This window comes from Antennarius striatus, chromosome 5, assembly GCF_040054535.1.
Source record: "Antennarius striatus isolate MH-2024 chromosome 5, ASM4005453v1, whole genome shotgun sequence".
In the NCBI taxonomy this organism is placed as follows: Eukaryota; Metazoa; Chordata; class Actinopteri; order Lophiiformes; family Antennariidae; genus Antennarius; species Antennarius striatus.
The window spans coordinates 12,532,683-12,674,688 of NC_090780.1; the positions used below are offsets into that span (position 1 = coordinate 12,532,683).

Below are 142,006 nucleotides of genomic sequence, written 5' to 3' on the forward strand. Positions count from 1 at the left end.
GTTGCTCTGGATGAGAGCACAGACACAGACACAATCAGGAGTGTTGTGGAGTGGATGGCAGTTTATGAAATATTTTTTTTCTGTTTTTGAATCACTGTGATTTAAAAAAACAAAACAAAAAAATTCGAAAAAATCTTTCACTCGAAAGATTTGGTGAAACACTGCTCACAGAGAATTAGAGAGAAATGTGTCTGTGATATGTATTTTATCTATAATTTAGGTCAGCTTTCTGTGGAATTGGTTCTATTCTATTTTAGTAGATGTTATTTAGAGCAGTTAAGTTGTCATTACTGTGAAATTAATTAGCTGTAACACGTCATTCACAGAGAATCTAAACTTGCTTTTCAATAAATACTAATGCTTAGTTTTGTTCTCTTCTGTGACTGAGTTTGATATCACCTGGCTCAACATTCCTGCTTTAATATGTCCTACATATTTCAATCAAATTGGAAATCCATGAATTATTCAAAATAATTGAACAAGTTGCAAAATAAGGTAATGACTATTAATTTCATCAGACAATCAAGGGTACACAGGACTATTGTTTTTATTTCATAAAAGGTCGACAATATCTCTCCATGATGATTTGGTGTTTGCTTCATTTTTATTTAAATGAAGTCTTTTGAAGTTATTCGACTTGTTTTCCTCTTAAAGCTCTGTAACAATAAAATCATTCAGGCTTCTCTGCAGGGCGGACTCAGCTGGCATGAGCCAGCAGCTCAGCAACACAGTGGGGACAACAGTGTAGTCAACAGCATTGGATCTGCAATGCAAAGAGAGAAATGGTCATGGATATTTGTAGATCAGTATTTATATACTGATACAGAGGTAAATGTACCTGGTAACATCAATCTCCTGGTTGTTGATCTTAAGCTTTGCAGAGGGAGTTTGCTGCACTTCCTCATAAACTGCTGGCTGCAGAGCTGGATACACAAAAGACAAGCAATAAAACCGAAAAGCTGACACATAAGACACACAGCACAACATGCTTATTGTTGATTTGCTGTTAAATCAAACAAGACAATCCAGTCTGTAAACCCACCTAAAACTCCGGTAACATTGGTGTCAGATGGCTGCTGCTTTAAAACCGGCCAGAGGAGTTTTTCTCCACCTTCATCATGAATTAAAATAACCAGTCTTGTGTCTCCCACTGTAATGTCGATTTCTTTGTCCCGCCTAATGACTGTCGCACTGCAGAATAACACATAATGTGATCATCATTACTGTCAGTAATGTTAATTAACTCTACCCTGGTAGGAGAATGTCAATCAAACACTTGTCATTCAAAGTAGTAAATGCCATGTGCAGCGGCAATGTGTGCAGCACTGTCAGCTAATTGTAAATTACAACTGCTATTGTAAATTTACACTAATTATAAATATTTCGCTGTCATGAATTAAAAATAATTTATACTTGTATGTTAAAGCTTCAATATTATACTCACTATTATTAATAACTTTATATGTGGGCCTGAAACCCCCTTTCACCCCAAATAACTTTGAAGTTTGTTGTCTCAAATTCCACTCGCATCATGTAATAAGGGATGTAATAAGGGATGTCTGTATACCAGTTTGTGTGTCTGTGTCTTAAAATGCAAATTTTTTGAGGCGAGTCGCATCCTTCCTGGATGTTTTTGCGGCTTATACTGTGTTTATATTTGAGTTTAATATATGTCCTGTTAGTACTGTATGTGTCTGTTAGTGTATTGTATGTAGTGTAGTGTATGTCTTGTGGTGTCAGTGTTTCTTCTTCTCCCTGGTGTTTATACAGCTTTTATTCATTATGAATGCCTGAGCAGTGGATATGTGCAATTTCCGCCAGGATTATCTATCTATCTATCTATCTATCTATCTATCTATCTATCTATCTATCTATCTATCTATCTATCTATCTATCTATCTATCTATCTATCTATCTATCTATCTATCTATCTATCTATCCATCCATCCATCCATCCATCCATCCATCCATCCATCCATCCATCCATCCATCCATCCATCCATCCATCCATCCATCCATCCATCCATCCATCCATCCATCCATCCATCAGACGGACCGACCGACCGACGGACCGCCCGACCGACCGACCGACCGACCGACAGACCGACAGACAGATAGATAGATAGATAAGTTAATAAACAAATAAATGAATAAATATATCACCTTCCAAAAGTAAGAAGATCTTGTCCGCTGTGGATTTCTACTGTGTGTCCTTGTCGTGTAATGATTTCCTTGGGGTGAACCTCAATATAGTGATCATTCTTCAAGTGAATGCCAAACCTTCTGAAGCCTCCATTGTTTACTGCATCAAGCTCACCATTCACGGTCAGCTCTAGTACAAAAGAAAACAAGTGCGTCAGTAACTGTCTGTACATTGAAAGTGCACTGATCATCTGCTTGAATAAAATATCACTCAGCAGTGTAAAATATACTGCAAATTAAACCTTTCATTCAAAATATAACCAAACTAAAGGTACTGTAGTACAGTGCGCCCTTGCACATTCACGCATTAAAGCTCGCAACTTCACCTCATCATGGATTTTTGGTAGGCAGTCACGAGACACCGTACGATCATTCTATTGGCTGATGGCATCCGGAAGTGCACTCCGTTCCGTGAGTCTCGGACTTACGTGAGACACAAAAGTGCTTTAAACAGTCAATAAGACTGTGGGAAAAAGGTAATACAGACAGAACGTGGTTTAATATCAGTATGGGGAGGGTCATAAATGTTTAAATTACCGTAAATAATAAGATAAATGGCTCATCGCTCTATTGCGGAATTCTTTAATCTCGTGTGGTTCCTGGAATGCATTAACCGTGAGGAACGAGGGGGTACTGTACTTTTAGTTGGTTTTATCATGAATAGATAAAAGCACTGTTCTCTGGTGTTAATTCAAGGCCAAGACATTCATTCATTCATTCATTCATTCATTCATTACATCCTGCTTCAAAGCAGTGATGTTTTGTAATTGTTAGTGTTTGCATTTTCGTCTGTTCGTTCATCTGTCTGTCCGTCCACCAAATTTCTTTGCAACCGTTGCAGATAGAAAGATGAAACAAAAAGTACATTACTCGAGCAGCAAAAACGAAGAAAATGAGATGATGACCTTGAACTTGAGAAAACTAGGTCAAGGTCAAACTTCAACTTTTGTACACTCTACTCAGGCACAGGATAGATAGAAATGCCAGTGTGAGTAAGACCATAGATCAAAGCTAGTGCTTTGATCAATGACAGTAGGTCAGAACACTAGCTTTGATGTGTGACCTATGCAAGTAGGTCAGGGTAAAATTTTGAACTCAGGGGTGACTGCCTTGTTCATTCATTCATTCATCTTTATACTGCTTCATCCACAGTAGCGGGTTGCGGGTAGCTGGAGCCTATCCAGGCTGGCTTAGGACGCAAAGCGGGGGAAACTCAGGACACAACACCAGTGCACTGCAGCGCCACATAGAGACAGACAAACACGCACAAACTCACTCACTCCTACGGGCAATTTGGAAATGCCAGTTAACCTGAAGCGCATTTCTTTGGAGTTGGGAGGAAGCCGGAGTACCCGAAGAGAACCCACGCAGACACTGAGAGAACATGAAAACTTCACAAAGATTGGGACGCGAACTCCGAACCGCCCTGCTATGCGGTGACAGTGCTACTCACTGTGCCACCATGCTGCCTAGGCCAAGACGTAGTTTAGCTTTTTTTTTAACACTGGAAAATTTTACCCCTAATATATCTAAAACAAATACTTCAAAGAAATTGACAGTATTATCCATGCATTGTAGTTAATACAGTATCTCTTCATATAATGAGGATATAATGGGGTAAGTCATGAGGTATTTATGTATTTATGTCTGAATTGTAGTAAATTCAAACCAAAGCATGGGGAACATAAACTGCATTTTGGGGCGGCAGTGGTTCAGTGGTAAAGCGGGCGGTAGCGTGGGTCATCCAATGCTCTGAGATCGGCGGTTGGATTCCCACCCCTGCCCAAAAAACACAACAACCCAGAGGTGAGCTGACACCTCTCACTGTCAGCATAAACTGCATAGAAAGGCCAGAGCACTGCCGAGGCACCCTTGAGCAAGGGGCCGTCCCTACTCACAAGGTTGAGGGGGGACTACTAATTTACTAATTTTAAGGTATGTATTATATACAGGTGCAAATGCAAAACAAAATGTAAGAGGGGAAATGGTTTTGGAGGAACATTACTGACCGCTATTCGGGTGGTGAAGTAGTTTCCGGATTCCAGAAATATCAAGGCATAGAGGAGGAGACTGGTCTGCAGTTTTCAGCAGAAATCTGTGAGGTAGAGGAACTGCAAAGGAATATGGATGTAGAGAAAAACAATTTATTTTTCTCTCATCATCAATTTAGGTAAAACAAAAATCTGAATATTGTGTAGTGATAAGCCTATTGTGTAGTGTTAACCTTGTGTTACATATACGGACTAAGTAATTTGCCAGTGCCAAGTGTTTACAGATCATGAAAGAAATTCAGCCTTTTCTAAACTATTACTACACACTATTAGAAAGGGCCTTGCATAACTGTTGTAACAATGACATGACATGCAACAGGACCATGAATAAGTCTTTGAGAATGTTTGAGACTGTTTGAAACCATAATTAATGACATATTTCCCTTCGGGGATCAAAATAGTATATAAAAAAATTTTTTTAAAGTATGTAAAATATTTCATGTGTAACGATAGTAACACTGTTTGCCTTTGTCATGACTGTCAATGGAAATGTCATTTAAATGTCCATACGTGTAATAACAAAATATAAATGTTTTGTAACTGGGACATGAAAAATTTGCTTCTTGACCTCAAAACTTATGAGATGAGATACTCACTTTGAGGTGGTGTAATCATGACTGGTACGTTGAAAGTAGGGAAAAAAGCAGGAACATCGTAGTCTGTAAGGACATTTACACGCATTTACAGTTAGTTTAATGGGTTAGACAGCGAATTAAAATGCCCTTGTGGGATTACTACAGTCTGAATCTAATCCTGAAAAAGATTTATGTATGTGTGTGTGTGTGTGTGTGTGTGTGTGTGTGTGTGTGTGTGTGTGTGTGTGTGTGTGTGTGTGTGTGTGTGTGTGTGTGTGTGTGTGTATACTGTATGTATGTATGTATTATTTTAAGTCAATCATAATCTTAATAATCCATCAATCATTTAAATTATTTCAAATCAATATTCAACTTTGAAAGTACAGCTGTAAAAATTTGCAAAGAGAATAAAAAGTAAATTTACCTGCAGTATCAAAAGACTGAATAATCTTGAGATTTGGGGTTTTTAAGACTTTTGCTGCAGGAAAACAAAATCAAAATTAAGAAACATCTGACATGTACATTGATTCAGCCACTTTCTGAGAGTGTCCTGTAAGTCACTGCGGTGCAGGAACCTATTCCAACTGATAGGGATATGGGTTACTTGGTCAAAACCACAACTAGTAACACTTATGTTAGAGCAACGACTTCACCTTTATTGTGTGTTTTTGGTGGAGAAGCTGGAATACTTAGATGGAACCTGACCAGACAACATACTAACTGCATAGAAATGTCCAAGTCCTTTGATTTGAAACCGGGACCTTCCTGCTGTGATGTAACAGCACTACCCACTTCACCACCATGCTGCCCTTGCAGTCGCATTTTTAAAATTTATTTATCTTTTACTGTATATCCATTATAACTATGGCTAGCACAATAATACATATATGATATACAGTACAGTTAAAGCTCAGTTAGCTCAAAATAATGCAGGTGAAATTTCATCTCTTACCTGAATTAGCACGGCCCCCTATTGAAAACAAGTAGAGAATAATATTAGGGTCTTAACTATCTTAACTATGATACATTTTAATAATGGACTGTATGGGTGCATGAATGCAATGTTGAGTAATTGGGTACTCAAACACCAATAAATAGAATTACAGCTTGTGAGGAGCATTCAGGGTTGAAAACAAATGCAGTTTAATCATGAAGAGTCTCTCGAGTTGTAATAGCTGCCTGTCTTCTAAAAGTATGTACAAAATTATGTTTTTTTGTAGTAATAACAATTTATACACTTCAAGCCGATGTGAAATTAATCTCCATTGAGCCACTATTCTACAAAATCAGATGTATTTTCTGCACTATAAGGCGCAGTGGACTATAAGGCGCACCTTTAATGAATTGTTTATTTTATAATTTATTTCATATATAAGGCGCACCGGATTATAAGGCGCATATAATAAAAATTAAAATAGATTTAAAAAAACTAGTGGCTGTAGTTGCGCTATCCGTCCACTAGATGGAGCATTCATGACTGTGAGTACCTTTAGTCAGTGAATGGCCCCTATTGTTGTCAATAAGCCATTCTGAGCCTCATCAAGGAAACCTGATCACTTGATCACTTTGCCGTCTTAGAAAGAAGTCAACACGCATATTAAAAAACCTGACATTAAAAACTGGTTGAATTCATTACGAGTGCAGTCAGTGCGAACAGAGCGGATTATTTCCTGATCTGACCTTTGAAGCAGCGACGTTCGTCTTCGTTTATTAAATATTGTTTAAATAGATCGGTAGTCCCGTCGGAGGTGAGGTGCAGATATTTGCTGTCTAAACAATTTTTAACTAGTTTTTTAATGTCAGGCTGCTAATTTACTGGCAAATATGACGCTGTTTTACTCCTAGAACTGACTTTAACCTCGGTGTCTCACCGCCGTGAATCTCACCGCGCGTCGCTGCAGACAGAATACACAAGCCTGAATGCGCCCCTCCGCCGCCCCCCAGAGCTATCAACTACATTTGTAGATCAGTGCATCACACCAGGTACCGTTGTCTCTTGATATTTCAGAAAAGGCTGGAAGTTCAGCGTTGAGGGTCTTTCATTCACCTTTATGCCAGTTTCTCCGTGTGTTTCCACAGACTAATAGAATGGACCGTCACTAGATTCCAGTACTGACACTCGACAATAGCATTTTTTAGACCAATTAACTTTAAAGTGGGTTATTTCCGGCGCCACAGTAGTTGGGAAATACTGAGATCAGTCAGTCGGTCAAACTTTATTAATAGAATTGTTGAAAATTCCCAATGTTTTGCTACGTTATCGTAGCCGGTCACCGGTGTTCTCCTCAGCAGGCTGCTCTGCCGTCAAACAGCACGCGTGAGAGTCGGCACTTCGGCGACGCCCCTTGACTACCGTTGTTAGGGGGCGTGGCACGGCCTGAATACTGTCTGAGGGTCCCCCTGGTGACATAGTGCAGCATGACTGCCTGCTTTTTTTTTTAGCGATCTTGTTTTTAACCAATACTAATATTAATATTAATCCATATACAAGGCGCATCGAATTATAAGGCGCACTACGGGATTATGAGACAATTATAGGCTTTTCGGTGCGCCTTATAGTGCGGAAAATACTGTACTCTGTTTTAAGGTCCCTGTACACTTTAGTGTGGTCATATCAGAACGCATGTACACGTGTTGCTTTGTCTCACCAACTCGTCTGGCCCCTGTTAAAAACAAGAAAATATGAAATTACTATACATTTTGAAGGCCTCAAGGAGTTTTAATTTCACAATGACAATTCAAGAAACATTTCAAAATTTCAAATTCTCGATTTTTGCATTCTTTTAATTTTTGAAAAGGAACACTGAGATGGAGACAAATAAAACATATTTCTCTCAACATCAATTTGACTGACAACAAAAGCATAAGTCTCAAAATTCAAGTAGTGATGATTAGTAAAGTGAACATCTTCAGTGACACAGGAGGATTCAAACAGTGTATTTACCAGTGTGTGTGTGTGTGTGTGTGTGTGTGTGTGTGTGTGTGTGTGTGTGTGCGTGTATGCGTGTGTGCGTGCGCGCGTGCATGCATGTGTGTGTTCCAGTTTAAACATGAATGCAACCTTGTCTACTTTTATTTTAATGTGGACTCTGTTTGCTTGTGTTGTAATCCTGTATTGTGTAAGTAGACCAAGTCATTAACCAGTACCAAGTGTTTATAGGTCCTTAAAGAAAGCCCCTATTTTCTACATTGTAACAAAATATAGTAGCACCTGATCTGAAGGTAGGAACACTCCCATTGGGTTCATTTCTTCGAACTAATATTCTTTTGCATACCCTCAAATAATTTATGTTTAGAATACAGTATTTTAACTTGACTATGACACGTTTAATAATTAGAGTACATATGGGTGTATGAATGTAATGTTGAGTAATTGGGGACTCAAAGAGAAAAAAAAATGAATTACAGTTTGTGAGGGGCATGAAGTGTTGAAAACATCAGTTTACTTATAAAGAGTCATAATTGCTCCTGTCTTTTAACAGTAAGTGTAAAATTAGCTGCTTTTTTGTTGTAATAATAATTAATAACACTATTCATGTCGATGTGAAATCAACCCCCTTTTAGTTACAACTCTTCAATATCAGATGTCAATGAGGAAAATTGACCAATGCTCTTTTTTAAGGTCCCTGCATATTTTAATTCATCATAGTGTGGTCCTATCAGAATACATGCACACATGTCGCTTTGTCTCACCAACTCTGCCACCCAGACCAGGATCAGGAGCAGATCCTGTTGAAAACAAGTAGATAACATAAAATTAATATACAATGTGAAACAGACTAAAATCACCCACTATACCACTGTGCCAACCTAAAATTCCTTTGCAAACTCTTATTTAATTTCTATTCAGAATTTTTTAATTATAATATGTTTTAATAATGGACATTAGAGTGTATGTGTGTATGACTGTAAGGTTGATTAATTGGGAACTTACTAAACATAACAACAAATAGAATTACAGCTTGTGAAGAGCATTCAGGACTGAAAAGAAAACAGTTTACTTATAAAGAGTCTGTGGAGTTATAAAAGCCCTGCCTGTCTTCTAACAGTATGTGTAAAATTTTTATGTTTTTTATTAATAGTTTTAATACAGAAATAAATAATATCACTGTGCTTTTCTTATATTTTAACACATTATAGGGTAGTCATATCAGAACATATGCATGTGTCACTTCGTCTTACCAGCTACAACACTACCACCAAAACCAGGATGGGGAACAGCTCCTGTTGAAAACAAGTAGATGATAAATACAATTACAAACACACTAAAATCACATGACACTAAAATGTAAACTGGCACAGCAGAAGTCCAAATTTCTTTGATGAGACTTCAACATGAAGCTTCATGATGACAATATAAGAATCTTACTTCAACATTACTGGAGGTTCAATTCCCGACTAAGACAATAATATGGAGTGTGGACTGGTGGCTGGAGAGGGGTCAATCTACCACCAGGGCATTGCTAATGTGCCCTTGAGCAAGGCACCAAGGCACGAAGCTTTCACAACAGCTCCTGGCACATAGACTATGGCGGCGCCCTCACTCTTTGCCCTTACCCCGTGCATGTTATATATGCCACATACTGTCTATATATATATATATATATATATATATATATATATATATATATATATATATATATATATATATATATATATATATATATATATATATATATATATATATATATATATATATATATATATATTACAGCTTGTGAAGAGCATTCAGGACTGAAAAGAAAACAGTTTACTTATAAAGAGTCTGTGGAGTTATACAAGCCCTGCCTGTCTTCTAACAGTATGTCTAAAATTTTTATGTTTTTTTTTAATAGTTTTAATACAGAAATAAATAATATCACTGTGCTTTTCTTATATTTTAACACATTATAGGGTAGTCATATCAGAACATATGCATGTTTCACTTCGTCTTACCAGCTCCAACACTACCACCAAAACCAGGATGGGGAACAGCTCCTGTTGAAAACACATTATAGGGTAGTCATATCAGAACATATGCATGTGTCACTTCGTCTTACCAGCTCCAACACTACCACCAAAACCATATATATATATATATATATATATATATATATATATATATATATAAATGGCGGGAGGAACATTTTATCTCCCCACGTATATATTTGAATAAGCTCACTTGAAAAAGTCTGTCACCAACTCCACTCACTACTTGTCAATCACAGCGTCCAACCAATTTGCCAGAAGGAATCACATGAAAAATCTGGTGTAAGGCATCTGCTATGTTAGGAGAAGGAATAACTATAAATGGACTTCCTAGTTAACATAATTTTAGAGTGTCATAACTGTTCCAATAATTTTCATGTTTTTGAGCAGAGTCCAAACAGAAGGGACAACACAGAAAACGGCAACGAATTCTGAGTGAAACTCCAACTGTAAGAGAGGAAAGGATTGCGTCACACAAAGAGAAGTACTGCTTAGCCAGAGCCAATGAATGCCAAGCACAAAAGGAAAATCGCCAAGAAAAAGAAAGGTGGGGTATGCAAAAAGGTATGCAAAAAGTATAGTATATATTCAGTGGGTTAAAGTCTATCAACCAATAAGCATTTTACCATTTTTATTTACTGTCTATCTTGCTCCATAGAACAAGGTAGCTATTTATTCTTTTCACATGTTTAGTATGAAATCTGATATTGTTATTGTATCATGGAATTTCCACAGGTTCCCGCTAGTCTTCTTCTTCTTTTCCTTTCAGCTTTTCTTTTTAGGTGTCGCCACAGCGAATCAGTTGCCTCCATCTAACCCTGTCTTCTGCATCCTCTTCTCTCACACCAACTACCTTCATGTCCTCTTTCACTATATCCATAAACCTCCTCCTTGGTTTTACGCCACCCACTAGTATATTTATAAAATTGTCCTTCCGCCACACATATACTGTAGTGCATATATACAGTATATAAAAATGTCCCTCTCACCCTCTTAGGGTGTTATCTGTGTGTCATCCTCAGGCTCGGTTCCTCTACCACAGGCCTGGGAGTCTGAGGGTTCTGCGCAGCATCTAAGCTGTTCCTAGGACTGCGCTCTTCTGGACTGAAGCTTCAGATGTTGTTCCAGCAATCTGCTGGAGCCACTCTTCCAGTTTGGGGGTCACTGCCCCAAGTGCTCCTACTACCACGGGGACCACGTTAGCCTTGATCTTCGACATCTGTTCCAGCTGTTGTTTCAACCCTTGATACTTCTCAATCTTTTCGTGTTCCTTTATAATAATAATAATAATAATAATAATCTGTACTTTTATTTATCCCTCTTGGGGAAATTCTTCACGCTCACACATGTACATATGTGTTAATTACACACGTGGTTACAGGCCCCTGAACACAGCACACACTAGAGGCCTGTAGGCATGCATCTATCACCACTGCTCTCTTCTGCTCTTTGTCCACCACCACTATGTCCGGTTTGTCAGTCTGGAAGCTGAAGTCCCACAGGATCTTATCCTTGTCGTTCTCAACCACCTTTGGTGATATGTTCCATTTGGATTTGGGTACCTCTAGTCCATACTGGGTACAGATGTTTCTGCACACTATCACAGCTACTTAGTTGTGCCTCTCCATGTATGCTGAGCTGGCGAGCATCTTACACCCTGCTACCACATGCTGGACTGTCTCTGGGGCTTCTTTATATAGCCTGCACCTTGGGTCAGGTCTACTATGGTAGATATTGGTCAGTGCCTCTGTGCTGTCTGTGAGTCCAACTTTCCAGCCATTGGTAGGTCTTAAACCACCTCCTCTATCTGCGGTGGTGCATGCCATGTGGGGGCTTGTCCCTACATGTTTTCTCCTCCTCCTCCTCTCTCTCATCAGGTTTCTGCTGTCTGAGGCAGTCACTGAGCAGTTCATCTTTTGGGACCATCTTCCTGATGTACCCTTGGATTTTCGATGTTTCATCATGGACAGTGGCCCTGATGCTCACTAGTCCTCGGCCTCCCTCTTTCCACTTAGTATACAGCCTCAGGGTGCTGGACTTGGGGTGTAATGCTCCATGCATGGTGTGGAGCTTTCTAGTCTTGATATACTGTATGTGGATTCTATCTCCTCCTTTGGCCAGCCTATGATCCCAGCAGGGTATCTGATGACTGGCAGTGCATACACGCTGAGAGACTCGGACCTTGTTCTTACCATTCAGCTGACTTCTCAGGACTTGCCTTACTCTCTGTGGTTGACTTCCTTGCAGCCTCCTCATGATTGCCATTACCCTGTGGGATTCCAAGATATTTGTAGCTGTCCTAGAAGTCCCCTATCCTGCCCCCTGGAAGGTCAACCGCTTCAGTTCTGATCATCTAGCCTCTTCTTGATAACATTTGTCTAATCCGAATGACATCCCTATGTCGTCGCTGTAGATCCTGGTGTTTCGGATCAGTGAGTCGTTTTCTCGCTCACTCCTGGTGTGTGTGTGTGTGTGTGTGTGTGTGTGTGTGTGTGTGTGTGTGTGTGTGTGTGTGTGTGTGTGTGTGTGTGTGTGTATGGGTGTGTGAGTGCGGGTATTTAGGGGGGCCTGTAGTAGGGTGAAAATGATGCTCTTGGTTCCTACTTATACCTGAGCACCAATTAACCCCAGGAGACCCATTACATCATTTGGTACCAACAGGGGGGACAACACCATCAATAATTTAAAAAAAACCCCAAACAACAGGAAAGCCGGAGAGGCGGCATGAAGTCCGATATCAGAGCAAACCGTTTTTGACATAACGTGTGAAATCTTAATCTATGGGGTGTCAGTGTTATGTTTTCAGACCGTTCACATTAGGTTAAATTCTCTTTTCATGTTGGAGTGATCAATCCAGAAAATTAAACAAAGATAGAAAATTAAATATTTCATGTCTTCAAGTTTATGTTCAAATGTTTGGAATTTTGGCTCCTCGGGCCTATGATTAACCTAAAGAGGAATTAGGCCTGCTGATTTTTATGATTAAAAAAATATCTCCCCCACGTCAGTATGTTTTCTAAAAAAATCACACCCTGGTTATATGAAACTGTCACATGACTCATGACAAACAAACAAACAAATAAACTCTCACACTCACACCTACGGGCAATTTGGTGTGACCAGTTCACCTAAGCTGCATGTTTTAGGAGGTGAGAGGAAAAGGGGAACCCTGAGAGAACCCATTAAGACATGGGGAGAGCATGCACGGAGTGAGAATGTTCAAAACTCCTAATAAAACCCTAACCCTTACCCTAAGGCCTTGTAAGTCAGTCAATAAGTAAGCATGTGAGTAATTAAGTAAGTATATAAATGAATAAATAAACAAACATGCCATTAATGCTTCTATTTAATTTGAAATAATGTACCCATTATATATATATTTTTAATTCTGCAGTTTTTTAAAATTTGAAGATCATTGATTTCAGTTGTATTTTTTTAATCATATCTGTATTACTCACCCACACCACGCGTTGGCATTCTAAACAGAATGCCTGGCAGTGCCATGGGTGGACCAGGCATGCCGTATCCACCAGGTATACCCTGTAATCCAGGCTGGCCCGGTGGGGAATGTTGTAAAGGAGGTTGCCATTGCGATGGATTTGCACCTTCTTTTGGTTTATTAAGCACGTCTGTGGTCTCCCCCAGAGGCTTGGTGACCACCATGGATGTGAGTGGAGTCACAAAGCTGTATTTCAACGACAGCCTCAAAGCTTCATTCTTCACATTCTCCCTCTCCACACCAGATGACTGCAGTCTGTGTCACAAATGGTAGACAAACTTTATAGGTATGATTCATCCTGTAAATGCATCCTTGTTGTAGACGATCGTAATCATTTACAGCCCCTTGTGTCTGCCTTGTGGTCTACTAGAGCCTAGCTTCAGAATAGCATTCTGTTCCACACTGCAGCACTACATATTTACGTATATGAGGGCTGACATAGCAGTAAAAAATGACAATGCAAATGTGTTTTTCTGTTGTTTTGTTAGCTGCTTACCTATGATTAACGCAGCACAAAAACTCTGACTAGATCATTAGTTTTAGCTTTAGCATTAGTTGCAGCTTAAGTTAACTTTTATTGCAAGGCTTTTTTCAGGATAGGTGGCCTTCTTACTACCAATGTCTTGAGTCACCCATTAGAAAAAATAAGTCTACTTTTGTTTACATCTGTATGAAATCAAAGATCTACTGTCTAAAGATGAGACTACTGATGTGGAAAATCTCCAGGAATCGGTGAGAACTACTAACGTGGAAGACAATTTTGATAACTGATTAATTTCTTTACTGTGCTATCAAAATTTTTAAGCATTTATTGGTTCATGCTTCTGAGTTCTCTTTTTGTCTTTTGGACTCAGGAAAAGTTCAGACAAAATAAGAATAGTAAGACATAATCTCAAGTTTGAAAAAATTATGAGAACAGTCCGATATTTCTATCGCCCACCAAGAACCTGAACGTGTTCTAGGTTCTGGAGAGTAACTCAAAAATTAGTCAATGCCTTTCACAAAACGTTTTTACACAACCACTAAGAACTGAAAAGGTGCCATACTGTACAGGTTTTTTTTGTCATTTTTATCTTTTTAATTTTCATGGCTACACATAAACTTTCGCTCATTACTAGTTGTTGACTCACACAAGGTTTCTAGCGAATAACTCAAAAACCATTAAGCAAAAGTGTTCCTTTTGATAACCTGAGAATTCTCAGGGTTTTTTTTGTTGTTGTTAGTTTTGTTTAAATTGAGACAAATTAACTTTTCAAGTATATAATTGACAAGAATTTCAGGGAAGACTTCAAATGAAATGAAATTCAGCCACGATGGGGGAACCAGATTATTTCATGTTATGTTATTTTTTTGTCACTTTCTTTTCATTAAATTTTACAGACTTGAAACTTAATTCGTCAAATAGAAATATGAAAATTGCTGCTCTCCCCTAAAAGACTGAATACAAACAAAAACAAAGATAGGATGATCAGCATGACACTCACTCTTTCTCTAGGAGCTGTTTGACGGTGAGGTAGGCCCACACCCTCTGGATGTGGCTGTCAGACACTGCTCCACTGGACTCTGTGGCTTCGTTCGTGTCAGAAAACACAATCTCTGTATTGTTCTGTCATAGTCCAAAGGAAGTATGTGAACAAACATAGTGACATTCACAGACTTTTCGATCACTTGATTAGAATTTATGCTTACCGAAAATGCCAGAACTTGTGGCGTGAAGGTTTCAATGTTGTTGTCAGTAATCTGACCAGCAACCACAATTTCAGAGCCATTGTAATACTGGCTGAAGTTAGTCTGGGTTACGTTGGTTCCACCAATATAGATCATGGTTACGTCTGTCAATAGAGGAGTGGCAACTTCTTCATAGAAACCCTGTTGACATGTAAAATGGACACCATGTGAACATTTAGTCTTTACATTTCCAACTATGCTCAATTCAGGAGTACAGCAAATAAATAAAGTTAAACTACCTGCAGCTGTAAGTCAGCATCAGAGTCTTCATAAATTCTTCGTGCCATGCCGTGATTTTGCAATGCCATCTTCTCAAGGAACTCAAAATTTACATCAAATCCAAAACCAAGACAGTGGAGTGGGAATTTGCCTGCGATAGCCTTTTTTACATTTGACTGTATTTTTTCAAGATTTGTGACTCCTGCAAAGACAGACATGTGGTTGACAAAGGCAAGTTGAGTTCAAATGACCTCACAAACTAAAATCAGACAACTAATGATCAATAATGATTGATTTAGACACTTAAAATGACAAAGCAGCTCATTTTACCCATTATATAATTGCACCTAAAAGCATTCATCCTGTGATTGTCTGATTGTCATTGACTCTTTGACCCTAGAATGTTGTTGAGATTATGAAATCAACATCTCACTAGCGGTGGTTTTCTTTAGGATATCCACAAGTGTTGACGATACATTGAATTTGGCATTCGAGGGAATCAGCACAGTTTCAGCCAAAATTTGATCCATTAGTAGAATCAGGGGCAGAGCCTGAGGCAGTAACTCCAATTGAAATGAAATTGGCCCTTGAAGTCCATCTTCTTGATTTTGTTGCTTGTTTTTGTTTGCACATGAGGCCATATTATCCTCGATAAATATTTTTGAAAAACCAAAAATAGTCAAAATTCACATAGCCTATAGCTGTCTGTGGATTATGGCAGCGAAATGGTTCATAACTTTCATGTGATTTATGTTTTGTGAGGCTAGGGGACTGAACTTTATGTTTGGACTAATTTTCATTGAAAAATGATTTGGGATAATTGCCATTCATGTCAATTCCCAATCAATCTCACAAACGTAAATTTTCTGCATGTCTTCATTTCATGTTTCCGTGCGTGTGTGCCATATTGTAACCTGTAGTTGGGTCCCCATCAGTGAGAAGAATGAGGATGGATGCTGACCCCTCTCTGGTATGTACATTCAGCATCTGAGCTCCTTGCAACACCGCTGCATTAATGTCAGTGGCTGAAACAAACCATCAAAAAAGATTTTTTATCACTCCCATCAACAACGTTCACAGCACCAGAAAAATACATATATTAAAAATCTCACCTCCTCTATCTACAATATTCCTTGCAAAAACCTTGGCGCCCTCCAGGTTTGCTTTGGTGGCTCGAACAAGTTCACGCTTCCAGTGAAAAATCTGGCTATCGAAACTTATGAGGCCAAAGTAGTCATCTTCTGCCAGGTCATTCAAGATGTGGATTAATGCTGTTCGGGTCTGGGCAAAAACATCATGTACATGTTAGATCCTATATTCATGTCATAACCGATGGAATCACTGTGTGCATGCCTATATATTTTAAAATTCCTCTTATACTCTCAAAAACCATACCTGTTGTATTTTCCTGCCATGCATTGATCCACTTTGATCGATAACAAAGACGACATTTTTTGGGATACGGGGAAGGCCAGTAGGAGCAAAGTGATGGACAAAATATCCATCTGATTTCTTGGTTTAATGAGAAGAAAATGTGATTGCTTAAAAACAACTGTTGCATTTCAGCACATTTTATCTTTTGAAATCAATTTTTATGCAGTGCAAGTCAAAGTTAATACGTCTTTGACTTTGCTGTACCTTGATATGTCCTAGTGAAGAGTCCCTGTTGACATCGTAAACAATAACCAGATCTCCATTCAAACCATCATTTCCACAGGCATCACATGTTTTCTGTTGGTCCACTGTTGGGTAGAAAGACACCGATGCCTGAGAAAAGGAATCAGGTTTAATGTCGCATGATAGACAGAAAAATCAATGTTATATTTTTGTTCAAAAGAAAGTTATCTACTATTTACTAAACTGGATGACAACATCTGCTCACCACTACGCACTACTTATCAGAAAATAATAGTTAAATGTGCAAACTACTTGAAAAAGACTGATCCTAAGAAATGCAGAGGAGGATAAGCTATATGACAAGATGTAATATGTTCAGTGTTAACTGACACAATTTAATGTGTGCGTGGTGAACAGTCCAGTGTCATTATCGCCACATTATGTATAGTATACTGAAACAGACAGCTAAATATTTGTTAGAATGTAGTTAAACACAGATTTCACTTGTCCAACATTGACTGGTGTACCTGTTTGTCAGCATGCGTCTTGGTGATGGCATTAGCCAGGTCTTTGGTGCTTAGCCCACCTTGAACCTCGATGAAATTGATGCCAGCTCTCTCATTAATGTACACATCAACCTAGTATTAAGGACGAAAAAGTTATAAGCTCTACTCATAGATGATATTGTAGTCCCAGTTTTATTATTTATTTTTATTTATTTAACCGTACCTTAAAGTCTTTCACAGGTTGCATGGGTCGAGCATGAATTTGCAGCTCGTACTTTCCAAGCTTACGTTTCAACAGTTCCTCATAGGTGAGTTCAAAGGTGACCTTTTTGTGGGAAGCAATAGTCACAGAGGTCTTAAATTCCTCAAGGGTCCTTCCTACAGAACTGCAAGAGAAATGAGAATCATCTCATCTCTTTTAACAGCTGGAAATCCTCATGGCTTTGTTCTTAGTCATGAGTTAATCACAATACTGTATCCTTTCACAAAGAGTTTCAACAGAAGGATTCAAAAGAGCAAAGGTTTTGTAATAAAAAAAGCAATCATTTTAGATAATTCACCTGGTTGTGAGTTTATTTGTGTGACCAATGATCGATGCACTGAAGTTACCTGACAATCCCTGCACTTTGGCCGCGGGACACAGCCTCAGTGTACTGCTGCTGGGCCTGTTCCTTAGCTTTCACAACGCCATCATACTCCTGACCATCTATAAGCCTGAAACAAGGAAAGACCTTTATTTAGAAATGCACTCCTAGTTTGTTCGTGTATTTTGTGACTATTTATTCACTTTTCACTTTTCTTTTACCCACATTTTAAATTTACTGATGAAGGCGTTTTTGGGAATGCGGACATGGAATTCTATTTCCTTTGACTCGTCCATACGATTGACCACACGGCTTGTGATGGTAGTGACGGCATAACGACTGGTCACTGTGGAGTTGATGTGAAAGCTGTAGATGTCCCAGTCGTCCTGAGCAAACAGAGGATGAGCATTTCACAATATCAACTGAGTTTGATCTGGGACCAAAGATCAGATGGTGGTGATAAACAAAAATTACAAATGGGAGGTCTGAGTGAAATCTCATTGGTTTAACAGCAGTTCCGCCCATTCAGGTGAGTTTAATTTCCAGTAAACCAAATCTTGTATGTCTTGACATATATCAATCTTAACCTCACTAACCTTAATTTAAATCCACAGATTTTCATTGTGTGACTGTTTTATAGCCCTAGAGAAACACTCTCTCTCAAACACACTGCTACATAACTTGCATTATTTATTTTAATTCAGCTAAGATTTGCTGTATCCAAAAAAAAGAACCAGAATCTATACTGGGCGCATGACTTTATATTGATGCTGTTTTCACAAGAATAATAAAAATATAGAAAAAAGAATGCACGGCATACACCTGCATTTTTTTGTTTTTCAGAGGAAAAGCTCAAAGTGTTTGCAGCTGACAATGAACAAAAAGACAAATCATCTGATATCTTTTGATTTGTTTGGTCTAATTTTCAGACACATTCAATAGGTTCACTTGTTCTGCAATGTGATGTTCCCCCGATTTTCTGATCTTACCTTGTTTGGCAGTGAGGCAACTAAAGCCAGCAGAAGGCAACAGATTGTGATTTTCATCACAGCTCTCTCCATGATGGCTCCCACCAGAGTGCAACTAAGCAGCTGAAACTGCCTTTTAACCTCAGCAGACGACAGCATTAATGTTTACTTTATGTCCACAGATGTGACTAAAACACACAGACACCCACACACGAGGTATTCTGCTGCCTGACTCTTCCACATACTGCTGGGAATCACACTCATCTTTACAGGAACCATTATCGGTTGATAACCGGAAAATAATTTGAATCCAACAACTTAATTTACTCTGTGGATTCAGATAGCTACATCCACACCGTAGGCTTTTCATGCCCAATCTGAAGGGATTGATTTGAGTATAGACATACATACGCTGAGACAATATGTTCTAATTCAGGGCTAATGAAACACATACATGAGTAATTGTGTAGCATCAAGCAAAAATGAATTTATTATCTCTGTCTTCACATATGTACAGCTTTTGTGAAAGAGTCAGATGAGGTCAGGAAAAATGTTCACTTGGAAACCCGGTGTTGTAGCAGGAAAAAACAATCATACACCTCATTTTTATTGAAAGCCTTAAAGTACGTAGTTGAAGATAGGAGCCACTGTGAGAAGTAAAAATACAAGGGAAAAAAAGACCGTTGCACTGGGGGTGAAACAAATCGAATGTTTAAGAGTCACTGCAAAAATTTAAAACATGAAGTTCTGTCGGAAGGCTAAATCCAGGGACTTTCGGGAATGTCGTTTAATGTCTTCTGTGGAACAGGGGAATCTGGAATTTAAATAAATTGATTTGAATTCTTTGGAGTTTGACCTGTGCTCAAGTCATATTTTTGAAAACATTGTTAGTCACCCAGCTGGATGGAGGAACAATATTAAATGATTGAATTCCACTTTAAACTATGGAAATCACATTAAAAGCAATAAGTATTATAGTGTTATGGAGTGTTTGTCACTCCACAACACTGAACAGATTGTAACTTGAGCTTTCTATAGTACTGTTAGCTATATAAGCCAGAAGACCTTTTGGAGGGTAGCATCTAATAAACATTTCAGAAAACCTACGTCACACATCAAACAGTTGTGGCTTCCCAACATCATCATTTCATCACCATTTATCACCACAACAAACCAGTCATCTCTTAAAAAACCACAAAGGCATCAAAATGTAAAGCTTCAGATTGCATTAGTAGAGGCATGGCATGATTATGACTTTCACTCGAAGGCTGAGCCCTAAAGTGTCAGTACCAACACCCTGTTACTCACCACACCAACCTGAGCACATTCAGAATATCAATGTATCCATGCAGGTGGTGGAGCAGCCCCAGCCAGAAATGTTTCATGAACTGCAGCATGACCACATAATTAATTGTGTCTTGTACCTAAACTTAATTCTTCAATCCTCATTTATTATTCAAATCATAGTAATAGTTAACCTCTGAAGGTGAAAGCATACACATGTTATATCTAGTGTCTGTGTTGAATCTAAACGCTTGTCTTCATAAAACTGACCCTGCTATTCAAGGCACTCTCACAGGTGGGTTTTCTCTTCTTTTTTCCCACCTGTAGCTAATGTTCAAGTTCATTCAAATCTTCAGGATAACTCGAGTGATTGTGCAAGAAGCATTTCATCACAGTTGATTGAAATCTATCCTCTGACTGAGAGAGCAAAGCAACCAGCCTAGTCACAGCATAATGGTGGCTAATATGGTGTTGCTTAAGACACATATGTACAGCACCAACCTATGGATTATCTACTGTCAACTGTACACAGGAGCTATGTACAGTCTAACATATATACACAGAGCTGCTTATATATAGGGGTGAAATGAGGAACACAAGCATGACCTATTTGTATGACAGCAGCATGAATAAACAGTATATTATATACATTCAATGATAACTTTATATATAAGCAATGACAAAAGTCTGAACATTCAAGCCTAATTTGGCTAATTGACATATTTTAAAGTACTACTACTTTTACATTGCACTCAATGATTACGTATTGCAGTAAGAGGTTTGTAGATGCAAATGAAAAAAACCGCCCAGAAAACTCAACAATGGGGATGAGTATGTACATATGGTTAAATTCATGTTGGCTAATAGATACAGTACAGTAAAATGAGATGCACTGAATCTCTCATGAGTAGGATTTTAGTGAGAGATCTGGAAGACACAATGCTTCTCAAATTAGAGAGTCTTGGCTTTGGGGTCGGCCGGCCGACATGATGGAGCTGGAATGGGGCTGGGGGTGTTCTGGGAAGAGGAGACAGCCGGCAAATCAAAGACTCCTGAATGAAAGGGGAAAAGACACTCCGGCCACTGGCTGACAGAGAGGGGGATTGACAAGGCCCGTAATGGAGCAGGAGAGTGAAGCGGAGAGACTGAATGGGACCCCACGGAGGAACCGGTCATCATGGTTGACCCAGGACTGTCAGGCCATGACAAGGACAAGAAGCAGGCCTCTGAATCTGGAGAAGTCCATGATGGTACCTAAAAGGGTTAAAAAAAAAAAACAAGATCAAAAACCCAGCCATTTACTTTAGTGAGAAGCGCCATGAATAAAACCCAACCATTTTTTAACATTTATTTTTCCACAGTCTCCAGGCAGAATGACAGCAACTAAAGTCTGCAAAGATTCTCAGTCACCCAGGTCATGATGGATCTCTGTGTTACATAAACTCAACTGGACTTGCAGAAAAAACTTGACAAAGTTTTGCCTCCCATCTAAGGCATATCATTTCTGAACAAGCAGCACCTGAATTCATTTCAGCAGACAGAGTTTATGACCTGATATGACCTGTAGAATGTGAATGCACTTTGAGTTTTCATTGATTTTGGCTAGATCAAAGTTCAGCCGCACAGGTTTCGCTGCCTTTGGCTGCTTGACTGAACTGCAGAGAGACTGAGTGATAAAATGAGACAATTCAATCCATCCGAGTGTTGGCATTTTCTAATTGGTTGCTGCACTTTAAAATGAACTGGAGCCAACTGTTCTCTGTTGTTGTAAATAGATGAACAAATAAGTTATTTGTTTGCACATTTTGAGACAAACAACCATCAGAAATGAACCACTGCCAAGAAAACATTGGATTACCAATAAAGAAACGTATATGCACTACATAACTGCTTATCGTCTATTCTCTTTAATAATGTGATGTTTACCAGGTGAACTACCAAGCAATCATTCTGACCACACCAGTGATACAGCCTCTCCCATTTACAGATGGGAGACAGAGATGACATAATACGTAATTAAAACCGTTTTAATTTAATTTAATATGTTTGCTTTCTTTTTTCAACTCACTGGGACCATGACAGAAACTGCAGTTGTGTATTTAATATCATTATTCGTACTGCAGACACAGTTATTATTATAATTTGGCCACATTTTCACATATTAAAATCACAGTCCATCCACACACAAGCTTTTGACTTTGTCTGATTTGTTTTTACTCTTGCCTAAATTTAGGCAACTTCCATATCAATGCTTCAAGCTCCACTATTTAACCGCTTCACCTTCTGAACAAACTAAAATATGTACAGTACATAATTAATTATTAATTATTTTTAATATGACAAAATTTTGGTACGCCACCAGAATTAAACTCACATCTGAAGCCAGTTTTCCATTTGTCCGAGGCACAACCTGATCCCATATCCGCTGGCCACTGATGCTCAGAGAGTCGGAGAAAGGCCTTTGGGTCACAATCAGAACCTCTCGGGCCCAGTCGTCCATCAGACGCTGTAAGTCATCGGGGAGGTGGTTCTCACTGGCACTCATGGATGCGCCCGCATACACGCCTGTCTTGTTGTTACTGTTATTGGTCTGAGCTTGGGCCAGTCCTATCTTTGTCTGGTGAGTGGGAGTTGTAGTCCCAGCAGGAGTCTGCTGTGGCAGATTGAAAGCTCCGGTCCCAGCTCCAGACCCTGAGAGGACAGGCAGCAACAGACACAGGGACACCGTGTTAGTGGAGATCGATGCTAAGAGACATTATTTTGTATGAAGAAGATGTAATTCTACATACTGCTACCACGCTCTTTGCCAAGACACAATCTCTTCAGCGTTGACCCTGCAAGGTAAAAGGAACACTTTACACAAATTATAGCATTATTGGCTGGTAATAATGTTCAGTAAAAAGATGTGGTGCAAAATCAAGCTGCTGATAGCTGTCTCAAACTAAAGAATTAAACTAAAAACAAGCTAGCATATAAAAAAAACACACACAGGCCCCTGGAACAAGACATTATAGTTATTTTAAAAAGTCGTGCAAGTGATCCAGGAGAGATCAACAATAAGTAAAAAGAGAGAGATGGTTTTAAGAACACATGGAAGATGAGACAAAATAATTTAGGCGGGGGTAAATGTGGCATGCAGAGGTCCACTATATTGTAAAGCAGGGTGGATAAGTCACAGAAATGTGTCTGTTACAAGGTTGATAAATAACAAAGGCATCAGTGGGAGACGCACTGATGCCTTTGCTTTCTTAGATTATCTTAATTTTGTTTTTATCAAACTATAACTTAATAAAAAAAGCTACCCCAATAAACACAAATGATGAGTAAAAAGGTTGAAATACTGCATTGTAAAAAAAAAAAAAGCTAACTGTCTGAAAAAGCGATTTATTTTTGTGCAAGCCACAGACCCAGATAAAGGCAAGTGATAAAAACAAGACAAAGCAAAATAAATCCCAGCAATGCTGCAGAACAGTTTGTGTACAAACAGAACAAAAGATACCGCCGGGCTAAAGTACGGAAATAGAAAGTATGTAGACAAAAAAGTGAAGCTATGTCAGAAGAGAGGAGATACAAACAGATGGACATAGACACAGGCCCACTGAGAAATCTAGCTCGGTGCTTGCTACTCGATTTATGAGTCACTCTCTCTGATGTTTGAGGGACATTAGACCAGCCTGTAGAAAAGTATAATCAAAGAGGAAAGAAGACACCAGGGTTAAAAAAAGTGAGTAATGAAATATCTACACTTGTTAGAGGATGAAATACTTTAGTGGAGAGGTTGTTTGGTTTAGAAGCTCTGCTGTGGGGTCACCTTGGCCGGGTGGAGCTTGTGTGCTGGTGGGACCTCCGTGTAAACCAGAGTAGATATTATCAGAGGACAAAGAGCCCTTGAGAGAACAGGGCTGCTGCGTCTGCACGGGTTCTGACGTGGAGCTTGGGAGGTGGCTGGTGCAGGATCGAGCCCTGCTGTGAGTGGGTAACGGCCCTTTGGCAGGAGAACCATTCAGACTGACTGTGGGCTCGCCCGGACCTGTGGCAGGAGCTGCACACACAAACAGCAGCATCAGAATGGTTTCACTCCTTTTACTCTCACACTTACTGGAGATTCAGAGTTGATACACACTGGATCTGCTGGACTCATTACTTTTGGTTGTGACGTTTCTGAACTGTTGAACCAGGGGGCTGAGGAGTTTGCCAGGCTTCAGTCTGTGCTTGCTGGATCTCTTCCTGCGACCGGCGTGTGGTGCAGTATGCGAGAGACCCAAACCAGGAGGAGGGGCTTTACCGAGTCGGCGATACAGCAGCTCTACTTCCCCTCGCTGATTGGCCTGCAGCTCAGAAATCTCTCTCAGGTGCCTGCGGGAATGGAGGCAGGCGTGCAGAGGTCATTTGCAAGAAAATCAGACAACATTTTCATGTCAAATGTTTGCTGTCTTTACTTCTCCCTGAGTTTTTGTAGCTCCCTCTTCATGTCTGAGGACTCCTCCATCTCTGAGTCATTGTCACTGCTGACATAAGCCGAGCCGTAAATGCCTCCATAGCGACTCGGCGAATCAGAGCTCTGCACACTGCTGCTGCGCCCTGAGCGGCGGAGGAAGGCCACTGCCCTCTTCATGAGGTCACTTCCTCTGCGTTCAGAGCGAGTGCGTTGCGAGGGGGTGGCAGGAGCCATCTTTGCAGGGCTGCTCTCAGCCCCCGAGTCTGAGGAGAGGAAACGAGCATGGACTGTGACATCCACAGGAACAGACGGCGAGGTCAGAGTGTGAGGCGCAGAGCCCCGTTTGACCATTGAAGGAGGTGTGTCCAGGTAGAAATCAGGCGGCGCCGAGTAGCGACTGCAGCGCGTCCTCTGAGTAAAGTCATTTTCAGTGCTCACCACAGAGAAACGGCCAATCGTGGTGGAGGCAGCTATGGCCTCAGCCTGAATGTGGTCTGTACTGTATCCTATAGGGTGTAACGGGGAGGCAGCCCTGCTCCAGCTCCTTTGTTTAACATCCCTCCTGCTGGTCGCTTCAGGAGGAACAGAAATTACCTGTCAAATGAAAAACAAACCATGGGGAACAGCAGGCACCTGGCCATACAGCAAATATTGTTCAACTAATTTGAATGACAATTCCCTTAAGGGTGACGAAGGTCTCGCTTTACTACCTTAAATCTGCCTCTGGTTCCAGAACAGGAAGCAGAATGAGGAAAATGTCTTCTTGACAGCGAAGCTGCAAATATTTTGAGAGCGGTGAACACTCAGAGATCAACGGTAAATTACAAGTTCGGTAAGAAGTCAATGATGCCCTTTTTGTAGAATAATAAGTGCTTGCTGTACATACCACACACGGCTGAGTCACTCAGGGTGCTCAAGCTATCCATTCTCTCAGGAATTTGAGGCTTGTAAAGGGGGCAGGATGAGAAATAAACCAATAATTAAAAGTGAGTCACTAAACGTTAACTCCGTCTTAATTCAACTGTGTGTATCGTTGAAAAGACTGAGAAACATGATGATGTCAAACTGAACGACATAATCTCAGTATGGTTTGTGTGAAAGGCAGTAGATTGTCTTTCATCACCTTAAATAATGATTAGATGAATGCATGTATTTATATTTTATATAGCATTGAGAAATCTGTATTCACTACATATAAATGTCACCTAAATTGCTCCCTTTTAAATCAATCACAACAAAAGCCAAAAGCTAACCACAAAAGATGAAGATAAGAATGTGTAAAAAAACAAAAACTAACACAAAAAAACTGAATAAAAAGATTTCCTGGAAATATATTATTCAATTTGAAGTCATTTCCCACATGTTAAAAGTTAAGTTTGAATTTTTAATGCATGTGGAACTTTACTTAGTTGTTCAGTTGTTAAGTTGGTCTTCAATAAAAATATACAATTCATCTAAATATGAATTTAAAAATTATAACAACAACCAGCTGTTATCCAAGATAACAGCTGGTCGCATGATATGATTTATAGATCCAAAACAGAACTTTAGGAATAATTTTTTTAAAATTATGTTTAGGATCAATTGATCATATCACAGAACCTTAATCAGGAGATTAAATATAAATAAAATTGACCAAAAGTGAAGCTTCAGTCTCAAGTTTTAAAATAACTTTAAATTTAATTTACTTCAGCTGCTAAGTAAAAGTGTAGATTTGAACATCCATAAAACCATCATGACTGAACAAATTACCTCCTTAATAAGGAGTTATATTGAGGTTTGAAAAAAATGCTATTAATGGGCCCCCTGCTGAGATCATTTCATCAGCTGTTTAAAAGGTTCAAAATAAACTTGTCATAGTATTGAATTTGCTGGAGCTGCTGATCATATTGGTTCAACATGGTTTAAAAAGTCTGAAAGGTTAACTTTTAAAGATGGACGTTATAGTTCTCACCAGCTGCTCTCCTGCCCTGTAGCGCCCCTCGCCCATCGGCCCTGGCGTGCTGTTTCCTGAGCCTCCTGTGGCGCTGTCTGGACCAGGGGGAGACTGGATGTATTCTGTTCCAGATCCTGGCGTCTCTGCAGCGCTGCCCGACGGATACATGGGCGCGTACTCCTGGTACAGCAAGTTCCTTAGTTTCTCATCCAGCGTTTTTATGGTGCTGTCAACGAAGCTACTGCGGCCCAGACGCCCTTCGTTATCTGATTCCCCGGGCCCTCCGCCATGCTGGGATGACGCCGGGCTCTGGGGTAATGAGGGCACTTTGGTGGTTCCTCCTGTGCTGGAGAAAGGCTGGTGGAGCACTACAGGCTGCTGGGGGCGCTCACTCCTTGTGGAGGAGGCGTACGAGACGGCCAGCGGCTCTTTGGCTGAACCTGGGTCCTGGAGTGGAAGAGGAGTGAGATGGGAACCCCCCTGCAATCCACTCATATCTAGAGACAGGGGCATGACCAGGGGGCAGCAGGGCACCTCCTCAGCCAGAGAAACTGGACACATCATTTCTGGCATTTGCTGAGCAGCAAGGATTGGAGACAAAGACCCCAAAGGCGATCCCTGTGACTCTTCAACTGGGAAAGATGTCTGCGGGGATGACGGCGGCAATGCTGGAGCTCTGCCTGGAAGGGTTTGATGACCTCCTGGTTGTACCAAATTGCCTACAGGCTCCACGGATGACAATGACTGAAGGGTTGGGGGGGCAGACACAGGGGGGGACAGGGTAGCTAAAAGGAGAGGGTCTGTATTGGACAGTATTGGAGGACTACAGAATCCATACACATCGTAGGTGAAACCTCCACTTCCACCAGACATGGTGGAGGATGAGCCCTCCTCTGTCAGAGGGAACACAGGCAAAGGAGAGAAAATTAAGTTTAAGATCAAGTTTAATGTTTAGTTTTTTTCTAAATTGATATTTCCAAGCTTTTTCAGCAGCATCTTTCATTCAGCTGCCTGAACACGTGTTCACTGAACACGTCTGCTGAACGAAACCAAGTCACCTCTGAACTGAGAAGGCCTGGCGGTGATGCTATCGGCAGGCTGGGTGGGGGCTGAACTCCCAGGTGACTGCGTCGTCGTGGCGTCAGAGGGGGTCTCGTGGCTGGATGTGGGGGTCTCCTCCACAGGGCAGATTATGAACCATCTCTTCCCTGTGTGGAGAACTACAATCCAAATGATCAGAGAATTATCATTTGGTGATTCACACGTTTTTCATTTCAAGTCAATGCGACGTAAGCGTGAAGGAGCAGATTTTTAAAGATTATCTGATGTTTTACCATTCTGCTGATAGACCGGCTGAGGCCCTCCAGGCTGTTGATTCTGTGGAGTGATAGACAGATGGGAGATAAGTCAATATGCCAAGTATTCACTGTTGTTTTTATTTTTTATTCTTTGTATTGATAGGTACACTATCCATCTCACCTCTCCTACCAGCCCTTCACAGATTTGTCCTTGCTGGGGGCTACAGCTCAATGTGGAGGCCCTCTCACCCTCCATATCTTCATGCAGCATATCTTCAGCTTTATCCACTATGTCCTTCAGCTGGTCGATGAACATCTCCTTCTCTAACAGCAGGATGAAGCCATTCTCCACCTGCAGGCACACATTTTAGAAGATGTTGAACATCTTAAATAGAGCTGACAGATAAAAGGTTAAGGCTTGAACAAACCATGTAAGTGGCAATTTCCTCTGGAGCATCTCCGTCCAGATCAAATTTAAACGTTACCATTTTGTGGTTGTGAGTCTCCAGCTGGCATTCCACCATTTTATCACCAGTGTTACAAACCTGTTGGGGTAAGAGGTTCACGTGATGATCAAACACATTGCGCTTTTAGAAGAATGTAGCTGTAACTTGTCAAAACGTCTCCATAGCTCACGTTGAGCATGCTCAGCTTAGGTTTGCTGGTCTTTTCTTGCCGGGAACGTGTGCGGGCAGATTTCCGGTGGTGTTTCCTAGGCTTTCCATCGCCCTTTCCTCCACTCACCAAGCTGTCATAGCCATCACTTGTTTCCTTACCAGACGCCACATCAGAATTGACACTATATTGGGGGGAAAATTTTAAACTCAATCACTTCTTAAGCTGGTGACACATTTTCATCACACAGAGAATCTGTGACGAACTAAAAGTAAGTAAAAAACAAACCTGTCATAGGCATAACTGGGTAAAGATGCTGGTTTGTCTTGAATCACATCCTGAAAAGAAACAAAGAGGTTCAAAACAGCTATGATATCTTTATGAAAACATTGTAAACGCTTGATTTATACAAGGCAATCTTAAAGGGACAGTTCAATTTCAGGTCTACTACAAATGTTTAGAACATTCATATCTGCATTGATCAGTATTTCAGTTGTTCAGTGTACGTTTTGAGAATGTGGACGCTTTTTCTTTGCTCCTACCTCTGCACAGGGCTCCTGATGAAGGGTGCTGGATGCGGATGCAGACTCTAGGGTTTGCTGAGCAGTGGCCGAGCTTGCAGAGTCAGACACTGACAGTACTACCTGGGTGCCAGCAGGCTGCAGAGTTGGAGCAAAGACTGAAGCTGCAACAAGAGCTGGAGCCGAAGATGGAGCCGGACCAGGAGCAGGGGCAGGAGCAGGAGCAGCAGTTGTAGCTGGAGCTAGTGATAGAACCAGAGGTGGAGCCGGGGCTGGAACTGGGGCTGGAACCAAATCCGGAGCAAGAGCTGCAGCTGCAGCTGGAGCCGGATTTAGAGCCTGAGTGGGAACCAGCGCTGGAGCTGGGCCAACAGACTGAACCGAGGTTGGAAGTGAAACAGGGAGGAGAACTGAGGTTAAACCTGGGTCCGACACTTTAGGTTCACCTAGTGCAGAAGCTGCATCTGAGCATGCAGATGAACTCATGAGTGGCTCAAGAGTGGGACCTGATCCAGAGACTGGTGCTTGACTGAAGGCTGAAGCTAAATCTTGCTGTATAGTTAGAACTTGGATGGGGACAGAAGCTGGGGCTTTAAAACTGGTTGAAGCTACAGTGTCAGATATGGCTCCTGCTTGATTTGATATCAGAATTGATGTTTGGTTCTCTGCTGAGACCAAAGCAGGAGTTTGTGCTGAGGCTTTAGTTTTCTCTGGGGCTGCGTCTGAAACAGCGACTGAGGCTGACGCTTGGGCTTGAGGTGGATCTGGAGGAGCTGTAGTTACGTCTCGGCCTGACGAAGCAGTTTCTACATCTAGTCCACTTCCCCAGAGACCAGTGTGAACATCAGGTACGACGGGGTGGACCTGAGCCAAGCTGTGAACGCCTCCAAAATTCTCCTGTGATGCAATTGTCTGCACCTGTAAAAAAAAAACCATACATTTTTATCTTAGACTACACATCACACAATAGCCAGTCGTTATTGTATACATAGTATACAGTATATACTGTATATTCACCCACACCCTGTCTGTTCCTGCACAGGGTGGGTGGTGTGATATGAATTGCACTTTGCCAGCAGGTATGGATGGATGTATGGAAGCTACAAATGTTTGTCTCTCAGCAGCTGTGGCCCTGCAGAGGTCATGGCCCATAGCATCATGGGACAGGAGGAATAGTGGGGCAAAGGCAAACAGTGGCAGCTACAACTAAGAGGGCCACCGCTACTACAAGCACATGACAGAGGACATAGAAGGGAGGAAGGTGAAGCAATGAACCCGATTCGAATAATAGATGAAGAAGGAAAGTGGGAAATCATATAAATGATATAAAGTGAACAAGACAAACGTTTCATAGAAAAAGTATACACATTATGAATGAGTACAACCTCCAACCTATAACTAGAATGTTTATACCAAACTCCTTCCCTTATGTGGTGTGATTGTGTTTCTAACAACACCACAACTCAGTAGCGTGCTCCTCTATAGGGGCAGGTCTGAAAACTATCACTGCAGACTGACTGTGGATGACTGGTAGACATGCCAGGAGAACGTAGGTGTGACGTAGGCTGGTGAGCAGGTGGAAGCTAAGGAGGGACCACAGATATTGTTGTTTTTTTTGTCTTTGACAGGAGAGTATGGATTTTGTGACAAAAACAGAGGAGATATTCTGCTCTGAAAGGCTTCACTTCATTAAAGGTGAACTGCAGGAAAGCTTCATTTAATTAGATTCAATGTTTGTGTTTGGTTTGCAGTGCAGCCTGCAGCAGGAGTTTTACTCCACCTGGGGAGGGACAGCAGGTAGCTGGAGATGGCACTAAAGGGTAGAAAAATAAATGGGAAGGAAAGACAAAACCACGTAAGAAGAAATTCACACGCACACGCACACGCACACGCACACACGCACACGCACACACACACACACACACACACACTCATCTGCATACATATGCTGTACATTATACATATGAATATTTATAAAGATGCATTTAACAGTTAAACAATAGTAGACAATCATTTCCTGTGTGCTTGTGTGTTGACGATAACATACATACACAAATAAAAGGTTGCAGGTGAGTGATATGTCAGAATGTCAAAGTCAGCTTTATTATGTTAAATGTACCATATATGCACAACATACAGCACAGATGAAATTACAGTCCTCTCAAACCCACAGGCAGTAAGAAAAAAACACAAAAGAACCACTCTAGTGGGAGAAAGAGGAGCCGCTGCATGTGCACGTGCCACGAAAGAGAAAACCAACAGAGCCCTCCAGAGAAAGCATTAGGAAGAAACTCACTGAGGAAGAAACTCCAGGCAGAACCCAGATTCTGTGCTGTATCCATGCCAAACACACTAATCACTAATAGTGAGGTATGTAGTTTAAATATAGTAACACATAGGCACACAGTCGGCCCAAGCAGTACCTGCTCCTGCTGAGGTTTGGCTGAAAGCTGCGGCTGCATGGAAGCTTCAGCTGGGAAGCTCTGTGCCATCTGTCTGCTCAGGTGCACAACAGGCACGGGTGGAACTGGAGCAGAAACTGTCTGTCGGACACACAACAGCAGTCATATGTATTTAATCCTAGTTTTAGGTATATTATGATACGACCAACAACAAATAAGTGATATGAAAGAAAGGGGTATCCATCAGAGGGTGGAAGGGTTGATAGGGTTTAGTAAGGCAAGCTGAAGTTGAGAAATAATATTCTTTGAGGATGATACCACATTATTTTCTTTTGCTGGCATTCTCTGCTGTTATGTTCCAAACTGAATTGCATAGGTTAGTCATCAACAATTTAATTCCCTGGAATTAAATCCTTATTTTGGATTAGGCAGGGGAACAGAAGGAAAGTTAGGATGCGTTTGGCAGCAGCATGGACAGGTCAGAAGAGAGAAGCAGCTCGCAGTCATGAGATACAGAGCAGAATGCTGCCAGGGCAGGATCTGCCTTCATGCTGCACGATCTCCTTCTCTAACCTACCAGTGGATTTGGTCTGGCTTCACTGTCATACGGTGATAACAGCAAATTCCTGTCCGAATTTAGGCTTGACATCAACAGGACATCCAGGCTCTTCCTCTTGTCTACACGTTCAGTTACTGCAGAGGTCATCCCCCCAGCCACCTCACTGCTGTGCATGAGCTGATTAGTTGAGAGGGTGGGGCAACTGTGACTGACAATGTGATGAAGACAATGGTTTAGGAAAGAGAGATCTCCGCCTTTATGAAACCTCTGTGGGAGCGTTAATTGTGAGGACCGGGTAATAGGTGAAGGTGGATTTGTTAAAGTTGTTTGGCTTTTGACTGATGAGGGTGAGGGTGAGTTTGAATGAGGAGGAACGGTGACCACAGAAGACCTTGTTGGATTAGAGGATGTGGGTGGACCAGGTTTCGAGACCGAGCGTGTTGGTATATGTTCAAGAGATTTGGCTCCTTTTGCATTTTCCATCAGGAGATACATGCAAGCTTTGCAGCGGCGGTGAGGTTTTGGACTACAAGGGACGCTTTGACAAAGCTCTGATGGACGGTGTAAATTCAAGGGGAGGAGAGAGGATTTGAAATGTGTAGAAGAACCACGATGAAAGCAATTATTCTGGGATGACAGAGGAGACATTGATGATGGACTCTGGAAAGATTTGCAGGATAGGTGGTCTGCAGAGTTCTCAGTGATATTGGTTGAACCCACATCTGATGATGGAGGCTGACGGGGTGTTGGACTGACAGAGTGAGTCTTGTACTGTAACATGTCAACCATCGAAGTACTTCCACGACTACAACACACCATGCACTCAGTACAGAGCAGGTTGCCATGCCATACAAAGGGATCACTGGAGGGTCGCTGATCAGGTATCATTCCGAAAAAGAAAATAAAAATGCTGTTATTGGAGAAAACAACTCAAAGACAAAACAGGGGATTTTAGGAACATCGCAGCACGGATCAGAAACACATTCACTCACTGTTTGAGACAGGAAAGGCCCCTGATGTAGGTGTGACGCAGGGTGCTGACAGGCCCCAGGATGCAGGAGACTAGTGGTTTGCTGGTAGGCTCCCTGGTGTAGCTGATTGGGCGATTGTGTGTAGTTTTCATGTGGGCCTTGTGCTGTTTGCTGCTGGTTGGGCCCATGGCGCACTTCAAGCTCAACCTGTGCAGGAGGACTGTAGATCATCTGAGTTGTAGAAATGGGCTCTGGAAGAGACTGGTAGGTACCATTTTGCTGATTGTGTAGATCTTCCGATTGCATGTTGGAGTCTACTCCTCTGTCAGCTGTAAGAACAAAGGTAATAAATCATTGTCATACTTAGACAACACAGTTACCTCTTCTCTCTTAGGATTTTCTCCTGTCAATACAGTCATATATTTAAGTGAAGGCTCTTACATGTGGTGACAGGCACATTACATATTAGGGTCTGCTGCTCTGCTTCGTGTTCCTCGTAGTCAGCTGAAGATACCTTCGATGACTGCGGTACACCGGTACTGGGTACCTGTAGCAGATTTTGCTGCATCTTCTTCACAGCTCCCTCATCAGTTCCCGCGGTGACAGTCCGTTCCCTCCTCCATTTGATAAGAGCCACGCGATCCCGGATAGACTTCCCAACAATCTTCACATCACACTCCAGGAAGAAACCAGATTCCACCTGCAGGACACAGGTAGGATGTTTGCTGCAGATCAGAAACAACTAAGTTCTGGTTGTAAATCAAGAGCATACATAATAAATCAACAAATCTATCTTTTATTCTTCCTCTGAAGCACAAAGAGCTGTATTTTCATGACTTTCTATCGGTCTGCATGTAAGATCAAAGATAAGCCGATCAGTTCTACTTGTTTCAATGTGTGGGTGCAGCACATGCCTGAAGTTAGCATTACAGACATGACCACTCGTCAACTTCCAGTGACATTATATCAAATTATTATGGCCTGAGGGGGGATTCCATAAATTTCCGTATTGTTGGAAATTTACCTACAAACACCTGAACTTTGTGTTTGTTGAGGCTACAGTGCAGATATCAAATGAAGCCAGCTGGTTGAACACAAAGCGATCGGGACAAGCCAAAATCAAGAGAGAGCACAGGCATCTAGTCCAGTCCAAACAAAACAGCTTCCTTCTTAGTTAAATGTGGAAATAATAAAGTTAGTGGTGTAAACTACTGTCTTATATTTACCATTTCCTGGGCAATAACTTCTGGGATTTCACTCATCAAGTCAAAGGTAAACTCAATGGCACCAGTGTCCTTGTACTTCCCTTTCAGCTTTTTAGGATCCTCGACCCATAACTTGAGAGCAATGGATGTTTTCTTCCCATCATCCTCTTCATTAAGTTCCACCCTCACACCAGTATCCTCTGCAAAGAATGCATGATTTAGGAGGTCCTTGATTGAGTACCTGCAGGAAATACATAAACACTTGTCAGTGACCCACACTGAAGGTCATTAGAAAGCAAATGAAGCGCAAAACACAGAAACATCAGCGGTGTCAGAGGCATATAGAGGTATTGACGTCATACTGCTGGAACAGGAACAAAACAACATGATCAGGATAGCCTCTACTCCTTTGTTGATTAACATAACACGGATGCAGAGCTTGAAGGTCCTCATCGTCTTACCTTTCTTCCCGTTTGTGACAAATACATTCCCCAATTATTTCCTTGATTTCCGGGTCACTGACTTTAATGTAGCTGGCAGGTTTCACCCCCTGGAAACAAACTAGAATGAACATGTCTCCACTCACCTAATGACATTCAAAATAACAGCACTTAGCTGTTTGACTATGTGACAGGAAATTCCTGTCTGCTATGTCAAAATCATTAATTTCAGACTCTGATAAACACGTCTTCCTCAGCAGCTCAACACCGAGGATGAAGAAGCTGCTGCTGTACAAATGGAACTAGAAGCACTACGCTGAGCGATCAGCTAATCCATAAAGAACTGATTACATTGATGCTGTTGAGTCATTATAGGGGCCATGTATGAAACAAAAACATAAAATGAACAACTTTTTTTTAACTACAATCAACGATGAATTCCTATGAAATAGTAAAATAATAAATGAGTAATTTTAGCAGTAAATATTACAGGTGAATACTATCACACACAAACTGGGCTACTTTATTCTGTAATATTTAGTATTTTAGCTCATATTTATTGTTCTAGGTGTTAATTTTTTATGGTTTATAATTTAGCATTATTCTGTAGCAGTAACTTTGTAGCCACAAAAGCTGACAAAGTTTTGGCTACTGGTCTGACAAAACTATACGACTTTAACTGTAAGAGTAATTTTGGCTCAGTCAGACAAATATCTGCAGGTTTGATATTTTAATGTTGCACTCCTTTGAAATATGGAAATAATTGACATCAACCTGAATTATACTTGGATCACAATTACATTCACTGATTCACTTTGTTCTGTTTGTAAAATTGAGTAATCCAATTATTTACTTGTCACCAGATGTAATCAAATTGGAAGGTGTTCTTGGTCTTAATCTAGATAAATATAATGGAGAATCTAAGAGCTTCAGATGTGAACTCACACTGGTGACTTTACGGTAGATCTGAGCAGCGTTTTGACACTCAGAGTACGGGTATTCTGAGGTGGCCATCTCCAGCATACACATCCCAAAGGCATAGACATCCACAGCCTCATCATAGTGCTCCTCATACATCTCTGGGGCCATGAACTCTGGAGTCCCTGGAGAATGAAAGCAAGTGAGGAACATAAATAGTAAATTCAGTTCAACTCTTCATTCTGTTTCAACAAGCTAGATGTCAAGGACTGCAAATTCTCAAAACAGTTTTACAGAAGTATCGATCTTATTTCTTTAGCATGAAATTAATTTATCACAAGTTTCAGATTTTCGAATGCTGTATAAAATTATACTCCATTGGCTGTCCTGATTTTCATTATTTCATGAAACAAAAGATACAGTCAAGGAAAGATCTGTAATATCTAATAAAATAATGCGTAGGTCTGCAGTTTCACATGAGATAGTACAAAGTAAAGGATTTTAAGCAAATTCATTATGATGTTGAATGTCAAACAAATATAATGAACATGTTTATATTAAACTACATTAGCAGTGTCCCAAAGCAATATCACACGACTTGTCGTTCCCATGAAGCACCTAGACACTACCCAAACACCAAACACACACACATTTGGCAACAGAATTCAATAAAACACAGACTTGCTAAACTTGTTGATGACTAACCAATAACACTTTTTGCAAAGGAGGCCCTCTTCAGTGTCGCTAGCCCCAGATCTCCAATTTTGACGGAGCCCGTCGGGCCAGTGATGAAGATGTTGTCACACTTCAGGTCTCTGTGGATGATTGGAGGGGTTCTTGTGTGGAGGAAGTGGAGGCCTTTGAGGATCTGCCTGCACCAGCTCCTGAGAACTTTAGGCTTCATAACCTTAAAACGTTTTAGATACCTGTGGGATGGTAAATATACCAAAAATAGATGTTCCAGTTCAGACCGGGTCAGAACATTTTTGTTTTAAACACATTGAAGGGTAACAAGCAGTTCTGAAAACGTTGGCATTTCAGCCAGGAGTCGTCACAAAAGTTCAAATCCAGCCACTGATTGAAGGAGAGGAATGAACCAAATAGGCAGATTGTTCTCATGAATACCGTTATCTGCAACATACACATTCTGAATTATAACAAAAAACTAAAAATGTGTCAGATCGGATACCTTACTTAATTACAAATAAAAATATAAATTTCAAACAGTGGAATAATTTTATATATTATTTGTAACATAATGATATGTTAGTAATATTCAATTGACTTAAGTAGAAATCCATTTTAAAGTGTTTTTTAACGTAAGAAAAATGTCAGCTTGACATTCAATGTTCGTCAAACCTGCTGCATGTTAACCATATATAAGCAAAGTCTTCAAAAACCCACGTCATGGTGGCAGAGTTAGGAGGATGGCAGGGTTATTGACAAAATAACCAAGTAAGTAACCAAGCAGGGAAGGGTAGATCTAGTCTTAAAACCTGCTGCCAAAATGGAAAAAAAATAGCATCTTCAGTGGCAGGGTTAGAAGGTTGAAAGTCCATTTTGGTTTAAAGTATAAACTAATCATTTATGTTCACTTATTCGTTTATAGTACTGTATGTGTTTTTCAGCAAACTTATTGATATTCAGGAGACTCACTTGGTTCTATATTTATATATGGCAAAACTATAAAATTCAGTATAAATCAAAACATGAAAAAACATCCTTTAAGCTCGAGTTGTAAATTTAAACGGGAAATGTGAACACATTAAAAATGGTTAGTTATAACATAAATGGAATCAATCATCCTATAAAGAGAACAAAAATCATTACACAGTTGAGAAGGCTGAATTTTGTTCAATAGCAGGAGACACATTTGAACTTGAAGGAACACAAGAAGTTAAGAAAGGGGTTGGTAGGACACAACCTCATGTGAAACCGGGGAAAAAAAGTCGAGTTGCAATTTTTTACGTCACAAAGCGTTTAGTTTCAGAAGCAGTGTATGAAGACAAAAAGGGAGCCCACATCATGGTAGTAAATACTATTAGGAATGTAACATTAACTATTTTGAATCTTTATGTGCCTAATGAAAATGATCCAGGATTTTTCAAAGAAATTTTAGCAGAACATGCAAGGGGCATTATTATAAATGGGAGGAGATTTCCATTGTGTTAAATCAAAAACTGGATAAAAGCCAATATGAACAGGGACTAAATACACAAAAAGCGAAAACATTTCATATGTACGTATTGGAAAAACATGGACTCATTGACATTTGGTGATTAAAACTCCCTAAGGACAGAGACTTTACATTCTTTTCAAAGGTGCATAAAACATACTCCCAAATAGGCCTTCTTTGTATTTCAGGAGAAGCTCACAAAGTTACTGATTTTCATATAGAACCCATAACCATTTCAGATCATGGTCCGGTTGTCAGGTCATTTCTGATGGAAACTATATCAAATATTCATGTTCCAATATTTGAATATGTTTGCCGAATTGTATTTTGTTATGTGTTGTTGATTTTTTGTTTTGTTTTTGTATTGTTTTATGATTAATAAAAAGTATTTACAAAAAAAGAAGGTTGGTAGGCTTTGCTGGGTTTTTGTAAAACAGCCAAGCAACCAAGCAAGGACAGATAATGTTGCATCTGTATTGAAGATTGTTACGGCTTTCATGATAAATTAACTACAAACACATAATCAGTGGTTGTATGTTTGATTGTGTGCAAATCATTCCGCATAACTAACCAGTATTTAGGTTGTTTTTTTTAAAACCTATTCTGAAACCACAGACATTCATTCTTTTCACATTTTGGTGATTTGCCCTCTTGAATGGTCAAGCATTAGATTTGCTGTAATGGTGCTTGGCATGAAACTTGATACACATGATTCAGACAGTCCATCGGTCATTACTGTAAGGTTCTAAAGTGACCCTTAGAGGGAGCAATAAAAGATCAATACTTGTATCTGATGATGAGTGAGTTACAGTTAGGTATTAGGCTGATTAAGATACCTATGACCTTAGATGAGCATCATGCCAACATCAGTTAACAAAAGCAATAAAACGTTATCCTTTTCAATTTTTTTAAACGGACCCACTCACGTTTTTAGGGTCCCTGAGGTCATAAGCTCCGTCACAAGGACGATGCACTTCTTCCCTTTAACTGGTGACTCCCAGAAATCATAAAATCGCACAATATTGGGGTGCTGGAGACCCTTCAGCATCTCTGCCTCCTCTTTGAATCTCTGTCTCTCAGCTTTGGACAGTTTCCGTTCCTGGGGAAAAAAGAAGAAAGAGGATTATAGTTTAGAAATGTGACACAGATGAATTAATTTGTTGTCATTTCTAAAGCCTTCTGGAGAACCTTCATAGTTTGTCAGTGTGTTCCAATTTAACAATGGTGGTGTAGGAGGGGCAGCATGGTGGCGCAGTGGTTAGCGTTGTTGCCTCACAACACGGCGGGCCCGGGTTCTAGTCCCAAGCTCGTGCGGAGTTCGCATGCTCTCCCCGTGTCCGTGTGGGTTCTCTCCGGGTTCCCCGGCTTCCTCCCACCTCGTAAACCATGCGCTTCAGGTTGATTGGCCGGTCCCAAATTGCCCGTAGGAGTGAGTGTGTGTGCGTGTTTGTATGTCTTTGTACGTTGCTCCGCGGTGCACTGGTGTCGTGCCCGGAGTGTCCCCCTTCTCATGCCCTATGCCAGCTGGGATAGGCTCCAGCTCCCCGTGACCCGCTATGGCGGATACAGCGGCGGTGCATGAAAATGGATGGATGGATGTTGTAGGAGGAAAGAGGGAATGAATCATCATCACTTTCCATGTTTTCTTATAAAAAGGTGATGGAAAAGATAAAATACATTTCACACATGCCTTAAATAATCTTCTGTGGTTTCAGATAAGGAATTCTGCTAAAGCTGCCTGTATCTCATGTTTAGAGTGAACACAGCTTTGACATTTTGGATTAGTTAAACATGAGGGTCTGGGCAATGCATTATACAATTCAGACTGGTATGCATACAGCATGAAGACACAAACTATTGGTGGAATCCTGACACCATTTTCGAAGGAAGGAAAAGCCTGTTTTTAATCTGATGATGTGACAGACACAAACAAATCTGCCCTGAAGAATGAAGAAGGGAGCAGAAACACATCCAGTGTAAGTTATCCAAACTGGAGGCGAGTTCTTTTCCACGGCTATTCTGCAGTTCTTAAATCTCACATCTCTGGATGTAGAAGCTTGAGTGAACTGGCGTACGCTAGATCAATATTTTGACCCCTGCATTCCCTGAACTGTTGTATAAATAGTAAAACAGCTGACAGCAAACATCCTCCACATTTTTGTCAGCATGACAGACACAATTCCATGACTTCAACCCAACAAAGTCTCTGACCGGCTTGACAGATCCATTTAAATGATGATGAGTGTGCAGTTAGTGTTTTGAATGAACGCGCTAACCTCCTGTACATCTCTCTGCATTGATTATTGATTGATCCTGAGGAATCAGGTTTCAGTCACAGCCCATATTGACCTACGCTGAGTACAGCCCAGTGTGTTAGATTACTGGCAGCATTGTGAAGAATCCACTTCATTTAGTTGCCTACATAATGCTGATTCTTCACATAAACCAGTATATTGCAGGTAACATCATCTCTCTGTGTATTTTACAGTTTATGTGCAGAGTATTAATGGCTCTTTGCAGAGAGAAGACCTACACTGGGTCTGGCACCTACAGCACAGACACTGCTTTACTCACACTTTATTTTGCTCAATGAAAACCAAGTAGGAAAATACATTAGCAGGACCATTTGTACGTACTGGAGTGTGAAGTGGTGAGGGCACAACACTGGAATTAATTTATATATAGAACTCTTGTTTTACTGCATATCAAATAATTCACTTTTACATGCTGTCCTTGGCTGAAACCACCATTTCCCCCCTCTCTCCTCTTTCTCTGTCTGCAGAAGGCAGCATCAGCAGGATTCACACTTCAGAAACAAATGTGTGGTTATATTACAGATATTAATCCATGTTCAGTGTTCTAAATGACAAAACAAGACAAACCGTAGAGTACAACATCGAGATACAGACGTCTGTTTTGCCATCTCATTGTATCATGTTGTACAGTTACCAACGTAAGACAACTGGATCATCATTTAGAAGACAAATCCGTAAAAGTGGTCTCATTTTTTGAAAGTGCCAACTGATCTTCAAGTGATTTATGATCACAGCCCGCTTCAAAGCGGTGAGGAACTGTAATTGTCAGTGTTTGTGTGTTCGTAAGTCCAGTCGTATGTCCACCAAATATCTTCACAACAAACAGAAACATGAAACAAAAAGCGCATTACTCGGGCGGCAAAGGGGATGAAAATGAGAGGATGACCTTGACCTTGAGAAAACTAGTTCAAGGTCAAATTTCAACTTTTGTACACTCAGGAACCGGATAAGATAGAAAGATGAGGGAGAAGGCCAGTGGCAAGCCCATAGATCAAAGCTAGTGCTTTGATCAATGACAGTAGGTCAGAGCACCAGCTTTGATCTTTAACCTATGCAAGTAGGTCAGGGTAAAATTTTTAATTCAGGGATGTCGCGGGATGTTGCAGTCTGTGACTGCATTGGTTCTAGTTCTTTCTGTGAGCATTTATTTTTTCTGCTGTCTCACAAACACGCACACACACACACACACACACACACACACACACACACACACACACACACACACACACACACACACACACACACACACACACACACACAGAAATACAGAAGGTTAAGGTTAAGGCACATGACTTGAGTTACAGAGCACAGAGTCTCTAAAGGGCAAGGCCTCAGTTCCCTCCAGGGACAGGGATGCTGAATCATCCCTAAGAACCTGCTAAGACACAAACACACACTATAAACTTGCTTTAGACTTCAGTATGTGTGATACATGCCTTTCATGAGTTACACTCAGCACACAAAGGAAGATGGTTAATTCAATATTTTAATTATTATTATTAATAACCTTCAGCCTGGCCAGGTGATTCTGTAACTTTTAAGTTCACTCTGAAGCCACGCTAAAACTATAAAATCATGCCGCACTTCATTCTCATTATAATTTAAATTAAAATAAATCTTTACACAATGATAGTGTGGTGCTGTCTCAGTCTGGGCCAGTGTTCCTGTTCACCTGCCAGCACAGTACAGTACATCTGTCTGTCTCTGAATTCATAACAAAATAATGTGTGTTATAAATTCTTCAGACAATACTGAAGACACATGTAATCTGTTAAACCAGCGATGTGCTGGGAAACTTTTTGAAGAGTGCTACGAGTTCTGATTAAATGAAACTTGACTTGCACACAGAGTATGTTCTGTTTTAAAGACCAATTTGTTTCGTGGTAATTCTTTGGTCTGGACTGAAGTTTAGCACATTTTGAGTCCTAACAGAACAATGCCTCTCTACAGGTCTGTCATTTGAACTGATCATTAGATTAACCCCTACACAGATTAGTGACACAGCAAACTCTCACTGCCGTGAAGCTGTGTGTTTTGATTAGCCTATGCTAACTTCCTGTCCGATTAAATGAGTTAAATTCTGCCGGCTCTTTTGGGCCGAGGCCTACTTAAAATATAGACAACAAAACAGACACAAAACTAAATGATGAAATCATTGAGGCAAACATTCACGAGAGGGACAGTTGGCATAAATGCTGAGAAAAATTAAAACTCTGTCAGTCTGCTCCTCCTCGCAACGCCCTCTAATAAAACTCTGAGTAATACCTTAGTTGAGATTTATGAGAACAAATAACTCATGATGAGTCACTAACAAAAACAGAATGGGCGAACTTCATTTCTTCCTGATGCACACTGTTATCTGAGTATCAGTAGAACAGAACCTCTCTTTTTGATTCAGTTCTATCACTTGAAGATGCTGCACTTAGAGGAAGAAAAAAGCACAAATCCACAGACTAAATGTATATTTGTTACACAGGTGTTTGCTCTTATAAGCAGGTTGGCTCACTGCTGATTGTATTTGACCTGGGAGACCCTGATGTGACTGTTAGATGTAATTTATATCCTAATTGTGTAGATGGTTAGAATTTCATCATATAAATGTATAAAGGTGTTTTGTTAAACTTCAAGTCAATGGAGTGAGAGTGTAATTACTCCAGAAAGGTGCAAACTCTGAAGCTAAACTAATAAAGTGTTACATTATTATTATTATTATTATTATTATTATTATTGTTGTTGTTGTTGTTGTTGTTGTTGTGATAATAATAACTCTGACCTGATGATATACCTAAGGAGGTATGGAAGTGTTTAGGAGAGGTAGTGGTAGAGTTGTTCAACATGATCTTAGACAGTTAAAAGATGCCTGATGAGAATTGTGCTGGTGCCCATTTTTAAGAACAAGGGAGATGTGCAGAGTTGTGGCAACTACAGAGGAATAAAGCTGATGAGCCATACAATGAAGTTATGGGAAAGAGTAGCTGAAGCTAGACTAAGGGCAGAAGTGAGCGTTTGTGAGCAGCAGTATGGTTTTTTGTCAAAAAAGAGTACTACAGATGCAGTATTTGCTTTGAGGATGTTGATAGAGAAGTACAGAGAAGGCCAGAGGGAGCTGCATTGTGTTTTTGTAGATATGAAGAAAGCTTATGACAGGGTGCCCAGAGAGGAACTGTGGTATTGTATGAGGAAGTCTGGAGAGGCAGAGAAGTATGTTAGAGCGGTGCAGGACATGTATGAGGACTGTAAGACAGTGGTGAGGTGTGCTGTAGGTGTGACAGAGGAGATCAAGGTGGAGGTGGAACTGCATCAGGGATCAGCTCTGAGCCCCTTCTTGTTCGCTATGGTGATGGACAGACTGACAGACGAGGTTAGACAGGAATCTCCATGGACTATGATGTTTGCAGATGACTTTGTGATCTGCAGTGAGAGCAGGGAACAGGTGGAGGAGAAGCTAGAGAGGTGGAGGTTTGTCCTGGAAAGGAGAGGAATGAAGGTTAGCCGCAGTAAGACAGAGTACATGTGTGTGAATGAGAGGGACCCAAGTGGAAGAGTGAGGTTACAGAGAGAAGAGATCAAGAAGGTGGAGGATTTTAAGTACCTAGGGTCAACAGTCCAGAGCAATAGAGAGTGTGGAAAAGAGGTGAAGAAGTGTGTACAGGCAGGATGGAACGGATGGAGAAAAGTGTCAGGTGTGATGTGTGATAGAAGAGTTTCAGCTAAAATGAAAGGAAAGGTGAACAAAACTGTGGTGAGACCAGCGATGTTGTTTGGATCTAGAGACAGTGTCACTGAGGAAAAGACAGGAGACAGAGCTGGAGATAGCAGAGATGAAGATGCTGAGGTTCTCTTTGGGAGTGACCAGGAAGGATAGGATCAGGAATGAGTACATCAGAGGGACAGCACATGTTAGAGGTTTTGGAGATAAAGTCAGAGAGGCCAGACTGAGATGGTTTGGACATGTCCAGAGGATAGATAGTGAATATATTGGTAGAAGGATGCTGAGTTTTGAACTGCCAGGCAGGAGGCCTAGAGGAAGACCAAAGAGGAGGTTTATGGATGTAGTGAAAGAGGACGTGAAGGTAGTTGATGTGAGAGAAGAGGATGCAGAAGAAAGGGTTAGATGGAGGCAACTGATTCACTGTGGCGACCCCTGAAGGGAAAAGCCGAAAGGAGAAGATTATAATAATAATAATTATTATTATTATTATTATTACTATTGTTATTATTATTATTATTATTATTGTTGTTGTTGTTGTTGTTATCATTATCATTATTATTATTATGACCAGGCCAGTTCCTGCAGACTGACCGAACCCACCTGCAGCTCACACCAGGCCACTTCCACCCACGTGTCGGTGTCAAGACCTTTATAGACGGTCTTGAAGGAACCTCTCCCCAGCTCTATATCAAACTTTAGGAAGCGCCCCCCGGGTGAGGTGGACACAGCCTTCATCCCAGGCTCCTCTTCATTCTCATCACTTCCTGCTTTACTGGTGACATCCGAGGAGGGAACCTCTGTCTTCGACTGGCTTTCCTCCCTCTTCTCCTCCTCGACGCCCACGCTGTCTGTGACGCTGTCCTTCAGCTCCACCTGGCTTCCCTTGCCTGACTTCTCCCCGCGGCCCAGCCGGCTTCCGTACCGAACCCGTGCGCGACTCCGATCGACCACGGTCCGCAAATCAATGGTGATTAACGGGCTGCTGTTGACACATTCTGGCGTGTCCACCGGCTGATCCTCGGAGTCTGACACCCACAGGCTCCGCCGGATGAACCTCTGGCGGATGACTTGGTAGTCCGTGGACGGGTACGCGCTGGGGTCACTGGCGCCTCGCAGGGCTCCGTTCTGAATGTTGACATTGTGGTCTGTCCCATTCTCATAAATAGGCCTACGGGCATTTGCATTAATGTCCGAGTCCAAATTGGGAGCTGATGAAAACGTGGATCCCAGTGGTGGATCTTTCCTCGGATCCTCCGCCAAATCCATCCCTGGTAACTTTTCAAACACTACAGCGACATGGTGTTGGGTTGATGACGAGCGCGTTGCTCTCCCGCAGGTGGGGGGAGAGTTTGCTGCCGACCTGCAACACTCTCATGCAGTGACGCAGTTCTCCACCTCAGGATGTATGGCCTTAAGACTTGAATTTGTTTAAGACTCAACATCCGCGCAAAATGTCCACCTTGCGTGCGTGCGTCGCTCCGTGACACCAAAGGAAGCTTGGTACGCCTTGCAGTAACACAGAACACAGCTATGTAAAGCCTGACATCAACCTATCAGCTCGTTAACTGTGCCTCCAACATCGCGAAAGGTCCCAGCACAAGCCTGACACATAAAACCGATATTTGTTCCGCAGACAAACCATCGGTCCCCCCGGTGGACGGGCCAGGATGTTCAGGCTGCTCCGCGCACGAATCCAAAAGCAAAGATATCTAATCCTGTCACGACTCGAGCAAATAAATAGTAGATGTTCCAGGTAAAATCAGAGTAAGTTGAAGTATGACATTAGATTGTCTGCGTTGCGCGTCAACTCTTCTTGCGTACTTTCTTGCGTCCGCGCCGACGTCCTGGAGCGGAATGCGGGATGGATAGAAGCTCTTATCAGATTATGCTGCGGCTCGATTCTCCCTCAGATCTCTTATCCTGCTGATACAACCGCTGTCTGATAAATTTAGTCTCTCTCAGGTTTCGGTAACGCTGGTGTATTTCACTGTACAGCCCACGCCCCTAGCAACAACACGCATCCAATAAATCGGCACGCTTTAAGGCGGCACCCTCAGCCTCCTGTGATACCGGCTGCGTGGACCACACCACCGTCCGCCCTCAGCGCGTCATCGTGACGCGCTCAGCCTCCAAAGGGAAGATGTCTTCCAAACATCACCAGGACGCTGGGAAATATGAGGTATGATTATCGACAGGCAGGTGGATGTCGCTCTCAGCGGTACTGAAACATCTTTCACACATTTACCCGTCCGAGGGAGACGGATCTCTTATCTGTGCGTTACCCACAGGGTTCTTCATCCTTTTCCATGCGTGGTTTTTGATGAGTTCTTCCTCACACGGTTCGAGGGTCTCGGGGTGGAAGGTGTTACTCTGTACAGTCATTGAAAGAATGGCCTTTTATGCTTTTTAAAAGTCTTGAATGTTTTATCATCTGTATAACTGTTCTTTATAATTCCATGTAAGTTAAAATGATCGATTCTTCAAATCCTATTTCAAGGAATCAATTAATGTTCAGTAATATCTGTTTTTGTGTAATATAAAGAGAACAGATCATTGTTTAAACATCTACAGTATAAAAGAAGAAAAAATATATTAATAGGTGCAATTCATACTCTGCATTAAAATGTAAATGAATAAAAGTTCAAATATAAGTTTATCTCAAATCCACTTTTCATAGGCTTTCCACTGCTCAGAAAATAGACCTTTATATCGATGTTTTCTAATTATAATAAAAACTTTCCTCTCTGTATATTTGTCTGTGTAATTACAAAAGTGATTATTTAATAAAGTTAAATCACTTTGATGTTTCATCCGTAACTGCCTCAAGGACGGATGTCGTAAAGGAACAAAGTACTGCAGTGTAGACTGATGTAGAAGATTATAGTGTAAAGGTATTCCAGGACTAAGAGTGTGTATCAACTTTACGACTTAGTCACATGATGTAAATGCATCGAATCAATAAAGTTTCTATTTTTGGAGGTCTGGGTAACATAATGGTCATACATGAAGTTTGGGTGATTGAGCAATCAGAACAATTCCTATTTAACTTATTTAATTATTTTATGCCAGAGCATCATGTCATTTGGGGTAAAACAAAACAAAAACTCTCACTTAAGGCCTCCTTAGTTTACTTTTTGTGCGCCAGGTTCATTCTAAAGTTCACTTTTAGTTTTATGTGGTCAAACTTGAGGCACTATCACCATGGAAACAGTGGTCATAATAAGAACCAGTTGGTGGGTGTGGTCCGGTTTGAGGGGCCGTGGGCAGCTGCTGTCCATCCTGATCACTGGCTGTCCCACAGTGGAGACACCAGATCACATATAATTTACTGGACACGACTTTGTGATTATGCTGTGCTTCCAGAGTTGTGCCAACTTTCCTTATAACTGTAAATCATGTCACAGCAAGAGTTTCAATAACTTTAGTAACGTGAACATTTTACTAAATTGTTTGATGCAGATCTGGTTCTGAAGCACTTATAGAGGCGGATGACTGAATATATATCACAATATTAATCCTCTTTTCAATAATGTTACTGTAACTAAGATAATATAAGTTTAATCAAAGTAAATGTTAATCTTCAACATGCAGTACCCATATTTGACCGACATGTGGCAGCAAGGAGCCGTTAAACCTTAGGTGGTCTATCAATGAGAGCTCCGTCTGCGACTGCAGTACAAATGACATCACTTATCATCACGATTTAGTTTAAAGCGTAATGGTGAACTAGTAGTGAACTACTGGTGAACTAGTGGTTGCCGCTAACCAGCCCGTCTCTCCTCGTTTGCCCCGGCTCGCTGCAGCTTTGTGGAGACAGCCGCCCCCATGCCGGAGGGGCGGTAGCCTGGCCCCCTGGCCCCTCTCCGCCTGTCGTCACGGCAGCCTTATTTAAACAGTTCGTTCCAGTCTCCACCGGCCGGACGCACATCCCCCTCATGATCAACCCACTGTGGATATAACGGGTATTATCAACATGGCATCGGATACTTTGGAAATGAACGGTGATGCTGACCGAAACGGCGACACGGAGGTATGTGGAGAGAACTGTGGTTCCATTAGCGGACAGTCCGGTGACGTTGACCCGACACTCGGTGCTCAGCCGCGGGTAAATCCACTCAAGACGGGTTCTCTGTGGGGAGGTGCGGGATTCAGAATGATTCGATGGCTCTCGGGTACTTTCTCTGTCTCTTGCATCCTTGTCATGTTGGATGCCAAGGAAACCGATCAAATGTGATCGAGTCGATGTGACCGATAATCGGCGGCAGATGATCCGTGGATTAGTTCTCGGTGTCTTTCCTTCTGTCCTTCTCTGACGGCTCATCTCCGTGTCCACAGAGGGCTGTTGGCGTGGGTCAACCCGGACCGGAGCTGCGCTCAACCTGGACATACATAGTTTTGTTTTTATGTGGAAAAAAAATCACGAATGTACTTCATGATATGATGTTAGATGTGGAATTAATTAGTCATTACAATTTTTATTTGTAGCTTCGATAAAATTTTAATTAACGACCAGAGGCGTTTCCGCTCACACCCTACTTGTGTGAGTAATTACAAAACCCAACGCAGGCTGAAACATTCCACAACAACAACAACAACAACAACAATAATAATAATAATAATAATAATAATGAAGTACCACAGTGCACTGGCGTTGTGCCCAGAGTGTCCCTCGCCTCTTGCCCCCAATCAGGTGGGATAGGCTCCAGCAAGCCTGTGACCTGCAAAAAGCGGAAGAAGCGGTCAAGAAGGTGAATGAATGAATAATAAAAAAACAAGATCAATGATGTCATGACTTAGGACAATGTAAAGTAACATACAGATCTATTTTTTTTTAATTCCGAGTAAATACAAATAGAACTTTTAATGTAAACCACAGAGTCACAACAAGAGATGGAATCACAATGAATACTTGTTGTAGGTCAACCGACTTTGTTGCTTTAATTAAGTATTCTTTTTTTCTTGTTTTTTAAAAACCCTCTGTAGGGTAATATTAATGTTTGATAATACTCAGCTTTAAACGGAGTTAATAGTGAACTTTTAAATAGCATTTTAGTTTTGTTATGATGTAAACCAGGCAGCCATCACTGGGTGAGGAACAAACCCACTGGTGAGTGTACAACCTGCAGAAAACACAGATCATTACCAGATCTGCAAAAAGCTTAGTCACATTAGCTATCTTCATCAGCGTATTGTCATCAGTACAGATTTAAAACTTTCTTTAATCTCAATTGTTTTATCACAAAAATTTAAACCGCAGGAGTTTTCTCATTGCATAATGGCACAATGTGTTTGAGTTAATGGCTTTCTTGTCAACAATATATTGTGCATTGTGACCCAACGGCGACCTGTGCCCATGGTCTTGTGTTCACAGTGAAGAATGCGAATGCCGGCTTAATCCACTTCAAATCCAACAGTATACACCTTTGTGTTATCAGACATTGTCCAAATGACCTGGTTTTTTTAAGCAACTGATGATGACCTTAGTCATAAAAACATGGCATAATAAAACAGGGAACAGTTATGTTGAACATAATATGACGCCCCTTCAATGGGAAGTGGTAACATGTGCCATTGTGAAAGTTAGCTGCCTGTTAACTTCTGTAAAACAGAGAAAATAGTGGCCACAGGAAAAATTCAGATAAGATAAATTGTTGCTGTCGTCATATAGTTTATTCATCTGTACTGATATCCACTGTGGCCTGTTGGTTCCCTTATACAGTATCACATATTAGTCAATCTGTTCATGCTTCCACCTGAGGTTTATATTAGTCATGAACAAAATAAATTGGGGAAGCACTCACTGAACAAAGATCCAAGCTGAATTTCAGTGGCACAAACACAAGGGTCAGCATAGTAACATCAGCTAACCATGACCTGGTGATCATCTTATATTATGTACTAATTATCTGGTTAATTAGTTAGTCGACAGAATTAACCTACATTTATTTTAATAGGTAGTTATATGTGGGGGGAAAATAGTATTTTTATTACAGTTTTAGTGATCTTTAATTTGTCTATTTTTAACATAAATATCAGTGGAACTTTAATTACAGTAGTTTATGTTAATTCATCTTGACACGTATGCCCTGTTGACAGGTTCTATCTGTATTTTAAACTTTATTCAGTTAAATCTAAAACTAATTTTGTTTGTTTGTTTGTTCATGTGTCTGTTGGCAGGATTAGTAAATTCCTAAAAATAGCGATAGGGAATAATCTGAAAATATTTTGAAGGATTCTTTACTATTGAGTAATAGCAAAATTTTTCTTTCAAAATTAATGAATACTGCCTGTAATGCTTTTATTAAAAATAGCACAATGACATTCCATTAGGATAAGATCCAACAGACATGAAAGTCCAGTAATTATTTCAGGTCAGGTAATCCCAAATTATTGCATTTAAGGATGATAGGAAATTATCTGCTAAAATCAAATAGTAAATTTGATTTTAGTAGAACACATTTAAAGCAACAATCTAGGTGCTGAAACAGGTCTGATTCAGTCAGGTGTCACAGTTAGATCCAGAACAACAGTCCATCTGTACAATATAATTTTCTTTCATAAACCTGCAGGAGATCATATGAGCAGAGACGGGTTGTATCTGAAGTTGTGCTGCATACCAACGAGAAATAAAGATGAGTAATACCTGTGTCATCAAGTGAACAGCAGTAACATCATCACAAAATCTACAGTCTCCCTGAACAAGCAAATATGAGGCCTGAACATGAATAAAACATGTGTTTATCCTATGCGGTAATTTAAACAGAACATCAGAAGCTTTCTGGATGTACAGTAAGTGCTGCTGTGTGTTTGTTGCTCACATTTGGCGCAGTATGGAGTCAGTGTGTGTGTTCAGGATTTTAAGCAGAGTAAAGCTCAACTTCCACCTTGGTTTATGTGCCTGAGATGGACCGATCTGATCAGAGCGGGCCGATCTGATCAGTGGCATGAGTTCCTTCATAATAACTACCAAACTTATTATGACGTCAATGTAGTTTCACCTTACCATGAAAACCTATTGGTGCCTCGTTGTGAGCATCAGACTGTCATGGGTTTATTGCTTTGATATGCTGTCTATTTCTGGGGCTATTTATTTTTCAGACCCTTTTGTTCTTAGATTACCTTAGCATAATACCATGAAGAGTTGTTCAACTTATAATTACATCTTTGCAGTATACAGTAAGGCTGTCTTAAAAATCATGTTAATTCAACAATCAATCAGAAAATTTGGCCGTAGAAGTGGTATGTACAGTACAAGCTGTTGTAGAAGGTGAATTATATAAACTGTTGAAAGACCTTTGAATACCCTGAGATTTTACCTGTGTATTCTGGGACACTTAAAACCCAAGTCCTCTCAGGCTGTGTTCAAATCATCAGAGTGAAGTGACAGCAAAGCACGTCATCAGCTTTTTACAATCTGCCTATTAGCAGCTGACCAATTTTTGCTGTCCTCTAGACTAAAATGTCATCCATACTGTCATATACAGTATAGCATGCTTGTTTATTTGTTGTCTTACAGATACAACTTTTTTTTGTCGGTGGCACAAATATGACTAATGTGTGCATGCATACCAACTCAAGAGGACAGATGTGTTCACTTACAGCTAGATATAGGTCATTTAGAATTATGGATGGTAAGCATCAAGATCCAAGCACAACATCAGAGAGTGAACAGTTTGGTGTGGAATATGTGCATAGCCTAGGAAGTCAAAGCCTTTTCCTGGAAACCAGAATGAAAAAATTCTCATGGAAGAAATTTCACAGACAGATCACCAATTATGGGAAAGTTTGAGACATGTAAAAAGTCACACTTGAGAAAAACGAGGTTAGTAGCAGTGGTAATGAAGCTATGGCAGGGTAAGAAAAGGTGCTGCTGGTTACTCTCACACTCATCTGCTGGTTCACTGGAGAACCTTTTTCCTCTGAGGCCTGGCAGCCTGTCAGAGGTGAAGAAAGGAAAGGAGTGCTGAGTCAGACATCTGTCTGATGTCTACAACCTGGGCACAAGGCTGTCATTGTTGGCCTTCTACACTGACACTCATCCCTGATGGAAACCTGAGCGCTGACCTAAACTCATGGGCAAAGCAGCAGAGGTCTCAGGAATGACCCTGGTTTTCTGTGACGTAGTGTTTGTTATGTGGTTCAAAGATTAACCCCTTCATTATGAGCCAAACAGCCTTCTCAGACGGAAAATCATTTTCATTCTACTTCTAACTTTTACATGACACAGCGTGTTTCACGTCTTAAAGATATGCAAGTAACAAGTCAATAATGTCTGCTAGCATGCCAGCTTTCGTCCGTGCTTTGTGATCTTTGCCACATGTTCATGAGTATCTAGAGCCGGTTCGTGGATCTGTGTGGGTGGAGGCGACAGGCATCTCTTGTGTTTCAGATCCAGAATCCAGTCAGCCTTTCAGTGGTCTTATGCGGGTTTGTTTTTGTTTTTTTTCAAACATTTGGACTGAAACCAATTCCGTGACCTTGCTAAGTCTTCTGGTCTTCCTGTTTTCAATTTCAGTTCATTGTGCACTTTCACTTCCATACCAATAGAAATATTGTGATTGCACGAATCTGGATTTTAAAGTTGATTCAAATTGAATCTAAATCCCATAAGCATCTCTTATTAGAAATGTCCAGTGGGAGATTTTTGACAGAGACAAAAATCCCTTGTGTCTTGACACAGCATGCCTTAACAAAAGAGGGTGAAGCCTTCATTTCCAGTCAACTGATTACATTTATGTGAAATCTATTAACAAAGGCTTTCTTAGATTTGTGTAATGGTCAGTATTGAATCAGCACATTTTCATACACATTTCCAATAAGAAAGCAGGTGCATTTTCAGTGTGAATCCACACGAGTGAAAGTGAAAATGTTCAATTTAAAAGTGAACTAATAGATCTATCGATGGACTTATCAATAGCTTTGCTGCGCTGCAATGCGTCTTTCACTACAAACCTGACTGAGATTGCTGTAGCACACTCTTGCTAGCCTTTACTTATGTGTTGTACTGATACCAGCTTTTGTAATCAGGTCTCACTGCAAGGCCGCTTGAGGAGGCAGGACAGACCTCTGAACATGAACCACTATGCAAATAAGAAGAGCGCTGCAGAGAGCATGCTGGATGTGGCTCTCCTGATGGCCAACGCCTCACAGCTGAAGGCCGTGCTGGAAGAGGGACCAGAGTTCTCCTTCTATGTGCCCCTCATTGCTCTGATTAGCATCTCCCTCATCCTGCAGATCATGGTGGGAACTCTGCTCATCTTCATAGGTATGTTGGGACTTATTTCCTTATTTCTAGTTTGTAAACTCATTATTGGCTCTATTTTTCTTATTTAATAGATGTTACTACTCCACAACATCATTGGTGAAGTTTGACACAAACCACCAAGACCACAGATACAAACAGATAAGCTGCTACTGCTTCCCTAATTCTAATATTGACCTAAGTCCGAAAAACCATAATGACACCAAATAAACCACAAGAGAATGTGGTGATTCGCTCATCCTCTTTTGACATTTACTTCATTGAAAATATTATAAAGATAATATATTTTTGATTTTGAGAACTTCCTATTGTATTTGTTATATATTCTGAATTTCCAGTGACGAGACTCAAAATAGTTAGATGTCATTTAAGAAAAAACTGAGAAGGTGCTGGAATAATCAAAAATGTGATTGAATCATCATACAGGAAAGTCTGACAGTGGAGTTTTCCAGGTGCTCAATGAAAAAGTAACTTACAAATCAACAAAAAAAAAGTTCAATAAAAAGTCCCTTAGCCCAAACTGTACTATCAAATATGCTAAACGTCACTTAATGTTTGTGGACTTATTTATTCAGTTTCTTTCTTTCTTTCCGGACATGTTATTACAGCAGACTTCACCTTCATCACTTTTGCAGCATTAACAACATCCGAAAAAGAAAAAAAAGGGTTGACAGGTAGAAGCCATTTGGCTTGTAAAGTGGCTTTTAGTAAAATTCAACATGAAGTGACGTTAAGTACTTTTTGATAACGCAGTTTGGGCTCAGGAACTTTTTATTGAGACTTTGTTGTTGATTTGTAAGTGACATTTTTCTTTTATTTAAGTCTGGCATGACATCTATTTGTAATTTGGACTTTTCTCTGTATTCATAATGATGTGTGTGAAACCTGAACTTAAATGCTGACGCAACTGTTGCAAAACCTCTAAGCTTATTCAAGGAAGACGGAGGTCAGAGTAACATTAAAAAGACGTCACTTCATTCCGGACTTTTACTGTAATCTGAGGGATGTTCAGTGTACAATATGTCACTTTCTTTAAGGTTCAACAAGCAGTTAGCTGAATATATATTGGAAGGGTTGGTATTTCTGTCAGAAACTGCTACCAGCTTTGCTTTTATGCTGAATAATAGACTGAGATATTCACAAACACAGCTTTTCATTTTGCTTGTAGAGCAGCATCACTGCTTCAATAGATTAAATATTTTTGTTGGTTTTCATCCAAAATTTCTCCACAAATATTTTAAACTGATAAACACTTTGAATTCCTTTTTTTCTCACAGGTTTACAGCCATTGCCTTGACACACATCACTGCACATGCTCATATTTTGTTCACACTTTTTTGGCCACATAAATCTCTGTGCACACACCACTTTTAACTTACTGTTGAACCATCGTAGAGGAGTAGATTGAGTAACCCTCAGAGAAGAAAGAGTTTCTTCCCTCCTGAGTCATTATCTCATCCTAGCAGAGAGAACTATTGAGAGTTTAGAAGCAGGAAGCCTCTCTGCTATCAGCTGCTCCCTGTTTTTGTTTTAAGCCATCAAAGATTTGCTAGTAAAAATATGACTCGTGAAAAACAAGAACTTCCCTTCTCAGACCGGTGAGGTGTGAAAAGCACTAACAGAAAAGTCTACTTATTTACCTGTGGGGTCAGAGTTGGTTAATGTTTTTTGGCTGTGCTCAGTAATGATCACTTCACCCTTATCTGGCCTCATCTGTGTGTTTCCCTGAAATGGGGAAGGGATGTCCCTTTTGTTGACTAAGCAAATCTGTTTTGACGTGTCATTTCTTTTTCTGACAGTTAAGTGGGACCTGAACGATCAAAGCAAACACTACAAGCTGAACATCATGGAGAACATCACCACAGCCTTCGTCTTCATCATAGTAGTGGTCAATGTCTTCATCACGGCCTTTGGCGTCCAGCGGCCCAACTCCAGCCAATGATCACCCTCTGATGACTCGCAACGCCTGCTGATCCACTTAGTACAAATGGACCTCAGTATTATTTGTCTAAACAGACAGGATATTTATTCATTTGCATAAAAAAATAAGATGGAGTTGCACCATCCGGTTCATAATTCAACTTCAAGGGCTTGTCAACTGAGGAAGAGGTGAAGTTTATACATGTGTGTGTCAGAGGGTTCACATCCTCTCTGACCACGACTATGGACAAATGTGTAGGCCATTTTTGTTTATTTCATGCAGCAGTTCAACAGTTTCCATTTAAGTCAGAGCTCAGGTTACTGCTGTAGTTTATTTTCTTTAATTAGAAAAGAAATATCAGGAACAATATGCTGAAGATCAATTACAACCACTATTAGTGTTTCCTTAAATAAAAAAAAACATACAACTGGTGTTTAGAAGTTTGAAAACATCAGTATTTGTCTGTCAATATCTAATCCTTGCATCTTTTAAAAGATTGAATTAATCTCCACAGGATGATCAAATGAAATAATTAATACGAAATGTGTTAGGACCGCTATTATGAGGAATTTACAGCTTTATGTTGGGGCATATTTTCTGTTTACGGTCATGCACATCAGACAAATAATGAAGTGGACCTTCTATGCTTTGTTTTTTTAAGTGCTATGCATAATTTGTTTTGTATTGTTTAATCTGGTTTATCTGTGTGATATATCGATGTCCACAAGTGTGGTGGATTGAACTGTATCGTGTATGTAGTTACTCTTAAGCTTTTTAAACTACTTTCACTTTTTAAAGGACCAAAGTTTTCATACAATTCTTGGATTACATACTGTGACTACTATTTAAAATAAAAATTTTAAATAAAACTACAAATGTGGTACAAAGTGTTTATTGTCATGTCAATATTGGTACAAAAATAAAAGTCACCTCAGCATCAAGTTTTTTATACAGAATGTGACAAACTGTCAGGCACTGGACTTCAATTAGTTTACAATAAGTGATCAACTTCAGAAAACACATCAGAATTACCTTTAGAACTACTGGAAACGATCAATAATTTTAGTCTTGAAAGCTGCAAATAAATGACACCAAATAAGCGCAACAAGACGATGTAAAACCAATAAATAGCTTTGTGAGAGATTCAAACATTGAAAAGTACTTTTTGTCTAACTTTCACCGTCTTTTGAGTGAGTTTTTAAACCAAGCTACAGTTTACATGCCAAGGGGAGTAGTTCATCCTGCCCAACCCAACCATCCTCCCCAAAAGGGAAATGCTCTGACGGGCTTCCGGTCTCTACGTATGTTAGCCGTATGGGATGGATCACGTGGTTTGGGATTTATCGCAGCGGACATGGGAGATGGTGGGACAAAACCACCACGGGATACATGTACGAAAAAACTTGGTTAGAGATGCCACGAAGTAGATGGCAATGCCTTAACCATTTGTGTGTTGAAGGCCACAGGGGCCTATTCCATCCTTGTCAAGGGGAGTGCTAACCTTCTCTCCTTTCATACAACACGCCAGTGCAATGGCGGGCCGTTGTATTTATACCCACCTGAAAGCGAGTCTCGTTTCAGTCAGGGTGTCATTTACTGGTTAACAAACATACCTCTGAAATATAATTCTTTCTTTACTTAACAACCGTTTGGAATTGCATTGTCACTTTACATTCTATATTGAATATGTTCGATATTTCTGTGATTTGTAACCCTACCCACCATGCACTGCGGTGGCAACGCAGTGTATCATTGGCGGAAATGACCACGTGAGTGCTACAATCGATGGAATCGTCTATTCTAGTATTATATGGACAGTGCTCTACAAAATATGTCACTTATCAGACAAAGCATGTATGTTTGGTGCCTAAAAATGAGTTGCAGTATTTTGAGGAGTTGCTTTGAGGCCAGTAAAGACCGCAGGATGTCTGGTTGTATAAATCGTCTTTACCTCTAGAGGGAGCTCCTGCTCCACAGACGTTTTCATCAGAGATCACTGGTTTTGTTTTAGATGGCATGAATTGTTGTACTATTTTAGTCATACAAGTGTAAATGACTCCATATAGTGCAAACTAATACATGGGGTGCTGTTTACATCAAAATAAAAGGTTGGGAAACAATATGTGTCCATAAACAAAGATGAACTACTCAAGATCCTCTGCTGCATAGACATTTCAGAGACAGCTAAAATCCTATAATTTGTCCTTGTAGGTTGCAACATAAATGTGAAAAAGAAGAAAATCTCAGTTTTCAAATTTAAAAAAAATCTGAAAATGTTTTAAAACTTAAAATATAAAAAGCCATCCCTCCTGTACCTAGATATGTGCATGATGTTGATTCCCCAGCAAACCTTATCTAATATATTTTCCCGCTCACAGAGACTGATTTTAATTATAACAGTGGAAAGAATAATATGAATCATAACAGTGAACATAACAGCAAAAGGCACTTTGTTGTTATGTGTAGAAAGTTCAGTGAAAAATAGAAAAACATTTTTAAATTATGTTCTGGAAAGAAAACGCAGTAGAAGGACTAAATCCTAAACCGCATACTAGGCATATTCCTGCTGTGGGATAAAAACATGCAGGCAAAACTTTTTCCATTCAAATTTGATTCATTATATAGCTCCTAAATTTATAGATCAAATGGAAAAGTAATGTGAAAAATGTAGGCTGATCACACATTGTTATACTTTACCTATTGGTGAGTTACTACTACTCACATATTCAAAACCACATTAAAGGGCATAAATGCAATGTATCAAAGGCAGCGCTGTAGCCTGAATTGTAGCATTTTTGATTCTGAGCTAAATGTTATATACAAACAATTTGTACAAATTAGTATTCAAAACTTGTCATATTGTGCTGACTTTGAGACAAGTAGCAGTCATGCAAAGAGCACTTTTTGTGATGCCTGATGAGAAAAAGTCACCCCTTATTTTAGAAGTCTTTAGTCTGTGTACCAGATGAGGACCTCCCGGGCTCTTCTTTTCAAACCCAGGGCGGCCATTCCAAGGGCACGGCTTCCACCCGTCAGTTTATCCTCTGAAGAACAAACACCACTCCTTGTTGATACCAGTTAAAAAGAATTAAATAGAATTACCTTGCTCAAATCATGCATGCATTTTAATTGATTTATACAGTATATAGTAGTTATCCAATATTTAAATAGCAATGCGAGGTACAAACCACTGTAGTAATACAGTAGAGCCATCCCCACTGCGACGCTGAAGCAGCCCAGAAAGAAGAGTGGCCCTGTAAGCAGCACAAACACAATATATTACCATACCTGAGCTTGTCTGTGCTATATAATAACCAGAACAAATTTTATTTTCCTTCTTCAATACGCATTTAGTCTTTGTTATTACATTATTATTGGTTAGTTTATCATTTTGCCGCCTTATATACAGACATAAACTTTTTCAAATTAACATCTTACCTTTATCATTCATAACATATTTCTGATGGTACACATGTTGGTTTTTTAGAGGATCTCTGTTATCTGGACACAGAACATACATATTTTAATATATGGAAAAAAACATTTACTCAAAAATAATGTTAAAATGTATTCTCCAAACTGTTCACATGTGAAATGAAGAAGCAGTTTCGGGGAACTAACCTCTAAGGCGGCGCCGTGTGGGCAAGCTGTAGTACACTTCTTCTATGTGCAGGTGAAGTGCTCTGTAAAACTCCCTGCAAGCTTCCTCTCCTTTCCCCTGCAGGTGCACCAAGAGCTCACCCAACCGAACAGCTGTAGGCACATCTAGGTTTCGGAACTGGAAAAGAGTAACATTTATTCTTTAGTAGGGAGCTTGATGGCACATTTTGTTTTGATATTATCAGCATAATTTGCTTTAAATAGTTTAAGATCAACAGTATGTTTTTGGTACCAGAAAATTGATGAAGCACTTTCCAAATGTTTGTAAAAAGAAAAAAAAAAAAAAACATGACAAGGAGTGATTCAAAAACTAATACTGCATTTAGCAAGTTTTGTATAGAACACTTTTAAATGTAGTTGAGGTAAATTTCAGGGTATTTGTACTTTTCACAAGAATTTCCATTCATCAAATTCTTGAGGGCAAAGCTGTACTTTTTACTCTATTACTTTTTAACTCTACATACCTTGTAATTTTTATTTTTATTTTTGTAAATTGGGATTTTGCTCAGTTTACAAAAAAGATTTTAAGAACATGATTAGATCACAAGGTAATGGCGAGTTATACATTTTCTCTTAATAATGTTGATAGAGACCATCACGACACAGGCTTTTGATACTTAAAAAAACCGCGCATACAGTACAGGTATTTGAGTTATATTTTAATTCGCAGCTCTGTAATGACTGCCAAACTATTCCACCACCGCCATCATGCAGAACAGACGAGCAGACTTTTACTTTCGTGGCCTCCTTGTCTGTGAGGATCTGCGGGTAGATTCTGTTGAGCTGCAGCACCAGCCTGTCCAGCGGCTCCGTGTCCAGCCTGCGGTCCGCCCGCAGGAAGCTGCTGTCCTCTCGGAGGTGCTCACGAAAACTGTCTGTCCGTTTCAACACAAACAAGTTCACTTAGAATAACAAGAGGAGCAATGCGTGCACGTCTGATTTAATTTAGCTCAGTATTTCCATTTTATTTTGCAGTAGTATATCCATACAGCCCAGTCACAACATGATCTCTAGGCTTTTGCAGTTTCTGTTGACAAACTTTTCAGAAGCTAAACAGTTTTAAGGAATGAAACGTTTCCCTGTCGCTACAAACGCGAGTTAAACGTCCAGATAATTCGCATTAATGAAATTATGTTCCTGATCTCCACCTATTGGGAATATTTTAAAAAGACTGAAATGGAAAGATCACTTTATTGAACATTAAGTTATTTTTTAGTGAAAGATACCAACCTCCCATTGTGGAGTCGCCTGTCTGCACTCCGTGTTGACACGCCCTCTGACGTCACTACGTCGGGAAGAAGAGACTTACGTCGTCACCAAAAAAAAAGGGGAAAAAATGACCTCTGCGGCAATGGAAAGAAATGCTAATGCTAAGGCAAAGACGAAGGTCGGCCTTTTCCAGATACTGACCCGCTGAAGCAAAGGAACAGATGAAGAATTATCTTTAATACAGTTTGGGGTTTCTTAACCACAGGTGCATTTTAAGTAAATGTGGTGCTATAGATTAAATCCGTAATTTTAATTCTCAAAATTGAGAAACGGATGTCACGTCCTCCCAACATTCCTTCGCTGCCTCCGCAGACGCCCCCCACAGACGCCCCCCACTTTAAATGACTACAAAGTACTGATGAATGAACTAGTTTGAAGGCCCATAAAACAATAGTATTTTTATCGTTTACTACTATTTATTGTCTTTATTATAAGAGGATGGTTATCTTTATAACTCTCAATCTAACTTCACATTCCTTATAAAGTCATGTATGCATCATGTATAGCTGCTAAATTAAAATATCTTTTTAATTCCTGTACAGTGAACGAATGAACAACTCATTGTGCTTAATATGGAATGATAGTTAACTTGTGTTTTATTAAACAAAAAAGACAGTTTTGTGAAAGTTAACTGTCACAATCATGATATTTGCTAGTGTTTAGCACAAGTTCAGTTCATACGGATATTCTAACTGATGTTCTGACCTGCTGCCACTCAAAACCTCTTCATGAAACAGGAAAGACAACATCCTGTAGTCTGAACAGTGTCAAATAAATACCATTATAGTTCTAGCACAATATATAAAATCAAATAAGACCAAATATGTCAGCAACAACATGTAAAATATTTCCACATAGCATAAACAGTTGTTTTGTCATGTTTGCTAATTGCACTTATGAACAAAACACAAAAGGACAGTCAAGGCAAATAGTTTGAATACAATGGACTTTAGGTTTTAAATGTTCACAAAATTGTATTTTAACAATTACATTTCAAACACACTGAAAATGTTGAATACTATTAACATCTGACTTAACTTAGAGATCTTTAAATAAGCTTTGCATCATTACTCGTCCTTAGTCACAAAAAAGATCCTTTGAATCTGTAACAGCTTTATCGTCCAAAAAGGAGTCGAACAAAAACCTAGTGAAGACCCCGAATTTGAAGCTCCGTAAAGAAAATACTTTAAAAAGAAGAAATAGTGAACAAAATGTTTAATAGCAGTAACAGCTTGTTTTGGGGATGTCAGAAAGGCACCTTTAAATATAACCCTAAAGGAAAACAACTTATTCATTCTCCTGTATTTTTAGTGGGTTGAAAGTTCTGGTTTTATAAGAACACATAATCTCAGATTTTTTGTTATAAAATAAATACAGATAAAACATTTTGAATCAAGTTGTCAAGACTCTGGTACAGAAACATGCACATCCAGTAAAAACACTGTATAACACTATCAATTAGTATGATTTTAGAAAGAAAAAAAGAATCACTTAAGTACACAAAGTGCTCAATCAGGCTGATACAGATGGTGAGTATTAAGCAAGCAGCAAACACTCGAATCTTCCTCTGGTTCAGTAATAAAAGTGGTGCAAATCGATGGAAGACTGGAGGTGTGTGTGTGGGCAGCTGACACCAGTTGTTCAATGTTCAGCAGAACTTTTGGCACGCCGAAACAAGAGTCTTGGCACATGAAGTCGGATATGTTGTGTTAGCGATAACAATATTTGGATTATTAGAGAGTGAAGGAACCAGGAGAACAGGTGACGGAATGTCACAGACAGTCTGACGGACCTCCTTAAGGACACTTGGCACGATCGATTTACTGCAGAGAGAAAACAGAAGAAAAACCCATTAAACTGATTGATGATTGAAATGCCAGTTTCTAATTCATTAATGGTACACAGTGAAGCTGTTTGATGGAAGTTGGTCACAGGAAGTAGAGGACTGAGGGGCTTCATGCACACAGGTTTCAATTTAACGTTCAAACTTGAACATTGGAGCAAGCCGAACATTTTATAATTACAATAATTAAAATACCATTTTCCATTTCTACCTCTTACAGCTGGAGAACTACTTCAGATCCAGCGTCTACATTACAGCATTTGAAACTCTGTAGATTTCAATACATTTTCATAGTTAGGAATGATGTCAGTCAGGCTGACTGATTTGTTCCAGGTTCAAAAGGAAACCATAGAATTTGGGGATATTTTAAAACTGAACAGCAAGAAGGCGAGACATGATGGTGCTGAAATGCAAGAACAGGAAGAGCAGGAAACACAACTTAGGTCTCAAATCTACAGCTATATGACTGTCAGCTGCATATTATTGTGTCTTTATGGAAATAACTCTGATGGTTTGTGGATTATGTAAGTGGTTTGGAGTTACAGAGCCTAACTTACATTACGGTTAGATGAAGCTCCTTTGCCCTTTGTTTTGCCTTTGCCTCCCGTCGCTGAGGCGCTGATGCGACGAGCCTGTTCGTGGTCGAACTCCAAGTCCTCCAGTCGTTGAGTTAAAGCCAGTTTCTGCTGGATGGCCATACGCAACAGAGAGTTCAGGGTCTTCTTCTCATCCTCAGCTGCAGACAGCTGCCTCTGCATGTCATCCAGTTGAGACACATACTCATCACACCTGAGAAAAGAGAGGGAGAGGGATGGAGGGAAAGTGCAAGGAGAAAAAAACCCCCATCAGTACAGGATATTTCCAGTAGGTGGAGCAATCTGCCTTTAACTTTACTGCTGTCACATGTTTTGTTCATTCTCCAAGCCTCCAGGGAAATTCTTCCAGATGGGAGGAAGAGATCTCTGCTCACTGACTCAGTCTCTGGGATTACATCAGACATTTCCCACAATGCTTTGTGTTTCTTACAGATACATATAGACAAGCACATTAAACATTCTGCCACAAAAACACCAAAGTTATGAATTTTTCAATGTCATTAAACACTTAATGATGCTCAATGTGATGCATTAAAGTTTGATTCGTGAACCACCTGGTCATCAGGGTGATGATTCCAGTCACGTATGGTAGGACTAACATAATCCGATAATGACGTTTACCCGTACCTTGTTGCAAACATGGCTCGAAGAGAGGAGAAGGTAGCAGCATCCTCTTTCAGAGCCTTGAGTTCATTGCGAAGCTTCATGATCGTCTCAGTCACGATGGCCTTCTCGCTGTCGTACTTACTCTTCAGGTTTGCCAGAGCAACCTCAGCTGTCTGAAGGAGGAAATATTTGATTATTTAGTTCTTGCCCTTTTGTGAAGCATCAACACTGGTTGTTTTTAGCTGAAGCATGTAATCTTCTTTTCTTCTTGTCAGTTTTAGAAACAATGAACATCCTTCCTCTATACACAGCATGCAGACACAAAAGCACAAATGTAGTGTACAGACACACACAGCGCTCTCCTACCTGTTTGTTGGCCTTGAGAACAGCTCTGAGAGTGGCGATCTGTTCCCTTTTGGTGCTCAGTAGAGACTTCAGTTTGAGGATCTCCTCCATGCAAGCCTCTTTGTCCTTATCTGCTACAGTACTCAGCTCCAGATTGGCAAGTCTCTGACGGGACAGTTCTGTGGTTCGGTCCACTGCCTGCTGCAGGTGGCGGATCTGGTCTCTGATGATGGCTACGAGGTTATAGATGTTCATGGGTTCAGGTCTGTGCTCCGATGTGGGAGCTGGAGTAACTGAGGCGCTGGTGGAGTCGGAATTTTTAAGTTCAGTCTCGGTGATCAGCCCATTGGTGAGAAGTATGGAAGACTGGTGCTCCTTTCCGTCTTGACCCCTTCTCATGATAACCTTGCCTTTCTTGTAGTAATCAAGCATGACGCGATTAGGGGTCTCGTTGTTGCACATACAGACATGGTTGTACAGATTAGCCAGCTCTTCACTGAAAGCCACAAGCTCATCCTGGGCAACGTTAAGGCTGCCCAGCGATTCTCCTGCAGCCTCGGTGACCAGACGAAGCTCCTTCTCCAAGCGAGCCACTTCTCCTTTATCTCCTTGACTAATCTTCTCCAGGGACACCAACCTCGACCTCAGCTCTTGAACATCACTTTCCAGCCGCCCTCGCTCGTCTTCATACCGGGTTCGACACTCCTCGTACTTTGCCCGAAGAGTCTTCAGCTCCTGCCTCAGCTCCCCAGCTTCAGACACGGCCACGGTGTACTTACATTTTAAAATCTCTGGGCCGTTGATGTCCAGCTCGTAGTAGTCGCCATCATCATGACTGTCTCTGTCTTTCTCACTGTCGAGGGCAGACTGACGCTCCTTACTGGCCTGAAGTTTCCTCATGGCGCTGAGGTTCTCCGTCAACCTGTTGACGGTTTCCTTCTGTTCAGACACCGCCCCGTAGGCCTGTTCCAGCTGCTTCTGGCTCTCCTGGAGGGAGCTGATCAACGCCACTTTCTCTCTCTCCACCTAACATATGAACAGAGAAAGTTTCAGGTAGGATGTCAAATTTAAAGCAATATAAAGTTAAAAAACAAACTTTGTCTACAGTGTTTAATTAATTTAAAATACATAACAATACAGTCAACAATAAATTATCAACATTTTATGCAAAATGAATGTTTATTTTTGGTTCTGTTGTTCAAAGGAACACTTTGGAACGTGAAAAGGAACGCCTTTCCTTTTTGGTACTGTTGAGACTATAAAACCAGCACAGCTCTCAGCAGGCCTCACACAGACAGTCACTCATAGTCTGTATGACCAGTGTAGATTGTATATTATAAATGCTATATTCCTAACTGTGTCTTTATCTATGTATGTTTGAATCTCTCTTCTACTACTCAATCATATTGCTGTCTGTCCTATTCTTCCCCTCTTTCTCTGAATGGTGTTGCTATCATCGCAAAAATGTCTCCACTGTGGGACAATTAAAGGATTATCTTATCATAAAGTCAGACTGTAAAAATGAATTTTAACCCATAATGCATAAAGTACTGTACCCATCTTTCAAATACAAAACAAAAAGCATCTCATGGATGTCCTACCTGAACAAGTTGCTGTTTCAGTTTTTGGATCTCAGAGATGTTGAGTTCACTCAGCAGGTCGTCCACCAGGCTAGGAGCCGGTTTGAAAGCTTCTCCTTTCTTGTTAACAGCAACTCTGTTATCTTCATCACCTTCAAATGTCTTGATCAAACCATTTTCAAAGCCTCTGACCAGATCGTCATTGTCAGTCTCGGTGGTAGTAAAGGGATCCTCGTTAAGTTTTAAGTTATCGAAAGATATGTTAAAAGAGCTGTTGTACACAGAACCACCAATGGTCATGTAGTGGGAGAGCTCTTTACGCAGGGTGGCCTTCTGCTCGCGTTCTGTTTTAATGGTTTCTAAGGCCTCCGTCAGCTGTCGCTCAGCAATCTCTCTCAAACGCACAGCTTCCTCCAGCTGGCTGTGTAAGCACTGGGAGTCTTCCTCCAGACGGCGGATCTCATGCTTTAGACCCTCAAATTCCACCTGAACAGATGATTAAACAGCATGTTGATGTATTGTAGTGGGAAACATTTTATCAGGCCTCATATTTTCAAAAATGATAATAATAAAACTGTTAAATACTGCAGTTGATAGACAGGGGTTATAAAAGGCAAGAAAAATCCATTTCCAGTTTTAAATAGAAATATATTAAATTGAAATTTAAATAAATTTAAATTTAATGAACTAAAAAAAGTGTTGCAAAACCAACATTTTCATTGTGTTTCCTTACTTGTTGTTACTTTAGAACCCAAAAGGAATAATGTGTCTAGATTTTTTAACAATTGAAGGGGACTCATTTTCCACGATTTTAACGGTGTTCAGGATATGTAATACAGTCAGTATTAATTTCCATGTTCTTCACCTCACCTGGTTCTGTTTCAGCACTGACACTTGTTTCTGAAGAGAGATGTTTTCGTCCTCCAGCTCACTGTAGTCCTGCTGCAGACGCACCTCTCTCACCTTATACTCTCTGATGTCGTCACGCAGCTGACTGCGCTGCAGCTCTGCCAAGTCTGAGGTCTACAGATTGAAGGAGAGACAGTCTGCATGAGAATTAACTCATTTAAATGAATGTCCAGGAAAACTGATTCGTCCGCTCAAATGCCCAGTCTCCATGAGTGAAAGGTTCACCTTGTCTGTATGTGTCTGGGCCCAGTGTCTCCAGCTACACCTCTGATAGCTTTACTCAGCTTTCGCATCATTTTTTTGAGTAAGAATACAATGAGCCTTTCACAAGAAAACGTGCTACTGTCATTTATGACTATGAGAGTGTACTGCAAAATTTGACACCAACTAAAAATGTACTTTAACACCTTTTGACAAAAAAAGTCTAAAAACAAAACATACATGGATTAAATGGTGGGCTTGAAGGTAAATAATGTCCACAGTACAGATACAGGTTAAAACACTGCATGTGATCTGGTAAGATCTAGTTTTCTTATACATGATTTCATCAAAAAGCAAGATTATGAAATTGAAAAGTCTCTCTACATTAAGAACTTAGTAAAATTAGCATGACTGCCATTAGATTTTATACAAATGAGCTCAACCTTCCTATTTTTCACATTTGTATAAATAAACAAGCACCTCTCTCATCTCCAGGTTGATTGATGTCAGACGCTCATTTTCAGCTTGAACACTGGAGAAGGAGGTTTTGGCCTGTCGGAGTTCATTCTGGAGCTCCAGGACTTTCTGTTGGTAGAGAGCCTCCTTACTGGCAGATTCCATGATCAGCGACTCTTCCCTGCTTTCCCCATCTGCTGCCACCTTCTTGTGGGTCGAGTATGCTTGTCCAAAGGCCTGCGGACAAACAAATCAGGACACGCTACTTTGATTAAGGAGTCCACATACAGTATGTATGATTGACAGTTCACAGCACTGACCGGCTAACATCAGACTCAAACAGTGAACTGTCTTTAGGCATGTAGACGACTAGCCAATGACCAATGGCACTAAGCTGAACTGGTGATGTAACAACTACTTGCCAAAGAAGTCCTGAAAACCATCACTGAGCTGCAACTCTCCCCTCCACCAGTGTTTAACCCCGTCCTTTCTTCCTCAACACTTTTCATTCTAACTCATTGGTATGTGTGACAAGCAGCGGCTGGATGTGATGTGAATTGATCTGCAGCTTAAAGCACAGCGGGTCCCGATAGATTATTTGTTTTGTCCATTACCCTTGTGACTCTACTAAAAACAGAAGTGGCATTCAGAATCACGAGATGCATGACGACAACAACGAGTCATTTAGGAACTGGACTTGAATCCACATGCTGAATAACAAAATTTACCACTAAAATCCAAAATGATAATAAGTAAATGAAAGGCATTTGGTGACTCTCCAACAGCGGCACACATTAACTGATCACTGTCATGTAGATCTAACAGCTGAAGACAGGCCTATGATGGTTTCTTTATTATTTGACCAGTTTATGGATTCAAATATTAGCAGCAGCAAATGCAACTTGAACCGATGCAGTCAGACTGCAACATCCCGTGACACCCCTGAATTCAGAATTTTACTAATACCTACTTGCATAAGTCAAAGATCAAACCTAGTGCTTTGACCTACTGTCATATATCAAAGCACTAGCTTTGATCTATGGTCTTACACTGGCCTTCTCCCTCGTCTTTCTATCGTATCTGGTTCCTGAGTATACAAAAGTTGAAATTTGACCTTGACCTAGTTTTCTCAAGGTCATCATCTCGTTTTCATCCCCTTTGCCACCCGAGTAATGTGCTTTTTGTTTCATCTTTCTATCTGGAACAGTTGCAAACGAACGGATGAACGGACGAACGGATGAACACACAAACACTGACAATCACAATACAATACCGCTTTGACGCAGGATGGACTGTAATGAAAGATTCAAAATCGTGGACATTTGACAAATAAAATGTTATTCGCTATTTTCAGTGTATTCAACATGAGGATTTGAGACTTTTCTTGTCATATAATAATATTTTGGGTCTGGAATATTAAAGCTTTGAGCTGTATACGAAATATGGGACAGCTGGAAATGAGAAATGACATCTTCACAATGTCGAACGCCAAATAATTAACAAATTTACTGATTATTCAATAATGAATATAATCCTGATTGTTACATAACTTGAATTAAAAAAATTAAAATTTACACTGGAGCTGAAAATTACATTCAATCATGTATGTATCTGTTTGTGTTCGGGCTTGGGATTAATCATAGCCTTACTCTTGGCTAAGATTCTAACTTGTGTAAGAATTTAAGTTGAAATATCGCAAGACACCAAATTATTAAGAATGAGTAATGAAGATTAGCTCATAACAAGAGGCATTAAGAACTGCTGAATCATAAAGCTGCCTTACGTATATCTCCTCTGAAGGATGATGTACAAGCATCAGGAAAACTGACTAAACTTAAAACGCCAACTTCCCTCTGGAAATCCACAAGCAGATAGCCTATAATTTAATTTCTATAATAAATAATTCCCAACAAGATTTCAGTGGCTAATATCACCGCTGATATTTTTTGTGATTGGAGTAATGATTTAAAAGAAATGGTTTATTGAGAAGACATTCCATTAAAGCACATGGTACGTGTATTTGCTGGGAAACAGGTGTGTTAACACGAAGATTGCCAAGGAAGTTTTGACACCGATGTCACAAATGTCAGCAAATGGTAAACCCACAGTGAAAACACTTCAAGGACGGTGTAATCCCACAGTGGTCAAACAAAGACCTTCACTTCAGGGAGAAATTATTCCAAAGGTTTGATGGTCATTGCAGAAGTGGAGATTAATTCTAAAATAGCTTAGGTAAAATCCATCTCAACTCAATTCCTCCTTGACCTACGTATTAACTTACTTCCCAGACTGACAACTCCACAAAAGGAGAAAGCATACAATTTAATTTCTATAATAAATCAATAACATTTAACAGGTAATTTCTACAAAACCTGGAACACCACACCAAATTGTCCACTTTGGCATGAAAATAGTATCTACTTCAACTTACATAGCAAGAAGAGGTGTGAGCATGTCATCATTTAAACCACAACTACTTAATGTTCTACATGAAGAAAACATCCAAACACACGACTTTCTCCATGTTAGTGTGGAATAGTATTTTGAGACCACATGATAAATCATTACAGTCTAAATATTTGGGAAGGATTTCAGCCAATCGATTTATTTTATAAAGAAATGTCAGTTTATAGTGGAGCTTCCCATAATTGATGGTTCCTACCATTTATGATGGTTCTGATTATAGACTGAAGGGTTCTGACTGACGAGTTTAGGACAGCTGGAAAGCACAACGCTGGCAGTTAACCATTAAGGTGCTGATACCACAATATTTATACCCTTAACCTCACGGCTGTGAACATTTTAACGGGTTTGCCTGCGTGGCTCCGGGATAGTTTACCTCCTTCAGCTGATCCAGCTCCTGTCGGACCGTCTCGTACTCCGTCTCCAGCTCATCGAACCGTTGTTTGAGCTGCTGCTTCTCCTCCAGCACCGCCAGCCCATACTCGGCCGCCTGGATCTTCTCATGAGTGGTTTCACCGAGTTCCCGGGTAAGACGTTCGACCTCGGCTCGAAGCCACTGCGGCCCGGCCTCTGTCACCAGCTCAGCATCGGTGTAGTCCTGCTCCTCCATAGACGTTTCTGTGGACCTTAACGGGACCCAACCCTGGCTAATAGCAGCAGCACTTAAAAACACCAGAATTACAAGTCACTGGTTTCTTTGTTTGAACCGCATTGTTGGGACTCAAATAACTATTATTTCATTTTCCTGCCAGAGATTTCGTTAATGCTAAGCTAAAGCTGTACTTCTTTCATGCTTTTATCACGCTTTCTTCTACCCCTTACAGAGGCTGTCATAGGAAACTTCGGTTGAGATCGTCGATTAGGAAAAAAAAACTCTTGTATTACATTCAAGCGTGTGTCTTTACGACGGGAAATGTAGTTTTAAATAAGTCCAACTTTGCTGACAGAATTTTGCCTCAGCTGTTAAATTGGCATCAAGTTCCAGAATGCATTGCGTGGGCATGGGCGGGATTCGGAAAGTTTCTCAAGTTTTCATTGCTGCCATCTAGAGTACATATTATGAAACTGCAACTATCTAGTGCGACAAGCAATAACTAATATGCAATAGAATGGGCGATCATCCGTGGTCTTTAACCGCATATTCTGTTTATGGTACAAACAAGTGTTCTGTACAAAATAATATTAAAATTATGAATGATCTATTATAGCACCGGTTCTAAATGTGATTTATCATGAAGGCAACGTCAACATCATCCCCCGTCCAGTAGCAGAAGTGAATTTCAGTCAGTGTGAGGAAGTGGTCTGCTTACATCTGTAGCATTTCTGTAGCGTTGGTGATCTTGTCCCCGTTTTCACTCTGCTTTTGCAGTGGTGGTGGTACGTAATATCTAGTAGATAAAATATTCATTAACACTGCATTTATGCGCCAAAACTAAAAACACGTCCGTATCAAACGCTGTGGCCGGGTTAATAAAGTATATATCTATCCATCCATCCATCCATCTTCAACTGCTTAACCGGGGCCGGGTCGCAGGGTCAACAGTCTCAGCAGGGATGCCCATACTTCCCTCTCCCCAGACACCTCCTCCAGCTCCTCAGGGTAGAGCCCGAGGCGTTCCCAGGCCAGCTGAGAGACATCGTCCCTCCAGCGTCTCCTAGGTCTTCCCCGAGATCTCCTCCCGGTAGGACATGCTCGGAACACCTCCCCAGGGAGACGTCCAGGAGGCATCCTGAGGTGCCCAAGCCACCTCAGCCGGCTTCGCTCGAGGCGGAGGAGCAGCGACTCTGCTGCGAGTTCCTCCCTGGTGACTGAGCTCCGCACCCTATCTCTAAGGGTGCGCCCAGCCACTCTACGGAGGAAACTCATTTCGGCCGCTTGTATCCGGGATCTTATCCTTTCAGTCATGACCCAAAGCTCATGACCATAGGTAAGAGTAGGAGCGTAGACTGACCGGTAAATCGAGAGCTTTGTCTTGCGACTCAGCTCCTTCTTCACCATGACAGACCTATACAGTGACTGCATCACTGCAGAGGCTGCACTGATCCTTCTGTCAATATCACATTCCATCCTTCCCTCACCTGTGAACAAGACTCCAAGATACTTAAACTCCTCCACTAGGGGCAAAGACTCTCCACCGACCTGAAGAGGGCACACCGCCCTTTTCCGGTCGAAAACCATGGCCTCAGATTTAGAGATGCTGATCCTCATCCCACTCATGTCACATTCAGCTGCAAACCATCCCAGTGCACGCGGAAGGTCCAGGTTCAATGAGGCCAACAGGACAACATCGCCCGCAAAAAGCAGAGATGAAATCCGTTGGTCCCTAAACCGGACTCCGTCCGGATCCTGGCTGTGCCTAGAAATTCTGTCCATAAAAATTATGAACTGAACCGGTGATAGAGGGCAGCCCTGCCGGAGTCCAACGTGCACCTGGACAGGTCTGACGTATATCGCGTATCAACCATGACAGTCCCTGCACATCCAAAGACTTGAGGTACTCAGGGCGAATCTCATCCACCCCCGATGCTTTGCCACCGAGGAGTTTGGCAACCACCCCGTGACTTCAGCTTGGGTGATGGACGAGTCCACCTCTGAGACGTCAGCCTCTACTTCCTCTGTGTAAGACATGGTAGCGGAATTGAGGAGATCCTCGAAGTATTCTTTCCACCGCCCGACAATATCTTCATTCGAGGTCAGCAGCCCTCCACTTCTACTATAAACAGTGTTGGCTGTGCACCACTCTCCCCTCCTGAGGCGCCGAATGGTTTGCCAGAATTTCTTCGAGGCTGACCGATACTCTTCCTCCATGGCCTCCCCTAACTCCTCCCAGACCAAAGTTTTGCCTCCGCAACTACTCGAGCTGCAGTACGCCTGGCCTGCCTGTACCTGTCAGTTGCCTCCGGAGTCCCACAACTCAACAAGATTTGATTGGACTCCTTCTTCAGCTTGACAGCATCCCTTACTTCCGGTGTCCACCAGGTTCGGGGGTTACCGCCACGACAGGCACCAGAGACCTTGCGACCACAGCTAAGAGCAGCTGCTTCGACAATGGAGGTGGAGAACCTGGTCCACTCTGACTCAATGTCCCCAGCCTCCTGTGGGATCTGGGAGAAGCTCTCCCGGAGGTGGGAGTTGCAGACCTCACTGACAGAGGGTTCTGCCAGACGTTCCCAACAGACTCTCAAAACACTTTTGGGCCTGCCTAGTCTGTCCGGCCCACTGCTCTGCCAGTGGATCCAGCTCACCACCAGGTGGTGATCGGTTGACAGCTCTGCCCCTCTCTTCACTCGAGTGTCCAACACACGCGATCGGAGGTCTGATGATATGACAACAAAGTTGATCATCGACCTCCGGCCTAGGGTGTCCTGGTGCCATGTGCACTTATGGACATCCCTGTGGTTGACCAAAGTGTTCGTTATGGACAAACTGTGACTAGTACAGAAGTCCAATGACAGAACACCACAGGTGTTCTGATCGGGGAGGCCGTTCATCAATCACCCCTTTCCAGGTCTCACTGTCGTTGCCAACGTGAGCGTTGAAGTCCCCAAGGAACACAATGGAGTCCCCAGTTGGAACACTATTCAGTACCCCTCCCATGGACTCCAAGATGGCCAGGTATTCTGTACTGCCATTTGGTCCGTAGGCCAAAATGACAGTGAGACACTTGTCCCCAACCGAAGGCACATGGACGCAACCCTCTCATTCACGTATGTGAACTCCAACACATGACGGCTGAGCTGTGGGGCTACAAGCAAGCCCACACCAGCCCTCCGCCTCTCACCCTGGACAACACCAGAAAAGTGAAGAGTCCAGCCCCTCTCAAGGGTTTGGGTTCCAGAGCCCAAGCTGTGGGTGGAGGTGAGCCTAACTATATCTAGTCAGTACCTTTCAACCTCCCTCACAAACTCTGGCTCCTTTCCCCCCAGCGAGGTAACATTCCATGTCCCTATAGCTAGACTCTTAGTCTGGGGATTGGGTCGTCGAGCCCCATGCTGACCCACACTGCACCCGTCCCCTACGGTCTCCTCGGCAGGTGGTGAGTCCACCAGTCAGGAGGAACCCATGCAACTAGGTCACTATCGTCTACCCCAAGCCAAGAGACAGCGTTGCCTATAAGAAAATTACTCCCTTTACTGCGGCCAGGCTAGCCATTTTGTTTCTTCCTGTTCAGTAAGAGGGGTGGGCTCACCAGGTAAGCGGTGGGCGCTGGTGAGTAGAACAATGAATGCTGATATACCTTCACGAACCCTGCTGCACGCAACCATTCTTTGCTAGGGACAAGAAATGAAGGTTGGTGTTTTAATTGACTCTGGGGCTTACACCAGCCTCCTTGACTGGCCCCTGGCAACTCGTTTAGGGATTGGCATAGAGTCCCTAGCTGAGCTAGGGACTCTATGCTAGTCTACCATCCACTCCCCTGGATGGTCAACTTCTCTGCTGGGTCACTCATTAGACTATGTGTGTCAGGTAATCATGGGGAGTCTCTTAACTTCCATCTCATTCACGCTCTCCAACAACCGGTAATCTTGGGGTATCCTTGGTTGAGAAAGCGCAATCCTCACATAGACTGGGCATCCGGAACTGTTTTTCAGTGGAGTGTTTTTCAGTCACATGTTCTGTCTCAAGTCTGTCCCGTCGGCTTCCTATTCTTGTCATTCAGGTGGATTGTCAATGTCCACCTGAATGACAAGCAGTGGTTCCGGAGGAGTACACGAGACCCTGGGAGGTGGTTGTTTCAAGCTCCCCTAGGGGCAGACTGTATTGCTTTTTAACGCCTCAGTCTCACATCCTCACCTCGGAACCAGAAAACATGCCAGAATCTGAGTCTGTCCCCGCTCTCCTTCCTGCTATTGTCCCTGCGCTCGCACCCCGGCTGGTCTCTACACCTGCACCCTGGCCCAGACGTCAGCCTTTTCCTGAGTCGTGTTTTATACTCTGCTTGATTATTGGACTCTGCCTGTTTGCTTGCCGTCTGTCTGATTCGTCTGCTGTTTGGACTGATTTCCCAGTACCACAACCCTGCCTGTCTTATTAAACCTGCTTTGAGACTCTTGACCTGCCCGTTTGTCTGTCGTGCTTTTGGGTTCACCACCAGTGTTGTTTGAGACTGACACTGTTGAAATCATTTAATCATTGGTTCATTAATGTACCAACACAGTTAAATAACTGTTTTCTGGTCAATCATGTTCTAATCAACTATTAGCAATCACCCAGTGAGAAATCATGTTGGTAAGCTGCAATCACCAGAGTCTGAAATCTAATTACAAATTATGATCCACATTCACACCCTGGTAAGAATTAATTCCAGTTTTACTCAAGATATTGTTTAGTAATTTTTGTGACTACCCTAAACCATTACCTGTCCCATAGTGTCCCTCATGTTTGTACAAAACGTAAGGATACACAATGCAAACATTTGTTTTATAACATATTTCAGTTCAGAGACTGATTTGTGGATGTGGAAACACGCTTGCTGCTCTCACAGGAACAACAAGGACACTGATATCTATGATTGATTAGTGCTTTGAAATGCATTAATCAGAGCTATCTATGATTAATTAATGATGTCTATCAGAACATCCTATATATCTATGATGTTTTGTAATGCATGATGATGCAAAGGTCCTCCAGAAAGCCACATATATCTCTGTGGAAACAAGCATGTTTTCTGATCACATCTGTAGTTGTAGTCTATTTTCATATTCACTAGTTATTACATTGATTTTAATAAAAAAAATAAACATTTGTTAAAGCAAAGGAGTGATTCATGTTCTATTAATCAAAGTTGTTGTGTTGTTTATGCATTTAAATACATATTTGTGTGTGTGCGCGCGCACATGTGTGTGTGTGTGTGTGTGTGTGTGTGTGTGTGTGTGTGTGTGTGTGTGTGTGTGTGTGTGTGTGCGTGCGTGCAAAAAAAGACCATTGTAAACACTCAAATTCAAATGCAGAGGGCTTTAATTACATGAAAGTAAGATACATAGAAAATTTCAAGTAACAAAGAGAGTGATCTCGATTCACAGGTCCGATGTAAGTTTATCTCCATGGTCACAATCTGCACTATTCTTTGTTCCACAGCACTGGAAGGGCCCTCAGGCTTCATGCAGTAAATCATGGTACTGCTGACCCATCAATGATTATTGTCACATTGCTGCTATCTTGCAATTGTACAGTTATACAACTACACAAATGAACACTGATGTGCTTAGACTGATGGTAAATTTTAAATCAAGGATACAAAAGATATAGCGCTGAGGATTAATGATACAACCTTTAGATGTCAGATGTTTGAATTGTTTGAGGATTTGATCTGTGACTTCCCTTTCTGACCAACCTACATTTGTTTTGGATTTTTTTTTTCTGCACTACCTTCTACAAAAAACAGCTTCTGACTGCCACTACTGTCACGATTAACACATACTTTAAATTTATTGACTGGGAGCTTCATTAGAATAGAAAAATGTTTCACACATCACTCCTTCTGAACATATGAAATATGTCCTGTGTGGTGAGAATCCACCAGTGTCTTAGTCAGCTACTTCAATCACAGGACGATGAGCTCTGTTATGAGGATGTGTGTCTTTGAAAATGTGTACATTTGTGTGCGATGTGATGGATGCATGAAAGAAAGGTTAATGTGGATCTCTACTTCAAAGTGTACGACACAAAATCACAATACATCAGTTAATATTTAGGGGCATTCACAGTGAAGGAATTTAAAGAGCTGGGTGCCACGTGAATCGAAACATACTTGACTGTTTATCTTCACCTGCAGGAAGGTGATCAGACAGACAGGTAGGGGAAGGGGAAACAGTTACTTGGCATTGGTAGAGCTGCTGAGCATCTTGCGGACAACCTGGGCGATGGCGTCACGGTCAATGCCGTAAATCTTGAGTAGCTCGTGGGGTTTCCCACTGCGAGGAATGTGAGACACAGCCAGGCGATGCAGATTGAACCCGGACTCATTTACCAAACCTGAGGACACTGCCTCCCCGAGCCCACCTGTGGAGAAGAGCCCATGAGAGACGTGGAGGACAAGATGATGGGGATGGAGAGGACGTGTGCAGATTCTTCAATGGAATCAAAAACAGCAATTCCACACTTGAAAATACTCCACTATATATTCATCTTAAAGTCTTATTATATGGAAAAATGATACAGCATGCCTTCGCATTGTCTTAATATTTTACTTTTTATGGTTTCATGACACATCATAATCCATAAGATCCTCATGTTGCATCACTGTCCTGACAGAACCTCTCTGACAAAAAAATAAATAAATAAATAAAATAACAGTTCCCTTTTCAGCTTTATAACAAGGCCTTTTGTGGAGAAGACAGTTCTAGCATGTGATTAGGGGGCTTCATTGTCAGAATATAATATTCGCAATCATCGTTTCATCATCATATAATCTCTGAATGGTTATGTTGGGGGTTTTTTTAATCTTGAATTAGGGTTGTAAATCTACAGAGGGAGTACACAGTCCACCTTGTTTCTAGAGTAGCCAAGAGCAGACAAACCATGCATCGACTCTGGGCCTTTTGTTATAGTTGCCAGGATAGGGGAGGGAGAGACTGGTGTTTAGTTGGTTGCAATCTGCAGTCCCACAGCCAGATGTCACTAAATGTTCCTCTCAATGCACAAATCCTTCAGTTCAGATACACGTTGGGACTTTAGACTAAAGTGTAAAATGGAAAACAAATATACTAGAATCAAAAGTCTCTATCAAAAGACTCCACAGAGAATACCTGAGTAAAGGATCCATTATATTACACAAATAAATACATACATACATAAAAATAGAGGAGATGAAAACATAAAACTAAATGTAAATATGTTGTCTGTGTCACCACGCCAACATCAGACTGACTATTATTGCCAAATATCCTTTGTCTAGTCAAGTCCATGCCATCATGCTCTCCTTTCTCTTAGCAGGCACAGGGCATGGCTGTCTGTGTTATGTAGGTCACAGAGAGCCTCATGGGCACATGCTCAGTTAAAGAAATCTGACAGCACTCCGCCTCTCTGGCTCTCCCTCTTACAAAATGCACCACAATGCTAATATATCTCCTGCAATGAGAGAGAATAGTCAAAACCCCACAGCCAATCAGCAAATGCCACCGCATCTTATCGCTGTTGCTGAACGAAAACACCCGAACACACCATTGGAAAACAACTAGAGGATACGGACCAATGGGAGGACTCCATCCATGTCGTGCTGAGCGGTTTGTTACTGCTGGCTTGGTATCATAAAATATTCAGAAGCTGAAAAGCTTTAAAGGGAACCCACCTTCACAGTAGTGGTCCTCCACAGTGATGATTCGTCCTCGAGTGGCGCGCGTGTGATCGATGATGGTTTTGACATCCAGTGGTTTGATGGTGAAGGGATCAATAACCCTGACATAGATGCGTTCTGGAAATTCAGCAGATTCAATAGAGCAATCAGACATTTGAAATTACAGCAGACTATGAATGACACGCTGTCAAATGACAGCATGGTTCTGAGGGTAAGGATTATGACATTATTGTGGCAAAGACTGGTAAAAAAAAAAAGACCATGACCCCTTATAGACTGTGCGCTCAGATGTTGAAGTCTGTTATAATTCGTATCAGGGCAAGGGATAACCATGTCTATGTATGACAGATGACTGTAGCTGGCAACTCAAGGATTAACAGAGGAAGCTAAATATCCACTCGTTCTGGGTTTACATGAAAAAAACAACAACTGTAAGGCCAGGATGTCCTCAAAAATCTGGATTTTAATCTGTAAGCAATCATCACATTGTATGACAAGGTAAAATATTAAAAGTATCTACCAGATGAATAGTTTTTTTTTAAATACCTATTCATCTGTAAACTGGGAAAGTCTTGAAAGAATGTTGAAAATCATTTTCTTGTGCCATTCATCCTTTTCTATAGGTTTTATCTTAGTGAATTTAACATGGTCTTTTTAAATTAACATTGCATTCCTTCCTCCTTAGCAGAGTAGAATGTACTGTACCTTTTTTTAAATGCTCAGCTGCAGCCAGGGCCTCATGCAACGTGACTCCAGCTGCGACCACAGTCACCTGGTCGTCTTTGCTCTGGTACACCACCTGGCAAAGGCAAATGTGTTTTCTTCTACTTGAGGTTACAGTGTTGAGAGTAATTGATGTGTTCATGGTGTAGCACTGTTGTTTCTCCCACAACACACTATCTCAATAGCCATGCAAGGACAAAAGGCTGTCTCACCTTAGCCTGACCAACATGGAAGTCCTCGTTGCTGTTGTAGATGATGGCGCTGTCTTGGCGACTGGTCCGGATGTAGCAAACACCCTTAGTAAAGGGAAATGTGACTGTCAGCAGAAAGCAAATGTGCTTGTCTTGCAAAAACTAAATGTTCCACTGAAGCCAGATCCCCGCCTCTCAGTTCTACGTACTGTACCTTTGTGGTTGCAGCTAATTCTACAGCCTTCTCTGTAGACACCCCATCACTGGGGTAGAAAATGGTTGCAGTGGGAAGGGCCCTGAACATAGCCATGTCCTCTAGGCCCATCAGAGAGGGTCCTTCCTCTCCTGTATTATGTACATTCACTGATGATTATATGTGACATTCAGAAAATCCTCAAAGCATATTGTCGGGTCAGGTGAGCTGATGCAAGCAAATCCACAGACATATTTGCATGCAGTGTACCTGCACACTAGAGGGACAACTGGTTCCCTGCTGACAGCATCCAGGGCAGACAAGAGGGGACAAAGGGGGTGGGGAAGTGAAGACTGGCTATAAGGTCAGAGGGGTCAAACCATAGTGAAAACACAGAATTAGAGGGAAAGAAAGTAAGGATTGCAACAACTTCACAAACACTCACGTCAATCTTTTATAAGTTAAAAGGGAAACTGTGAACACTGTCTAAGGAAAAAGGGATTCAGTGAAATGCAGTATGAGGGGAGTAAAAGGTGAATTCTTAAACGTTATCCTGTATTGTGGGTCGCGTGGCTCATTAGCATCACTTCACTCACCAGTGGACATCCCACAGTGGGAGCCACACAGGTTGATGTTGCTGTCTGAGATGGCTGCCATGCGGAGCTGGTCATAGGCACGGGTGAAAAAGGAAGCCAGTGTGCTGGCAAACACAACGTTCCTTTCACGGGCAGCGCATCCCATGGCTACACTGACCTGGAGAGAATTTATGTGTTTTTTGAGTATAAATGATATAACCCATAGACATGTATCACTAATGATTGGTCCCAAATAATCACAATATTTTAGATACAGTGCACCCTCGCGCATTCAAGCATCAACGCGACTTCACCTCATCGCAGATTTTTAGTAGGCAGTCACGTGATACTGTACGCGTATTCTATTGGCTGACGGCATCCGGAAGTGCGTGAAGTTCTGTGAGTCTCGGACTTCCGTGAGATACAAAAGTGCTTTAAACAGAGTGTGGGAAAAAGTAATACAGATAGAAAGTGGTTTAATATCAGTATGGGGAGGGTTCCTTAAAGGTTTAAAATACCATAATTAATAAGATAAGTTTGTCACTCTATCGCAGAATGATTAATTGCGTGTGGTTCCTGGAACCCATTAACCATGAGGAACGAGGGCACACTGTAAAAATATTTAAGTATTTAAAATTAAATTATTTTTATCTACTTTCTATGATCTAAACAAATGTCACCCTTCAACTTTTGACTTTTCTCATGCTTTCAGCCAGATGGTCCCACCCACTGTGTTGATTAATATTTTACTTCTGAATACACTTGTCATGACTGCTTAACGTCACACACATGTCTGACCTACATTGGGGTTAGCTGCTGCTAGAGAGGAGTCTAAGTGTCAGTCAACTGCATCCATGTCAGCTGTAAGAAATGTCACGGTTTGTGTTTTTCCCCAAACCCTTACATTACATACAGACAGTCATGTATTATTAAAGGACTCAGGATCAGACACGCAGCTGTGAGATTCTTAAAAGAATCCATTTCCTCAGCTAAATCTTCAAACTACGAGCGATGGAGGTTTGTTTTGTGTTTTTGACAAACTTATTTTTTCAAAAAGTTACAGCTATAAACATTATATGTCTTTGTTAAAAAAAACTGTAAATGTCTCAAAATATATTTTCCCAAGTGTGTTATAAAAATGAACTGTAGTAATCTGTTGATGGTGAGGGGATCATACCATGTTCTGCTGAGCAATGTAACACTCCACATAGCGGTTGGGATGCTCATTCTTGAAGACCTCTGAGTAGGTGAGGTTGTTTGTGTCTCCATCAAGGGCCACCACACGTTCGTTGTAGCGGCCCAGCTTAGCCAACGCCATCCCATAGGCTTTCCGTGTGGCAATCTTTAAAGAAAGAAAGTTCGCTAGCAACCTTCTGCAGCTTTCATCTGTAGTCTGCTGGGTAGTGATGATGTGAATGAAGTCTGTGCTGGCATTCAGACAAACCTTGTCTCCAGCCTTGTAGCTGGGTGCACTCGGCATCCTTATGTTCCTCAGGCTCACCGGTGGGGAGTCCTCCACTGGGGCAGGAGGGTACAGGTGTTTGCTGCTGTTCATGAGGCGGCTCTGCAGGTCCTTTATAACCATCTCAGCCATGTCTTTGGGTAGCGGTTTGGCATGCCACCCCAACTTATCTTCTGCAGCTGAAACACAAAGAAATCATCATTTTTATAGATTTGGACATTCTTTCGTCAAAGGGTCGCACCAGTCAGCTGAATCTGTAGATGAGGAATGGAGAGACCACCAGTTACCTGGAATGCCTTTGCCCTTGATGGTTTTAGCAATGATAGCAGTTGGTTGATGACGCGCATGGCTCAGAGCCTTACAGAGCTCTTCAACGCTATGTCCATCCACGATGATTGCATGCCAACTATACAGACACATTAAAATGCATCATGACACTAAATGAAACAGTTATCGACACATCAGGTAGTTAATATTACTCCATTATTTACCAACACCTACTATTTAAACCTCCAGGACACATAGAACTGTACACTGACTCAGCTTCTCTTTATTATTAATATTTTATTAATATTTTATGTTAATGTTTTTATAATATATTTTTTTCTTTTGGCACTCTTACCCGAAAGCTTCACAACGTTTCTGATATTTCTCCACATGATGCTGCAGAGGTGCAGGGTCAGTCTGACCAAGACGGTTGATGTCCATGATGGCCACCAGGTTGTCTAGCTGATAGTAGGAGGCAAACGACATTGCCTCCCAGACAGAACCCTCCGACATCTCACCATCACCCATCACACAGAAGACGCGATAACTAAGAGCAGAAAACGGTGTGGTGAAGTTTTTGTATTAGATAACAGCGGGATGTGTTTCATTTAAAAAATGCTCTTTGTGTTAGGTGAACCTTTCAAAAGGTTTGTTTTTGCTAATCACAAATGAAAATAAATCAATTTGTGATGAACTACAGCCTCATGATCAATATATAGATGAAACAATAATGCTTGAATTTCTGAGATACTTCTGCTTGGATGGTAAAAATAACTGAGATACGACGGCTGGGTCTGTGATTATTAGAGCAGAAGAATTGCGACAGCAGAGCATACAGCCACAGAACACACCCACAGAATCTGGAAAACGCTAATCACTGAGCTCTTTAAAGGAGAATGATGTTACAGACCTAAAGATTTTTTTTTTTTAAAAACACTAAATACATAATACATCATAATGTTATGAATGTTGGTCACGTATGTAAAATGAATGTGAGTCTCACTCTTTAGAATGAGTATAAGAAATATAAGATGCATGGAAAAAGAAAAAAATGCACATTGCGCTGTTAAAATTTCACTTTTCTGAATTATTGTGTGCCCATTTGGATGAAAGATTACCTGGATTTGTCAAAGTACTTCCCAGTGTAAGCCATTCCACAGGCCACACCAAGACCCTGACCCAAAGATCCAGTGGCTAGATCCACAAACTGCTGCCTCTGAAAAGCACACAATGCAAACAGAATGATGTTTTATTACAATCAATATTAAATAAATAAAAATAAATATTTGTGAGGGTTGGTGTGTGTGACGCTTACAGGAGTCGGGTGTCCCTCCAGGGTGGAGTCAGTGTGGCACAGACTGAGCAGCTCACTCTCCTTGAGGAATCCTGCTTCCACCCACATGGAGTACAGGGCCGGAGCGGCGTGACCCTGTCAGAGGAAAGGAACTCAAAATCATGGTTTTCGTCGGACTCCAGCTGAACTAATAAAACTATGGACAGAGTGGCTGAAGCCCACCTTGGACAGTATGATGCGATCATTGTTGAAGTTCCGTGGGTCGTCATAGCGATACTTCATGGTGTGGAAGAAAAGCACCGACATGATTTCTGCCACACTGCAGCATGATGTTGGGTATCTGCTCGACAGAGGAGACGTGTTCAGACAGGAATGTGAGATTGGGTTTAAACACATTTATCATAGAACACATTTGAAAAGACTTTGACTGCATTATTACTGGATAGTGAACTGATTCTAAATCCAATAATATAATTAAAATGTGTTTTTTTTGTAAAAAAAAATTTTGTAAAAAAAAAAAAAGAAGGATCTTAATGAAATTACATTAAACAACCCGTTCATTTTTCTCTCCTATTACTGTTTTATCCAAAGAGCCTGAATAATTTGAAGCACTCTGGTGCAATGATGTGAATGGAATATTTCATTGTATGAAAAAAGGTTCATCCCTGATCCCCAATTTCAGTGTCTTAAATTGCGCCAATAAAAATAAAAATCTGAAATAGCCATGAGAGACAGACAGAACGATATCCAGTTCAGGGTTTTAGTTTATTATTAACGCTTCTAAATACCACTCTTGCAGCAGCCAGAACTCAAATCTGTCCGCAACCTACAATCCCCCTAGCATTACACAACCTAGTCTATTGTGTCTGCTGTACCACGTTGGGGCATGTAATTTCTTATATATTATATATTATTTATACCTCTTCAACTTCATGAATCTAATTTATCTTTTATATTTTAACTTAAACATTAACTGATTAATATAAAATTTAATTGTACTTTTTATTCATTCATTACACAGAATGTGAAAACCTGATAATATGAAAAAAAAAGTTGTTCATTTTTTAATGTTTGCTGCAATCACTGTTTCTAAATTTGCAATTTATCAGATTCAGAAGAAAAAAATAAATAAACTAAAATTTCTGCAAAATGGATTATACTTTTAATAACAAAAATAATTCTGTGAAACGGGGTGAAAATTGTGGAATGCAGATATTTTTAATCCATTCAATTATTTATCAATAAAATATGCTAATAGCATAAATTGTCAAATGTCCGCTATGGATATTGCAGTAGACCAGACGAGAACAAAGGCAGAACAAGCTGTTCCTTTGCCCTGCCTTTGCATCTGTGATGGAGTCCATGGATTCCACACGCGTCGTGTAGCTCAGTGATGTTGGAGTTTATCTAATACAAACTTTCTTAATTTGCAATCCATGTCTTAACACATTTAGGTGTTTTTGCTCATTTCTGAGAGTCAGAAGAGGGGACTCACCCACTGCCTGCTGCAGTTGTTGCTTTGATAGAGTTGATGCGCAGGCGGTTGGCAATGTTCCTCAATGCCTGCACTGTCTGCTGGTCAGGTTTGTGATAATCCTCCATGAAGACTAAATGTCGAATTCTTTAGCACCAGAAAAGAGGAACGACCAAGGTTGTCTGTTGAGTTGGAGTTTTGTGATTGTTGAGTGTGACAGCAGCACCTGTATCTGTGTGTGACGGAGAAAAGAGTAAGAGAGTGGGGGAGAGGTTGGATTTATCCTATCAAGCATACAGACACATAGATGTGCAAGGACAAACACACACACACACACACACACACACACACACACACACACACACACACACACACACACACACACACACACACACACACACACACACACACACACACACACACACACACACACACACACACACACATACACACTGAGGAGGAAGGGAGGTGCTAAAATCCAGTGGCTGTAATGTCATTGGTTACTGTGTGACTGAGATGGTGGAAGTGTGTTACAGTACAGCTTTAGATGTGCCTTAGTGTGTGCGTGTGTGTGTGTGTGTGTGTGTGTGTGCGTGTGTGTGTGTGTATGTGTGTGTATGTGTGTGAGTGTGTGTGTGTGTGTGTGTGTGTGTGTGTGTGTGTGTGTGTGTGTGTGTGTGTGTGTGTGTGTGTGTGTGTGTGTGTGCGAGTACTAGGAGGGATCAGATTAATGGGGGATGGGGCTTATGTTTGGAGCATTTCGCCCTAATTCATTTTGTCTTTATGTCTAAACTAATCATTTAGTGCTTGATTGCTCATTGGTCTTTGTTTCTTCCTTGTTGAGCGCACTAAAGAAATATGTCTTTTTTTCCCCCAGAAAATAAAGACGCTGGATTTAAGCATCAATTAGAAAAGATGTACAGACAATAGAGTGCATACCTACACGCCTTTAAAATTGAAGTAAACTCTAATCCCAATTGTACCATTTGTGAGCCCGCTGGGATCTTTACAATGTTAAATGAAGTAAACAGATTTATGGACCCACCCCTTAATCTACAGCCACGCCATATTTGGACAATATTAATCCTTGACACATGTCCTTCCATCCAGTTTCATAGTAATCCAGCCAGTTGTGTATGTATATGGAACTCAAAGGATGCCAAAATATAAAAAAAAGACGAACAAAACATTTTATTTAATAGATTTTGGGTATTTTCTGACAGGTGTGTAACAAGTCCAGTTCTCTTAATCAGTCCTTTGAACTGCGATAAGAAAACCGTGTGGCTCTTTGGCTGCTTAAGCCTTGACTGGCAAATTAACCTTAATGAATTAGAGAGCTCTGTTTGTCTTAAAGAGACAGTAAAACATTCATTTAAAGGTACAACTGAACAAAATACATCCATCAATTCATTTTTTTTTCCACCTTGTGGGTCACAGGTCTGCTGGAGCCTATACCAGCTGGCTACAGACGAAAGGCAGGGTACACCCCGGATTAGATGCCAGCTCAGTGCAGGGCCACTTGAGAGACAAACGATCACTCACTCTCACAACTACGGTCAATTTGGTGTGACCACTTCACCTAAACTCAGTTAACCCGGAGAGAACCCACACAGACACGTGCATTCACAAATACAAACTCCACAGAAAAGAATCAAACACGGTGCAGCAGCACTTACCTGCTGCATCACAGTCCCACCCAAATCAATATACGGACTGTACATAGTCATTGAACTAAAACATATTAAACTTGGACAATTTCCAAAAGATTTACAACATTTGCCATTTAATCTGGATTAAGATCCAGGATCTTGATTGTAGCATCAGATGCTGCTCAGCAGTTTGTATCTTTAGTGCTTACTAAAATCTTTATTGTTTGGCTTCTCCCTCATCTAAAATACGGATCTGTTTCACAGCAGTGCGTGAGCAACCAAGAAAGTTTGTCTTTAATTCTGTCTTCGGATGATGGAGCAGATGATGCATGACAAGATGGCACAGAATCTACCTCAGAACTATAAAGATGTGTTTCCCAGAGCTTTACTTTGGAATCTTTGCTCCATTTAATCTCCTCAACAGCTGTGGCTTTAAACATTCATTAAAGAAGGACAAACGTCCAAAGGATTCTGATATAAAAAGACAAAGTTGAACAAAATATGATATCCCATAGTATGGATTAACATAACTTCACTATTTACATTATAACTTTTGATCACATCTTCATTATATTCATTACAAAACGATGTAGTGGTGTTATATATTGTTTACAGTTTTGTGCAACTGCATTTGTAAAGCTTTATGTAATTTCTATTAAGTCATTTTAAAAAAAATTGACACTCCATGAGAGAGACAAAGGAAAGAAAGGAACAAGTACAGTACTGTTTTTAAAAAATATAATCTCTGTTCTCTTATCTCTGTGATGCCCTCTTGATAGTTTATATTCGTCATAATGTTTGATGAGTTTTGATGAGAAACTGGAATCTGTGAGCTGGGAGACCCTCTGTTCCACACCACGAGCCAAATACACAAGAACACCAGGTAATGTCACTTGGTAAAGCTGAAGAGCTTAAAGCAGATCAACTAGAGCTGCCTTTTCTCTTGGGACACTGAAGAGAGTTGGCCTGCCATCTTGAGGGTGATCCTTGTTAGTGCATTTGGTCTGTTTCCTTTGGTCACTAGCTGTATGTAACAAGCATTGTGAGGCTGATCAATAACACGTGGAGCTATACAAATATTGAAAGGCTTTTATATCTTTGACCTTGATAGATCTGTCTCAGTCTACTGTATATCTACTGATGTGGTGCAGTACAGGATCTTCCATTAGAGGGAGGACACAGGCAGTGTCAGAGCCATTTTTCAATTTCTCGTGTGTAATCCGGTAAAAAAAATATGATAACAAACCTTGACTTAACTATCTTAGTTAAACTAACGTAAATCAGTTTTCATGGCACTGAGATAAAAGTTTGGGCCATTCTGCTCATCCTTTCTAGCCAGTTGTATTCCTAACATTAAACACCAGAGGACACTGTCTTCTCATAAATGCACAGTAGGATTGATCCCTCTCAATTGCAGAAGTTCAGACGTATATTCTATAGTCCTCTGTTCAAAGGAAACCAAACATGGACGTTTCTAAGGGCGGTGAGATAAACAATGGAGGGTCAGGTGAAGGGATAGGTGCTGTCTGAATGTTGTCACTATAAACACTTCACCCATTTTCCTCTGCACCTCCTCAGACATGTGATCATCTCTGAGGATTCCTGCCCTTGGCTGTGGCTAAGACGTCACGTCCCAGTACCTCCACACTCAGGGCCATCGTGACGCCACGCCCCCCACCTCTACACACTTCTCTCCTGGTTCCACCGACATTGTCCTCCCAGTTTCCAGCAACTCCTCTGGCTCCTGCGTCCTGTCAGAAAAGCTTTTCTTCACAGAGCCCCACAGGTGCCAGCCAATGGGAGCCTGGGAAGAAGTTATCACGTGATGGTACACAGCCAATGTCAGACACCCACAACTGTACACTTCCTGGAGGGAAAGTACATCCAGAGAGCATGAGTGTTTCTATTTTTAATCTCTCTGGCAGGAAAAGAGGAGCAAAGCATCCACTATTAAATCTATGCCTTAATATAACACGGAGAGGGTGTGTGACTCTGATAACATAGTGCTCAGGTAAACAAATATGTACTCAGCATTCTCTCGAATGATTAATGGGACTTTTGAGGGTGAGCAAATGCTGATACAGAATGCACATGTATAAATACAGGCCTATATCTGTGCAAATGCACTCAGGCATGATAGCATACGTGCACACATGCACAAGCAAATGAAATCAAGAGTAGTCTCACGCTCATATGCAATGAATCCTGCACAGACATGCATGAATCTTGATGCATCATTTTAATGCCAGTCACTCCTCCAGGCTTGAACCTCTACCACTCTGCTCTTATCACTCAATTTCCTTAAAATGCTCTGCAGTTACCATGATGACATCGTGTTTGCCCTTCTATCTGAGAGCTGCCTTTCACTTAAAGGTCCCACATGAGAAATAAAACGAGTGTTTATCAGTGGTATAGTATTCAGTCATACACTAAAGTAGTAGTGTGTGTTGGGCTGAGGCTGCACGGATGTGATGAAGTGGAAACGACCAAGAGAGATGGCAAGACAAGCCAAACTGCATCAAGGAATCACGTGAAGACGAGATCTAGAGATTCAAATTGAAAGCTTCAGGTAAGCTGAAGGACAGCATGAGGAGGGATAGAGAGAGAGAGAAAGATTCAGAGAGAAGAGTGGAGTGTGCAAAGCAGGGGTTAAGGCTGAGCGTGTGTTGAGGGCTCAGCAGTGAAGTTGATGATGCATCAGGAGAACAGCTGCGCTGCAGGGCTTTCAGGCTCCATCACTACTGCTCTCCTTCAAGCAGCTAGACCAACGACCACACTGACACACACACACACACACACACACACACACACACACACACACACACACACACACACACACACACACACACACACACACACACACACACACACACACACACACACACACACACACATACACACAAACACACGCACACACATTTTAATAAACATGCAAAAGCACTGATTGTTGCATCAGTGCTTTCTGACCAGCATTTGGATGCCTACTCAGACACAAAAAATTAACACTGTGTTGTGCATGCTAACATTTTCAATATTTTCAAACATTCCTCACCCACATTCCAACTATGGTTGTGAAAAAAAAACATGTGAGGACTGGCTACATGACTGAATTCTTGAATAGATATTTTGCAATCTGACTTTAAAGAGCTGCAGCATAGAGGAGGGAAACTGGGGCAGATGCTCAGGGTAAAGGACATAGAATAAAAGCTAAGAGCATTAACTAAAAGATGGAGAGGCATAACAGCCTTGCTGTGAATTGCTTGTGACAAATAAGCATCAACACATTCTTTTTAAAGGTTGACCAAACACATTTAAACAGGACCTTCACCTCAGCATAGTTAAAAGTCAGTGTCCTTGGTGGCACATTTTAAAACTAATATAATCTAGTTTTACTGGAGCATGACTACACGCTGTGTGAACACAAAGCTTCTTCATGGGGACTTTTAAAATGTTGAACAATACAACGACAATGTTCCTTATCTGGTAGCGTGAAATGAGAAAATTCTGCTGCTCCTGTTCTTGAATGATACTGGTTTAAATTGGTGTTGAATGCCAGGAGAGTTTGGTGACAAGTAGAGAAGCGATCTAGTAAGAGGTAGGAGCAGACTGCTTTACTGAGCCAAATGACATTGGTGGTCCCCAGGGGCCAACGCACCCTCTGTCTTTGTTTTCACTCTATTTTCAGTGAAAATTTACTGCATCGTGCTTTACTGGCCACCGCAGATTTGTTTGAGAGGGAAAAGAGAGGCACAGCATATCAACACAATGACACATGATACATGTACATCTGCCATTGTAGTTTTATATTTAAAATGAGAGAATCACAGACTTTTTCAACGAAACATCGTACCCAACAAAGATGATTTTGTATTTCTAAAAAAGTCTTGAGCATTAAAGGATCAAACGATAAAGGAACTGGTATTCTTTTTGTGTCAGTGGGAAATAAAAAGCTGTTATGCTATGTTATTGTTATTCCTTAATCATGACACACACACACACACACACACACACACACACACACACACACACACACACACACACACACACACACACACACACACACACACACACAAACATTGCTCATTCACAGGTGAATTATTCAAGATGATATAAGATGAGACCATTATCCTGGGCAGATGGGTAAGCTGATACGTTTAGCCTTGTCCCTGCCTCCTCACCCAGCCGTTCTACACCTCTCACCAAACACTGCAGCAGTTTGCTCACTGACCAGCCCACCACTGAAGAAGGTGAGTGTTTTCCTCTCTCTGTTGTCAGCTGGGACGTGAGGGTAGATCAGAGGCCCGGGCAGGTAGGCTTTTCACAGTAGACAATAATAGCTCAGCAGCTGTGGTAATTGCTAGTTGAGGAAACATCTAAAACATATTGTTGTATCATGAACAGTTTCTGTGTTGTATGACAGTGGATTTTAAGTATTAGGGTGGATTACTTGAGATGAAATACATATTTGACATGTGTTGGTGTCATTAGAGACACTTCATAATATGACATAACAACGTGGTCCTCTTTCACAGGGGAAAGATTTAAATGCATGGCTCTGAGATGGACGGATATTCTATGATTCTGCTTTTATCAGACTGACCACTTTTTAAATGACAAAGGTAATAAAACAAAGGTATTAGAATAATGTCAAATTATCCTCTTCTGTTTGTTAAAAACAACCCACACAAACTAAGGAACATCATTTGAGATGAGAAGTTAATGAGTAGACAAAAGTACATGTTGTATATGTCTCCACATGTCTGGAATTTTCCAGAATTTGTTGCCTTACAAAGAGCAGCTGCAGGAGAGTTTTGTGTTACAGCTAGCTCCAGCAGGGTGGTGTTGACTTACTTTCTCATCATACACACTCACAATTGGGAAATGTAGTTCAAAAGAGAACAGTTTGAAAGAGGGCAACATATTGGTAGAGAAAGAACACATTTTAACTGACTGGCAGGAGAGGTACTGAGTTTAATTACTAGGAAATAGGTCCCTAGTTTGAATAACGAAGACATTTTAAAAAGGAATCCATCTATAAAGCCCAGATCAGGTGAAAAAATTGTCATTTTTGTATGTTGTATGAAAGGAGAGAAGGTTAGCACTCCCCTTGACAAGGATGGAATAGGCCCCTGTGGCCTTCAACACACAAATGGTTAAGGCAGTGGCTCAGCGGTAGAGCGGGTCGTCCTATGATCCAAGATTGGCGGTTCGATTCCCGCCCCCGCCTAGTCACCCAGAGTGTGAACTGACAGTGGGAGATGTCAGCTCATCTCTCAAGCACTGCCAAGGCGCCCTTGAGCAAGGCGCTGTCCCCTTTACAAGTTGCTCATGAGGGGTGCACCATCAAGGAGCTACCCTGCCACTCTACCTCCCATTACATGCCTACAGGCCCCCTTATGTGTGTGTGTGTGTGTGTGTGTGTGTGTGTGTGTGTGTGTGTGTGTGTGTGTGTGTGTGTGTGTGTGTGTGTGTGTGTGTGTGTGTGTGTGTGTGTGCTACAGGGGCCTGTACTCACTAATATGTATGCACGCGTTTGAACTACTAACTAGAGTGTGCTTTCTTAACTTCCCTTTGGGGAGCAGATCAGTATATAAACTTAAAAAACATTTAAACAATTAAAAAAATTAGCAAAATGTAGTTCATGCTATCCCACTCTCCAGCCCCCCTGTGATGATATCAGCACAGAGGGTTTGTTAAGATGCTCATGTTCACCCAACTCACAGATCACCAGGTGACTGAGGTTTGTCAGGGTTGAGATATTTCATGAGCTTAACTGTACTGAGCATTGAAAAATGAATGGTGCTGTCCCAGGTGCTGAAGCACTAGACACAAGTGAAATGGTGTCCTTTACTTGTTTTTTATTTTTATTTTACTGTTCTGTAATATTGTTCAAAATACATTTTTACCATATGTTGACTTTGTTACAACATACTTTAGTGGAGACACAGCTAGATAGAGTTATGACTTCAGGTTCAGGGTTAGTACTATGTAGGATTAGTCTGTAGAAATCACATAGTCAGATCTGCTCCACTGTGGTGTGTGAGGAGAGTTTTAAATTGCAAACCTTAAATTGTTGGGAGCTGCATTCATGAGAAAATGTAAGTAGCAGAAACTCCATTAAGGACTGACAAGAAGAATCTCCCGGTCCTATCATTTTGGAGCAGATCCTGTATGATCAAAGCCACCGATCTACAAGACTGACTGGTACTGGTCCTGTACACTTGAAACAGGCTTAGGATCAGCTGTTCATCAGACAATATATGAACATGGAGTGCACATGGGTAGGCATTTAATGACTCATAATAATAATAATAATAATAATAATAATAATAATAATAATAATAATAATAATAATAATAATAATAATAATAATAATAATAATAATAATAATAATAATAATAATAATAATATAATACCCAGCAGTAAATTATTTTACTATTTTACTCCAGTAAAATGGGTCTAGCGAGGCCATTGTTAGTTCTTTCCAAAATCTTTGCTAGTACTACAGTATATATAAAGACATTATTGTATTTACATAAAGGCATTAAAAAACACACTCATCTACTCAGTCTAGCTTTGCAGCATAATTTAAATGTTCAAAGAACTGCTGCCTGTAGGAGCTCTCTTTACTTATTAACTCAAAACTATTTTTTAAATGTATATTCAAAGCTCTACAATAAAATAATGACTGATTTATGCACCACTAGTAACTCAGCCTTTGTGACAGTTCAATCATTATAATTACTTGTCGTATTACAGTAACCATCAGGTGATTCACAGACGCTGACTGTGACAAGTGTTTTTGGAGGTCGTGTCGTCTTGCGCACATGACCCACGGACAGGTGAGCGTGAGGGACCCGCCGTGGCACCTGTTTGAAGTGGGCAGTCTCGTGTAGTGACAGGAGGATCAGGACCTTCAGCGGTGGAGCTTCTGCTCTCTGCTGTTCTCCCGTTCCACTGCTCGCTGGCGCTGTGACGATGAGGATGCTCCGTTGTCTGGTGCGCACTCTCCTGTCTCCAGCCGTCCGCTCTCACCATGGAACACCGTGATTAATACACATTCTTCGTGCATCCCTCCTGCTCCCGGAGCTGGTGAATTTCGGACCACCATTTGAGGACGGGACCAGCGTGTTTTGTTTGGGGGTTTTTTTTTTTTCCCCCGCTGTGGGGGTGTGGACCGAGCGGAGCGGACCGCGCCGCGGCTGAATTGTGAAGTCTTCACAGGAGGTACTGCATGGTGCGGGCTCTGCTCCGCAAACTGAAGTTAGCCTCTTAGCATAGCTGCCTTTCCCTTCTGCCTTCTTTTTTTCCATGAACATCAGAGCACGCCTGTTCACATTCCTTTCGACGCTGTCACGTTTTGAGGAGGAGATCCTTCACCATTCGCCATGGTGACCACAAACAAAGCATTTAAATTCATATCAGAGGACACAGATCAGGGCTGATAGGAGCTACCTTTATAACATCCTGAGGTGGGATATGGTCATGTGGATGTCCACTATATTAGCCCTGAGTGTCAGAGCATCACAGATTAGGATTTGGTGTTAGGATTAGGATTCTATTGCCAGCTGTTTGTGTGGAGCAGTCATCTGACTGCTGCGCGCTGCTCAGTTTTCACTATGCGCGCCGGGAGTCAGGCTGTCATGTCACATCATTTTGGGGGGGGTGGGGGGGTGTTTGACCATCCCCTACCTCAGTGCTGTCCAAGGAGAAATGTGAGGACGCTTGAGACTTATTTTGTCACGAATCGCTCATGGAAATGTCAGCGTTCATTTTCATCACGGGTGCACTGGTCGTCGTTGGAGAGGCTGGGAATTAAGATTGCATTATAAACGCATTTGATACGCATTGTTCTCATTCTGAGCTTCCACTAGCCTCGGCTACGTGAAGGTAGCATCGCATCACAAAGGAAATGTAAAGCTGGGAGCCAAACCCAACACAACATGCGCAGTAATTCGTCACAGCTACGTTCAGGTCACATATTTAGGCACATTTTGCAGATGTGTTCTTCTTTGAGCATCACTGCAATGTGACCTTTTGTGTTTCCTCCTCCGGGCCTGCTGGCAGTTCAAGGACTTACACAACTGATGTGACCAAGTGATGTCTCAGAGTGGCAGATCTGAATTGAAATGCTTGGATTTGTGTTGTGTGTGTGTGTGTGTGTGTGTGTGTGTGTGTGTGTGTGTGTGTGTGTGTGTGTGTGTGTGTGTGTGTGTGTGTGTGTGTGTGCGTGCTTGCGTGCGTGTGCGTGTGTGTTTTTGTTATGAGCTGCATGCGTTTTCCTTGAAGAAAATATTCAGGATGTTGTACACATCATCAAAGGTTCGGTTGCTCATTCCAGCTCAGTATTTGAGGCACACACTAGAATGTTTTATATTTGATGAGTAGATGAGGAGAGAAACAAACTGCTTGTCTGTCTGACATATAGAGTTCAATAGACTTTGTGGTGCAATTAAATGTCTGCCCTCCCATTACTTCTTTGCCATTTTTTTGTAAATAAATATGAAATTCTAGGAATATTTGGGGTCATAGGAAGCTTTTTAATGCATAGAAAATCAAAAGAGCTTCTCTGGATGTTGAACTGACTTGAGATGACTGATGATGATTGAGAATATTCAAACCAGATGACCAGAGAAAGACGTAAGAGGGTCTAACTTAACTCATAATGGGCCAAGGTCATTCATGGCTGCACAGGCAGGCAGCAGGACCCTAAAGTCTTAGTGCATTACTCATGTCATCCTGGTGGTTTGAGGACAGGTCTACTGTACAGTGTTCTTGCTCATGTTCTGACTCCATCTCTTGTCATCTTCTCCTCCTCCTCAGAGGCAAATTATGCCGGCAGTACCAGAGTCCCTCCCCCTGGTTGGTCAGGCTGCTCTGCCTTTCTTTAGCCTCCCTGTCTACCGTGGCAGATCCATGCTGCTGGATGCTCCTCACAGAGCCACGCCCACACCATGAGCGCCAACGGGCCCATCCCAGACCCAGCTCCCACGGCCTCGGAGGCCGCCCCCACCTCCACCCCTACACCTGCTGCGGCTCCAGCCCCTGCAGCACCACCCGCTCCTCCAACTCTGCCTGCCCCAGCATCCTCGACCATCCCAGTAGGTGCGTTGGCACAGAAGAAGCGGCAGCAGTATGCCAAAAGCAAGAAGCAAGGCAGCAATGCTAACAGCAGGCCACCAAGGGCTCTGTTCTGTCTCAACCTCAACAACCCCATACGCAGGGCCTGCATCAGCTTGGTAGAGTGGAAGTATCCTTTACAGTGGCTTCAGATGGTGACAATTAATTTTACATAGAGTTAAAATGATTTACTGATTAATTAATTTGTCAAATGACTTGAAACTAGTTCAAGGTGGTGACTCTGTGCATCTTCTGCACTGAGATCTTTTTTATTTACTGTATATCTAGGTATCTATCTGATCCTATCAATGAAACAAGATAATATCCAGAATGATGAATGGTCAACACTCACTAGCTGACCTGCAGCTCTTAATGGGTTTGCTGATTTTATTGTTTCTGCCAGATAACTCTCAGTATAGACAAGCCTGTCTATTTTCTTTGTTACCAGGGTGATGGGTGACTAGTCCCACCTTATCTAAAATATGATTTATTACGAGAAATAGAGAACTTCAGTGACAGACTCAGCACCTTTCTGAACAGTGGTTGCACAAAAGGCAGCCAAGTTTTGATAAGATGCTGCCTTTACCAAAAAAGAACGCAAATCTCTGCTGCCCAGAGTCTCTCCATCAAAACTATGAAAGCAAAAGATGTCATTGTTTTCATTAAAGGAGTTGTAGTCTTCCTTCTCCTTATCATGAGGCAATGTTGCATCTTTAACAGCTTTATGTTTGTAACTGTTGTTTTCACAAAATAACAAAGATGAAAAAATCTGGTTAGGTGTTGGGAGCTGATATTTCATTTTTATGTGACCATTATTAGAATAAAATGATTAAAAGGGCAGTTGAGAAAATAATTCCCACATCAATCAATAAGAAAAACTATAATTATTTGTGGACTTCTAGTTTCACGTTTCCTGTGTTTGCCTTTATTGGATTCCTGCTGTGGTAATTTTGTTCCTGGCAGTTGATTTATTGTAGTGACATTCAAAGGACTCACACAGAGGCAACTTAAAGATGACAAAAAGAAGACATAATAGTTGACATATTTGTGAATGTTTGCTTTTGGTATAATTTACAAAATGGTGTTAAATTCTAAATGTCAGCTCAAGTAGGCCTCAATGGATTTATGTTTTTCAAAGTCCCAACAGAAATTCAATAGATGCCAGATACATATAACAATCCAACATCATTGCACCGCTCTGTGCACCCTGTGTGTGAAGAAGTAGGGAGTAACTGTCAGTGCAGCGGGTCAGCAGCATCACACTGGAATCAAAGAATCAAACTCAACTTCCATCACTTCTTCATCTTCCTTAACTTTTTTTTCAGGCCATTTGATATCTTTATATTAATAGCTATTTTTGCCAACTGTATGGCCTTAGCTGTCTATGTCCCCTTCCCTGAAGATGATTCCAACTCCACAAACCATGACTTGGTGAGTAATCTGATTACATCTTTATTATATGGTGTATCTTATACTTGGAAGTTGCAGCCGTATATGAATGCTGAGTTTACGGTTTCAAAGGCTCTTATCATATTGCTCATATATGAGATGATGTCTGTAAAAATGTTAGGAATGTAAAAAAAAGGTATTTTTACATACAGTTTGTGATAAAGGAGTAAAAGAATGCAAGTGTCTGTAAACGTCCTCTCCTTTATTTTTTGTGGAATAGATTGAAGACACTTTAAAATTTATATTTTTACAACATAACTTTCAGTAGATGAAGTTTGATGTCATCACCCTGTAAAGATGAAGGTGTAGCCAGATACTTTGCAGTGAAATGCTGTTTATTCAGTATTTTACTTCATCCTGCAGATTTTAAGTATCTGCATTGCCTACATAGAGAAACATTTTGACATATATTCTCACTGGTGATTTATCATGTCATAGTTTCTCTGAACAGAAGTTTTATTCAGCTTTCTATTTTTAGATTTCCTCATCATTGCACCACTCTGTGCACCCTGTGCATTTATGTCTGTGTGATGAATTATGGGTGATGTAGTATTTTAAGCATTGTTTTTCACAGCTGAGGGTGAGGCAAACAGGCAGAACTTGGGCCTTACATGAGCAGAATTTTGATGTTGTGTTCAATGATTCATGAGAAGCTTTTATAACGTGTTTTCAGACATTTAGTGTTTTTAAATGGTTTGTCTGAGAATAGAAACGACAGAAAGGTTTCCATCTCCAATGAAGGACAGACACCAGTGTCTCTTGGATTGTTACGCCACAAACCCTTCTTTCAAAGATGAGCTCCAGCTTTAGTTAAAAGTGTTCCTGTGCTACATAAGAGAGTTGAGGTGTGTTTCAATTTGGCCTCCTGAAGGGTGACCTCGGAGTGTTTGTTTACACAGTGATGGTGCATCAGAGGAAAGTGGGCCATCTGGGACATTACACCGCCTGTTACAGTAGTACAGTATGTACAGTACAGTAAGTTGTGAGGTTAAGGTTGAGAGTGAAGGATTAAAAAATATATCATCCCTAAGGTATCAACTGGATGTAAACATGCACACCTATCTTAGAAATATGGAGCAATACTGTGGAGAAATTTGTGGCTTTTTGGACACTGTAGAAACATTTATACGTTCTGCCTATCAAGAATAGATATTAAAGGCTTTTCTTTTAGATGTGAGGAGGCAAGGTGCTGTAGTACTTACTAAGCGATTCACTTTCTCTTTCTGCTTAATAAATACAGCAATCTGTTATCAGCTTTCACACTGACGGTGCTAATCAAATCAGGTGTCAGCCAGACATCTTCTTCTCCTTTGGGCTTTTCTCTTCAGGAGTCGCCACAGTAAATGAGTTGCCGCCTCCATCTTACCCTGTCTTCTGCATCCTCTTCTCTCACACCAACTACCTTCACGTCCTCTTTCACTACATCCATAAACCTCCTCTTTGGTCTTCCTCTAGGCCTCCTGCCTGGCAGTTCAAAACTCGGCATCATTCTATCAATATATTCACTATCTGTCCTCTGTCCAAACCATCTCAGTCTGGCCTCTCTGACTTTATCTCCCAAACCTCTAGCATGTGCTGACCCTCTGATGTATCTGGGAGTGTATCATGGCCACTCCCAGAGAGAACCTTAGCATCTTCATCTCTGCTACCTCCAGCTCTGTCTCCTGTCTTTTCCTCAGTGACACTGACTCTAGACCAAACAACATCGCTGGTCTCACCACAGTTTTATACATCTTTCCTTTCATTTTAGCTGAAACTCTTCTATCACACATCACACCTGACACTTTTGTCCACCCGTTCCATCCTGCCTGTACACGCTTCTTCACCTCTTTTCCACACTCTCCATTGCTCTGGACTGTTGACCCTAAGTACAGTATTGTCCACACTATAAGGTGCGCTGGACTATAAGGTGCACTTTCAATGAATGGCCTATTTTAAACCTTTTTCATATATAAGGCACACTGGATTATAAGGTGCATCTGATTATAAGGTGCACCTTCAATGAATGGCCTATTTCAAAACTTGTTTCACAAATAAGGCCCACTGGATTATAAGGCATACTATTGGTTTTTGAGAAAATTAAAGGCTTTTTGGCTTTTAGGCCTTATAGTGCGGAAAATACTGTACTTAAAAATCCGCCACCTTCTTGATCTCTTCTCCCTGTAACCTCACTCTTCACTTGGGTCCTTTTCATTCAGACACATGTACTCTGTCTTACTGCGGCTAACCTTCATTCCTCTCCTTTCCAGGACAAACTTCCACCTCTCTAGTTTCTCTTCTTCTACTGCCACCTCTCCTAAACACTTCCATACCTCCGCAGGTATATCATCAGGACCGAGTGCCTTTCCACTCTTCATCCTCTTCAATGCCCTTCTCACTTCATCCTGACTAATCTTTGCTACTTCCTGGTCCACAACAGCCACCTCTTCTAGTCTTTGTTCTCTCTTGTTTTGCTGGTTCATCAACTCTTCAAAGTACTCTTTCCATCTTCCCATCACACTACTGGCACGTGTCAATACACTTCCATCCTTATCCTCAATCACCCTAACCTGCTGCACGTCCTTCCCATCTCTCTCTGTCTTGCCAACCTGTATAGATCAGTCTCTCCCTCCTTACTGTCCAACCTAGCATACAAGTCATCATAAGGCCCTTGTTAGGCCTTTGCTACCTCTACTTTCACCTTACGCTGCATCTCCCTGTACTCCTGTCTATTGTACTCATCTAAGTCCTCTCAGTGTCCCACTTCTTAGCTTACACAAAATGCAGTCTACCTGTGTGCTCCTACCTCCACTCTTATAGGTCACCCTATGTTCCTGCCTCTTCTGGAATAAAGTATTCACTATAGCCATTTCCATCCTTTTTGCAAAGTCAACCACCATCTGTCCTTCTGCACTCCTCTCCTGGATACCAAACCTGCCCATCACCTCCTCATCACCTCTGTTTCCTGCACCAACATGTCCATTGAAGTCTGCACCAATGACAACTCTTTCACATCTAGGTATGCTCTGCGACGCATCCAACCAGATTTTCTCCTTCTACTCCAGCTCACATCCTACCTGTGGAGCATACCCTCTAACAACATTGAACATCACAACTTCGATTTCTGGCTTCCGACTCATCACTCTATCTGACACTCTTTTTACCTCCAGGACATTCTTAACAAACTCCTCCTTTAAGATAACTCCTACTCCATTCTATACCTATCTACACTATGATAGAACAACTTGAACCCTGCTCCTAAACTTGCTACTATTCCACCTGGTCTCCTGGACACATAGTATGTGTACATTCCGCCTCTGCATCATGTCAACCAATTCTCTACCTTTTCCTGTCATAGTTACAACGTTCAACACCCTATACTCTCAATCCTATACTCTTGGCTTTGCTCTTCTTTCTCTTCCTACGAACACTCTTTCCTCCTCTCCTTCTTAGACAAACACTAGTCCAATTTCCACTGGCACCCTGTAAGTGAACAGCACCGATGGTGGTCATTGTTAACCTGAGGCCTCGACCAATCCATAGATATGGAAGTATGGAAGTCATAGATTTGATTTGCATGTTTGATTTGGCAAAAGTTTAACGTTGGATGCCCTTCCTGACACAACCCTCTGTATTTATCCTGGCTTGGGACCGGCACAATAAGACACTGGGTTTTGTTCTTTTGCGGCTACATTAGGTGTCAGCCAGACATGAGTGCACATTGTGCTAAATGTAGCTTCTTTAGTTTAATTTTAAGTGATGAGCTGATTCTGCTACTGCTGATACCAACTCATTATTATTAAGTTCTTCTCAGGACAGTAAATGTTTTTTAATATCACAAGCTTTTAAAACATTTTTTTGCTTTTTTATTTTACAATTTTGTTTGGGTAACGTTAGCAAAAAATGAGGTAACACAAAGTTTTACTCTGTTTGCTGAGGGATTTATGATTGTTTTCTGACTAGTAACTTGTCTATTTATTACTAAACAAAAAAAAGTTCTCTTGTTGCATCTTAACTTTAGTGAAATTTACCTAAACAATTTCATATAGAGAGTAAATGCAGCATTTATCAAACTGGTAAAAGGGTTCACTTTGATCTAAACATTTGTTTTATGTTGTTTTAATTGTTTTTTTGAGCCACATTTCTCAAAGTGTTCGATGCCACCCATTGAAGTGAACCCCTGGCTGATTATACATCATGTGTATGACAGTTGTTATTCAAAAATTATTATATAACAATCTGACAAAATCGCATTACAATATTTCAGTAAAACAATGGTTTGCATGCGAACGCATAAGTAGGTTAAACATGCTTTGTTTAGTTTGGTATAACCATTATCTGAACCTGTTGTGGTATTGTTGTGTAATATTTTTCCTCCTTCTCAGTGACCTGATGCTGTTCACGTTCAATATTAATCAGCTTTACAGCTACTGATGCATCCATTGAAAATAAACCAAGCAACAATCATGTGCACAGATACTTTCATATTCAGTAACTCAGCATCACTGATGTTGCTTAGATACTTTAGGAACATCATTAATAGAGACTATGGTAGTGGTTAGACAACATGCCAGGGTAGATAGCTGCCATAAAGTGAACGCCTTATCAGTACAGTTAGGACAAAGATTACCATTCAAAAATTACAACTACCTTCTGTGTACTTGTACAGGTTGTTCTTTAACTACGATTTATTGTGTTTTTGCTGATTCCACTACTGATCCTTGTCAAGTGCACACAATGCATGCATAGGACTTTGGTTTAGTTCTGCAGTGTCGACATTGAATCAGATACCAGAAGGTGAATTATGCATTCTTCCCTTTTCAGCAGAGGTTGAACAATAGAGTATTTGTAGGGCAGGTGTGCCAGAGAGGCTCGTTGTTCTACGGTATTTATGCTTTAGTCAGAGCGGGACCTCAAGAGGTAAAAATGCTGAGCTGGTTTTTGCTAAAACAGCCAGCGGGTAAGGCTGTAGTGAAAATTTCCATTCCACACTGCTTTGCTCAGCAGCTTCACAGGTGGACTTCATGCAGATATGAAACCTGAGTTGGTGTGCTGAGAGACATCTGACTTGTAAAGCAGACATCAAATAGGATATATGGAAGATTTTACTCAGGGAAACTTTCAGAAGTGGTGCAACTTAGGTTGGTGCAACAAAGTGATGCTGAAACCCTGCAATATTGAAAAGCTGACATTACATACTGTGCGTTCACGGCTCACTTTGTTTGTCAGTTAACATGAATTCCTCTAAGAAAAGGTGCTGTATGTCTTTGTTGCGTATGCTACGCTATAAGCACTGTGTCTTTGGGCTACAGAGCTCCATCGCAATGCTGCAAAGTCAGAGAGGCCTAAATAGCATTAGTCTGCCTTGATAGTACGGCTTTGTTAAATGCAGCTGTTCATTACACAAAGACACTGATTTCCACTGAAGGCAGAACTCAAGGCAAAACATTGGAGTTTTGTGACCACCAGGAGGCACAAGTGAGTAACAAAATGTAGTGACTGCACACATTTCCATGATGACAAAGGACAAAGAATTCATTTCTTTCCTCTTTCCTCCATCTCATGCTTATTTCCGTATTGCTCTGCATTTGATGAGTCATTTTACGGTCATGATAAGACGGATGCACACAACTTCTCCTGAGTGTGATTTGTTTCTGTGGCACCTACCTTCTGGGGGGGAGGGGGGGGGGTTAGACAGATTGTTTGTAACCCTTCTGCATCACCTTTAAGGTCATTTGTGCCTTCTCTATGTGAGAGTCAACACCAGAGGTAGGTAGCTTAGCAAAACCATGACCTTTTCATAGACAATATGATTCATACATATCATCCGTCACAAGGCAAAGCACAACCAATTGCATCTGGCATTGTTTTGCGTTTTCCTGTACCACGGTCACTGCATAACTCTGGAACCACAGAGCTATTAATTTTTCTGAGGACAAAAGGACAAAAGGATGTAAAGACAGGAATGTCTTCTCAAACATTGGAGAGGATGTTTTGATGTCTGCAGAGAACTGCAGAAGTTTGAATTAGCTTAATAACTGCATTGTATTATGATTGAGGATGTAAAGGTTATTAACAGGAATTGTTTTACCAGACATTTTACATATATAAATGGCTGTTACATTAGAAGGTACTAGTCATGCTTGCAGTATGACAGACAACAGGACTGGAGAACACAAACATACTGCTAGATGTTTTGATTGTATTTACGGTATATTACTCTTTTATTAGATACAGTATGTACATATCTGAATACTTGGGTAAAATAATGATACACATTCAAGTGACATGTGATTGCACAAGACAAGTTGTTGGGTGTGAGATGATTTTTATGAACAATGCTCCTCATTCTTTAAAAACATGAACATGTGAAGAACGTGTACAGCTTGTTTACAGTAATGATAAGAGTGCACATTAAGTGTAAAGATATTTTTTGATGTGTATTTTTTTTAAAAAGGAAGGCATTCTAAACATATAATTAATTAATAGTAGGTAGTAATAATTACCGTAATTGCATTAATTGGCATTGTTTTATGCATCAAAATTTTCCATTTCATATGAATATCAATCAGCTGAACATTAAACCACTCATTTTGAATAGGGCACCATTGTTGATAGGCCTGTGTTTTGAATGTGTATATCAGAAGCAGTTTTTTTTAATTTTTTGTTTATATGTTTGTTCTCTCTCTCTCTCTCTCTTTCTCTTTCTCACTGTGTGTGTGTGTGTGTGTGTGTGTGTGTGTGTGTGTGTGTGTGTGTGTGTGTTTGTGTGCGTGCGTGCGTGCGTGTGTGTGTGCATACTAGCTAGCTAATGTCAATGTGTGGACTGTGGACTCCCATAGAGATGATGGTGGATCTATGTGTTTAGCCACTTAACGTAACTGCTCATTTGTGGCTCTCTACCACTGTCCCTGGTTGTTATCTAGAATGCGTATTTCTGCATGTGTGTGCACTGTGTGTGTCCGTGTGTTTGTATGAAAGAGCCAAAAAAAGAGAGGACAGTAGAGAGTAAAATCTTCAAGTGGATGTTCTGGGAAATGAACGCAATGCTTACTTTAGTCTGCAAAAAGGGATGATGTTTGTGATTATGGGTGAACTAGTTGGATGGGTTCCTTCTTTTAGTAGTCCCCTAATGTTCTCATCTCATTCATCCAAAATGTCCCAAAGACTAATTCTTCTTTGTTTGGGAGACTGTAGATCAGTTATGTCTTTCTTTCTCCCTGCCATTCCCTCTGCTACATGTGTTGCAGTGGTTTCCTTTGACCCATCTTGGAGTAATGGAAAATCTGTGCTCAAGTTTTACGGAATTGGTTTTAAGCTCACGTTAGTTTTATGTTATTCATCAAAGCAAGCCACAAAATCTGTAATTGCCTAAATCCCAGTTCCAGAAAGTAGTTTGGCCAAATACCCAAACCACCTCAACTGTCTTCTTTCAACCAGCAGTGCTGCAGCTCTACTCAGAGCTCTCTCTGGATGTCCATAGCTAAATTTCCAATTCAGAAATTATAATATAATGTAATAGCCCAATTGATTTCTTGAAAATGACTTTACAACCTCAGCGAGTAGAACCCTTTTGTGTAAGAGACAAGTGTCTGTTCTGCACAAGCGGTTATGCATCATTCTGTATCGGAAACGAAATAATCCCATTGAGGAATGAATCAATGATGAGTGACAGGATGAGAGTCCAAATGTTTTGTGTATTTTTTATTTGTCACTAAGATATTGCGATAATGATGGTGGAGTCTGACCGCTGTGAAAAGCCTTCTCCAGCACATCTCAAAGGTTCTCATTGGGTTAAGATCTTTACTCTGTGGCGGCCAAACCATGTGTGAAATTATCCTGTCCTTCCAAGTTTTTAATAATGCGTTGGACAGTTCTTAACCCAATTCAGTAGTTTCTGCAATATCCTAAGATGTTTTCTCTGCAATCCAATGACTAGCCTTGATTGTGGAACTGTAACACCAAACTAAGAAAACCATCACTGAGCTTATGCAACACAACTGCTGAGCTCATGTGTGATGTTTGGTTTTCTTTGTGGAGATACTCACTCGGCAGTGTGGGCATACTTGATGACCTACTCTTGAAGTGTTTTCCTTGGCAGTGACATCTACATCCTAACACAACTCCTGCCCACCCCCACAGTACTTCACATGCAGACAGACAGACTCTCACACACACACACACACACACACACACACACACACACACACACACACACACACACACACACACACACACACACACACACACACACACACACACACACACACACACACACACACAGAAGCAAAGTTGTGTTTCATACATGCAAACATATGGGCCAGATAAGTAGGGCGATATGGAACAGAACAGTGACAGATGTGAACCACATATGTTGTATTTTTGTAATGTAGTTTCTGAATTTCATTCACGGACATTCAAGTAGAAACATTATTCACTTCTATTTGACTTAACCAAGGAGGTTATGTTTTCACCAGTGCTCATATGTTTATTGGTTTATCAGAAACCTGGTGTGACAGAGAAGTCCTCAATGAATTTTATATAAATTGGCAGATCCAGGATTTTCTTTCTTTAATGTTGGGAGAGATGTAGGGCATTTAACTATTGATTTGCATTGCATCTACATTTACCGAGAAGAAATGGAATGCATTATGTAAAATGTGAAGTATTTGCTTATGATTTGTATGGCCTTATGCAAAGATAAACAAAATCAAATATGACCTTCAGGGAGCATGAAGTACACATATTTACTTGGTATAGACCTGCAGGTGAGGGGAGAGAAGAAGCACTCAACGCTGGATGTTCTCAGATCCCCTGGCCGGAGTGGGTGGTCCTGACTGATCCATGCAGACAGGAGGAGATAATTTAGCTGGAGAATGATGCGGACATCCTCCATAAAGCTATTGCGCACAACCAGATCAAAATGACACCGTCAACATTTTGTTCTCAAACTGGCCAAGGGATGCTGATCATCTTCGGTTTTGGGTGGTTTAGAGTCGTGTTTCTGCCTCTGGTTGTCTAAATGGTCTGTGTTTTATGAGCACTCTCTCCTGTGCATGGTGTGTGTTGATGCTCCTATAATTGTTTGTTGTTTGTTTGATCTGCTCTGGTCATGCATCAAACATGCCTGATGTCACTGTCTCATGTGACTTTTGGCTCAGTACCACATGCTTCACACGATGTGATAGGGCTCCTTGCATATAAGGGCTTCCTGACAAATAGGGTTGCAATCCTATGAGATTTTCACTCCTTTGGCAAATGACAGATGATGGTATCATGGTATCATGATATGTGAAAGGGTGGGGCATGCAATTAAAGGGGTGGATTCATTCATTTCCTCCTCTGCCATTAACTCTGTGAGAGGAGAAACTACATTTGCTGATATTTCATCTGCAGACCCACCACACAGGCTTTAGTCAGTCATTGTGGTATGAATAGCTTTACAAGGTTACGTTAGTAACTGGAGTCTGGATTAGATTTGTTAATGTTAAGGGAAACTGTTGACCTTTGGCGGAGGTACACACTCTGCTGAAAGCCCTCCTACTTCCTTCTTAGCTTTCCATTGCTGATGTCCACATGGGTCAGCCATATGGCAACTTTTGTAGAAGAATGCATGGTTCAGTGGATTCACATACAATGTCATTCACATCCAGGCTCTGTTAGAGTGTGAAATAAACCTGTGTAGACATCAGCATTCACCCTGTGGCAGAGGACGGCGTTATGGCTCTGGGAGAATATGCCTGATGCCATGTGGTGTCCAACTTTCATTCTGTTGATTACATGCAGATTGCACGCATTTTAATGCGCAAGGATGTGTCTAAATATGTCCCTGAGTAGTTCTTTGTGAGTCATGAGATGCAGGAAATAGTGAATATTTTTTTGATGATAAATTGATCTACATTAGAAAAAGAAACACAGTAAAACAAATCTCTTTCCAGAATAAACAGTCAGATAGAACAATACATTAATAGTTATCCACAAAGGCCCTTTTCATACTTTTATTGTCCTCACAAAGTGCTAATTGTGTAAATTACTGGTTAATTGAAAAGGAACGGTTATAATTTTCCATTATCTTCAGCATGCATTCACAAACTGGAAAGTAGTAATTTACATAAATTTACCAAGGATTGGAAGGCTTAGAGTTTTCTGACAGTGTATAAATTACATGTTGCTTGAGTGTCTTTACAGTTCTTATTAATCAGTTACTGTTTGCTCGTTGCACATGAGGAAATATATAATCCTTAAAATTTTAAGAAGAAAATGTCTTCTTATGGTGCTTCTTTGATCTTTGGCGAACGAGACGCTGAATAGTATCTCCTTCTTAACCACCTAGTGCGGGAACAGCATTTTCCCATTTTCCTTAAGGTCTGTAAATGTGTATAAAGTACTTTGCTTCTTTCCTGTCGCTTTAACTCATCCCCATATGAATTGTGCTATTCTTCCGCTTCATGTGGCCTGTGTTTCCTCCATTGGAGAAGCTGCCGCCTTAAGCTTAACTTGACTTTTGACAAGTAACAAAGAGGCCCGTGTCTTTTATTGTGGGCTAAGTGCTTCGCACAATCTACAGTAAACTATTCGGAAAACGAGCCCTGTAGCACACAGGGCTGTCGTACTCTTGGTGATTGCAGAGAACACATAGCGGAGCATCAAAGCTTCCCTCAGACGGGAAGAGGTTATTACGTGCAAAGTACTGTACATGTGTGGATTTTAGCATTTGTATTGTATATTGTAGAAAGTAAACCTAGTGGGCACCTCCTGCGAAGAACTGAATGTTTTAACGACAACATTTTTTGTGTTATGTCTGTAGATTTGTGTTGACCTGCTTCATGCATGAAGGTGACTAGGTCTTTCCTCTGGTTTAAAATCTATATGGAAGTCCCAGGACCATCCTAAAGAGGAGTCACCCTGTTGCGTGTTCACCTCCAGCATCGCACACATCACTCCCAATCGATCTCAAAATAATGGGAAATTTTCCTGTAATCTTCCTGCTATTGAAAAGATGGAGAAAATCTTGTCCTGAAATTCCAGCTTTGGTTCTAATCTCTAGAGGTCCTCTGCATATTTAATTCAAAATTAGGGGAGCTCTTCTCATGCACTCAGTGAGAGAATCATCCTCGGAGTTTTTGTCTTAGATGTGTCTTTGGGTTTTTTTCCAGAAGGACTTCATGCATATGAAAGAATGCTAGATGACATCTCTCTGACGCTGAACATAATTTTACCTTAATTTCTAGTTCTCTGGTCAGTCAATAGTATACAAAACCCATGTGTACAAAGATTTATGTTTATGCTGGTGAGGAGTTGAGTATGTATTTTATTAATGTACTCCCATCTCACACAGTAATGTAGCCGCAAGAGGGCACATGCCAGTGTCTTACTGTGCCAGTCCCACGCCCGGATAAATACAGAGGGTTGTGTTGGGAAGGGTATCAGATGTAAAAGTTTTGCCAAATCAAACATGCAAATGAAATCTGTGACTTCCATACCGGATCGGTCGAGGCCCTGGTTAACAACATCTGCCATCGGTGCTGTTCAGGGTACCAGTGGAAATTGGACTATTGTTGGTCAAAGAAGGAGAGGAGGAAAATGTGTTCATAGAAAGGGAGAGAAGAGCAACACCAAGAGTACAGGACTGAGAGTAGGGATGTTGAATGTTGGAACTATGACAGGAAAAGCTAGAGAGTTGGTTGACATGATGCAGAGGAGGAAGGTAGACATACTGTGTGTCCAGGAGACTAGGTGGAAAGGTAGCAAGGCCAGAAGTTTAGGAGCAGGGTTCAAGTTGTTCTAACATGGTGTAGATAGGAAGAGAAATGGAGTAGGAGTTATCTTGAAGGAGGAGTTTGTTAGGAATGTCCTGGAGGTAAAAAGAGCCTCAGATAGAGTGATGAGTCTGAAGCTAGAAATAGAAGGTGTGATGTTCAATGTTGTTAGTGGGTATGCTCCACAGGTAGGATGTGAGCTGGAGGGGAAGGAGAAATTCTTGTTTGATTTCGATGAAGTGATGCAGAGCATACCTAGAAGTGAGAGAGTTGTCATTGGTGCAGACTTCAATGGACCTGCAGGTGTAGGAAATGTTGGTGCAGGAAACAGAGGTGATGAGGAGGTGATGGACAGGTCGGTATCCAGGAGAGGAGTGCAGAGGGACAGACTTTACAAGGTGGTTGACTTTACAAAAAGGATGGAAATGGCTATAGTGAATACTTTCGTCCAGAAGAGGCAGGAACATAGGAGAGGCAGTGACCCATAAGAGTGGAGGTGGGAGCACACAGGTAGACTGCATCTTGTGTAGATGGTGTAATCTGAAGGAGATCAATGACCGCAAAGTAGTGGTAAGCAATACTATAACCAAACAGTGGTGTGTACAGTAGAATGACTCTGGTGGTGAGGAAAATGAAGAGGGTAAAGGCAGAGCAGAGGACGAAATGGTGGAGACTGAAAAAGGAAGAGTGTTGCATGACTTTTAGGAAGGAGTTAAGACAGGCTCTGGGTGGTCAGGAAGTGCTTCCAGATGACTGGACAACAAGAGCTAATGTGATCAGGCAGACACGTAGGAGAGAACTTGGTGTGTCATCTGGAAGGAAAGTAGATAAAGGAGACTTGGTGGTTATATGAGGAGGTACAGGACTATATACAGAGAAAGAGGTTAGCTAAGAAGAAGTGGGACACTGAGAGGACTGAGGAGAGTAGACAGGAGTACAGGGAGATGCAGCGTAAGGTGAAGGTAGAGGTAGCAAAGGCCAAACAAGGGGCTTATGATGACTTGTATGCTAGGTTGGACAGCAAGGAGGGAGAGACTGATCTATAGAAGTTGGCAAGACCGAGAGACAGAGATGGGAAGGACGTGCAGCAGGTTAGGGTAATTGAGGATAGGGATGGAAGTGTATTGACATGTGCCAGTAGTGTGATGGGAAGATGGAAAGAGTACTTTGAAGAGTTGATGAACCAGCAAAACAAGAGAGAACAAAGGCTAGAAGAGGTGACTGCTGTGGACCAGAAAGTAGCAAAGATTAGTCAGGATGAAGTGAGAAGGGCACTGAAGAGGATGAAGAGTGGAAAGGCACTCGGTCCTGATGATATACCTGTGGAGAAGTACAGAGAAGGCCAGAGGGAGCTGCATTGTGTTTTTGTAGATCTGGAGAAAGCTTATGACAGGGTGCCCAGAGAGGAACTGTGGTATTGTAAGAGGAAGTCTGGAGTGGAAAAGAAGTATTTTCAAGTGGTGCAGGACATGTATGAGGACTGTAAGACAGTGATGAGGTGTGCTGTAGGTGTGACAGAGGAGTTCGAGATGGAAGTAGGACTGCATCGGGGATCGGCTCTGAGCCCCTCTTGTTTGCTATGGTGATGGACAGGCTGATAGACGAGGTTAGACAGGAATCTCCATGGACTCTGATGACATTGTGATCTGTAGTAGAGCAGGGAACAGGTGGAGGAGACGCTAGAGAGGTGGAGGTTTGTCCTGGAAAGGAGAGGAATGAAGGTTAGCTGCAGTAAGACAGAGTACATGTGTGTGAATGAGAGGGACCCAAGTGGAAGAGTGAGGTTACAGGGAGAAGAGATCAAGAAGGTGGAGGATTTTAAGTACTCAAGGTCAACAGTCCAGAGCAATGGAGAGTGTGGAAAAGAGGTGAAGAAGCGTGTACAGGCAGGATGGAACGGATGGAGGAAAGTGTCAGGTGTGATGTGTGATAGAAGAGTTTCAGCTAAAATGAAAGGAAAGGTGTACAAAACTTTAGTGAGACCAGTGATGTTAATTGGTCTAGAGACAGTGTCACTGAGGAAAAGACAGGAGATAGACCTGGGGGTAGCAAAGATGAAGATGCTGAGATTCTCTTTGGGAGTGACCGGGATGGATCAGGCATGAGTACATCAGAGGGACAGCACATGTTAGAGGTTTTGGAGATAAAGTCAGAGAAGCCAGACTGAGATGGTTTGGACATGTCCAGAGGAGAGATAGTGAATATATTGGTAGAAGGATGCTGAGTTTTGAACTGTCAGGCAGGAGGCCTAGGGGAAGAGCAAGGAGGAGGTTTATGGATGTAGTGATAGAGGACATGAAGGTAGTTGGTGCGACACAAGAAGATGTGGAAGACAGGGTTAGATGGAGGCAACTGATTCGCTGTGGCGACCCCCCTGAAGGGAAAAGCCGAAAGGAGCAAAAGTAGATTCCCATTTCACACAGTGAGGAAGGAACAAATGAACAGGTTCTATCTTTCCCGTCAATCTCTCTGTGGATCACATTTCAGTTCCATGTCATAATTAAAGCAGGTTCTTTGTCATTTTTTTTTTCTGTTTCCATAGTTACAAGTTAAATTTAGGCTCAATCTGTGAGTGGTCTTGTCTCAGGTGGGGGTCTCTGGGTTTTAAAAAACGTCTCCTTTTTTTTTTCTTTCCAAAACTTCACGAAACCCTCTCCTATGCATTAGAGAGATGTCTTTTGATATATTGGAATTTTTTTGTAGTACATTTTTTATTGAAACATGGCTTTTTCTCAGATGCAGGAAACATCTTTATCTCTTTCTTTCTTTCTTTCTTTCTTTCTTTCTTTCTTGCAGTACTCTTCACTCTTCTAACGAATGTTTTTAATTTGTTCAGTGAAAATTTTAGTATCAGGAAATTCATCTACGGTGCTGGGTACAATAGATCGAATCAGAGAAAGTGGCAGCTTTTAAATTTTATCTCTGGAGAGGCAAAACTCGCAATTTATGTGACCAGGAAGAGGAGAATTGACAACAATACTGTTCAAGAAGCAGCTACTGTTTTTTGCTGTAACATCAGATGTCGCTTAAAACTAGAATTTGGTTTCTATAAAATGACAAAAGACCTGAATAACTTTAGGAACATCTGGTGTTACAAAAATGTCCTATACACTTTTGTTGATGACCACCTCACTTTTGCAAACTTCCTATTATAATGCACAAATTTTTATATTGTATTTCCTTTTGTTTATTGGTGTTTAGTGTTTTTGAGTGTTTAGTGTTTTTGAAGTTCATCTAATGAAAAATTGTTAAATGTTCTAAATGTTCTGAATGTGATTGACATTTTTTTTGCAAAAAATCTTCTTCTTCTGAAGCACTTTAGTGCTTTCATCTAATGTAAAATTGTAAATTGTTGAATGTGTTTTTGCAAAAATCAAAAATCTTCCTTTCTTTCTTTTTTAATCAGCATCTTTTTTGTGTGTATCTACAGGAAACAGTTGAGTATGCCTTCCTCATTATTTTCACAATTGAGACCTTCCTGAAGATTATTGCTTATGGTTTGGTGATGCACCAGAACGCATACGTGCGAAACGGTTGGAACATGCTGGATTTTGTCATTGTCGTCATTGGGTAAGTCCAGTTCACTTATTTTGATGGACTTATGTTATCAAAACACAGTGGTGTATATGCATTCAGTTAAGACTTAGCTCCTGCTAAGGAATATTTTCAACTGAATGTAAAAGAATGTATACCTTTAAAACGCATCATGTGGTTTGGTGATTCTAGTGAAAGGTCTGTGTTTGCACTTTTCATTTTGACAGTTGCAGTTGTTTCTTAGAGAGGGAGTTGATGTTAAAGTTGCTTAAGCCTCTGCTCCAAGCGGGCAGTGCTAATCGAGACCCTTATACACCCACAGTATATGACCCAGAAAAGACAGAAAGAATAAATCACAGCTTTCCCACCACTGGAATGAGTCACCATCTCTCCATACTTCACATCTTCTCCAGCTCTCCTTCCTGTTTTCCCTCTCCTTTCACTCACACTCCTGCATCCTTTTGTATCCCTTCATCTTTCGTACACTAACCTCTTCTATTTTGATACCTCAAATGTTTGTACTTCATTATAACAGTTCTCCACCTCTTTCTACCTTCATTCTTGTAGCCTCTACACTCTCACGTTGTTATCATCATCCTTCTCTCTTTTCTATATAATCGTTCCTTTCTATCCAAACAAACACAGTCCAGTGGGTAGCTGGGTCACATTTCCGTCTGCAGGGTTGATCGACCATGGACTCACATGCAAAGATGGCTGCTCCTGCTATGAAGAGTGACAATTGCTACTAAATCACTGAACTACTAAGCTAAAACAATGCTGCCTGATTGGACAGCTGTCTGAGTACCGACCTGATGTCAACTTTACAAATGAATGCTAATGATATGTTACTTTAATGTATGTATGAACAAATTTGACAAATTTATGTGTAATATACAGTGTATCAATTACAGTATATCCAAGTTGGGCTTTATTCCATAAAGAATATGTCTGAGACTAATTTCAGAGATAGCAAAGAGTCAGGCATTCAGTGCACACAAGAAATGACCTTGCAAGTAACACTGAATTGCTGTGTAGGCATACCAAAAAAGTTCTGGTGCAAATTTTGTAATTGCATAGCATACTTCATTAACTATAATAACCAGCCATTATTGCACAGTACATCAGCAACACCCAAATCGTCACTCATAGCAGGTAAAAAATATTGCAGTACGTGTTGTGTTCTCTGTATTCCAGTTTTACTTTCAGACACAGTAACTGACACACTGTACTTAATAAACATATTACTGTGATAAATGATCATTACTTTCTTCCAGCTGGAGCTTTTATCATGTTTTCTCGCTGCTTATTAGTGGTCTAATAGTGTTCTAATAATATTCTAAAAGCTTTGTTTCTTATGAATTAGTCAGTGTCAGCATTTTTTCTTTATAAATTATAAAAAATTGCTTGTTTTGTCTGAAAACAATCCAAAATTCAAGGAAAGCAAGTTTAACACCATTTATGTCAAATAAAACAGCAAATCCTGGAACTTAGAGTTTCCAAAGTTTTGTTATCTACTTCCTGCAAAATGTACCAGAAAATAATGGCAACAAATATGTTAAAATAGATGCCAGTTCAGTGTCTATTGATCACCTAATTGACAGATTGATCATTACTACTATCAAACACAGAATATTTGGACTGTATCATATTGTATAATATGCAGATGTATAGTATACTTAGCAGTATGTTTTCTTAACAGACTCTTCAGTGTTGTCTTGGAGCTTTTGACCAAAGAGGAGAAGGGAAATGGGGATGGAGAAAGTAACCATCCATCAATGCATGGCCATGGGGGTAAACCAGGTGGATTTGACGTTAAAGCCCTTCGAGCCTTCCGTGTGCTGCGACCCCTGCGGTTGGTCTCAGGAGTACCCAGTAAGCGTCTCACACCAACACACACAGACAGCGCTAATTAACCCAGTTTATCCCAGTATACAGTATGCAGTTCCCATGAACTGCATGGAAAAGTCTCCACATTATGAGTCCAGATCGTCCACATATCATTCCAAAGGAAGTTCCATCCATGTCAGACTTCTACAGACATTTGCTCTGGGTATGATAAGAAGACATTCAAATCTGACAAGACAATCAACTGTATGTGCTTCTGGATGCTCTTATGTTGTTATATTATGTTAAATTTGTAGAAAAATTGTCTTTTTCTTACTTGTGGGGAGAAACTTACTGTATACTTGGCTACATTGCTTCTGATGGAGACTTTATAATGTTTTGTACTGAACTCATCACTGATTTATGGTCCGTCAGCATCATCCAGTTGTGATGACTCATTAATTGTATGTGAGTATTGGCCACTTACCTGCATTCATTACTGTCAGCAGGGTGAACAGGAACATCCACTCAGCAGGAGAGTTAGAGTTACATACACAGCTACTGACTTACAGCTGTGTTTTCTGTGTATTTGTAAACACACCTGCACACATTTGTGCGATATCTTGTGTTAATTTCTCTCCTCTCTCAGGTTTACAGGTGGTGTTGAACTCCATCATTAAAGCCATGGTCCCTCTGCTTCACATTGCGCTGCTCGTCTTGTTTGTCATAATCATCTATGCCATTATCGGCCTGGAGCTTTTCATTGGTAAAATGCACGCAACCTGCTATATCCCTGGCACAGGTACAGTCCCTCTGTCCGTCAGGTCAGACTTCAGTCAAGGCTTAGCAAACAAACGGTTGTAATGTGCTTTGACCATAGAAAGTGTTGAAGTGATGTGTTGAAGTGATGGGCAGCAAGAAGTTAGCAGAAATTCTCAGTATAACACAAACTTATTTTGCTTTTCTAAAAATATGAAAGACAAAAAGATGGAAATATTGTATTAGAAAAATATATTTTTTAAAAATTATTGCTTGCCCAGATAGAACAGAAAGTGTAAACATGATGGGCCTGTCGTAACTGTCTGAAGGGCCAGGGCCCTAAAAATACTTTAATGTTAGCAATCTGTTATTTCATGTGTAGTAATTTTCTCCAACCTCTGTGTAGATACTATAGCAGAGGAGGAATCTGCTCCATGTGCGATCTCAGGGCATGGGCGTCAATGCCCCATCAACGGAAGTGAGTGTAGGGAAGGCTGGCAAGGACCCAATGGTGGCATCACCAACTTTGACAACTTCCTGTTTGCCATGCTGACGGTGTTCCAGTGCATCACCATGGAGGGCTGGACAGACGTACTGTACTGGGTGAGTGTGTGACTGGCACCTCCATTCAGCTACTGTCTATTCAGATGAGTCAAACAACAGTGTGTCTGCAATTCACATGATGAAGGCATTTGTAATTTCCAGACATTCTTCTTGTGACTGTGAATGATTGACCTACTGCTCACAGTAACATAATCTTACCCTGAAATCTACTACTGTACTTCTTTAACCTAAAAAACACAATTTTCCTAACTTTTGTTCTGCTCTTTTTTTCCCCAAAAGCTCCTCCTTCAAAAAATTGATTTTATTTTTCTTTCTCTCTTCTCACTCCTTTCCTCCCTCTGTGGTGATGCTTGTCTCTCCAGATGAATGATGCTATGGGCTTTGAGCTTCCATGGGTGTACTTTGTCAGTCTTGTGATCTTCGGCTCCTTTTTCGTGCTTAATCTGGTTTTGGGTGTGTTGAGCGGGTAAGCACCTTCCTGTCTTTACTACAGAGACATCCTGATAGGATTTAGCCCAGAGGATCTGTTGTTCTATGGGTTACTGTCTGTTAACCACCTACTTTTGGCTCATGTAGGTCAATGATGCCATTGGATGGGAAACACCGTGGATTTATTTTGTTAGCCTGATTATACTGGGCTCCTTTTTTGTGTTAAACCTTGTGCTGGGTGTGCTAAGTGGGTAAGAGGAAACTTATGCAGTGGAATTGGTGTGCGGTGTGCAGTGTGCAGAGCATGTATGCGGTGATTTGTGGAATTACTAGACTTACTTTCTATATTTGGAAGTGCCATTATAAATGGCTACGAATGAGTATGTTCCCTGCAGAATCTTGGGCGCTAAGCCATTCAAGTGCAAAGATCCTGACAAGCTATGTACAAATGTGATATATTAAACCTTTGACTGGCACCCATGATTCTGCATTAGGATAAGTGTGTATTCTCTTTCAAGCACTCGTCTCTGACCACACATTTTGACCACAAATGTAAACTGAGCCTTTCCTCTCCTACCCGCTCCTCCATCCCCCAGCCCCCTGAGAGAAAAATTAATCTTATTCCTTACCTTTTATTCCCTCTATGTTCCTAAGACCTCTCAAACCCTAGCAGCTTTTCCCTCTCTGTGGAATGGGGGCAGGGTACTTCAGTAGAAATAATCATAGTTGGCACCAAAGCTTGTTTTTAAAAAACAATCCAGAATCAACATTTTGTCTGGCGCTTTAGCTTTGGCATATTTTATGATATACACCAACATTTTAAATTCAGTTTTTTGTTCAAATGTGGCATTACCATCTCAATATCAATTTTTTTTCTTCCTGTTTTTATATTTTTTGACATGAGCATAAATATTTATCTCTGTGGTGACAATACCTCACCATTCAAATTTGGAATTATACAGTGTGCAAATGTTCCATCTCTCCTCAAACCATTTGTCTACCTATTAGCCAATGATTAAGATGATTTAAGATGATTGCCTGAAGGATACGCTACTCTACAGTCAGGCTCCAAATATAGAGCTGCTATCTCCATCATAGGTACACATCTCCCTCCAGTGGCTGGGGTTCACATACTGTAAACACACTTCATATATAAATGTGTTTGCGTGTGTGTGTGCGTGCGTGCGTGTGTGTGTGTGTGTGTGTGTGTGTGTGTGTTTACATAGATGGATGGATGGATGGATGGATGGATGGATGGATGGATGGATAGATGGATGGATGGATGGATGGATGGATGGATGGATGGATGGATGGATGGATGGATGGATGGATGGATGGATAGATAGATAGATAGATAGATAGATAGATAGATAGATAGATAGATAGATAGATAGATAGATAGATAGATAGATAGATAGATAGATAGATAGATACACAGATGTCTCAATGTTATTCTGTATTATTTCCATTTCATGTGAATAAACCTTTATCTTGTTTGCTTTAACTTTCTCTCTTGTGCTTCTCTCTTGTGTGCTTTCTTTTGTCCACTTGTGCTCCTGCAAACCCAGAGAATTTTCCAAGGAGAGAGAGAAGGCCAAGGCTCGTGGAGACTTCCAGAAGTTGCGTGAGAAGCAGCAATTGGAAGAGGATCTGAAGGGTTACTTGGACTGGATAACTCAGGCAGAAGACATCGACCCCGATAATGAGGATGAGGCTGATGAGGAGAGCAAGCGCAACCGTAAGCGCCATCTCCCACACCCTCTGTTATCAATGCTGCACTGGTATCACATGAGCCTCCAAATACATCAAAGTACCCAAAGCTGTTCATGCCACATTAAGAAAAATATGCAGCTGTGTGTCATATTGTTAACTTAAATGGGTTTTTTCAACTCTAGTGAGGCCTGTGATCGTATAATTAGGATAGGAAAGAGTTTAAACAGAGATTCATAATGTATCTCTGTATCTCTCCATACCACTGAACACTGAACAGAAAAGGTGCTTTTCCTCACATTCATTTATGTGAAGTGCTCTATTTTCCTTTTTGCCCCAGATAACAAGTCAGTCATGAGACATATCTAGTACAGATATAGATATTAATTAGTAAAAAGAGATAATAACCTAGAACATTTCACAAGTATTGTTGTCTTTCAGCAATGATACAGTTGATAAAATTGAGAGAGAGAGAGAGAGAGAGAGAGAGAGAGAGAGAGAGAGAGGCAGTAATTTCAAATTTCTCTACCACTTACTATTCTAGTAAGAAAACAGAAATGGTTGAGGCAGTTTGATTAAAAGAGTGTGCACTAAATATTAAATAACAAAATAGTATATACAGTATAATATAGCAGTTAACACATTACTGACAATGGTGGAATTTTCTTTTAATGCAAAATTGTAATGAATGTTTCTGTTCTGCTGTGTATGAGCTGGTGATCACATATATAACATATATAACATACAGTATATATGCATTTGGACACGTAGAGGCATATTACCCATGATGCAAGGTGTTGATGCAGACAGTGCATATGAAAGGTTTGAAGAAGAGCTATGCAGGGTTTTTTTATCATCACATCAGCCTCAGTGTAGTTTACTGGAAAAGGAATAAATATACATTTATTCTAGAGCAACAGAAAAAATCTTTATCTTATCTGTCTTTATGTCAACACATGATGCAGTTCAGGAACCTGGTTCACCTTGATTATAAAGTTCACATTTTGCACTGTATCTATTCATTACAACCTCCCTTTATTTCTACTGTGTCATGTCCATTTATTTTTGCCCTTCCTGCCAGTCTTCTCCATTAGTTTCTCCTCATGGATAGACGAGGTTTTTAGTGTACAGTTTTATGACACCACATAGTCAGAGGCCTCCAGCTCTGGAGGGGTAGGCTTATGAGGAGGCAGGTTCCTGCTGCTTCTCCATCCTGGCTTTTTTTTTTTCTTTTTTATTGGTCTCAGCCACACACACGAGCCCCGACTAACATGTTAACAATAAAGTGCTATAACATGTTAGTACTGGCCTCATCACCTGCTGATGCTTCCAGTGACTGACTCTCCTTTATTATTCTTCCTCCCTCCTCAGTGTCTGCAGCCCCCATGGCTCCTGCTGCTGTTATCATTGTTGGATAATGATGTTTTGAATACTGTTGTTGTCCTGTGGTGCTTGTCTGCTCTGACCCATTTTGATAGCAGCCCATTCTCGCCCTCCATGTCCCTCTGCTGTGCCATTGTATCTAAATGCATGGACTTGCATGCATTACACATGAAGGGGTGACTCTGGCTGACCTTACTGAGAAGAAGAAAGGAAGGTTTGGGTGGTTCAGCCAGTCGTCTGACACTCATGGTAAATCTGTGGTTTCCCTCCACTGTTCTTTAGGTCTTGTTTATGTGTGTGTGTGTGTGTGTGTGTGTGTGTGTGTGTGTGTGTGTGTGTGTGTGTGTGTGTGTGTGTGGGTGTGGGTGTGGGTGTGGGTATGGGTGTGGATGTGTTTGGGAACGTTAGCGTTTTGTACAAACTAAGTAGTTTTCATAAAATGAAGGAGTTAATGTGAATGTTTACAATTTTGGGAGTTAATTTTATTACCATTACAATGATTTTTGTCAGGACCTTCACAGAGCAACATTACACATAAAAAATGTAATTTTTTATCTCTGTGCTCCCAACCTTATAGCATCTCAGTTTGGTGAGAAGGAAATCAATAAACCTGTTTTACAAATATCTGATCTCAGTCAATAAATTTATAGATTAAGCTAGAAAATTGACCAAAAAATAAGCAGATGGGGCATCCTGAGTGACTGGTGAGTGTGTGTGTGTGTGTTTTTCTGTGTGCTGATGTGAGCTGTGTCCTGTCTAATGTACTGCTTCATCAATGTGCTTTATTGTTCTGTTTAACCTGTGGTTTCTGTCTCGTTTCAAAAATACACTGGTATTAAAAAGTTAAAATAAGAAACATAACATCTAAAAATCGTCTTCACATTAATGGAGTCAGATCTGGAAGAGAAATACATTTGCTTCTGGTAGCAACCATGCCCTGTTTCCTTTCAAAGTCCCATTTGTAAAGCAGTGGCTCAGTGTGAATGTAGGAAACAGGGCTAAACCCAGATCACTGCTCCAGCAGTCAGCACTATTTTCAGAGCTGAGAGCCATCCAACCACTCAGGAATCAAAGCCAACATGTCTTCATAAGCTAAGCAGCAGCACACACTGCGCTGCCCGTATGAGCTGAAGAGCTGAGACATTTCACACAGTTAATCATCATCTGTCTGCACACAGTCTCTCCAAAGCGCTGGCAGTGCTTTAAGTGTAGCATTTCAGAGACGGCTTCAAGAGCCCTGTCCTCCTCTGCCTGCTCCCTTCCTCCCTCTACTCCTCTTTGTTTGCATCAGTCAGCCCTCATTGAGCAGCTGTCCACTCGCCTGTCCCATGTCAGCTCCTTTTCATCACTTGTTAAATGATTCTAATGGTGACAGTGATGTGCAGCCACTGCACTCAGCTCCTTCCTTTCAGTGGAGTTGACATTTTTGTAGCAAGAACATTTTTAGATGAATATACAACCGCTTTCTTCTTTTAAATTCACCATGAAATAATTGTGATAATAGATCACGTTATATATTATATATAGTTGCCCTTTTTATCTTTGCAATTTTCTAACTTATAGTCCTTCAGTGCATGTTCTTTCTTGGTTTTAGAGCAAAGCCTGTCAGAATATTCTTATATGAAGTCTCCATCTTGTTTCTTTTCACCCAAACTTCTCCTGGGATGCGTTGTGCTGTGTTGCATTTGAGAATTAGTGATATACCACTACATATGACGTTTAATTTGTTGTTGTTTTTTCTTGAAATGTCTGCTTTCTTCGCCACTCCAGCGAGTGTTCCAGCCAGCGAAACAGAATCTGTTAATACAGAGAATCAAAATGGGGAGGATGAAAAGACACCATGCTGTGGGCCTCTCTGGTGAGAATATACAACACTTTGCATGCAAGTGTTTCCACCACTGTCATTTAGTCTGAATTACAGGACATCATATTGTCCTTTCTGGTGCGACTTTTGTTTCTGTGTGTCACTGTTTCACATCCCATTGATTTTTCAGTCGTCTTCCTGAAATATTTTTGACTTCTGAAGCTCTACAAATTGTATTTGTTAACCATGCAGTGTCACTGGAAAACCTCTGCTAAAAAATACATTTACAGACTCTTACAATTCTTCTTTCTTTCAGTCAAAAGATTTCCAAGTCAAAGTTCAGGTCAGTATTTTTATATATTTCATATGCAGTATATTTTTTATTACTGTGGGGTTCATGGCACAAATTTTTGTTTGCAAGAGCTTGGCTTTCATTTTACTGTATTTTAATGAGACTTACTGAGGATGATATATCAACAGCTTTTGCAAAGTCAGCATGTACCATAAGGTGTTTTTATATAGAACAGTCTTGCACAGTATTTTTCAGCCCATTTGCTGCACAGCATGACTTGCAGAAAATATATTACAGTAATGCAGTCTGCTGTAGCTGTTACCCCTCACTCCTCCTGTTGTAGACCATTAGTTGTTGGATCAAAGCAAAGCACACATCTGGCAGGAGTAGTCACGGCTTTGTTGTAATCGCTGGTGGAAAATGGTTGAGTGGCTGAATGAGAAGCAGGCTGGGGATAAAACCAGGCCCAGGAGGAGACATGGGATGGAGCACGTGGGTGCTGGCAGAGGAGAAAGTCGAGGAGTAGTCCTGGAAAACAGGAGAACATGTTAGTGGCAGATGTAGCAGCAAACAGAGTCAATATTCTACAGCACTCGAAGGCGAGAGCCTGAATATGTCAGTCGCAGAAGCAGATTGAAAGCTCTGGTGATGAGCGACGGGAATTGTAAATAATGCAAGCAGGTGACTTCATGAGGAGCAGGGGAGCGATGTGAAGCAATCCAAGGTACTGACACAGATGAGGTCTGAAGGATTGGCATGGGAACAATTATACAGACATGCAATGAGAATGTAGGACAACACACGCAACATGATGGAAATATGCTGAGGATACAACACTTATGGACTCTAATATTAATGATCTTTTGTGATTTCCTGAAACATAAGGAGGTGACGTGTGGTTCTATTCTTCAGAAGGCTGTGATTCTAACAGTGAAGTAGTCAATCTAGAGTTATTCTTCACACGGATGGAATCTTCTTTTCTTACAGTCGGCGCTGGCGCCGCTGGAACAGGTTCTGCCGCAGGAAGTGCCGGTTGGCCGTCAAATCGGTGCCTTTCTATTGGCTGGTCATCATCCTGGTGTTCCTGAACACTCTGACTATATCATCAGAGCATTACAACCAGCCTTTATGGCTGACACAAGTACAGGGTATGAACAGCACCACATTACATTCATTTCTTCATGTGCCTCTTTTATTTATTATTTTTATAAAACAAATTTCATATACTGATATTGTTTTAAGTAATTTCTTAAATATTAACATGACTTGAATGTCCAGTTTGTTTAAGTTGATCTAGGTGAGTTTTTTTTTTTTAAAACAGAAAATAAGATAATTTTTACCTTTTGTATTGTATTGTATTTCAAATTGCTGTATTGCTGCAACTATACATCTAGCCTTGTCAAATGTTAATGATCTCCAATAGCTTCAGTCAATTTGGCACAATATCAACACTCCGCAATGCGTAACTCTAAGTATATTACTGCATGTGCTTTATATATTTAATATTCTTTCTCTCAATGCTTCAGATGTGGCCAACAAGGTGCTGCTCGCCCTGTTCACCTGTGAAATGTTGGTGAAGATGTACAGTCTTGGGCTACAGGCCTACTTTGTTTCTCTGTTCAACCGTTTCGACTGCTTTGTGGTGTGTGGAGGCATCACTGAAACCATCCTGGTGGAACTGGAAATCATGTCTCCTCTTGGTATCTCCGTGTTCCGCTGTGTCCGCCTGCTGAGGATCTTCAAGGTCACGCGGTAAGACTGTAAACCTGTGATGTGTGTGTGTGTGTGTGTGTGTGTGTGTGTGTGTGTGTGTGTGTGTGTGTGTGTGTGTGTGTGTGTGTGTGTGTGTGTGTGTGTGTGTTTGTGTGTGTGTGTTTCAGTCAATCATTTGTGTTTCTGTTCTTTCCACTCCAGTCACTGGCAGTCTCTCAGTAACCTGGTGGCGTCTCTGCTCAACTCCATGAAGTCCATTGCTTCCCTGCTGCTGTTGCTGTTCCTCTTCATCATCATCTTCTCACTGCTGGGAATGCAGGTGTTTGGTGGAAAGTTCAATTTTGATGAGACCCAGACCAAGAGGAGCACTTTTGACAACTTTCCCCAAGCCCTGCTCACAGTGTTTCAGGTATTTACTGTCTGACACGGCTGAGAATAGTAATTATTCAGAGAACACAGCGCGGGTCTTCTTTAAAGTCTAATCATCTCTTGTTTGGAGGCCCAGATCTCCACTAAGACCACATTTACACTTCAAAGTTTTGCCTTCTGCATTTGCACCCCATTATTTGTGTATAAGATCAAAATAAGATGACATTAGTGCTGCATCAAGTCTACATCAGAGGAGTGTTAATACACAGATCTGCAACACTATGAAAGTCAGTCCCATGTTATATGTGGGACTGTTGGTCTTCTGGTTATAATAGTCTGTCTGTGTACAGACAGTCGTGATTTGGAAATAGCAAACTTAAAAGTTTCTGCTCTGCAAAACTTTACAGTCAGTCACTCTAAAACACTCTTGTCGTGTAAACAAATGAAAACTCTATAAATGATTTCTGTTTTGGGTGAAACAGTCCTTTGTCAGAGGAACCTTACACAAGAATGTAGGAATTTTATTTTATTGGCAACACAAAACTGTATGGAGGACTTTTGTCATATAAACAGCTCATAATCAAAAAATCTTTTTAAAAGTCTTTTTATTTTAATTTCCACGTTTTATGATACAAAACCAAAAAAAAACCCCTCAACAATCCAAAACTCTTTTTCTGATCATTCATTGTTCTCCACGTATCTCACTTTTAAAATAATGTTTTAGCTAATCTGCAGTGATTTGGGTGCTTATGCTGATTGAAACATGCTGTATAATGCTGCAGAACTTGTATAATCATTGTTTGATGTGGTGGTGTTTATTCATTTCCCTCTAAATACATTTTATGATCTATTTTAGATCCTGACTGGAGAAGACTGGAACGCTGTTATGTATGATGGAATCATGGCGTACGGAGGACCTTCCTCTTCTGGGATGATTGTGTGCTTTTACTTCATCATCCTCTTTATCTGTGGAAACTGTATCCTCCATCACAAGCTTGAAACGGAGGGCACAGTGGTCCAACTGTTAGTTCGCATTCACCATCCATCCGTAAGCCACTTATCCAAGTTACGAGTCTGCTGGAGCCTATCCCAGCTGGCTACAGGCAAGAGGCAGGATACACCCTGGATGCGATGCCAACTCATCACAGGGCCACACTATGCCATCGTGATGCCCTCATTTACTATTCAGTGAATGTAAAATGTAAATCAGAGTTGTCCTTTACTGAATGATTTGATCAGACATCCTCCTGAATGTCTTCTTGGCTATCGCTGTGGACAACCTGGCAGATGCAGAGTCCCTCAATACAGATGATGGAGACAAGAAAGGGTGACAGCTGGATTTCCTTTGGTTGTTCTGTGATAGTATTTACTAGAATATGAATAACGGTGTCACTGTCCATTACAGGGATAAAAAGGATGATGACAAAGATGACAAGGTGTTCTTACCAATCATGCAGTAGTTTATCTTTATGGTTTGAATAAATATATATACTGACACACCTTCTGTCTGGCTGTAAGGACGACGATGAGGACAATGACGATATGGCAGGGGAGGAGGAGGATACAGAGGTTCCATCGGGCCCTCGGCCAGTCATCTCTGACCTGGTGAAAAAGGAGAAGATCACGCCTATCCCAGAGGGAAGTGCCTTCTTCATCTTCAGTAGCACAAACCCGTACGAAAGACATCAACATTGTGCATGTTTTACAGATTTGGACAGAGATGCACCGGCTGTGTCTCTTACTACATCATGTTTTCCTTGTTCTGCAGGTTTCGCGTGTTTTGCCACAGACTCATCAATCATCACATCTTCACCAACCTCATCCTGGTGTTCATCATGCTCAGCTCCGTCTCTCTGGCTGCAGAGGATCCCATTCGAAACTTCTCAGCTCGCAATATTGTAAGCTAATCACCAATAGAAAGTGTCTATTGGTACCAACTAGCAAACTAAGTGAACTCTTATTATTTTTATAGCACTTTTTTGTGTGGTCTAAATTTTGGAGAGGGGGGTCATGATTATTTGGTACTTGATCGATGGTTTTTGCATGTTTTAGTCCAGTTATTTCGCTCACAAAGTTTTGTTATTATGAAAAATTTTCCAAAGCAGAATAAACATTTTGATCAATTAAATTATTTCACATTTAACCAAAATAACATTACTGTGCCTCAGTGGGATTTAGAAATGATGTTCTATAGAGCCTCGATCTGGGGGGAAAACTTATTCAGAAGGAAAAAGAATTGAAGAAATTTTAAGAAAGAAAATTTAAATCCAAGAATAAACAGATAACATTACAGTAATCACAACTGTGATTCACGGCAATAATACTATAGATTAAAACAAATGCAGATCCAGGAGAAAAACTGTGCAGTTTGATGTTTGACCTGGAGGTTTGTACAACTTCTTCTCCTCTATCATAAAAAAACACACAAAAAATGAACAGTTTGAACCATTATCGTATAGATCACAAGTTTCTCAACGCTCTCCTAAAGCCTTTGTTTAATACAACTGCTGTACATTTAACTGAACAGAGAACAAAAAAGAAAAATGGAGTTTCAGATGGTGAACAAAGAGTCGAGGAGTTTGTATTCCTTTTTCAACATGTATGTCACCTGCCCTCTCCTTAGCATCACATTTCGAAAATGGTGTTCACGGTGTATTTTCCTAAACATTTGTTCAAATGTAAGGACAAGCACAAGGACTGTTCCTGTCAGGACACTGGTATTAATGCCTGAGGATGTGGGCAATCCAAAGCTAATGGCCACATCTGATCCTCCTCAGATGCTAAACTTCACCAAGCTCAACAGCATCTGTCCATCATCCGAGGAACTGCAGTTAAAAAATCAAATTATATTTTCAATTTTGAGTTTTATGTGCATTTTTGGAAGCACACGACAACAAAACACAAAATGTAAATTAAATAAAATGAGACAACGATAGTATCAGAATGACGTACAGTACTTAGTGTAAAGCTAATGTCATGTTTCTGCTCACATCAAGCTGAAGATATGTGTTTTCAATTTCATGAGCTAAAACCGGAAAAATCAATGATTTTTATCCTGCAAAGTAAGCAATCAAGAGATGTTTAGGTTATATGGTATTACTGATTTAACTGTAATTTACCTTTAACAGTTACATGATATACTACATAAGATAAGTTAAAGCATCGTCAAGAACTACACCGTAGAAAGTTCTTTGCGAGTAATTACATTTTACTCTGTTAACTCTAAAAAACCTTTTTCCAGAAAAAGCCCCACATGTTTTTCTACCTCAGTCACCTTGTTTACTTCTGATGTATGAAGCTGCACAATGACCTGTCTTTGTTAAACGTCTACGTTGCTTTTTGCAGATACTTGGTTACTTTGACTATGCTTTCACGGCTATCTTTACTGTTGAGATCGTGTTGAAGGTAAATGCCCTGTGTTCCCTGTTTGTGCCATAACTAACCTCACCCCAATAACATTCCAAACATCTTGTTGCCTTCCAGGTCCTAGGCTATGCAGATTATGTCTTCACTAGTATGTTTACATTTGAGATCATATTGAAGGTAACCTCTTAAATGACGACGAGAGCCTTGCTGCATTCTCTCCTTGTGTGTCACCTGCCACTCAGTACAACCTGGCTTGTTTGTTTCCTTTCTCTTATTTACTTTTTTCTTCATGGCACCTCTTTTAAAAAGTAAAAGTTAAATATTGGAGTTGCTACTTTGCACACATTAACACAAACTTGTGATTTGTTTGAAATGACACTAAGTCGTGTTGGGGGAAGGAAACATCTCATCAGCATTACATTATACTCACATGGATGCTACATCTTTCAACAGTCATTGCTGACATGATTTTGACAATGCAAATACAAGATATGATGCAAACCCTTTGTGCAATGCAACACATTTGAATGCACTGTTCAGCAATAGTTAAAGCGTTTGGCTGAAGTTGAGTTTGAGGTCATCTGCAGAGAGGTGTTGTAAACGTAAAGTCAACTCCAGTCAAAGCTAACTCCATGCCTCTCGTACTGACTGCTCTTCAGATTATCCATAAAAGAGGGGGCAAAATCAACCATGTTCCTTCCGACCATGGTTCAGTCTGCTTTCCCTTACTGAGTGCATAAAAACGTGGAGTTGTGTCTAGAGGGATCTGCGGCAAAAACCTACCAAGTCTATCACTGTTTTAAATCGAATTCCCCAATGCTCCTAGTTAGCAGTGTACCCTCGCCGTCTCTCTATGAGGCTCCACATTTACATGCACTTGGAAAAAGACTCCTTTTATTATTTAAAGAAGACTTATTTTGGCCAGTTTTTCTTCTCTGCCTGCTGAACTCTGAAGTCTGAATTAGGAGCTGCTTTCCCTTATTCTCAACAATTAAATAACATAATGGAATGTGCTTTAAGATGACGGTCCACATGAATGTGAGAGTAAGGCCATTTCTGATTTCCAATCACTATAACCAGAGCTGTTGCAGGTAGTAAGTTTCCCCAATATAGTGGCAACAAAATGCATGTTTTATTGCCTTTTTTCATAGTGGATTGTGAAATGAATGACTTACTACTACATTCATGTATTTAAGGGCCGTGGGGGTGGCGACGGTAGATTTAGCCTCCTGCTCTGAGCTCGCCACCCCAAACCAGAGTGATCTAAAAGAGTGTGAAGACGTGTGCTTGTATGCAAGGTGAAGAGAGCTGTATGAGAGTTTGTGTTTCTCTTACTTAATATATTTTATGTCATCTGATGTGTGGATGGTAACTGTAACTGGATGAAGTATGTTTTCATCATTTGCTCCTCTAACTTCCTCCCTTCTATCCTCAGATGACAACATACGGAGCCTTTCTCCATAAAGGAGCCTTCTGTAGGAATTACTTCAACCTCCTGGACCTACTGGTGGTGGGAGTTTCTCTTGTCTCCTTTGGTATCCAGTGAGTACAAACAAACAGTCAGGTTCAGTGCTCTTCCTCCCTCATTCGCTCCCCCTTTATCTCTTTCTGTTACAATCCTCTGCTAAGAGAATTCTGGTGTAAGTGTACAAACTCCACCATCAGAAAGTGCAACCTTAATCAAAGACTTTTTAGATGCAAGAAAATTTATTCCTGCTTCCTTCTGCGTGTAAATCATTTGAAGTGGTATAAAAGCGGTTCCTAGACGATGATGATAATGATAATGATGATGATGATGATGATTGTCTGACATTTCAAACACACCTTGGTCAATGGATTTCAGGTCCTCGGCCATCTCCGTGGTAAAGATTCTAAGGGTTCTCCGGGTTCTTCGACCCTTGAGGGCCATCAACCGAGCCAAAGGCTTGAAGGTGAGACGTGATCTTACAAGCACACTTGCTGTGGTTCAATATGAAAGTCACAATGCACCAACATGTGTATGTCTCTGTCTTACAGCATGTGGTGCAGTGTGTGTTTGTGGCTATCAGAACTATTGGTAACATCATGATCGTCACCACTCTCCTCCAGTTCATGTTTGCCTGTATTGGGGTGCAGCTTTTTAAGGTCAGCTGCACTGAGTTTATTAAATATCAGTATGACACTTAACCAGAGTTCTGTAATATTTTGTCAAATGAGCTAACAGTAGTTGTGTTTTCACAGGGAAAGTTTTACCGCTGCACGGATGAAGCAAAGTCCAGCCCAGAAGAGTGCAAGTTAGCTTCATTTTTATTGTTCCTTCAAAGCTAACCACATGGTATCATCTTTGTTAGAGCCTTAATCTCAATGCTGATTTCTCAAAGGGGCACCTACATCATGTATAAAGATGGAGACGTGAATCAGCCAACAATCCACAGAAGAATTTGGCATAACAGCGACTTCAACTTTGACAACGTCCTCATGGCGATGATGGCTCTGTTCACTGTGTCCACCTTTGAGGGCTGGCCTGCGTGAGATTTCAATTTTCTGATTTGCGTGTTAAAGCTTTGGAAATGATAACTGAGCTTTAGATCTAATTTTTCTAAAAACTCTACTGTACTGTTAAATTGAAGTCTGTCTAATACTGTCTCTCAATTCAAAGTGGAGTGAGAAAACCCAGAAACAGATATGAAGCTCATGATATCTGTTTTCTTCTCTCTTCAGTTTACTCTACAAGGCCATCGACTCCAACAGGGAGAACCTCGGTCCCATTTACAACTATCGTGTGGAGATTTCCATCTTCTTCATCATCTACATCATCATCATTGCTTTTTTCATGATGAACATCTTTGTGGGTTTTGTGATCGTCACATTTCAGGAACAAGGAGAAAAAGAGTACAAAAACTGTGAACTGGACAAAAACCAGGTCAGATTTAGCAACTTTACAAAATATTGTGTGGTTATATTTAAAAAACACTGATAAAACACAGCATGAAAATAGAAATACATGCCTTAGATTAAAGATACTAAAGATGTATTTATAGAGTTAGAATGAGTTATAAATAATAGTCTAGTTTTAACTGAAAGGAGAGTGTTGAGTGTGGTTTTGTACGTCTGTGCAGCGCCAGTGTGTGGAGTACGCTCTGAAGGCTCGTCCACTGAGGAGATACATCCCTAAGAACCCGTACCAGTACAAGTTCTGGTATGTGGTGAACTCTACTGGGTTTGAGTACATCATGTTTGTGCTCATCATGCTCAACACCCTCTGCCTGGCTGTACAGGTAAGAAGTCAAACTATGTTAACAAGCATGAAACTGACCAGACGTACCGTTACAGGTACTTCAATCTACTGCTGTTGAATTAATTAAAATACAAATAAACGTGTAAAAAAACAGTGTTTATGTATGAAATGCTGCATCTATAATCATGTGTTTGAACATAAACTGTATGCAGCTTGCATATGTTCTCTTGTGCATTACATTTATATATGCTGGCCAATCTGAATGTCCCACATGGGCTACCATATATACACATATAGTACAATAGGCTTAAATCATTCAGCGTTCGCTGAGATTACACATTCGGGGGCTTATTACTGCTGTTGTTCATGTTTAATTCATTTTTTTATGAATTCCTGTTTTTTATTTATTCCTTGATTTTAATTTTCTGATTAAAATCTTTAGTTGAAATAGCAGCACTCCATATTCTTCCTGTTCCTTTAACGTCCCTTCCTGCCTCCGTGCAGCACTACGGCCAGTCGGCGCTCTTTAACTATGTAATGGACATTCTTAACATGGTCTTCACTGCTGTCTTCACTGTGGAAATGGTTCTCAAGCTCATCGCTTTCAAACCCAGGGTGAGTTTTCTGCACACAATTGCAAGAAAAGTCTCAACAACCAGAACTCAGAAAGCCTCTTGTTTCAGAGAAGACGTCTTAGTTGAAATGTTTATAAATGAGATCAGTAGAATTTTAAAATCCGTTCACTAATTCAACCTGTTGAAATAAAGCCACTGTCTCCTTTTGCTGTAGCTTCATATCCAGTGCACTGATATCAGAGTGGTGTCAATACATAAATCTGTTAATCTGTATATCTGTACATGTTTATATATTATTCTATCCTATTTATAATGTTATTTATCTATAATTTCCTTTGCTCCTTTTTCTTCTAAATTCTCTATTTGTGTTCTGATGTCCTTACGTTCTGAAAGAGAGCAGCTGCAATAAAAAGCAGTTTCCCCTAGTGATCAATAAAGGATTCTGATTCTGAACTTTCTGCTGAAAAGTAAAATGTTTAAATGCCTATAAACAGATCAGAGGTTTCAGGCTATGTTGTTTTTCACATCCCCTCGTATTTGCTGTCTGCCCAACAGCTCTGTGTTGAGAAGAAGGACAGGATGCTAGTAAGAAACAGTGTGGAGTGCTGTGCTGACTCTTTTTTTACTTTCTTTGCTCTAGCACTTTTACATATGCAATAATATCAGCATAACATCAGCATAACACAGTGTATTCCAGTTCTGTACTACACATGAAGTACTGGAGAATAATTACTTGTGCTTTCATTTACCAGTGTTATAATTACGTTCATTTCATTGTAAGAATAAAGATGTTTGTGCTGATCTCATGTCCAACTTGCCTGCCACTCGGTCCAACTTACTCAGGGCTATTTTGGGGATGCCTGGAATGTGTTCGACGCCCTGGTTGTGATTGGCAGCATAGTAGACATTGTTCTCAGTGAGATTGATGTAAGTGAGTCCCGCTGCTCTCTGACCTCTGTCTTTTCCGGCCCCCTCGGCCCACTTTACAGGTTTACATGGAGGACTGACATTTCTATCTTGTCTGATTGCTCTTAATACTTTTTTTATTTTTCTCTCTTCTTGTCCTCCTCTTCATAATTCCATTTCATTCCTCGTCATCTTTCTCTCTTCCTTGATCATTTGTTTTTCCATTTCCCTTGCTTCTTTCTTTACATTTTTTGCCTTACCTTTAATGCCATGCATTAAACAGCACTATTTCGCTGATGCTTGGAACACATTTGATGCCTTAATTGTTGTTGGTAGCGTCGTTGATATCGCTATCACTGAAGTTAATGTAAGTACCACTTTTTTCTGCTTTAAGTTAAACTGAAGATTTACGGGAAAGTTCAATGGCAATACCAGAATTATGTGTTTAGATTTAACAGTCAGTGGTTCCCATCCATCCTTAATCCTAGAAATTGAAGTAAATGATGTTTGTCCTTCTTGACAGGACTCATTAACACATCATTTTGTGTTAATGGTGACAGTTCATGGTATCATTACCAGAGGAAATAATGGCGGGGCTTGTATTTGAATTTGGCACAAACTTTCACTCTTTACTTTAGGATGAAGTGAGTAGATTTCGATAAATCTTTATTTTCAGAACCATAACTTACCAGAAAATACTCTGTTCCTCCTATCGGAAGAGATGTGAAATTTGAAATTTATAGCTTATTTTCAGCAAAGTCTCTATGTGAATGATCATAGTCGGGAGCTGATTGGCTAATATTGATGTTGATACTCTAAAAACAGTGAAAACATGTTCTCACTGGATGTATTGACTGGAATCTCAGCTTAGTGATACCTACCATCCTCCCATGAGTTCATTCCATACATGAATCTGAACATGGAGGTCAAGGCAGCGAACAAGAAGGTCATTACAGTTTTCATTTACTTTAATCCTCATCTAACCTTCTCAAACTGTATTTTTGATCCTCTTACGGAACCACTTTTAAGTTGTAGCCTCCAATTTAAAAGGTTTTCTCCTAAGCTCCAGTAAGAGCTTCCGGAGTCACGGTGATTTACAGAATGCCAAAACCTTCTATTGTCTCTTGTGGAGAGATATTCAGAAGTGTCATCGCCTTATCCTGTAAAGCTTCAGTTTGACGTTGATTTATGTCCTGTTGTTGTTAGAGCTCTATATACCATTGATTAATCAAACTGCAGGAATGTGCTTCTTTTAAATGTTTTACACGATACAGTTCTATCTGTGGTACTTTGACAATGTTTGTGATGAACATGCTGCTTGTTAACCTTTGGAATGTGGTGGTGTCAAAAGAGGAGTCTGTCGCATCTCTGTGAACTCAGACCCGTAGCTGGTTCAGAAAATGGATGAGTAATTATGTGTTCCTCTAATTTTTACTCTTGTTTATTTTGTTTCCATAGAAACTTGTAGAGGCAAGTATGGCAATGAACAATTGTTTTTCTGTGTGTAACCTGTGGTGTATAACAACTTTATCTTCGGTACCCCTTTACAGCGGATAAGCTGGTCGTCTGATGTTTTATTGAGCCAGACAAAAACAGATCAGTCATTGAAAATCATGTCAATGTTTGAAATAGAATAATACCTCTCAACAATAAATAAGTACTAAAATACTGTCCTGTTAATGCCTGATAAAAACTCCTCAAAAATTCCATAACATTGAGATAGGATGATGATCGTGGTGCTTGTCCCCTCTCAACCTGCCCCCCCCCCACACACCCCACCTGAGTGGTCTGAGCTGCAGTGCTGTTGTTCTGGAGTTTTAACTCAAGTTTTCTGTTAGTTTCAGTTCCGAAATATGTGTCTGCATGAGTGTATATCTTTGATATGCCTTGACTTTGTTTAAAACTTACAGAGGTTATTGTTATTGTCATGCATGTGTGTTTATATGTGCAGTTTGGTCTTTTAGGTGTGCATCGTGGTTCTTATGAGGCAGCTTATAACATTTACATTTATTTGTGGTTTGCTGCATGTGGCTGTTTCTGTTTGTGTCATCAAAACTAGATCACATAGTAAACCTTTATCATTTATGACAGCTGATCGACAACTTTGCATTTTGTTATTGCATGTTATCCCACGCATGAGCTGCATGAATGTTTCCTAATGCATGATGGGAATCATCAGACATTTACCTCATTCCCTAACATCCTTTCTGCCTTGCACAGATGGCGCTCGGCCACCCGCTCCATTCCCCCCCGGTCAGTTTTGTTTCTGTGGAGTTGTGTGAATTTTGCCCTTTCTCTCTTGCCATACCTCACATAAATTACCTCCAGACAGAATGGCCCTGGAGCTCAGAGCTGGGAAGAGTGCACTTTGCACAATGTTGAGGAAATTTTTAAGACAGAATCTGCAATTTACAAAAAAAAGTTTTTAAAATCTGTCCTTTAAAATATAAAAGGTGTGATGAGATCTTAACTATGAAGAAAGATCTGTCATCTTTTCTTTTTTTAAAGTTGTATGGTTCCAAATCTTTACAGATGATCAACTTAACGTATCAATATTTTCCAAACAGATAAGTCTTGGTGTTACCAAGATATAAACCAGATTACCATGCAAATAAAACTTAGATTAAGCTTCGCCATAGGCCCCAAAGTAAAACCCCTCTCACGTATCAGGTAAGAACCCACCGGAGGATCAGAGTTGAATTGGTCCCTGCTTCTGTTCATTTCACTGATGGTGGTCTGCAGCTGAGTCCGAGGTTCTTTGATGATCTTGTGTTTGTGTCTCTGTGCTCTGTTCTGTCTTCCTGTAGTGAGCTCTTAAAGCTCAGAATGGACCTCATGTGTAGTGCAGGTGTGTAGACTCCAGTCAGATGCATGAACACTCCAACAGTAAATCTTTACTGTCTCGCCCTCGACCTTTCTATTTCTCTCTATTTCAGTACGACTCAGTCTATCTGGCTTTATTTTATTTAATCCTAGCACAGGTCTCTAGCTCTGATTCCCTCCTCTTCCCTGTCTGTCTTTCTCACTCCCTTCCTGTCGTTTAATTTTGCACTGGACTGCAAGAGTACCCTGCTATGGCAGTTATGTTGCAGGACCCACTGACATGCATGAGTCTCTGCATTGCTGTATGAGGTCACTACTGGCTCCTTGTCATCAGAACATCTTGCGTGTGTGTGCAGTGCTTCTCTAACGGTGTGACAACGCTGAACGCATGCTCCATCAACGCTGTGGAACAGGATTACCTAAAGAACCTCCTCAACCTAATTATACATTTTTATCATTTCTGCTCGTTCTGCACCTCATGCATACAGTCTAGGACGTATTGTGCTGAGGGGTTTTAATGAAGCCAAATCTGTCTGGAGTATCTCTTTTTTTCAGTGCTTATTCTTTTGATATGAGTTAATCTCATTCTTTTGCCAAATAAAAGTGTCACTATACAGTTTCTCTCTAACCACTACTACTGTGACTAGTGTCTGTTATACAGTTATATTTATGCTTAAAAATGGTCACTGGATACTGCTGATATCATTAAATCCTACTGGAATAATTGCAGATATCTGAATGACTGTGGACTCCTTTAAGGGATTATTTTATTTTGCTGTCTTCTCAGATACTTTGATTTCAGAAACAACAAAAGGGTTGAGCCCTTGGTTCACTTAAAATCATTGCAGACGAGATGGATATTTGTGTTTCATGGTAAAACATTCATGTCTACGTAATCTTAATGTGAGCAGTGCTATAAAAGGAAAAATTAACTTGCCATAAGTTCAGATCACAAGAAAAGCGAATTAATAACATCTGTTATGTCACAGTTAGCATGTCATTAACTTCGCCTGAAGCTTAGGGGAGACTTCTCAACCATCCAGTCCATTTAGTCCATCAGTAATGAACATCACACCGGGGGAGTGATAAAGTTGTGTGCCAGTCTTACATGTTTCTAAGTAACTAAGAAGTTTCATGTTGTTTGTCAGTCTGACATGTAAAGTCCTTCAGAGAACGTTAATCTGTCAACCTGTTGCCTGGCAGTCATGTGAACTGTTTCGCTGATGTTTTATGTCCGTCATGATATTATGTGTACATAGACAGTGATACATTCATGTCTGTCTTTGTCATGGTGACCCAATAAGACGGCTTTGTCCTGTCAGTAGAGGAGTAGTGTCCCTGTTCTGTCTACGTCTCGACTCAGACTTTTCAAATGTAATGTTTGCGTGTTTTGCCCAATGTGTGTGAGATCTGCGGGCTCTGTGCTAGTCATTAATGCAGGTGTTTGATTTTAAAGCCGACGGAGACTCCTCAGTTGGATGAGATGGGGGTAAGATGCTTCACACCCCCACCCCCTCCCAGCCCCTTCAGGGCCATTGCCATGTTTAGACTCCTTTTATTTTTTTATGTTTTCTACATTTCCTTTAATGTACTGTTCATTTTTTATTTCATCTATTTTTTCATGGTAAGGTTTCTGTTCTTTGCATTCTTTCCTAGTTTTTATTCATTTGCATTTATCCTCTAAATTCTTTTATTTTTCTAAATGTGTGGAGTTATTTCCAAGGAGAATCTTTCACTCAAACGTGTCCTGTTGGGTGGGAGCGGTTTAAGGCAATTCGTCACGTTTGTTCCCCTGACACATGGTCTCTGCCACCATTCTTGCGTGGTGTCGTGACCCATGGATGACCCCTGGGATCAGGTCACCCACCTCTGACCTGTGAACCTCCTGTCTGACCTTTTCGGGTTGACCCCACTGTGACTCAGCATGTAGTGACTCTGGACTGAGGGTGCCATGCTTGTGCAGAATATTCCTGTCAAGTATGGCAAGGTTTTTCTCGAGCATGCTTGCCTCCTTGCTTCCTCCCCTGTAGGTTTATGCAATGACAGTGCTCCTGAAAATGCTTTGGATACAGACAAAGAGAAACGTATGAGCTGCAGCTGCACTGCTTTAGTATCTCTGCTTATTCACACAGTATTTTGACCAGATTGCATCAACTTAAAAGTCTCCAAGATTTGGAACAAAAACTGCCGTGGAACATCTAATAGATGTCACGTCTACACCAGAAAGTAATCTGTGCTCAAATTTAATTCTGTAATCATGCAGTTTTCATTGATGGAAAGATGCATTGCTGTTGTCTCAGCTCATATGTCTATGGTTACAGAGTCTCATCATCATGCAAAGCACAGCCAAATGCTCTGTGGTCACTTCATACACTGCTGCTCTCCTGTTTCCTCACTCTGGGCCATTTCTCCTCAGAACACGGAAGACAGCGCTCGCATCTCCATCACCTTCTTTCGTCTGTTCCGAGTCATGAGGCTTGTGAAGCTCCTCAGCAGAGGGGAGGGCATCCGCACTCTGCTTTGGACTTTCATCAAATCCTTCCAGGTGAGGCATGGTGCAACTTAGAGATGAGTGGCTGAAGGGAATAACATTTCTCATACCAATATTAATCTATTTCCTTTCCTCTCGTTTGCCCGAAGGCTCTGCCATATGTTGCACTTCTGATAGCCATGCTGTTCTTCATCTATGCTGTCATTGGCATGCAGGTCCGTTATTTAAGATGGACAAAAATGTTTCTGTGCCTTTTGGATGTTAATTTCACAAGAGCAATTTTTGTGCTTCAGGTGTTTGGAAAAGTTGCCATGGTGGACGGCACACACATCAACAGAAACAACAACTTCCAGACCTTCCCACAGGCTGTGCTCCTTCTCTTCAGGTGTGTGGGCGTTGTGTTTTAGATGTTACTTAAAGAGTGATTCATTTGTGCATGTCATGCCTCTCTTTGTCACAGATGTGCCACTGGAGAAGCATGGCAGGAAATCATGTTGGCCTGCATGCCAGGGAAACTGTGTGATCCAGAGTCTGATTACAACCCCGGAGAGGAAATGACGTGTGGCAGTGGATTTGCAATCGTTTACTTCATCACCTTCTACATGCTCTGTGCCTTCTTGGTATACACAGATTATACAGCATTTATGTTTCTATAAATAATCAATAATTCAACTACAACAAGCATATAGATAAAGATCTGGAGGTTGTCATCCCTATAGTTTAATAATAATTAATGAAAGAAAGGCCCTATACAATATATTTGCAGATGTAATTTTCAATACAAACATCACACCAACCCTCAACAGGCCTTATTAAACCAATCAGGATTCATCCCAAATCAAAGTCATGGACCTGTTACCATACTTTTAAGTTACTGAAAACTAAAGTCTGATTTTATTATCCCTGTCTAGATTATCAACTTGTTTGTGGCCGTCATCATGGACAACTTTGACTATCTCACCCGTGATTGGTCCATTCTTGGTCCGCACCACCTGGATGAATTCAAGAGGATCTGGTCAGAGTATGACCCAGAGGCAAAGTGTGTGCTTTATCAGCAGTATCTGTGCAGTAGTTTGTTAGAACGTCTGTTGTCAGTTAATCTCTCCAACCTGTTGCTAATTTTTGTCACGCAGGGGCAGAATTAAACATCTGGATGTTGTGACACTCCTTCGGCGCATCCAGCCTCCTCTTGGCTTTGGCAAACTGTGTCCTCACAGAGTTGCTTGCAAGGTCTCTTCTCCTTCCTAATTTTTTTGTCTTATGAAATACACATGCATACTGATCATACAACTAATATTTTCTGGCAGATAAACACCTCTCTCTGCTTTTGTCTTACAGAGGTTGGTAGCCATGAACATGCCTCTGAACAGCGATGGCACAGTCATGTTTAACGCCACCTTGTTTGCACTGGTGCGTACCGCCCTGAAGATCAAAACAGAAGGTGAGATCTTAACTGCTGATGTGTTCACTGAGCATTCAGTGTTTGGTGTTTGCATGGATTTAAACTGGCTGTGAATTGGAGTGCTGGTTTCTCAGGGATGTTTGTTTTCCTGTGGTGCAGGTAATCTAGAGCAGGCCAACGAAGAACTGCGAGCTGTCATCAAGAAAATCTGGAAGAGAACCAGCATGAAGCTGCTGGATCAAGTGGTTCCCCCTGCTGGTGGTTAGTGGAACCGTTCCGTGTTTGTCTATGAAATCTCTATACATACACCATGTTTAGAAGGCTAAGGTCACATTACCAGGCTGAAGACACCAAACTCTGATTTGTCACTGTATTACATTTAAATTTAGTGCTGTGAGAACAGAAAGTTACCATTTTAATCAGTTTTGGTCCTCGATTGTTTACCATTTGGATTTGTACCATACAATACCAAAAAAAAATAAAGTTCTTGTAGTTTTTTTTGCAACTGGTCACCTTTGCAAGAAGGTGATCGGAAGAAAGATTAGAACAACAATGCAGATAGTTCTCTATTAACAATCTGAACGCTGTCTGCTCCACTGTTATGACCATTTTGGTTTGAATACCATGAGTTGTCTGCTGTTGTTGTGGTGCAAATGAATCATGCAAAAACATTTCAATGCCTGTCATTTCGAAGGACATAGACAGTCTATGTTAGAGACAGATACAGATCACTTGCAATGTTGAATGTGAATCATCAAGATAATCAAATGTGATCCAAGCACTTGTAATGTGAACAGAGCCTCGGTTATTTTGTCATCATTTGAGACGGAATCAAACATGCACCGTTTGCTGTCTGCACAATACAGAAAGCTTCAGATGAGTTTGTCGTAGCTGCTCTGTGTCCATAAATAAATTGTCACTAACGTTAAGTCTCTCACACACAGAGCTGTTTCATGCTGTTTCTGCTCTGCTCATCTTCTCCTGGTTTCCTCCTCAGCAGTGTGTTTCTCATCCATGTGTGTTTGCTCCACATTCCTCCCTTCTGCCCAGGATGGTGATGGAGACCACTGACTGTCAGCTGGGCTTTGGGCTTGCATGGCCTTATAGACCACTGTGCAGTGCATGCTCTGTCGTTTTCACTCTGCTTTGCCTCTCTTCTTCTTTATCTGTTTCTCTCTCTTCTCTGTTGCTGTAATGTCTATCCTTCTCTCACTGCTTGAGCATCCACAGTTAACTCTTCTCATACTTTTTTATCTCTGTATCTAATACTCTGAGACACTTCAGAATATTCTGAAGCAGTTCTGTTTTAGGGTGGTGGCATGGAACTAGTGTTACCTCTCTGTCCGATCTCCGTCCCCAGCGTGCTTGTTCAAAGTGATTCAGACCCCTGCTTCAGAATGATTCTCACACATCAACAAAAAATGCAATACGACAAAAATCCTTTTTAAGATCCTGATTATGCACAAATTTAAATAAAACATTCTGGACTAACATAAAATATAACAAAAGGGCATAAATGAGCACAAACAGAAAAATCATAGCAAGCACACTGACATGTATAATGAATAGTATGGATCTGCCTGCTTGCATGTGCTAAAGTAGTAGATAAAATACACCATCCTGGCTTCAAATAACATATACATTGAAATATATTAAAATCATAACAATAGTAATAATATATTATGTAATATATTATGGAAAACATTGTTATTTATATGTTTAGCCTAATTCCGCATGAAGATACTGTAGTATATATTTGATTTTCTATTCTGAAGGATTTCAGGTGGTGCATAATGAGGTACAGTATATACACCATCAAGATGGATGTATATGATCGCTATACTGATCGTTTTGGTTAACCGGGGTTAAACAGAGCCTCACCCGTCTGCGTTCCTGGGGGTGATGAACACATTGTTGAAGGAGAACAGATGTGGGAGGAGAGGATTTCTCTCCTCCTCTCTACCAGCGTGATGTTTGTAGTGACCTGCTGACACAGGAAGCATTTGTGTGGTCTGTTCACTCAGATGATGAGGTAACCGTGGGGAAGTTCTATGCCACCTTTCTGATACAGGACTACTTTAGGAAATTCAAGAAACGTAAAGAGGAAGGCCTGGTGGGTGCTCACCCCTCCCAGAACAACACGGCTATTGCTCTGCAGGTGAGTCTCACAGTGTTTGTGGGGTTCTTTTAATGAGGGGAGGGGGAGAAGAGAGAGTTTGTTTAACGCTGTGTGAAAACATGGATTTATGAGCATTGTAATGTTGTTGAGTCAAGTCTGTAAAATGTGTCCCAGTACATTTAATTTAATATCATTCTATTGTATGTGCTAATGTTATGGTTTATTGATCCAGCAGGACGTTCATGATCTTGGTGTACAGTATGAATCTGATTAGTATGTTTACGATGTCTGAATGTGTTTTTTTTTTGTGTATCTGCATCATTAAATATCATAAACGTTTATGTTAAGCACGTGTCTTAGTCTTCGGCCATCTTTTTATGTGAGTTCTGTGCATCACAATTCACTCATCAGTTTATCAAATTAAAGGCAAAGCTTAAAGCTTGTGCTGTTTGATATATGGCATCTAATAGTAAACATGACCAACTTTGAGTTATTTTGTAATGATATTTTGTGCATGACGTGCTAATTTATCACACTTACGAGTGTGTGGGAAAAAGAAAAGTGCTTCTTCACTGTTGTTTGTGCTTCACATGAGACAAGCTGGATCCTACACAAGACAGTTAATTCTGCAGCAGGTTACATTCAGAAACACATTTGTGTGTCTGTATTCTCATCTCTCACAGTCTGTCTGTTATGTAAACGTCAGAAGTTGTGTATTGTAGTGCAGGTGTGTACATACTCGGTATGTGTGGAGGTTGTGACTGTATGATGTCAGAGTTTCCGCTGTGATTTGTAAAACTGAAGTTCTCACCTGCAGTATTTAGCCCTCCTGTTGTCATGGTTACAGGCTGGCCTTCGCACTCTGCATGATATTGGGCCTGAAATTCGCCGAGCAATATCATGTGATCTGCAAGATGACGAGCTAGTAGACTTTTTGCCAGAGGAAGACGAGGAAATTTATAGGGTAACTGATTTCATTTTACATGATGAGAGAAATGTTTGTGGCATAATGTATATACTTTGTCTTATAGTTACTGATTGATAGATGAAAATGGCAAACTGTGAATTTAATGTGCCTTCCCTGTAACTGGTACCGTTTGTAGCTGTTTTGGCTTCATATATTTTTCTCCACATATTTTTTTTCAACAAACTAGAAACAAAGCATTCATTTTACTCATGTCATGATCCATTAAAGCAGCTTCTGAATTTCTTTTTGCTCATAGACTTTCTGAAAAGAAAAGCTTCACTCAGACTTAACATCAATAGCACAATTTTTCCGTAGAGTTCCCGTTGGTTTTACTCGGTGTTCTTTCACAGCGTAACGGTGGACTCTTCAGTAACAATCTGATAAACGGCGGTCATCGGCGTTCCAACGTCCATCAGACCAATGCCACACAGCGGCCCCTGCAAGTGCAGCCCCCGCCTCACTATGCCCACATGGAGCAGCCAGTGGGGCGCCTGTCCCGAGCCAACGCAATGTCCCACCCCAGCCACCACCGTCACCACCACCACCATCACCACCGCCACCACAACTCCTACAGCAAGTCTCCCAAATCCACAAACATCAATCTCAACAACGCCAACGTGTCCATTCTGCCCAACGGAGGACACCACCGTTACTACGAGCACACACCTCCCAATGGCTACCCCGGTCTTCACAGCTCTGGCTACAACAAGTCACGGACACCCCAGGGTCAAAGGTATCCAGCCTTAATTCATGTAGAATGAGGCCTCTGGTTCCTGAGTTAGTCCAGTGTAGAAATCAGAAACAAAGTCACATAGATCTTGAGAAGACACAGCAGCTCTCATAAATGTTTGTTTCATATAGCAGGAAAACTGAAATCATAAAACATCCACTTCAAAGTCAAGACCTAACAATGCAAAACTGAACAGTGTGGATAAGAGCAAAAATTATGAATTTATTTAATTGCATTTATTTAATATACTGTATGAAACTGAGAGTGCAGACAGTGGTGAAGACTTTTATTTTACGCAAATGGTACACATCTCTTATAGTCAAAATTTAAAACAATTTGTCATTTATGTCTTTTGGAAACATTAAATTTAACTTTTTTTGCTATTTTAGCAACATTTATTTTCGATTGTCAGGTGGAAAATCTCTCTCTCTCTCTCTCTCTCTGTCTGTCTGTCTGTCTGTCTCTCTTTTAACCTTGCTAAGCCTAGCTATCTTAGCATAAAGAGTGAAAACAACAGGAAATAATGAGTCGCTCTGTTAAAAGATAATGAAGTCATCCTGAGGGCACCTCTGAAGCTCATGAGTCAACACGTCTTGTTTTTTCTAGAGGCTCTCGGTTCTCCTTGTTTCCGACACTCGTGCTTTGACACGCCGACATCATCTCCACCGCTCAGAGTCTTGGCTGGTCCTATTCCCCCATTTTAAAACCACACTATAATGTCAGGTTTTGGACGACAACATTCAGGCCCTAGCTCATTGTGGTTGTCCTATTTAGCAAGGCCTCCACAAAATTTTTGTGAAGAGGTTGAAATATTGAGGAATAACTGAAAACCTTTCATCAAAATGAGCTTAAATACAAAGAATATCACATTTTAAAGCATCTACATTTGAATTATGCGTTTTAAATCAAATTAAATGTATTTCTTGTTCCACTCCTCTCTCATTCAGCTGTCTTAGATTGCATTACAGCATGTGGTTGAACAAATAAAATAAAAATTGTTGTTATTACTTTTATATCTTTCAGGCTTGTTTCAGACAGACGTCTTGTGGGATTTGTTCCCACAGACGGTATCCTGCTTCTTATCAGTCCCTCTGGTTCCATAGACCTAAGCTGTAAACCTGTCAAACCTTTATGGATCACAAACCTGCTTGAATACTGAAATTTAATTTAACAAGTAACCCAGGGTAGGCTTATCTCCTGATCTTCGTGCTCTGTTCCGTCGGTCGCTCCAGCATTGGGTCTGTTTTTCTTCACTACTTAAGAAGCTTGGTGGACAATTTCATTGCTGCCGTTGATAGAAGAGCAATAATTTCTAGTTTTTTTTTCATATCTTAAAAACTGAAATGAAATTGTCAGGAAATGCTGTAGTCGTCATCTCTCCCTCTCTATCATACATATATATGAGAATGTATATGATTCATATACTGTACAATATATATGTTCCATTTTCTCCACCCTTTTCTCTGTTCTCTCCTGCCTTTCTCTAACCAAAATGCTTTCTCTCAACCATCCCTCTGCTTTCTTGGACAGAAGGCGCTACTATGAGGCCTATGTTAGGTATGTGGTTTTGTTAGGCTTGGCTCCAGCAGTACATCTGCTGCATAAAGGAGGACTTTATTTTTTCTTTGATTCATTTTGACTGGTTTGGATCTGTGAATGGTTGCATCCCTTATGAGTCAGTGTTAAATGTGATATGCTGGCCAGCCAATATAGACTGCGGTACTGTCAGTGGTTGAATAGCTTAATTTTCAGTGGCCAGCATATTACTGAGAGCAGCCC

At 40.8% G+C, this 142,006-nt stretch overlaps 7 protein-coding genes, 1 long non-coding RNA gene and 2 other non-coding genes across 16 annotated transcripts in view; 4 read left to right on the forward strand and 6 right to left on the reverse strand.

Moving 5' to 3' along the window:
• Positions 1-529: 529 nt before the first annotated feature.
• On the reverse strand, positions 530-19,035 carry LOC137595739 (inter-alpha-trypsin inhibitor heavy chain H3-like). Of its 4 annotated transcripts, XM_068315993.1 has the most exons (25): positions 18,939-19,035; positions 18,175-18,335; positions 17,975-18,079; positions 17,589-17,751; positions 17,387-17,497; positions 16,881-17,009; positions 16,638-16,754; positions 16,355-16,523; positions 16,157-16,267; positions 15,263-15,444; positions 14,985-15,164; positions 14,780-14,901; positions 13,255-13,550; positions 9,764-9,805; positions 9,011-9,052; positions 8,522-8,557; positions 7,477-7,491; positions 5,781-5,798; positions 5,253-5,306; positions 4,850-4,912; positions 4,212-4,313; positions 2,164-2,332; positions 1,043-1,191; positions 839-923; positions 530-763 (listed from the first exon to the last, which is right to left on the reverse strand). In XM_068315993.1, exons 1-25 carry the CDS (start codon positions 19,008-19,010, stop codon positions 649-651), a joined length of 2,808 nt encoding a protein of 935 aa, XP_068172094.1. In that variant the 5' UTR covers positions 19,011-19,035; the 3' UTR covers positions 530-648. The 4 variants fall into 4 exon arrangements, with proteins under 4 accessions (XP_068172094.1, XP_068172096.1, XP_068172095.1 ...); XM_068315995.1 differs by lacking the exon at positions 9,011-9,052; XM_068315994.1 differs by lacking the exon at positions 7,477-7,491.
• Positions 19,036-19,388: 353 nt separating this feature from the next.
• Positions 19,389-45,669, reverse strand: wnk2 (WNK lysine deficient protein kinase 2). Of its 4 annotated transcripts, none has more exons than XM_068314846.1 (27): positions 44,308-45,669; positions 38,607-38,779; positions 36,210-36,430; positions 35,532-35,689; positions 34,608-34,696; positions 34,168-34,387; positions 33,383-33,641; positions 32,963-33,270; positions 31,989-32,843; positions 31,433-31,552; positions 29,031-29,927; positions 28,777-28,826; positions 28,510-28,672; positions 28,302-28,418; positions 28,055-28,225; positions 27,910-27,952; positions 27,634-27,795; positions 26,594-27,468; positions 25,526-25,583; positions 25,350-25,414; positions 24,641-25,233; positions 24,346-24,557; positions 24,013-24,243; positions 23,777-23,875; positions 22,991-23,035; positions 22,576-22,892; positions 19,389-21,455 (listed from the first exon to the last, which is right to left on the reverse strand). In XM_068314846.1, exons 1-27 carry the CDS (start codon positions 44,971-44,973, stop codon positions 21,153-21,155), a joined length of 7,470 nt encoding a protein of 2,489 aa, XP_068170947.1. In that variant the 5' UTR covers positions 44,974-45,669; the 3' UTR covers positions 19,389-21,152. The 4 variants fall into 4 exon arrangements, with proteins under 4 accessions (XP_068170947.1, XP_068170946.1, XP_068170949.1 ...); XM_068314845.1 differs by having other exon boundaries at positions 24,325-24,557; XM_068314848.1 differs by lacking the exon at positions 31,989-32,843 and having other exon boundaries at positions 24,325-24,557.
• Positions 29,785-36,302, forward strand: LOC137595049 (uncharacterized). The gene is made up of 3 exons (XR_011035381.1): positions 29,785-30,864; positions 33,521-33,654; positions 36,230-36,302. It is a non-coding gene; the product is annotated as an uncharacterized lncRNA (long non-coding RNA).
• A 1,760-nt stretch (positions 45,670-47,429) lies between the features above and the next one.
• On the forward strand, positions 47,430-55,766 carry ninj1 (ninjurin 1). The gene is made up of 3 exons (XM_068314387.1): positions 47,430-47,737; positions 52,735-52,972; positions 54,769-55,766. The coding sequence occupies exons 1-3, from the start codon at positions 47,681-47,683 to the stop codon at positions 54,909-54,911; spliced, it is 438 nt and encodes a 145-aa protein (XP_068170488.1). The 5' UTR covers positions 47,430-47,680; the 3' UTR covers positions 54,912-55,766.
• Positions 55,767-60,032, reverse strand: card19 (caspase recruitment domain family, member 19). Its single transcript, XM_068314386.1, has 6 exons — positions 59,781-60,032; positions 59,286-59,425; positions 58,512-58,668; positions 58,329-58,391; positions 58,079-58,144; positions 55,767-57,934 (listed from the first exon to the last, which is right to left on the reverse strand). The coding sequence occupies exons 1-6, from the start codon at positions 59,785-59,787 to the stop codon at positions 57,840-57,842; spliced, it is 528 nt and encodes a 175-aa protein (XP_068170487.1). The 5' UTR covers positions 59,788-60,032; the 3' UTR covers positions 55,767-57,839.
• Positions 56,286-56,413, reverse strand: LOC137596047 (U6atac minor spliceosomal RNA). The gene has a single exon (XR_011035511.1). It is a non-coding gene; the product is annotated as a U6atac minor spliceosomal RNA (small nuclear RNA).
• Positions 60,033-60,272: 240 nt separating the features above from the next.
• On the reverse strand, positions 60,273-69,658 carry bicd2 (bicaudal D homolog 2 (Drosophila)). Its single transcript, XM_068314384.1, has 8 exons — positions 69,195-69,658; positions 66,380-66,592; positions 65,660-65,812; positions 64,811-65,275; positions 63,231-64,235; positions 62,886-63,037; positions 62,220-62,451; positions 60,273-61,642 (listed from the first exon to the last, which is right to left on the reverse strand). Exons 1-8 carry the CDS (start codon positions 69,426-69,428, stop codon positions 61,640-61,642), a joined length of 2,457 nt encoding a protein of 818 aa, XP_068170485.1. The 5' UTR covers positions 69,429-69,658; the 3' UTR covers positions 60,273-61,639.
• A 5,114-nt stretch (positions 69,659-74,772) lies between these two features.
• Positions 74,773-83,602, reverse strand: tkta (transketolase a). The gene is made up of 14 exons (XM_068316456.1): positions 83,316-83,602; positions 82,043-82,160; positions 81,842-81,955; positions 81,645-81,742; positions 80,882-81,073; positions 80,547-80,665; positions 80,242-80,438; positions 79,975-80,139; positions 78,819-78,975; positions 78,244-78,374; positions 78,051-78,134; positions 77,821-77,914; positions 77,110-77,232; positions 74,773-75,821 (listed from the first exon to the last, which is right to left on the reverse strand). Exons 1-14 carry the CDS (start codon positions 83,420-83,422, stop codon positions 75,634-75,636), a joined length of 1,887 nt encoding a protein of 628 aa, XP_068172557.1. The 5' UTR covers positions 83,423-83,602; the 3' UTR covers positions 74,773-75,633.
• Positions 83,603-90,015: 6,413 nt separating this feature from the next.
• LOC137596042 (U6atac minor spliceosomal RNA) lies at positions 90,016-90,141 on the forward strand. The gene has a single exon (XR_011035506.1). It is a non-coding gene; the product is annotated as a U6atac minor spliceosomal RNA (small nuclear RNA).
• A 3,756-nt stretch (positions 90,142-93,897) lies between these two features.
• Positions 93,898-142,006, forward strand: part of cacna1da (calcium channel, voltage-dependent, L type, alpha 1D subunit, a) — a 53,376-nt gene continuing 5,267 nt past the window's right edge. Inside the window, exons 1-44 of the mRNA XM_068314423.1 lie at positions 93,898-94,193; positions 95,389-95,494; positions 110,681-110,820; positions 112,484-112,656; positions 113,258-113,410; positions 113,774-113,970; positions 114,294-114,397; positions 115,929-116,098; positions 117,628-117,702; positions 119,224-119,311; positions 119,574-119,600; positions 120,537-120,697; positions 121,076-121,301; positions 121,464-121,671; positions 122,488-122,608; positions 122,871-122,958; positions 123,037-123,067; positions 123,150-123,304; positions 123,400-123,529; positions 124,977-125,036; positions 125,115-125,174; positions 126,433-126,539; positions 126,841-126,928; positions 127,014-127,121; positions 127,218-127,270; positions 127,358-127,504; positions 127,698-127,899; positions 128,096-128,254; positions 128,719-128,829; positions 129,979-130,062; positions 131,154-131,165; positions 133,975-134,007; positions 134,935-135,063; positions 135,159-135,224; positions 135,303-135,394; positions 135,470-135,629; positions 135,921-136,048; positions 136,143-136,239; positions 136,348-136,450; positions 136,571-136,672; positions 138,436-138,569; positions 139,378-139,494; positions 139,848-140,230; positions 141,758-141,784. Of these exons, the coding sequence (XP_068170524.1) occupies positions 93,898-94,193; positions 95,389-95,494; positions 110,681-110,820; positions 112,484-112,656; positions 113,258-113,410; positions 113,774-113,970; positions 114,294-114,397; positions 115,929-116,098; positions 117,628-117,702; positions 119,224-119,311; positions 119,574-119,600; positions 120,537-120,697; positions 121,076-121,301; positions 121,464-121,671; positions 122,488-122,608; positions 122,871-122,958; positions 123,037-123,067; positions 123,150-123,304; positions 123,400-123,529; positions 124,977-125,036; positions 125,115-125,174; positions 126,433-126,539; positions 126,841-126,928; positions 127,014-127,121; positions 127,218-127,270; positions 127,358-127,504; positions 127,698-127,899; positions 128,096-128,254; positions 128,719-128,829; positions 129,979-130,062; positions 131,154-131,165; positions 133,975-134,007; positions 134,935-135,063; positions 135,159-135,224; positions 135,303-135,394; positions 135,470-135,629; positions 135,921-136,048; positions 136,143-136,239; positions 136,348-136,450; positions 136,571-136,672; positions 138,436-138,569; positions 139,378-139,494; positions 139,848-140,230; positions 141,758-141,784 (5,411 nt within the window). The remainder of the gene's footprint in view (positions 94,194-95,388; positions 95,495-110,680; positions 110,821-112,483; positions 112,657-113,257; positions 113,411-113,773; positions 113,971-114,293; positions 114,398-115,928; positions 116,099-117,627; positions 117,703-119,223; positions 119,312-119,573; positions 119,601-120,536; positions 120,698-121,075; positions 121,302-121,463; positions 121,672-122,487; positions 122,609-122,870; positions 122,959-123,036; positions 123,068-123,149; positions 123,305-123,399; positions 123,530-124,976; positions 125,037-125,114; positions 125,175-126,432; positions 126,540-126,840; positions 126,929-127,013; positions 127,122-127,217; positions 127,271-127,357; positions 127,505-127,697; positions 127,900-128,095; positions 128,255-128,718; positions 128,830-129,978; positions 130,063-131,153; positions 131,166-133,974; positions 134,008-134,934; positions 135,064-135,158; positions 135,225-135,302; positions 135,395-135,469; positions 135,630-135,920; positions 136,049-136,142; positions 136,240-136,347; positions 136,451-136,570; positions 136,673-138,435; positions 138,570-139,377; positions 139,495-139,847; positions 140,231-141,757; positions 141,785-142,006) is intronic.

Coding starts and splice junctions, on each gene's coding strand:
- LOC137595739 (XM_068315993.1), bottom strand. CDS start 19,010: ATGGAGAGAGCTGTGATGAAAATCACAATCTGTTGCCTTCTGCTGGCT. Junction 17,010..17,386: donor AGACGCATGCTGACAAACAG/GTACACCAGTCA, acceptor TCCTTTTCTCAG/GCATCGGTGTCTTTCTACCC. Junction 15,165..15,262: donor ATGCTGACTTACAGCTGCAG/GTAGTTTAACTT, acceptor ACATGTCAACAG/GGTTTCTATGAAGAAGTTGC.
- wnk2 (XM_068314845.1), bottom strand. CDS start 44,973: ATGGATTTGGCGGAGGATCCGAGGAAAGATCCACCACTGGGATCCACG. Junction 28,827..29,030: donor ATCAGGAGCCCTGTGCAGAG/GTAGGAGCAAAG, acceptor GTTTCTTTTCAG/GATGTGATTCAAGACAAACC. Junction 22,893..22,990: donor TGGCAAAGAGCGTGGTAGCA/GTATGTAGAATT, acceptor CTGTCCTCTCAG/GGTCTGGAGCTGGGACCGGA.
- ninj1 (XM_068314387.1), top strand. CDS start 47,681: ATGGCATCGGATACTTTGGAAATGAACGGTGATGCTGACCGAAACGGC. Junction 47,738..52,734: donor ACCGAAACGGCGACACGGAG/GTATGTGGAGAG, acceptor TTTTGTAATCAG/GTCTCACTGCAAGGCCGCTT. Junction 52,973..54,768: donor AACTCTGCTCATCTTCATAG/GTATGTTGGGAC, acceptor TTTTTCTGACAG/TTAAGTGGGACCTGAACGAT.
- card19 (XM_068314386.1), bottom strand. Junction 58,392..58,511: donor CACACGGCGCCGCCTTAGAG/GTTAGTTCCCCG, acceptor TTCTGTGTCCAG/ATAACAGAGATCCTCTAAAA. Junction 57,935..58,078: donor TCTACTGTATTACTACAGTG/GTTTGTACCTCG, acceptor TTTGTTCTTCAG/AGGATAAACTGACGGGTGGA.
- bicd2 (XM_068314384.1), bottom strand. CDS start 69,428: ATGGAGGAGCAGGACTACACCGATGCTGAGCTGGTGACAGAGGCCGGG. Junction 66,593..69,194: donor AGCTGGATCAGCTGAAGGAG/GTAAACTATCCC, acceptor GTTTGTCCGCAG/GCCTTTGGACAAGCATACTC. Junction 65,276..65,659: donor CAGTGCTGAAACAGAACCAG/GTGAGGTGAAGA, acceptor TCATCTGTTCAG/GTGGAATTTGAGGGTCTAAA.
- tkta (XM_068316456.1), bottom strand. CDS start 83,422: ATGGAGGATTATCACAAACCTGACCAGCAGACAGTGCAGGCATTGAGG. Junction 81,956..82,042: donor ATCGCATCATACTGTCCAAG/GTGGGCTTCAGC, acceptor TTCCTCTGACAG/GGTCACGCCGCTCCGGCCCT. Junction 75,822..77,109: donor GGAGGACCACTACTGTGAAG/GTGGGTTCCCTT, acceptor TCTTCTCCACAG/GTGGGCTCGGGGAGGCAGTG.